Below are 144,179 nucleotides of genomic sequence, written 5' to 3'. Positions count from 1 at the left end.
CGGTCACAAAAGCGAAACTATGGAATGTCCGTATAAGCGGAACCTATTCGGATGTAATTTTGACCCATTTTTAATGTGAATTTTAACATCAAACTTTCCAGGGTTTGTCTATATCCTATTACGCACAATCCGTGAAATTTTGAGCTGATTTTGACCGGTGAAACTTTCTGAACTGAAGAAAGAAGGTGTAGAAGTAAGAAAACTTGATGAATTTCAGCTATTCTCTGCAGAACTCCTCCTCCTAAAGCTCTGATACCACTTGTAGGATCGTGTCTCGACCCGAACGAGTCGTTTAGAGGAGTTTTCGTCAATTACAGGTGCGGAAAACAAGTAATCAACGTAGAAACAGCTAGCAAATCTCTTTAAACACCTTTCTGTATTGATTTATAACAGTTTATATCCAAATCTCGATCCGGCAACACTTCGGTACGAGTTACAAGGTCTGTCACAAATGTTTCACTTATGAGGCTATTTATAGTTCTCAAGGTTTCGCTTCAATGAACATTGTCACATAAGCGGAACCTCATGATGACATAAAAGCGGAACTATATGTGACATAAAAGCGGAACCTCTACCTATGTCACTATAAGCGAAACTATCTCCTATGATACATACAATCACCTATTTTCTCGTAAAACGCGCCCTAATCTATCACTCTAAATCTAAGACTCGATCCAAGACGAAGTCGACAGATGTAGTGCACCAACACAACAAGTTTTACGTTGGGTGGGATCTTGAGCTCATGCTCGGCGATGCTTCGATGGATGTCGCTCATGTCCTCGGGACACCATGCAAAGATGTCCACATTGTGTAACAACAGCTTCTTGAGATATGAGAGGGTTTCTTCAGTGAGGTTGGTATTCACCCTTATCCTTTGTTGGGGATATTTAGGGTTAATGATCCAACCTTGCTCCTCCTCTTCGTTTGTTGTTGAGCTTTCTCCTTCAACCAGGAAGGCTTCCTGGGTAGGTTGAAGGGTTGCGACCCCTCTCTTAGTTGGGAACTTGACTGTACCTTGGCCAACCGAAACGATCATACCATACTCACACTGCCCTGGCCTTCTTATGATAACATCATAGTTGGAAGGTGTATTGATCACCACGAAGGTGAGTGGTTTGGTCCTTTCCATTTTTCCCTCTTTGAAACAAACATCAAGTGTCAATTGGCCCAAAGTCTTGAGTGGGATGTCAGCAATACCTTTAATAGAAGATTCAGTTGGTTGAAGCTTTGACTGTTCGTCGTTGCTCAGATGGTTAAAACACTTTTCAAACATTATCTCGGTTGCTGCCCCTATATCAATGTAGGCTTTGCTTGATTTGACGGTTCCCACAGTGGCTTCCACCACTAGAGGGTGCGAGATAAGGCCCTTTGCTGGTGGTGGGAAGCATACGCATTGAAGCTCCCAAGCCTCCAAGAGTGGCCTTTTTTGGGAGGTTCCTCCATCAAGGTTCACCATGTTTACTTCTTTACCTTTTCCATCGGCCATTTTGTCTTTCACCCCTTTGGCCAAGTAGGTGAGCTCTCCAGACTTAATAGCCTCCTCAATTCTCTTCTTGAATTGAAAACAGTCGTTTGTGTGATGGACTTTTTCTTCATGAAACTCACAAATTGAGTTGAGTTTTCATTTCTTTTACTCTTGGGCAATGGTCGGGGTGGCCCGAAGCTATGCTTTACCTCTTCAGTGGCAAGGATTTCTGTAACACCCCAAAAACGGGTTTGGTAATCAAACCACGTTAATAGTAATGATGGGTAAAATGCCGTTAGTGGTAAAAATTAACCTGGTAAATATTAGGAAATAAATAAATAAAATTGATGTTAATTAAAAAGGAGGATAAATACTTTGAGGAAAACAAAGTATGCAAAAGGCCCGAGTTCACGGGACTTGAAAAGATAAAATAGGTTATGACTTCCCGAACCCATTAAGTTAACTAGGAATAATTAACCTAGTTAATTAGAGGGAATGTTACTAGAAATAAGTAGGTTTGGCCTATTTAATAACAAGCCAAAACATGAGGCGCTTGTAGGATCATTTTCGGACCCGAACGAGTCAATCAGAAGAGTTTTTCACAATACGAAAGGCGGAAACAGATGTATCGAGTTCAATTCAGCAAGAATATCACTTTAAACTGTCGATTTGATTGATATAATGACGTTTTACAGCGAGTCGACACTTCGGCAGCACTTCGTTGCTCTGACCGGAAAACTGTTACCTGATTCCGCTCCAAATGACCTATTTATAGGCGAGCAGATTCCGCTTGAACATGTACATGTTCATTTCAAGCGGAATCAGCAACATAAACTCAAGCGGAATTAGCATTTAAGTTCGAGCGGAATTAGAACCTTTATGATTTCGCTTGAAATTGACCTAATGTCAATTCAAGCGGAATCACCACTAATTCTCACTTTCTTGTTTTTCGTGCCCTGATCTAACTAGTTCTCTGCAAGACTCGATACAAGACGAAGTTAACTGACGGATGCACCAACAAACTCCCCCTCGAATGTTGACGGAGTCTTCAGTGTCGAGTCTTCGCATCTTCAGTCTTTATTAGTCTTTGGGCTTCTCTTCGAAATATCTTACATTGTAAAGCATCCTTCAAATCTCCCTCTTTTCTTTAATCAGCACCATCAGACTCCCTTCGAACAAATACACTCCCCCTCGAATGTTGAGTCTTTAAAATTCATCAGCATCATCAATCTCAGGATCAGAACCTAGCTCTTTGTCATTCAGACTCCCCCTCTTAGTAAGCTGGGATCGTAGTCTGGCTTTTACAGGTTCAAGATCGTTGACTGGCTTATACTCTGCTCAGAATCGAAATCCTGGCTCTCTAATCACAAGTTTCTTAGGATCGATTAACCCAGTTCTTACTCAACCCTGCACATTCTCTTCCACAAACATAAGTTTTTTATGATAAAGATTTGACAGTCTTAGATACTACTTGTAGATCTCTGACAAATCACTTACAGAATACAATTTTTAAAACCTTTTAAACATAATCTTCCCAAACCTGTTCGTCATGTTTAGCACTTGAGATTTTGAAAATCGGCTCTTCAACACCAGTTGTCGAAAATCTTTTTGGATTTTTCAAAATTTATGCTAAAACACATATAAAATCTTTTTGGATTTTTGAACAATATGAAATGCAGTAAAGAAATATTTACAGACAATATTTTTTGAGAGTTTGCGTAAGAGGATCATATCAGTTTCTGAGACAAATCACCAACACCGTTAAGCTTCGTTTCATTTTAAGTTCTAAACAATTCACCTAGATTGTCAGTATACTAGTCCACTTAAATTTTCACACAAAGTTCAACTGTTCCGAGATACGAGTTTAATGTCTTAAGAACTTAAACTTATTCGCGTGTCCCACCACTTGAATATACTCCTGTATCCAGATCCCAATATTCAGTCTTACAGGCGAGTATACCACAGATGATATCTGTAAAGGGGTTAGATGCGAAACCGTGAGAGCTCAGGTCAGAACTTCCGTTCAGCAGAGAGATGACGGCTCGACTTTTGGTGTGTCCCCTTTAGAGGATCTTTTCTTCAACAACAATGATTAGCATTTTTCAATGTTTCATCATTTTCTGTACTGAGGGCTGTGCTATATTTCAAGCATTTGCAGAAAGTATTATACGGGGACTAGGTCAGAATTTCCATTCAGCAGAAGTCCCGGGATAATACCCCAGATATCACTGAGTATAAAGACCTAGTATCTCTGAAAGAGGGACCTTTCAAACAAGATTTCGGGGGGTTACCCATATATCCAAGAAATGTTACCCACGAATTAAGCAAGTTTGAATTTAGGTTTATATCTCGTTACAATCTACTAAATGTGCAAAAACCTACTGGCACATCCGTAGTGAGATTGTTTATCACAGTTTTGACTTTACATTTCTTTAGCGTGTTGTGATAGTCCACTGATGTACTATCATTTCCTCTTTTTCACAACAAAACTCATTTTTGAATTTTATCATGTTTTTGGCTTTTTCAATTTTTCTAATGTTTTTGGATTTTCTAAAAATTCTTACTCCCCCTAAAATTCAGAAACATTTAAGGAAATTTGAAAACAAACTATACAAACAACGTTGACAACTGTTGTGAATTGCTTCAACCCTCCATTCACTCGGCATTAACAATCAGAACTCCCCCTTACAACAAACTATTTTCCCATTAAGATTTCAAAACACTTAAGTTTGTTTTAATCAAAATGGTTTTTCCGGAAAATAAGTTTAGTTGATTTTACCATTTGTAGGTTCGGGGTAAACTCATCACGTTGTTCATTTTTAATCACCTGTAGGAAATCAAGTACAAGTTAATGTCCGTGATTTACCACTAGCAAGTATGCACAAACAAACCTCTGTACCATATGTAATAATGAAATCACATTTCGTGAATTTCTCAAGAAAAATGCTGATTCCTGCTCCACGCTTACCAACCTGGGAGCTCCGGCAAGTCAGGTTTTTCTATTCAAAGAATATATCCACCCAAGCCTGACCAGCCTTGGGTGTTACCGAGTTACCAACGCTCGGTTTCTTACCTCCCATTTTCTTTTCATAGAACTCTTTAACCCCTTTGACTTTTCGGTCAACCATTTTACCAAAGATGTGTTTCACTTTGGGGTTAAAGGCCTTTTCAACATCAAAAAGCTTTTTCTCAGAATAAAATTGGCTTGAAATTTCAACTTTACTAATTTTCTTTTTAAAATTTTCAGCCCCAAGTGGTGGAAAATTCTCATCATCCACAGTCGGAACTGATTCTTCACCATTTTTCTCTACCTGTGGCTCCTCTGATTTTGTGGAATCAGATTCATCGCCAGAAGATAGCTCCTCTGATTTTGACCTATCAGAATCATCGCTAGAACTATCAACAGACTTCTTAACAACCCATTTCTGGTTGTCAGATTTAGCTCTCTTCTTGTAAAACCTGTTTGAACATTCACCAATTTTGAATTTTGAATTTTTGAATAGTTTGGTTCTATTAATTGGCGGTTCAAACTCAACCACTTTCTCTTTCAGTTTAGAAACTCCCTGTTTGGTTTGAATTGCCTGTGAACAGTTCATGGCAATATGACCACTTTTTCCACACTTGAAACATGTTCTAGTTTTCTTCTTCTGATCCACAATCTCCATTTCTTCTTGCTTCTTTGCAAGGAACTCTCTATTTGACTGCTTTCTGAATATCTTTTCTTTCTCTTCTTCAGAAGATGTACCTGAAACAAATGTCATTTTTTATTTAAAATCTCGAACATATTTTTCATTTTTCCGTTTTTTCTGTTGGAGTAAAACCTAACCCTTTCTTTTTGAAATTACCGTTATGATTTGGTTTCTTTCGATAACCAGAACAAGAACCGTAACCTTTTTTCTTGTTTTTCTCTTTGTTGAATTCTTGAGGTGTATTTTTTAGGTTTATCAGTAAGATTTAAATCTTTTATTTCAGAAATATTGATTTCTGTTAGTTTGAAAACCTTTTTTATCGTCTCAGTTTTGACACCTCTTATTGGAAATTCCTCATCAGAATATAATTTGTCAGAATCATTCAAAGTATAAGCAACTTTAAACGTTTCATCATCCAAATTAGATTTTGATAACAGGAACTCTTTATCATAAACTATTTTGCCCTGTTTTTCCTTTTGACCCGGAGTGCTGGACTCAGACTTTGACTCCGACATAGACTTCGACTTTGACTCCTCTGTTTCATCGTTATCTAACACATGATCCACCACTTTCTTCATCAATTGAGATTGTTGATCAGTGTCAGACGATGTAAACGTGACATCAATACTTTCTGGCAAATTGACTGAGGACTCCGACTCCCACTGTAAGTTTGTTGCCTTTTGGACTCTTTCAGAATTTGAATTTCTGGGCAAATATCCATTTTCCAGCGGGGGTGGACACTTGTTGTAACTGACACCTTGTTTCTTACCAGAATTCTTTTTTTTTTTGTCTTTTTCTTAGTGTCATTCTTCTTCTCAGTCTTCTTCTCAGGAGTCTTTTCTTCAGTTTGTTTGTCTGTCACTTCATCCTCTTCAAATGCCTTCATGCCTTCAACAGTTGGATAAATCCTGTCAATGACATAAGAAGTACATGAGTAACTTTTCAACAAACGATTTACTCTTTCAGTTTCAATTCTTTGTAGTTCCAATTTCTATTCAAGAACAACACACTTCTCAGTGTAGTTATTCACAACTTTTTGCTTCGTCATGAATGCTCCTTGAAGAGTTTTCATAGCAGTTGCCTGTTCTTCACTGGAATCATTATACATATTCATTGCTTTGTTGAGCACATCATACGATTCCTTCAACCATGTTGTTGATTAATTCACCATTTTTCTTCTTCATGATCTCACAGGTTTCACAATTCACAAAAATCTCTTTTGTAATAACATCTTCACTAATTTTGAACTTTTGAACTTCTTTAACTTTCCTTTTCACTACCGGAGCTTCCTCATCATCACTGCTCACTGGTGTCTTGACCTTTTTCTTTTTCTGTTTAGCTTTTTCATCTTCACTGTCGCTTTCTTCCATCATTTTCAAATGGTCTCTCATTCTTTTCGCATAATATTCAGTATCATCATCACTGTCTTCTTCAACTCGAGCAACAAAAGTTGTGACAACTCGTACTTCAGAATCTATATTTGTGTTTACTGTGACGTGTATGAACTCTGTGTGATTATTTGATATGTTGATATTAACGAAAAATGCTACATGTTATGTGAATGTATGTGAATATGTATACTTGTCACGCAAGCCTTTAGGGCCGCACACTTCATCTCTCGTACATCTCTCTCTCTCTCGGCCCACTCTCTACTACTCGAGACCAAGAGGGCAACCCAAGTAAGGGTTCGGCCCACTTCCTTCTTTACGCAAACACATAACCCAATGTGCGGGTTTGATTCTCATGGTTGCAAAACACTCTACACACACACAAACCCTAGGAGCTCTCCTTATCTCTCTCATTTTCCCTTGGAACCGACGGCAACCTCTCAACTCTCGAAGATCCTTGTGTTCGGATCATTCTATTCCTCTCAACCGGTTAGTATTTGTTAATTTTTGTGTTATGATATGTGGTGATACATGTCTCATGTGATGAATTGTAAATGGTACATGATTGTTGATAAATGATTGGGTATTGTCATATGATGATCTAATTCGGTTAGGGTGTATGCAAGATAACCGGCTGTAATGTTATGATTTGTGGTATTGATTGGTTTATTGTACACATGACTTAGGGTTGCATGATAGTCTTTAAATTCATTAATCATATGATCCGATTATATGTCCCTTATGATATTGAATTACTGTTCTTTGATTGATGATGATTGCGGTGGGTATGAACGTACTTGAATGTTGAATAATTGTGATTTGATCTGATTGTGAAACTGCCAAAGTTGTTTGCTAATGTTACGGAATTGATGAGTTGCAATTAAGGAAGTCTGTTACATCGCTTAGTCTCGACACATATTTGCGAGTCGAGAACTCCTAGTCTCGACTCGAAACCGCAGCACCGACACAAACAACACAACCCGAGACCACGGTTGCGGGTCCGGTTGCGACTCGAGACCGTGTAGTCTCAACTAGTACATGATGACCCGAGACCTCCTTGCTGCGACTCGAGACCTTGAGGCCGGCACAACTCGAGACCGCACTGTCTCGACTCGAGATCTCTAGTCTCGACTCGAGACCATGAACACATGCACACTGTTTTAGACTTAGCACACTGTTACGAGCCCAACCATTTGGGCCGCATACTTGGACTTGTTTACGTGACTTTTCTGTTGATGAACTGCCTTAATTATACGTGCATGCTATGATCGTTACTTGTATACAATACATGTAGAATATACGTGCACTACTTGAATACGAACCTAACTTGTATGGTAACCATGGTAGGACGTGGTTGACCACCATATAGCTTAATTGAACCTTTGTGTATCTGCCGAGCAACCCAAGGTGAGTTCACACAGCCAAGGCATGGGGTTCCCAGGGTGGGAATGGGATTAGAAGATTTACTTGTACTTACCTAGTTCCATTCCCCAGGGTGGGAATGGGATTAGAAGATTTACTTGTACTTACCTAGCTAATGGAACTTAATGATATGGTCCTCGGGTGAGGAAGGGTTATTGATAAGATACGACTAGACTAGTGATACTATTAGAACTGATCTTCGCACACACGTCGGAGTTGGCATCGATAATATGACTAATCTTCGCACACACGCCTGGGATGGCTGCGAACCACACACTAAACTTCGCACACATGCCGGGTGGCTGCGATACAAATATACCTAGTCTAGAATACTTGGGAAAACTTCCCCTAATCTTCGCATACATGCCTAGAGGGCCGCGATGCAAACTAATACGATACGTAATTTAATGAACGAACATAAAGCTACTCATACTATTACAATTACTGAACTATCAACTGTGAACTCGCTCAACTAGTTGTTGACTCTCTGCTGCATGCCTTGCAGAACCTTAGGTACTTATGGAGCTTGCACAGGGAGGAGCAGGACGTTGTGGGACATGGATCGTGGATGCCATGTTTAACGTTTAAACATTTGAACTTATGATTTACTTTGGGTTTACATACTTATGCTTCCGCTACTCAAATTATGTTTTGTTAAACACCAGTTATATTGTGATGGGTTGAATTGATTACTTTTATTATCTAAATACTATGTTCAATATGATTGGTGGCTTGATCCTGGTCATGTCACGCCTCCAAGCGGTGGTACTCCGCGGGTGGATTTTGGGGGTGTGACAAAAGCTGTGTGAACTGGAGCTTTGTTAGGATCATAATCATCCCAATTAAAGTTCTCCCAGCTAAACCCTTTAGGTAAATTTTCATCATCTTGATCAACCACACATGCTTTAGCATCAGATGGAATATATTTGTCCCAATTGAACCCTGTTGATGGCTTCTTCTCATCTTGATTCACCACACAAGCTCTCTTTGAAGAATCTTCAATCACATTCCTTCCATGTGCTGTTTGTGCCTGATGTTGAGTTGGTTGTTGAGCAACTTGATGGTAGATGGCCTTCCGGTAGTAATCATTGTTGTTGAACGGATTTTGAGCTCCACTTGCTTCGCGATTGGTGCACTCTCTCTTAAAGTGTCCTTTTTCCCTGCAACGAAAACAAGTGACTTTAGATTTATCAAAACCTAAAGTAGAAACATTAGCCTCACGAAGATCATCTCTTCCTGTGATCTGCTTGAATTTCTCAGCTCTCCTCAACACACTAGCCAAACACCATTTTATATCCATTAGTTCCATCTCCTCAGCATCGATCTGGTCGTAATCCTCCTTAGTCAGCATTGGATTCCCGATCCGACCTGCAACAAAACTACCATAAGATTCTAAAACAGTTCCCAACAAAGACATGTGGCTTTTTGCAATTTCTTCTATGTAATCTTGATCATCCTCAAGATTCAAAACAATGTTGCACTGTAATTTCCTCCCATTCTTTGTTGTTGACGAATTCGGATCAAATGATGGATATGATGAAAAACTCATTTTGCTGCTTGATCCTTTAGATGAACCACTTGATGAACCCTTTGCATTGAATGCAGTTTCAACTTTTGGTGACATGTTGGTTGTTTTATCATTCAACCCTGCTTTGTAGTACAAACTGATGTCTTATTCACCATCAAACACTTTCATTCTTGAAATCTTTATCTGTTCCATTTCTTGTGCTTCAAGCTTCTCAATGAACTTGCTCAGTGTTATTTTGTTTCTTAGCATCATCAAGTATGTACCCCAAGTCTCATGTGGTAATGCATCACCCAGTTTCTCAATCAACTCTTCATTCTCTTTGATAATGCTAGCCCTCTTCATGTTCACCAGTATATTGCAGTATCTTTCAATTATCTGCTTTGTGCTTTCATTTTTCAAACCACGGAATAAATCAAACTCTTTTTTTAGAAGTGATTTCTTGTTTTTGATCATCTCTTGGCTTCCAACAAACTTAGATCGCAATGCTTTCCAAATCGAATATGCACTCCCAGTGTGTTGCAATAAAACCATGATATCCTCTTTGACTGCCTGTAGCAATAAGCTAATCATAATCTTTTCGTTTTTGTATTTCTTTTTCTCCTTGGGACTAAGATCTTTGATAGGAATCACATCTACGTCATCATTAATTGGTCTAACGTATTTTGTTTCAATGCATTCCCAAGCATCCAAGTAATTAGCTTGCACCCAGTTCTCAAAACGTTCTTCCCAACTCTTATACTCCTCGATGTTCATGAGTTTGGGCGGTTTTTGCATAGTTCCCGTTTCGTTTTCCAACATCGTCTGCTGAGCAACTGTGATCGGGGTAGCAAAGGCATTATAAAAATCCTCGTCCATGATTTGGTTTTTCAAAAAATTCTTAAACAGTCCGTTCAAGCGAAATCACAAACTCAAGCGGGATAACAAATTCAAGCGAAAGTACTTACAAGCGAAATCTCTGATACAAGCGGAATCAACCACTCCTTTCAAGCGGAATACGGTTTCAAGCGGAATCAAACTGAACTTTCAAGCGGAACCTGGTTTTCAAGCGGAATCAACAGAATTTTCAAGCGGGATCTGATTTTCAAGCGGAATCAACAGAATTTTCAAGTGGGATCTGATTTTCAAGCGGAATCAACCAGAATTTTCAAGCGGAATACCAATATCAAGCGGAATCAGCAGAACTTTCAAGCGGGATCTAGATGAAATGGTGCTGATGTCATCATACACTCGCTGATTTTGAAGCAGAATAACAAAAATTATCAGTTTTAGATCGATTTTAGGCTTGAAACTTTCAAGGCTTTATTAAAATACAATTCCGAGCAAGAAGTGTAAAAATCAAAACATTTTGACCGTGAAAAGTTGTAAATTTTGAAAAAGAAGGTGTAGAAATCAGAATTCGCAGCTGAATTGGTATGAACTCTTCTTCCTGAGCTCTGATACCACTTGTAGGATCGTTTTCGGACCCGAACGAGTCAATCAGAAGAGTTTTTCTCAATACGAAAGGCGAAACAGACGTATTGAGTTCAATTCAGCAAGAATATCACTTTAAACTGTCGATTTGATTGATATAATGACGTTTTACAGCGAGTCGACACTTCGGCAGCACTTCGTTGCTCTGACCGGAAAACTGTTACCTGATTCAGCTCAAAATGACCTATTTATAGGCGAGCAGATTTCGCTTGAACATGTACATGTTCATTTCAAGCGGAATCAGCAACATAAACTCATGCGGAATCAGCATTTAAGTTCGAGCGGAATTAGAACCTTTATGATTTCGCTTGAAATTGACCTAATGTCATTTCAAGCGGAATCACCACTAATCCTCACTTTCTTGTTTTTCGTGCCCTGATCTAACTAGTTCTATACAAGACTCGATACAAGACGAAGTTGACAGACGGATGCACCAACAGGGCTAAAGGTGGGTAAATAGGAAAATGTTTTAATTAAAACATTTAAAAAATTTAATTAAATTAAAACACACAAAAAAGTGTGTGTTCTAGATCAATCGACCAGGGGAGAAACAAAAGGGGTCTAACTGTGGCACCTAGGGAAAACCTGCAGCAATCTTGATTTATCACTTCACCTCTCGGTGCTTACTTGTCAAATTCGGGACCAAATTTCTTTCAAGTTGGGGATGATGTGACAACCCGGACTTTCAAGGTTAGTGTCGTTTAATCTTGTGATCCTAATTTCTCGTTATTCATCCCTCTTCTTTGTGTTGAACGCTTTGTGCTATTATAAACTTGTTAAATATAAAAACGGATTTGTATTCCTTGTGTTTGGGCCAGGTAATATAGTATACACATGTTGGGCCGCATCTTGACACACACACTTGCATTGGGCCGGCTATTGTGAGTCCATGCACATACACACACACCCGAAGCCCAACCCGAACACATGTATGTGCCGTATTTATGTTTGGGCCTGGTAGAGCCCAAGTGGATCATTATATTGGAGCCGGCTATTGGTTTAGCATATATACAAACATAAGTCACGTAACATAATAACACAAATATACTCCAACCCTAGGCTTCCCCTAGACGCACGACGACAGTAGCAGACCCCCCCTTGAGGCATCGTTCCAGTTGATCGGCTTTTGGTTAGTGATTTCATGTTTGAATTAATTCTCAACTATTTGATCTTGTTATGTGTGAATATGTTTAACAATACTGCATGCATATGTTTTATAAACATGAACGACTTGTGATACGAAAACTTGATTAACAATTATATTTGTTTATAAACGTGCTTACTTATTTGATCTTATTCAAGTTAATCGGATTAGTATAGTTGATACCTTGAGTTGATGTCTTGACACACTTAGCCGAAGGTATACTTGTTGGTTGGTGTAATTATCAGTAAAAGAATAATCATGACTTAATGTTTGTAACAATAGGCATGGTCACAAGTATATGGGTGTTGAATAACACTAGAGAATTAATGATTAATGTGTATAGGAATTTGTCAGATGATGATCAATGAACTTGGCCTACATGTGTGTTATGTTGTGACAACTTTTGTATGATAATTCAACTAAAATCAGCCATGATAATTGAGTGGGTGGTTAGAATGATTAGAATATACCATTTGATATATTGATAATTAATCATCGATGGACTGTTATGTGCTTAAGAAATTGTCATATTTTCTTTAAATCTGTATAATATGGTGGGTGTGATGGTTATATGGGTTGCGATTAATTAGGGAATGAAATGGTAAGTGGTAAATCTAATAGGTGATAAACATGGGATGGTATAACCGAAAAGAAATTGTGCAAAGAATGAACGTGCAAATGCATGGGATCGCACCGGTGGCCCAACATGGTCCAACATCACACCTCGTCTGGGCTTCAAGGATTAAACCATGGGCCACACCTCTCGGACAACTGCACACACACCTACCTACTTAATGTATTTGTGAGTTTGTAATGTGCACAAGGTTTGGGCCTTATTCGTAACTGGGCCGCACGCTGGATTGGAACAGCCACACGTTCCAGTGGGCTGGGTCCGATGGGCCACTCATTATCCTTGGGTTTATGTGGCATGAATTGTAAAGTGTATTGGGCCGAGGAGTTTCAGTAGATCACACCAATGCTAAGTGAATCATTAACCTGATTTGATTACATACTTGTGTGTGTTGAAGGACTAATTATTGTATGTTTTACAAGCATTAAATCATGAAACAAATTTACTCATTAACAGAATACATACCAAGTGATTACTTGGAAATATTGGGTTGATAGATTAATTGGTATGATTTGGATTATATGTGTGTGATACATGTATCTTGACTGTGTGATAAGTGAATAAGGAATACATGAGTTGTTTGTACGTGAAATATGTGGATTACGTGCACCTAAGACTAATTGTTGTTGGTAACAATTCTAGGACGTGTTTGAACAATTGATAGATGAGTACCTAATCTTACCGAGCAAACCAAAGGTGAGTTCACTACTCTTGAGCATGCGTCCCGGTGGTTGGTACAGTCAGTGGGTATCCCGGGGAAGGATAAGTCTTTCGGGTAAAAACTGGGATGTTGGATAATACTCTCACCCTATCACTCTTAAGTCCCATCTTTTTGTTACCGGAGAGGTAACGGGGTATTAGTTGGTAGCGCTACTTAGGTTTGGCACCCTCACCCCGTACCGGAGGGGACGGGTGTGAACTAATGACCCAGTCATGCCCAGTGTTTTGATAGGAGCATTGAGGAACGGGTAAAACATACATCAGGAGCCGTCTTGTTCAGTATCGAGATATTATCAACATTACTTTCGGATTTGTTAACAAACTGGATTAAACCATTGGTAATTAACGTTTTCGTAAAACTGTGAACTCGCCAGCTTTGTCTGGTACACTTCTCGCATGCTCGCAGGTCGTTAGATTACTTGGATTTGGAACTTGCTGTCTGAAGTAGTTGGAGTGGTCATGTGTCGAGCTGATTGGATACTCACGATGTGATTGTTGATATTACATACTTGCTTTGAAACATTTAAACTTGATTTACTTATTGCTTCCGCTGAACTTGTTGGATTTCATTAGTAATTGGCAATTTCATTTTTAAACTTGTTATGAGTTCAACATGATTAGTGGCTCGTTATTGGTTTGTCACACGCCTAGCGGGGTTTCCATGGGTGGTATTTTGGGGGTGTGACGCTAACCCCAATTTCAACAAAAGCATCAAATTGAAGGTCAAATCTAGCGCGAATCAGATGCCTGAACACGTATAAACGATCACCAAGCCAAGGGGATCGTAAGGTATGTCAAATTTTGTAATTTGGTGATGTTTTGAAATCTATGATGAACACTCATAATGAAAATTCGGAAATGGATGTTGAATGTATGAGTGATATTGTGTTGAATTCATATTTAGAAACAAAGCCTAGTTGGAAATTTGATGAATTGGTGTTAGAAACTAGGGATTTGATGATTTCTCTTGTATGTGCTAAGTGGGTTTTGACTAAATAAGGAAGATGATGATAAGTTTATGCTAGAAATCATCATAATCGATACTTGATGCTAGATACTTAAACAATTTGCAAGCTTGAGTATTGATCATACATGAACCGAAATGGGTTTTGAATGTTGTAGTGAAATTAGGGATTTATATCATGAATGTGGATACTTGAAACCATGATATCAACTAGTTCGAAGGTAGAAATTGATTTGAATAGGTAACCGAATGAACGCCTAATGACATGATGAAATGGGTTTCTCATAGATGGAGCCTGTAGATTTTGTGAAATGAAAGTATGAGTTTGTGTAATTAAATGATTATACTCCTCACGAAATGGGTCTTGTATGATATAAAATAATCGATGTTAAAATCGCGATATGGATGCTAGAAATCATATTACCTGCTAGTTGGTGTGCAAAAACTAGAATTGTTAAGAGTTTGGATGAAAATGTCTAAGTGAGTTCAATGAACCAAATGTGCCTTTGAATATGTTGATAGATCAATTGACTTTTAGGAAATCAAACTGACCAATGATTTGATCGAGTGATAAATTCGACATAAGACCCGTAAGGTGGGGTAGTCATAATTGATAATGACTAATCTAACCGTCTTACGAATTATGATCATAGTTTAACGCCTAACAAGCTAGGGGGAAGCTTGATGAGGGAGCGGGTCAAATGAATCAAGAAGGAAAGGAAAAGCGTAGTTCGGATGCGAGGTAAGTGAAGCTTACGCCTTTTATTTTTATCACAAAATACTTGATTGAGAGTATTGAATATGAATTATATTAAGTAAATGAAACATGATGTTTCGGCACGGTATAATGCGAGTCGGAACAAGTGAGAACGGTAAGAAACCATAAATTATGGTAAAAAGGGTACAAACGACCAAATAGTAATTTGGACATGGATTAACGAATAGATAAAGGGATTTGAAAGGACACCATTTGGCATGAGTCATAATGGGTCAAACAAAACAAGAAATGATTTTTTTAAGTAAGATGAATTCAAAAAGTAAACTGGGATAGGTTAAAGGGGTGAAATGGTAATTAAATACCATCTCGTAATGATAATTGGTCATTTCGACTAAACGGGTCAAATGGTGTTGTTAACACCATTTGTCAATAATATTTGATGATCGTTTGTTGAGTTTGTGATCACAGGAATTAACACATGGTTCGCGTTGCTATTAACTAGAAATTTATAGTGGAAGGTATTTAAACGGGTCAATCCTATGACCCGGGCCAGGTACGCATGTTAGAATTGTAGCTAAAAGCGATATTTTGGTCAAATAGTAGCGAAAGTCCTTCGTCGCAAAATGAAGGACTAAAATTGACCAAAAAGCCCTTGAGGGGTAAATAGGGCAAACAACCTTTAAGAGTTGTTTAGAAGTAAGCGTTTTGTTAAATTGAGTCCTTGCGATACGCATAAAAATGGAGATAGGATGTAAACTAAAAAGAAGCGTGATTTAAGCTTGAAAATGTTAAATACCCTTAACGGGTCAAAATAAGTAGATATGCAAAACGAGTTAAGATTTGCATAAGAACCCGTAATAGAATCTTGAATATTAGTAAAATGATATAATGTGATTTGCATGATATTTTAAAGGTAACCAACAAGTTTGTTTGATCAAATCACAAACGGGTCAAAAAGTGTCAAAATTGAATTTCAAGCCAAGAGCTTGAAATCTAGAATTTTGTGAATTCAGATGTCAGGTTTTTACTCCATGAGATGGAGAATTAAATTACGAACGCGTAGGAAAAAAAATCGCGTAAAACGGATAAGTAGATAAAAAGTTATGACACTTTGAAGTTCGTTTTTCGATTAAAACTATAGCTGGGCAACTGCAGTAGCAAACAAGCAACATTCTGTCGAAAATGAGGCGTGGCGTCGCGCGAAGCCCTGTAGCGTAGCGCGACGCCCCTAAATTCTGAAAATTGTTTGAATTTTGTTGTTTTGACTCATGAAACTAGTTTTAACATGTATTTAACTTATCAAAACTAACTTTCATGTTGGTTTTGAATTTAGGTGATCGAATTATGCACACGGATAAAGATCAAGCTCGATGAAGAACCGAACACACGAGATTAAAGCTTCCGCACGTTGTTTGGTCATCATTTTAAACGACGAATCCGTACATATTAAATTGTATTATTTTCAAATTGTAAAAGTTTTAACTTTACCCGTATTATTCAACAATATGTGCATATAGTTACATGTGTATTTTTTGTAATTTATACGAAAATCTTTATTCAATAGTAAGGCTGTTACAATTTCCTGAGGGGTTTTGGTTAAGGCCGTCAAATTCACGGTCTTTTCCCTACTTGAAGGGTTCCTGCCCTCTGACCTTCGTGGATCTGAGCTTCTGGAATGCTTATCATAAGAACCGTAATTACTTCTTTTTCTATTGGGGCTGTTACTTCTCCAACTAAGATCCCTTTTTTCTTTGTTCCTTGATATCCACAGCTTCTTCCCCTTGGATGTGAGCTTTGTTAGTGCATTTATGTCTATCGCCTCCGTCAACTCCGTTAGTAGCAGAAACCAAAGAATTTAAGTGTTTATATTGTAATATCTAGTTAGTAAAGGCAAGGTGGCATTATTGAAAATAAGGAAAGATTCCTTATTGCCTTGGCCTATAAATAGGAGGCTTATGCCTTTGTTTTAGGACTTTTGCAACTTTTGCCATTTTGCATCTTGGAGAGCTAGAGGCTAGAGAGAGAAGCTAGAGAGAGAAAGTTCGTGTTTGTGATTCAGGTGCTGTACGTTTTCAGATCTGATCAATAGAATCACATATTAGATTACGTCTCGTGTGTTTCGGTCATTCACGTTCACGGATTCTGCACGTCGAACGTGTCATACGCAATCGTTTCGGAGTCAAACCGGTCCTAACAAGTGGTATCAGAGCAGGAGCTCGATTGCACGGATCAAACGCACGAATTCGCACAGAAATTCTTCAGATTCAGAGTTGATTTCACTCAGATTTGTCAAAAATTTCTTCACTCTTCATCTTATTCACGTTTTTATCTGAAAATCGCAAAATTAAACGACTTTTCACGGTTAAAAGTTTGCATGGGAGCGCCTTGGTTGGTAAAACAATGAACTTGGAAACTCTGGTTGATTTCGATCGTCTTCTTAAGATAGCAGGTACCAAGTACGAGAGGCTGCAATACCTGGGAGGCTTAACGATTCTTATTTCTTTCAAAGATGAGGAATTGGCTGGTAGGTTTCTTGAGGCAAAAAGGATATGGGGTCCATGGTTTTCCAAGTTGGATTTTGGAATGGCCAATCTCTTCCTCTGGAACGTGTGGCTTGGCTGAAAATTCTTGGAGTCCCGTTGCACATCCTAGACCAAGGTATCGTTGAACAGATTGGTGAAATGTTCGGTAAAGTTCTGTATGTCCCGAAGATATTGGAGGAAGAGCAGGATCTCTCTATGTGTAGGGTGGGTATCCTGGTAGGGGAATATTTTAGAGTGAAGGAAGTCGTTTCGCTCAAGTGGAAAAAACGGTTTTACAGGGTGTTGGTAGAAGAGGAAGAAGAGGTGTGGGTTCCTGACTGCTTAAAAAACTCTGTGGAGGCCTCTTCCGGTGAGGTTTCTCCGATGCAGTCTTCTCCGGTAGTTCATTTTCTGGTAGAACAGTTTATGGAAGGTGAAAGGTTGAGTAAGCCAGACGGTCAGATGGAAGGTCAAGGATCAGGTAATGGCGGCGTGGGAAAAGTTGGTAATATCGAGAATTCGGGAGGTGTTCCCGCCACGTGTGGTTCCGATGTGGGGTCGTCTTCCAAGAAGGTGGGTGAGGAGCCAGATAGAATTTTCTTCTTTCAATCCAAAAAAAGACAAAGGCGGTGCAGGAGGAAATCTGGTAGGGCCCAGTCCCCATCTCATATTTTGGAACGTGGTAATTTTCTGGATTCCTTGGAAAAGGTTAGGCCCAGTAAGCGGTGCAGGGCCCAATCTTCGGGTGATGATGTGGCCCAAGAATCCTATAGGGCCGCTGATCCATGTTCGCCTGATCCATTCTCTCTTAATCGGTTGCTAGACCAGTGTTTTAAAAGTAATATTCCTGTGGATAAGAATCAGTCGCCAGAAGCTGCTGGTATGGAAGCTCCGCCAGCTACTGGTGGCTTGTTCGATTTGAATAACGTGGCTTCATCGAAGGATTCTGAGGACTCTGTGGTGGGGGTTGACTCGGATGCAGTTATCGAAAAAGGGGAAGGCGACGATGCGGCTTCGTTGGTGGATCAGGAAGTGGAAGCAACTATCGAATTGGGGAACCAATTGGGCATGAACCTTGAAGATGCTGGAGGTTTGGTGAGGAATATCATTTTGGGCAAAGGTATTAATGAGGTATCGCGATGAATTTTCTCTCGTTGAATATTAGAGGTCTGGGGGGCGATGAGAAAGCTAGGTGGGTTAAAGAGATCAAAATTAAATTTGGGATTAATTTTATTGCTTTACAAGAATCGAAATGTGTTCCTCGGTCCCGTTTCGATTTGGTTAAGCTTTGGGGGTGTAATAATTTTGAAGCCGAATGGGTTAATTTAAATGGTCTATCGGGTGGTCTTATATGTCTATGGGACCCTAGATTCTTTAGTTGTGAAGAAGTGGTGAAGAATAAGAATTTTCTTATCATCAAAGGCAGGTTGAAGGGCAGTGGTAAAAAGGTGAACCTGGGTAATGTGTATGGTCCTCAGGACAGTCTTGATAAAAAAGTGTGTTGGGAAAGTTTAAAAAATGAAATAGTAGGGGCTGAAGGTATGTGGTTACTTCTAGGAGACTTCAACGCAGTTCGGACACCGGAGGAGAGGTTGAATTCTCGTTTTAACCATCAATGTGCAGATTTTTTCAATGATTTCATTTTTGAATGTGGTTTTTTGGAGTATTTTATGAAAGACAGAAAATTCACTTGGCAGTCGGGGGATGGGAAAAAATTTAGCAAGATTGATAGATTTTTGGTTTGCTCGGAATTCTTTAATTCTTGGCCCGATGCTTGTTTGAGGGCCCTCCCGAAACGTTGGTCGGATCATTGCCCTGTCGTGTTGGTTTCCAAAGAAACAAATTTCGGCCCAAAGCCATTTAGAGTCTTTGACTCATGGATCGGTCGTTCCGGTTATGATGAAGCTGTCAAAGAGGCTGCCTGTTCCTTTGTTTTTGATGGTCCGGCTGACCTGTATCTGTTAAAGAAGTTCGAACACATCAGGAACCGTGTAAGAAAGTGGAGGGATATCATGATTAAGGAAGAAGGTGAAAAAGTTTCTAAGGCGAGAGAAGAACACGAGGAGTTAGAAATTTTAATGGAAAACGGGGATCTTTCGGAGGAGGATGAATGGATTCTTGCTGAGAGCTCTAAAGTTATAAAGGAATTTGAGCTTAATAAGTCAAAAGATATTAAACAGAGATCTCGGGTTAGATGGGCTAAAGACGGGGATGAAAATTCTAGGTTTTTTCATTCTATGGTAAATTGTCGTAAGGCTAGTAATTCTATCCATGGGTTAAGGATCAATGGGAACTGGTGTTCTAAGCCGTCTACATTAAAAAAGTTTGTCTTCCAGTTTTTCCGCGATAAATTTAGCGAGGAGCTGGTTAACCGGCCGGAGTTCGCGTGTGATAATTTCAGGAAGCTCAACTCGTCGGAGTCGGAATTTTTGGTCAGTCACTTCAGTAAAGAGGAGATTAAAGCTGCTATTTCGGAGTGTGGGAGTGATCGTGCCCCCGGGCCGGACGGGTTAAACTTCAGGTTTATAAAACATTTTTGGGAATTATTTGAGGACGATTTCATTAGAGTGATGAATGAATTCCATTCCAGCGGTTCGGTTAGTAGGGGCTGTGCCACGGCTTTCATTACCCTGATCCCGAAAGTTATTGATCCGGTGAATTTAGGTGACTTCCGTCCTATTAGTTTGGTTGGTGCCATAAATAAGGTTGTCTCCAAAGTCCTCGCCAATCGCCTTAAGAAAGTTCTTGGTTCGATCGTGTCGGTCAGCCAATCCGCTTTTTTACAAGGGAAATTCATTCTTGATGGGCCTCTCATAATCAACGAAGTCATTAATTGGATTAAGAAAAAGAAGAAGAAAGCGTTTCTGCTTAAGCTTGATTTCGAGAAAGCTTATGACAACGTTAACTGGGGTTTTGTCGTAAATGTTATGCGTCAGATGGGCTTTCCTCCGATTTGGTGCAATTGGGTTTTCGGGATTCTTTCTTCCGCCAGGGCTGCGGTGCTAGTTAATGGGGCCCCAACTTTCGATTTTAAATGTAATAAAGGAATGAGACAAGGTGATCCTCTCTCTCCCTTCCTTTTTTTGTTAGTTATGGAATTTTTATCGTGTTGTGTTGATAAGGCGGTTGAGGTTGGAGCCTTGTCTGGGATTAAACTTCCCAACGGAGGTCCGATTCTATCCCACCTTTTTTATGCGGATGATGCACTAGTTATTGGGGATTGGTCCGAAGAGAATGTTCTCAATTTGGTCAGGATTCTTAGATGTTTTCACTTGTGCTCGGGTCTTAATATCAACTTAGCTAAGTCTAATATCTATGGTATTGGTGTGGATTCTCTTGAAGTTGAGGCTTTGGCTAGCTTGGTTGGATGTAAGATGGATCGAATTCCCTTTATTTATCTAGGGATTACGGTCGGTGCGAATATGAACCGTATTGCAAGTTGGAGACCGGTGGTTAAGGTGTTTGAAGAAAGATTATCTCGGTGGAAGGCCTCTATCTTATCTATGGGGGGTAGGGTGACTCTTATTAAGTCAGTGTTGGGGTGTCTTCCGAACTACTTTTTTTCTCTTTATAAGGCTCCGGTGGGAGTGGTTAATAAGCTGGAATCTATGATTAGATCTTTTCTTTGGGGTGGCTCGGGTGAAGATAAAAAATTGAATTGGGTTGCGTGGGACCGTGTTGCTTCTCCTATTCTTTGTGGAGGGCTCGGTATTAGAAGTCTTGAATCAATTAATAGATCTCTTCTTCTTAAGTGGGCTTGGAGGTTCAAAACGGAAAAGGAGAGTCTTTGGGTTAAAGTTATCTCAGCAATTCATAATGCCCGTCGGTCTTGGGATCTCCTTCCGGTTATTAAATCTTTGGGAGGGGTTTGGAAAAATATTTCTAAAGTAGTGGCTTGCCCGATTATTGCGGATGAGAAGATGCGGAATTTCATGCGGGGTATGGTAGGAGATGGATCTAATATTTGTTTTTGGCTAGATTACTGGCTGGGTAATAAGGCATTGAAAGACGTTTATCCTAATCTTTTTAGATTGGAAAAGGACAAGAGATGTTCCGTCCGTGACAGACTTGTCCGTCCGCTTCAAAATCCCGATGCTAGGTGGGAATGGAAGAATCCGCCGGATTCCAATGTTGAGCTTGCTGAATGGCTGGATTTGAATCTGAAGCTTTGGGAGGTCAGCTTATCGAATCAAAAGGATCGCTGGATGTGGTTGGGGGATGAGACGGGAGAATTTAGTGTGGGATCGGTGAAGCGTCTTTTTGACAAAAATATTGACTTCAGTTCAAGGTTCGTTTGGGAATGGGTTAGATGGGTTCCGTTGAAATGCAACCTTTTTGCTTGGAGGGCCGAGCTAGAGAGACTCCCGACTAAGGTGGAACTTTGTAATCGCAATATCCCTTTGCAGGATGATACTTGCCCGCTGTGTGAATTTGAGAAGGAGTCTGCACTACATCTTTTCACGTCGTGCCAGTTTGTCTCGATTGTTTGGATGAAGATATTCCGGTGGTGTAATGTCCCGGACATGTTCGCCTTTTCAGTTAGAGACATTCTTGAATTCCATAGGTTTTGTGGTCTCAAAGGTTGGCCTTTGGCTGCTTTTAAAGGGATTGTTATAATCACTTGCTGGCAGGTTTGGAAAACAAGGAACGATCTGGTTTTTTCGAACGTTTCTCGGAAAGTAGAGGAAGTGGTTAGTGCGATAAAGTCCATAGGTTTTCTTTGGTTTAAAAATAGGTCGAAATTCAAGGATGTTACTTGGATCGATTGGTGTAAATTTGTATAGTTTGTTTGGGCTGCCTAGTTTGGTTTAGCCTGTTGTGAATGAAGTTTTCCTTTCAAAAAAAAAAAAAATACAAACGGCCCTATCAAAGTTGTGCATTTAAAAATTACTTGTAGGTTTTTAAACCCTACGCATGTGATCTGATTTCAAAGGCCCTCTCACAATCATCACTCATTAAAGTCATTGTCTGCCATGAACATTTAAAAGATTAAAGGTCCAATGAGAATTAAGCCGGCTCAGTGAAATTGAAATTTGCAATAGAATGAGATCTGATAATCAAATCAGAGAATACATCATATTATTAACTGTAAAATGAAAGTCAAGCGGGCCAATCAACAAACTTGACTAAAGTTGGACGGCACATTTGTCTTTTAGTATCATTAGTTGAAGTGAAAACCGATTGATTAAGATTTGTCGTGTAGTGATTGTTTGTGTAGTGTAACCGATCGGCTAGAAAACTCGATCGGCCAGCAATACTTCTCGTTCGATCGGCTAGCAGCATATCTCGTTCGATCGGCTAGCAGCATATCTCGTTCGATCGGCTAGCAGCATATCTCGTTCGATCGGCTAGCAGCATATCTCGTTCGATCGGCTAGCAACAACTCCCATTCGATCGAATAGCATCAACTTCCACTCGATCGGCTGGTGTAATCGATCGAACGGCAGCATTATTTACCAACCGATTGAACTGCACAAATCACTATCCAATTGTTCAAACTCCCGTACGTACAAGTTGCTTGATATTTTTTGAACTAATCATTTGTTTACGTGATTGATTCAGGTGATTCAAGGTAATTCAAGAAGTTCAAACCATGGCTGAGGAATTTTACAACACGTTCTACAACGCGTTTACATCTGACTCGTCTGAAACATCAACTGTCACACCAAAGTCAATAACAAAAACGATCAATGAGAACATCAAGCATGATAACTTCTACGGAACACATTCAAAACCACCAACGCTCGAAAGTATTGAAGACTACACTTGGTGGAAAGAGCAGTTCATCAACTGGGCGAAAGCGTATGCGCATGAAAGTTGGTTCTGTCTAGAGTATGGATACGAAAAGCCAAAAGATGACAAAGGTGAAGAACTACCATTCAAAAGATTCTCCAGAGATGACAAAGCAGAATTTGCCGCCGAACAAAGGATGATTGCATTGATACAGTCAGCAATTAGGAATGATATATTTGCATTGCTTAATCATAGTGGGTCATCCAAATCGGTTTGGGAAGCTTTACGTGTTAAAGCTGAGGGTGGCAAACAGATAAAAAAGAACAAAATCGCTTTACTTAAAAAGGAATTTGATCTTTTTGATGGTTTAAAAGGAGAATCGGTGAGGCAAATGATTGAGAGATTCTGTCACCTTAAAATCGAGCTTGAACGTTTTAAAATTGACAAAACAAGAGAGGAACTTATAGATAAAGTAATTGAAGCGTTACCACGAGTTGATCAGTGGCAAACGTTTGTTTTTATCTTAAAAAATGATGCTTCATACGATGAAATTTCTCTTGATTCTTTGTTTGAAAAGATTGAAAGTCATGACTTGGAGCTACAAAAGCAAAGCAAAATGACTGGTTCTTCACATCAACAGAATGTTGGATTGTACTACAAAAGCAGTGTACCTTCTGATAAAGGCGTTGGTTCACCAAAGACAGCATTCAGTGGTGAAAAGATGAAGGAACCACAAACAACGTCAACAAGTCATCATTCTGGATATCATTCATCCTCACAAATTAGTTCTGAAGATGGAGAGGAGATTTTGTGCAACATTGCTCTTAATCTAAAGAATTCTCCTTCGATGAGCATCAATGCAGCAAAGCAGCAAATGAGCTTTCTTGCATCTGTTCTGGAATCATATGAAGGTCTTGTAGCTGGAAAAATCGGTAATTCAGAACTGACAAAAGAAGACTACGACCAGATTGATCCAGAGGAAATGGAGCTTATTGATATTCGTTGGTGTTTGGCAAGCTGCATTCGAAGAACTCAAAGATACATGGAAATTACTGGGAAACAATCTCTTGGTGGTCCATCAACGAAGCTCGGATTCGACAAGTCAAAAGTGACCTGCTTCAGATGCAAGCAAAAGGGTCATTTCAAAAGAGAGTGTAAAAATGCAGAAGTTGCTGAAGTAAATGAACGTCCTTTTAACGATGACTATTATCGAAAGGCGATCTACCATCGAAGCAGAGAAGAGCCAAAGTTGGTTGAAGATAAACCGAAAGAAAAATCAAGAGCCTGTTTTGTAATCCACGATGATGAAGGCTTTGATTGGAGCTCTATTTGTCCAGAAGAAGATCGTTTGGAGAACGTTCGAAAAACAGCTCATGGCAGGGCTATAACAGAGAAAAGAAAGTTTGTTTTTGTTGCTGAGATTCAAGATGAAAACAAAGACAAAGACACTACTAAAATCCGTGAAGAAAAAGTTGAGATCAGGGAGAAAACTAGGGAAGAGATCTTGAGTGAGAAAACTTATCGAGAAAGATACGTTGTTTACAACAGAATGGATGAGATGCAGGAAGAGTATGAAAGTGCCGTTAGCAACAGAAGATGGGATAAAAAGAGAGGATGTTACTACAACAGAGAAGGTGAACCGGTTGTTCCAAAGAAAGACATAATTTTTGATGATGTTCTTCTTGTTGTCCCGTTGAGAGCCGAATACTACAGAAGGGTGATGAAAGATGATGCATACGTTAAACAGTATGAAAAAGATATCAGATATGCTATGCTGTCATGTTTGAGAAAAAGGGATGAGGAAAGAATGAAGAAAAATGTTGAAGAGATGGTGGATAATTTGAAGAAGGTTGCTGAAAAGTTTGTTGAAGCAGAAGTTGTGAAAGAAGCTGTTTCTGTAGAACAGCAGATTGAAGAAGAGGTAAAAGAAGAAGAAAAGAAGGATGAAAAGTCAGAAGCTGGTGATGTTGGTGAGGAAATCAGCGTTGAAGAAAAACAAGATGATGTTGATCAGAAGCAAAAAGAAGCTACTGAAGACACCGAAGTGCCAATCACTGAGGTAAATTCTGATTCTGAAAACTTGAAACTGATTGATCAGTGCAAGAAATGCATGGGACCGTGCAGAGCTTGTACTGAAAAAGATGAGCAATTCAGAACAAGAGATATTGAGTTCACAAAAATTGAAAACATTTTCAAAGAAAAATGCAAAGAAATGCTAGAAAAAGAAAAAGTTTTAAAGGAAAATGATGAAAAACTTTCAGAAAAATGTAAAAAGATAGAAAAAGAAAATGAAGTTTTGAAAGAAAATGTTTCTAAAATGACAGAAGAGTGTTCTCAAAAGGAAATTGCTTGTCAAGAAATGAAAAAGGAATATGACTCTATGAAATTAGCATACCATATTACAAAAGAGTCATATGAGAAAGTAAAAGATGAAATGAAATATGCTCAATCAAGAATGAATTATCTTTCTGAAACAACTAAAGAACTTAAACGAATGTATGCCATAAAACAAGATGTTGTTAATTCCTATATTGAGGATGTTGCTAAGCTAAAGCAACAGATTGTTGATTTAGAACAGGAAAACAACAAGTTAAAAAGTTACCACGTGTCATCATATGTGCTTGAACGAATTTTCAATATAAAACCGGGTGATGGTGAGTCTGAGCAGAACAAGAAAGGCATTGGCTCAGAGTTTCATCAAGTTCCACCACCGGAAAAGTTTGCATTTTATGATGAAGAAAAGGTCGAAAAAGCTTTCAACATGGTAGACCAATTGCCAGACAACATTGACATAATCTATTCCAAATCTGATGATTCTCATGATTTAGAGGTGGTAGGTAAAGTCATTGAAAGTGTGTTGAAAGAAGAGTCGGTTGATACAGGTAAATCTGAATCACAGGAAGAAGATGAAGGAAATCTTCATGATGGATATTTGAAGAACACAAAATCCGAGAAAAATTTGAGTGATGATTCAAAGGGATTGGTTTATACCATGATTGGATCAGACAAATTATTCTTAGATGTTGTTTTCCCAATTTAGAATGTGATTTCAGAAAAGGTTGATAAAGTTTTCAAGATGGTTGAAATTGAAAAGTCTGAGATTTCAAAGTTTGCTGGAAAAGGTCACAAAACTTTTTATAACAAACCTGGTTACAAGAAGAAAAACATGAAGGCTGGGTTGGGTTATAAGAAGAAACAAAATTGGAATAAAAATGAAACTCCGAACTTTCAGGCAAAAATGAACTTTGTTCATGGAACAACGTCAAAGAAGAGAAAGAACTAAAATTTAGACGACAGTCTAATGACGAGTTCTTAGCTCAAAAGAAAAAGCAACAACCACAGGTCAAAGATGTGTCCAAGTGAACATGTTTCAAATGTGATCAAATTGGACATCTTGCACGCAAATGTCCAAATCTGAAACCTGTTGGTGTTGAGACGAAAAACAAGTTTGTTTATGTTCAAAAACAGAAATCTGAAGTTGTGAATCAAAAGTCAACCAAGTTTGAATCAAAGCAAACTTGGAAGCCGGAATTGTCAAAGGCTGACTCACAACAAACATGGAAACCTGTGACACCCAAAATTAGAACAACACAAAGTTGGAAAACAACTGTTGATGCGACAAAACCAAACCAGTTTTGGAAACCAAAAGTTGTTGTTCAAAATCAAAATGTTCAAAAAGAGTCACATTTTTACAAACGAGGTACTCCAAAAGGTCAAACATGGAGTGTTAAGAAACAAATAACTTCGGTAAATGATGAAAAAGTTGAAATTAAAATTGAAAAAGCCTTTGTACAAAACGACAAAGATTTTCCGAAGCTAAATGATGCATATTGTGTTGAAATGCCTAAGGTTCAACAGACCTGGGCTAAATTGTTCAAGTGATTGAATTAAGTTGAATGTGCAGGTGCTTCCGAAGAAAACTGAATGTCAACCAAAGGAGAATCGTAGCAGCCTGGCACGTGAGGAGGAGGCTGCTGAACCCTGTGTTGGTTGAAACAGGGAGTTTGTTTGTTTTCTGTACATAAATAAACAATATTCTCTAAAACCCTAAAAATTGAAAAATTTAAAAAAAAAACCAAAAATGTGTTTTCATTTTGTCAAAATTTGAAAAATCAAAAATATGTTTGTTTTAAATTTGTCAAAAATAAAAAAAAATTTAATTAAAAAAATATGTTACTTGAATTTGCCGGAACTCCCAGGTTGGTTCATGAGGAGTAGGAATCGGCATCTTTCTTGAGAAATGTTTTATCAAGGACATTAAGTTGTACTTGATTTAACTTTCGTACTAGTTGATGAAAGAACAAGGTGATGAATAAACCCCATGTGTGAATCAAACAAAACTTATTTTCCGGAAAAACCATTTTGATTAAAACAAACTTAAGTGTTTTGAAATCATAATGGGAAAATAGTTTGTTGTCAGGGGGAGTTCTGATTAAATATGCCGAAACCTTCACGGCGGAACAAACATGATTAATTTCACAAGATTGAAAAACGGTTTTCAAAATGTAAAATATCAATGTGTTGTAAATCATGAGGGTATGTTAAGTTTTCTGCAAATTAGTGCATGAGACGCAGAAAATGGATGGCGAGACAAAGCTATCAGTATCAGGTTGTCAAATTTTCTTTAAATGTTTTGAAGTTTAGGGGGAGTAAGAATTTGTCAGAAAATCCAAAAACATTAGAAAATTTGAAAAAGCCAAAAACATGATAAAATTCAAAAATTGAGTTTTGTGTAAAAAGAGGAAATGATAGTACATCAGTAGACAGTTACAGTATGCTAAAGAAATGTAATGATTAAATAGCATTAAATAGTCTCACTGATGATATGCCGATAGGTTTTTATACATTTAGTAAACTTTTTCGGGTTATAAACCTAAATTCAAACTTGCTTATTTCGTGGGGAACACTACTTGGATATATAGGTAACCTCTGAAATCTCGTTTGAAAGGTCTCGTATTCTGATATACTAGGTTTTTATACTCAATGATGTCTGGGGTATTATTCCGGGACTTCTGCTGAATGGAAGTTCTAACCTAGTCCTTGGATAATACTTTCTGCCAATGCTTGAAACATAGCATAAACCCTCAGCATGCAGATGAAACAATAAAATTGATAGTCGCTGCTGTTGTAACTAAAAGATCCTCTAAAGGGGACATACCAAAAAGTCGAAGCTGATATCTCTCTGCACATACGGAAATATCGACCTGAGATCCCTCGGCCCTCGCATTACCTAATTTATGTACAGATATCATTGTAGTACTCTCACCTGTAAGACTGAATATTGGGATCTGGATACGGGAGTATATTCAAGAGGTGGGACACATGAATAAGTTTAAGTTCTTAAAACATCTAATTCGTATCCTGAATCAGTTGAAATTTGTGTGAAAATTTAAGTGGATCAGTATATCGACAATCTAAGTGAATTGTTTAATTCTTAATGTGTAACTAAGCTCAACGGTACTTGTGATTTGTCATAAACTGATATGATCCTCTGACACGAACTCAAACAAAAATATTGTCTGTAAATATGTTAGTACATATTTCTTTACTGCTTTATATTTTCAGAAAAATACAGAAAGATTTTTGATTCTGCTTTATTTTAGACAACCGATGTTTGGGAAGCTGAGGTTCAAAATTTAAGTATGCTGATTATGTTTCTGAAAATAAAACAAGTTCATTAATTTGAAACTTGAAGTTTTAAAATAAAATCAAAAACAGTTTGTGATATCTCCAAGGTCATTAATTTGGACTTGGATGATTAACCGTGAAGGATTTGGATGCTCATATTGTTAAACTCTATTGTCAAAGAGTCAGTTTCCGATCCTGTTCGTTGAAACTGCCAAATCCATGAAGTTTGTTGATAGGGGGAGAGAATCAAGATAATCCTGGATATATTCATATTATTATATGTTAAAGCCAGAATTTTGATTTAGAAAGTTTCAAAGGGCCAGAATATGATTTCTGGACAATTTCAAAATGTTTGTACTTATGAATGTTTGAGAATTGCAGACATAGTACTAGACTACGATCCCGACAGCCGAGTCTAAGGGGGAGTCTGAAGACGAGCTCAACGCAAACGGAAGCATGTAAGGAGCCAGGTGTCGTTCCTGGAAGAGCTTGTAACTGGAAAGCCAGGTGTCGATCCCAAAAACACGGAAGCTTGACAAAAGGGGGAGCCTGAAGAGTTTACCGAAAAGGGGAGCTGAAGCTGAAGAGAGATCCACCGGGATTCTGTTCAAGCAAGAGGGAGTCTATGTTGCTGAATACGTTTTAAAGCTTCAAGAAGACTCAGAGAGAGAGAAAGACAAGACGCTACGAGTTGACTACGGATTGACTACGGCAATATCCAAGGGGGAGTCTGTTAGTGCATTTATGTCTATCGCCTCCGTCAACTCCGTTAGTAGCAGAAACCAAAGAATTTAAGTGTTTATATTGTAATATCTAGTTAGTAAAGGCAAGGTGGCATTATTGAAAATAAGGAAAGATTCCTTATTGCCTTGGCCTATAAATAGGAGGCTTACGCCCTTGTTTTAGGACTTTTGCAACTTTTGCCATTTTGCATCTTGGAGAGCTAGAGGCTAGAGAGAGAAGCTAGAGAGAGAAAGTTCGTGTTTGTGATTCAGGTGCTGTACGTTTTCAGATCTGATCAATAGAATCACATATTAGATTACGTCTCGTGTGTTTTGTTGGGTTTTTCACATGTTTATCAAAGTAATTTCATCCTTATGAAATAAAAACGCAGCGGAAATTTATTATTTAAAACATGTTACTTACAAGATACAAAACCCATTTTATATGTAAAACCCAATCCCGGATCCATATATGAACATGCATGCTATCAAAAATAAAACACAACCATAGGGTGTTTAGTATACTACCTTCCAAGGAGTAATGGATATGAAGAAGATGATGCTTCTTGAATGGTTGCCTTCAAGTGTAGAAGACCTCAAGCTTGTATACCCCAAGCCTTCCAACAAACACCTTAGTTTTAGCTAGGATTTCTACACTTATAAACTCACAATTGAAACCCTCTTGAAACCATCATATGGCCGAAAAAATAGAGAGGAGGTTGTTGAGTTCTTGCACTTTATTTATGAACTTGAAAAAGCCTACTAGATCAACCATACATGACCCGATTTTTAGAGAGTCTTACACTTGATTTCTCAACTTGAAAAACTCTCTTGGATGGGTATGTTATGGCCGAAAATATTCAGCCATTTTTCTCCTACTCCTTCAAGTTCATCTCCTTCTTTTTTTTATACAAAAATGAATTATAAAGACATGAGAGATTTGCCACCCACATTGCCCAATAGGAGATCATCTAACACATGCAATTGCATGCAATGTGATTGGCCAAAGAACTTAGGGAAGACCACCCAATGAAATCTCATGCAAGTGCATGAAACCTTATTGGACCAACATTTCTTGGTAAGAGCATGGGGGGGGGGGGGGTGGCGGCCTAGCTTTAAAAAAAAACAATTTTTCTTTTATCTATTATAAGTCTTACATGTATATATTTTATAACTTTTATAAAATATAAAATCATATGTTACAAGACTTATGCTATTTTTATTATGTTATTTAACCAATTAAATAACAAAATAAAATACTCTCTCAAAATAAATTATCCATATAATTTATTAGCTTGTCAAGTGCAATTATTTAGAAAACCAATTTCTAAATATTATAAGTGTTAATATTTATTTGTTTGATCATATCATAAATAAATATTGTAAGTGTTTGTCTAGCTTGTTATTGGGTATGACTCGACTTGGATCATAACGTACTAGCCACATCAATTTAATATGTGTCTTGGGCATACAGAGTCCAACAATCTCCCACTTGCACAAGATACATATAAGATTGATGCAAGTAGTAAATAACGCCTAACTACGGTTTACTACCCCTAATACGTATGACTATATGTGCCATTCAATAACATCATCCCCTTCAAGTCCCTTACTTGAACATGATTTAGGTGAATCTATCATTTATCCTTTCGTTATAGATGTCATGTTAAATCCAGAGACATAGAGTGATCACTCTCTGTTGATTTAACTTTAGCAGGCCTTAGACATCTTACTCTCAACGAATAAGAGGAACAAATCCCATCTTGACTACATACGTCTCTCACAATCACCTTGTACCACACCTGAGCTTAGCCTTATGTACTGTCATATTACTGACAGCGAAGAAAAAGTCAAGGTATAATATTTGGTGAATATCAAGACCCAATATGTATCTCAGGTCTGAGGATACTATGATATTCTCCTTTACTCAAATTTACTTATGATCAATCACAGATGATTCCATGCAGTAATATTTGAGAGCGAGTCAGTCCAATATTTGTATCCCACAAATATCTATGAACTTTGGCAGCAACACTTTGCTCTATATTCATATCTAATGAATATCCACCAATCCAAATTCATAATAGTCTTACATTCATATTTGTTCCCACAAGTATGATCGACTACGGACATTTAGAATAAGTAACTTATTCATGGATTTAAACATGCTAAAATGGAACATAACTCAACATACCATAAAGAGTTATAATAACAATTGTTCCAATATCCAAATACAAAATAGATCAAATCCAATCACTAGAATATCGAAGTCCTTAGGCACAAGTATGACCCTTCATGCTTTGCCCATTCAAGGAGCTTCGTGAGTGGATCCGCAATATTTTGATCAGTGTGAACTTTGCGAATACATACCTTTTCCCTTTTTCAACTTCATCCCTTATGTAGTTGAAACTCCGCTTAATGTTCCTAGTCTTTTGATGTGTATGAGGTTCCTTGATTTGAGCAATCATACCATCGTTATCACAAAGATTTCTAGGGGTCCTGAATGGTTGGGACTACCCCTATATCGGAAATAATTCAAGTGGCAGATCCGCATGAATCATCTCGATCAATAAAGCGGCGATGTATTCTGATTTTGTAGTGGACAATGCTACCCTGATTGTGATCAAGGATCATCTCGATCAGTTTGGAAACTCATATCCATGTAACCCTTTACAATGAATTCCGAAACTCGCATCTCTGTAACCCTTTACAACGAGTTCTTCTTCACCAGATTCATATATTAGAAATATATCCTTAGTCCTTCTAAGGTATTTCAATATATTTTTAGCAGTCACCCAATGACTGTTACTCGCTGGTATCTTCTCGTCATGCTTAATGCGCATAACATGTCCGGTCTAGTGCATATCATTACATAATGAATCCTACAGCAGACGCATATGGGATTCTTTCTTGCTCACCCTTTGAGCTTGGACATTGAGACGTACTCAATATTGTCCTCTCTCTAATAGGTACCAAACCTTTCACAGAGTTCTCCATTTTGAACCTTTTCAAGACTTTGTCAATGTATGCACTTTAGCTTAAACCTATCAAGCGCCTTGATCTATCCCTATAGATCTTTATTCCTATAGGCGACTTCACCATGATCCTTAATGGAAAACCAACTTCCAAGCCAGGCTTTTACACCTACCATGGTTGGAATGTCATTCCCAAATAGTAGAATGTCATCGACATACAGTACTAAGAAAGTGATGATGCTCCCACTAGCCTTCTTATACACACAAGCTTCATCGCCGTTCTTGATGAATCCAAAATTCTTAATTTCTTCATCAAAACGGTGATTCCAACTTCTAGATGCTTGTTTCAATCTATAGATTGATTTCTTTAACTTGCATACTTTGTCAGGATGTTTTGGATCGACAAAACCTTCAGGCTTAACTATGTAGAGACATCTTCCTCAAGATATCTATTAAGGAAAGCCGTTTTGACATCCATTTGCCAAATCTCATAATCATATATGGCAAATAATATCCTTATTGACTTTAGCATCGCCACAGGAAAAAAAGTCTCATCATAATCGACCCCTTGAGTTTGAGTGAAACCTTTTGCTATAAGTCTCGCTTTATAAGTATCCAAGTTACCATGCATATATGTTTTCTTCCTGAAAACCCACTTACTTCCAACTACTTTGGAGTTAAGAGGTGGCACAACCAATTTTCAATTTGGTTGTCATACATGGATTGCATCTCTACGTTCTTAGCCTCAAGCCATTTGTCGCAATCGGATTTTGACATTGCATCATGGTATGTGGTAGGTTCACCCGAATCTATCACGTAGCATCCATCCATGAATAATCCATATCTTCCAGGTGGACTACTTATTCTACCAGATATGCGAACGTTTTGTGTGTCATGATCAACCACTTGATCGTTTTCAACAACCTCTTGTTGAGCGCTAGTATCAACCAAACGTGTATCGGCTTGTGGTTGTTGATCCTCATCAAGTTCCACGGTTCTACTAGCTCCTTCCATAAGGAACTTAGCTTCCAAGAACTTAGCCTTTCGAGCAACAAATACCTTTTGCTCTGTTGGATCGTAGAATTAATATCCTATACCATCTTTAGGATATCCTACGAAGATACACTTAGTGGATTGGACTTTCAATTTATTTGAGGTGTATAGCTTAACATAAGCTTTACAACCCCTTACCTTTAAATATGATAATGATGGAACCCTTCCATCCCATATTTCAAAAGGGTGTCATATCCACTTTCTTGGTTTTGGGCCATATTCAATATACGGACCACAGAGAGCAAAGCGTAACCCCACATGATAGAGATGATGCGCTCCTAGCCATCATAGATCGAACCATATCCAAATAGAGTTTGATTCCTCCTCTATCGAAACGAAGAACTTTGATTGAGTTAATTTTCTACTTCACCTTTTAAAGACTTTGAACATTTCAAAACTTTAACTCTGTGTCTTAGCAAGTACACATAACCATAACTACTATAGTTGTCGGTAAAATTAATGAAGTATCTTTCACCATTCCTAGTCATTGGCTTAAAAGGATCACATACATCCAAGTGTATGATACCTAATAAATCTTTTGCCCTTTCCCACTTAAGGGTTTCTTAGTCATTTTACCTTTTAAACATGATTCGCATATATCAAATAAACCAATTTCATTTGTTTCCAAAGGACCATTCTTTCGAAGTGTTTGTATGCGATTCTGTTTATATGACCAAGGCGATAATGCCAAAGATAGGTCTTACTCAAATCCATTTTGAGTTTCTTGGTGATTGCTTGGTACATTGAACTATCAAATGATGTATTATGAACCAATTCATAAATACCATTTGAAAGCATAGCTTTAAAGTAAAACATGTCATTCATCGAAATATAAATGTCATTGTTTACAAACTTTAAATCAAAACATATTGTCACAAAAGGAAAACTTAAATAATGTTCCTAGTCAAACTAGGAGCATTCAAGACATTTTAAAACAATTTCCAAACCATTTGGAAGTTTCAAAACATAGTCTCCTTTCTTGTAATGTTTATTTCTTTTGAACCTATTGCAACGAATTGCAAACATGAGTTCCACATCCGGTATCTAATACCCATGTGTTAGAAGAAATAACATTAAGGTCAATATGTATCATTAAGATTGTACCTGAGGTTTGCCTAGCATCCCTCTTGTTTTTTCAACTCTTTAAGATAGGTTGGACAATTCCTATTTAAATGCCCTATCTCACCACACTCAAAGCATGGATCATGCATGGCAATCTTTGCCTTATCTTCGTTTGGTTTCATTGGTTTCGCTTTAGTCTTTCTTTTCTTTTTCCCTTTAAATTTCCCATTCCCATTTGCACCATTTGCTTTGGTGTCGGGGTGATGCCTTTTCTTGTTGCCACCCTCATTGATCGTTAGAATGGATAAAACCCTTTTACCCATGTTGAGCCTTTCGAGATGATCAATGTGGCTTTGTCATCTTAAAGATTTAAGATGAGACCGATTGGGTTTCCTCCATTTGACATGCATGAAGCGCTCGAACCATTTCGATGCGTTCTACCCTTAGGAACATTTCCTACAATTGGGTAATCATGTCGTATGCTCATGATGTTCATAACCTTTTGAATCTCGGGAATCATAATTCCTAACATGAGGTAAGAGGCTTGCGTAGTATTCTCAATATACTTAATCCAATCGTTATAGGCATCCTCATCTTCCATAAGATGTTCATCGGGATTAGGATCGTTTTCAATGATAGGTTACGGACGGTTTGGGTAATATTGTTAGCGGCCATCTACAAAATTTTACAAGGTTCAATTTTAGTATTTTCGATATTATTATATTTTAATCATTAATACCCTTTTGTGTCTTATAGACAATTAATAATTAAAATCTAGAATCCAACGTTACATTTAAATATTGGTTAGGTGACCTTTATCCCTCTATTTAAATTAACAAGGTAGTCAACGTTTGACAATTGCAACTCTTTGCAACTTCTAGCCATATGGGATCGGTTAAACATCTTTATGTTTAGTTGGCATGTTTAATCTCATCAACACCTTTGTTCCCCATGCTTTGGTGACCCTAAGTTCATGGTTTCCAAATCAAGTCGTCCAACTTACACACACGTGTGAGTTTATACACATAAGTGGTTAGGTGACCTTTATCCCACAAACATGGTAAACCCACCTCGAACATACAAGTTCCCTCAAATGTGGTTAGGTGACCTTTATCCCACAATAAGAGTTCCCAAGTGTTTCGAGTGTTGTATAAAAGGATGGTGTTTGACTTGTTTTATAAAAGGGTTTTTAATATTTCAAAATTCTAGTTTAGAAAATATTATGTACCATACATTTGCATGCATTCAAATCAATGGTACTTTAGTGAAAACTAATTTTCAAGGTTCTTTTTAATAAAACCCATTTTATTATAAAATCATTAATTTTTAATAACTTTTTATTAACCAATTTTAATGATCTTTTAAAGAACCAATTTTAAGCTTGTTGTTGATTATTAGTTTGTTAAGGATGCATATCCAAATATTATCAAACAACAAAATAAACAACCACACATTCACAACACATATATCATTAGGTGCATAACCATAGCCAACTATTTTGACTACACTTGTTAGCCGAAACAAGTGTGCCAAAAGGTCCTTCCTAAAGGGTGAATATTGACACAAATAATGTGTCGTTGAACTCCCACTTGATCCCGCATCCAAATGCTTCAAGTCTTCTTCTTGTGTTGTGATTTCTTCACTTTCTTTGGTCTTCCAAATGTCTTTTATATTCAGCTCCAAACTCCTTTGGACGTCAAAAATGTGTTTTGGTTATCGGGCTAAAATCCCGTTAAGAACTATGAAGTCCTTTTGGCCCGAAATTAGCCAAAACCAAAATCACATTTTGTGTGCATCTTCTTTTACAAAAATTTATCCTAATACATTTTTCTAGTAAAAACAAAATGCACCTAATCTATTTATTTACATACCAAATGAAAATAAATAAATTACATATTTCACAAATGGAAGAACAAAGATAATAATTATTACAACCCATTGAATAATTAAATAAAATCACAAACACAAAATATTCACACAAGGTCATGGCTAGGTTATGTACACCAAAAAATATATATCCATATATATAAAATTCAAGAAGCAAAAAAAAAAATGGTTTCCTTTTTACAACCTACATTTTCGGTCAAGAATGAAAAAACCGAAAAAGTGGGTTTTTGTCCAAACAAATTGTCATCCATATGACATAATTTTCAAGATACTTTTATGCATGTATAATTAATATCTTGAAAAACAAAAGGAGAACCAAGATGAAAAAATTTCGGCCATAGGGTTTAACCAAACCCGAAACCCTGAAAATTTCATATCCTATGAAGCATGCATTCATATAAGCGGCTCTGATACCACTGTTGGGTTTTTCACATGTTTATCAAAGTAATTTCATCCTTATGAAATAAAAACGCAGCGGAAATTTATTATTTAAAACATGTTACTTACAAGATACAAAACCCATTTTATATGTAAAACCCAATCCCGGATCCATATATGAACATGCATGCTATCAAAAATAAAACACAACCATAGGGTGTTTAGTATACTACCTTCCAAGGAGTAATGGATATGAAGAAGATGATGCTTCTTGAATGGTTGCCTTCAAGTGTAGAAGACCTCAAGCTTGTATACCCCAAGCCTTCCAACAAACACCTTAGTTTTAGCTAGGATTTCTACACTTATAAACTCACAATTGAAACCCTCTTGAAACCATCATATGGCCGAAAAAATAGAGAGGAGGTTGTTGAGTTCTTGCACTTTATTTATGAACTTGAAAAAGCCTACTAGATCAACCATACATGACCCGATTTTTAGAGAGTCTTACACTTGATTTCTCAACTTGAAAAACTCTCTTGGATGGGTATGTTATGGCCGAAAATATTCAGCCATTTTTCTCCTACTCCTTCAAGTTCATCTCCTTCTTTTTTTTATACAAAAATGAATTATAAAGACATGAGAGATTTGCCACCCACATTGCCCAATAGGAGATCATCTAACACATGCAATTGCATGCAATGTGATTGGCCAAAGAACTTAGGGAAGACCACCCAATGAAATCTCATGCAAGTGCATGAAACCTTATTGGACCAACATTTCTTGGTAAGAGCATGGGGGGGGGTGGCGGCCTAGCTTTAAAAAAAACAAATTTTCTTTTATCTATTATAAGTCTTACATGTATATATTTTATAACTTTTATAAAATATAAAATCATATGTTACAAGACTTATGCTATTTTTATTATGTTATTTAACCAATTAAATAACAAAATAAAATACTCTCTCAAAATAAATTATCCATATAATTTATTAGCTTGTCAAGTGCAATTATTTAGAAAACCAATTTCTAAATATTATAAGTGTTAATATTTATTTGTTTGATCATATCATAAATAAATATTGTAAGTGTTTGTCTAGCTTGTTATTGGGTATGACTCGACTTGGATCATAACGTACTAGCCACATCAATTTAATATGTGTCTTGGGCATACAGAGTCCAACATGTTTCGGTCATTCACATTCACAGATTCCGCACGTCGAACATGTCATACGCAATCGTTTCGTAGTCAAACCGGTTCTAACAAACTTCAGCTCTCTAAAAGGCTTCTTCTTCAAGGGTTTTGGGTAGGCACTTTGTTAAAGTCCCTAGTGAGGTACTTTGAGGTGATTGTGTTCATGGCTTCTTGCAACTTTTGTGCCTTTCGATGAAATCCTTGAGGCTTTAATCATCCCTTTGCTTAATTTGGAAGATTACTCTTGCCTCTTTGACGTATCTCCTTTGCTGTGAAAAGTTTACCAAAAACCCTTTGCTTAAATCATCGAAGGTTCGAATGCTTTTGTCTGGTAGATCATTGAACCAGATCCGGGCAGATCCTACAAGGGTTTGCATAAACATAAGGCAGCACTCAGCGTTGGACCACTTCTCGATTCTTGCAGCCCCGGTGAAGATTTGGAGGTGATCTTCGGGATCTTCCATCCCATCGTACGTTCTTATGTGAGACGGCATCTTAATCCAGGTCTGGAAATTATGGTTAACAATTTGTTGAGAAAAACAGGACAAACTGCTTGGTTTGTATGGTTTGGCAAGATCTTCTTCTATTCTCGTGGCCGGATTGCTGTTGGTGTTCCCTTGGGTGGCTAGCACTTGGTTAATGAAATGTTGCCAATGGAAGTTTTCCATCATTTGAGCCATCATCTGAGGCATGAGGTTGAAGCCTTGAAGGCTTTCTAGTGCTGTCATATAGTTCATTCCCATAGGGGCACTCATGGCAGTACTCTATGCCAATGGAAGAACGAATAGAGTTTGCTCCCATGCAGTGGACACGGGAGGTGGAAGACTTGGAACATGTGATAATAGCTGATCCAAAGTTAACTCGTATCCCAATGGTGCACCGATTTCCACTGGCTGGGAAGAGAACAAAGGAAAGGTGGTTGGATCTGGCCTTGCAACGGTGTACGGACTTGGATTTGGAGGAGGGTCACTAGGACCAGCTTTGCTTCTTGACACGATAGGTTGTGAGCTTATAAAAAGGGGGTATATGTGGCCCAGGTGACAATGAGGGCTCAGGTTCATCATAATCCAGTCTGATTCTTACTCCTTTATCTCTTTCTCTGCTCACGTACTAGTTAAGGAGAGACCTTAACTACAGAAAGTTGCTTGCTACCCCATCTGGTGTTAGGTCGATGCATGTTGGAGTGCCTGTTGCACCGATATAAGGGGATGGGACCCCGAACGAGATGGGGTTGGTGTCTGAAAGGAAGCAAACTCAGGATATGTGACTCATGTTGGAGTGTTTCCGAAGTTGAGAATGAGGTGGGCATAGCCGGTGGAGTTTGGCTAGCACTGGGTGTAGAAGTACGTGGTACTTGGTTCACATCTCCCGGATATTCACTTTCAGACATGATGATTTTAATGAAGTTGGAGCTATACTACTGGTCTTCAAAGATGAATTTAGTTGTGTAGCCCCACGGTGGGCGCCAACTTGTTGCTACAACAAATATGAGACCAAGAATATAGTGGAAAGACTGATTAGGCAAAAAGCTTCGTGAGTCTCGTTTTGCCTAACGCAGGTTACGAGCCCCCCTACGTATGCAATACATAGGGTTGGATCACTTCTTTATTAATTGCTTGGAATTCAAGGTTAAGAGAGACTCAACCCAGATTCTATGTATACAATGTGATAGTTTTATTGAATGTGAATAATAGAATATGCAATGTGCAGATTCTAGAGAGAGAGTGTGAGATTTTCGAAATGTCCTTTTAAATGACCAAGTGTGGTCATTTGTCATTTATAGAGAAGGATCATTCCAAGATAGGAAACCTTTGACTGAGTGATCCAAGTATGCAGCAAGGGGGTTGCCCGTTTTGGAGGGTTGAAGGCTTTAATCTGCGAATAAAATATTGTTTCTCCTCACGTGCCTCTTTTTCCGCTGAGTGAGGGAGTCACACGTAAAGTGTGATGGGACGTGTCACTGTCCCATGCTTTTTGCTGTTCACCACAGCTGGCCGTCTACTTGAACCCTTTAACCCTTTATCCCTTTATCACTTTAAGCTATTTTTGCTCTTATAGTTAGTTTATTTAGCTTGAGCTACCCACGTAATCTCTTGCCATTCTGATTAAAGGCTCCTGATTTTGCATCAAAGTTTGAGATTTGAAAGGGAACGGTGAGAGGAGTGAGGTGGTGAAAGAATATTAGGTGGGGATTAGGGTACGAATTCAGTTTTAAGAGGGTATATGGATAGGGGATGATTAACTAAACTTGGGGAATAAGTTTTCGTTTGAATTTAGGGAAAATTAACATGGTTTTAAGTAAAGTAAAGGGTTTATTTAATTTATTATTGTTGTTGTTCTAGTTAATTAACTAAATATAAAATATAATTAATAAAGCATAAAGTTGCTAAAAGTGTTAGGTAATGTTAGGTGCTGTTTGTTTTTGCAGACATAAATTGTCTGCAATCTGATTTCATCTGTTTTTATATCTGCAACCGAAGATGTAGTCTGAAGATCTGCAAGCTGAAAATATAAGACTGTTTGTTTTTATAAGTTGATACCGGTCTGAAGCGCATTGTTGGGATTGAACCCTACCAAAGGAACAGATAATAAAAGCCAAAACTGGATCACAACAGTAGATTCAAAATAAGCAGATGTTTGGTTGCAAGTCTCTCCCCTTGAAAGTGGTTTCAACATCTGCTGACCTCCTATCCGCTGATCATGCAATCTGCTGACCTACAACTGCTGACCAAGACAAAGTCTGATAGAAGAACTAAAGCTCTGCTGCTCAATCTACTGCCTTGGATCAAGCACTGCTGATCATGACAACATCTGTTGGGCTCACAGCAGTGGAAGGATGCAGCAGCAGTTTATATTTGGTTTATGCATTGTAATATAATATCAGTAGTTAGCATAAGCAATACTTGTATAGATCAGTTGTTAGAGTTTGTTAGGAGGTTAGATGTCACTTTCATGGTGACAGCAGCTTTGATGATCAGTGGTTTGCAAGTGCCTTTAAATAGAACAGTACTCTGTACTGTTCTGTTTAGCTCATTCACCATCTTCTTTCTACACGAACAAACACTGAGCTCAGGCTGAGGGGGAGTTTGCATATCATACACACATTGTAATCAGAGTTTAAAAATAAATTTAATCATTTGATTCAGTGTTAGAAAATGTATGATTGATAGCATTTCTTCTGTTTGATTGTGAAAAGTTTGGTTCCATTAAATTCCGCTGCACTACTCTTTCATATGTTCATCTAAATTCAAACACAAATCACAATCAATCCAAACTCAGATCCTAACAATTGGTATCAGAGCTAGGACAATCAAACTTGATCTAACAATCATTTTGACGTAAATAGTTCAGCTCGAAATTGTTGATACTGATCGTTTGTTCGTTGTGTTGAAAAACAGAGTAAGGTTTAATCACAGATAAAGTTGATTAATCAGTACCTGTAAAACAACCGGAAAGATGTCGCAATCTCAAGATGATAAAAATAACATTGGCTCTTTGTTTAAACCACCTATGCTGAAAAGAAATGAGTACAACATCTGGGAGTGAAGGATGCGTCACATCCTCGCTCAACAAAACACTGGATGTTGGAGGTCTGTCATTTTCGGTCCTCATGTTCCTATGGTGCCAAGCGCAGAGGACGCCAAAAAATCCGTTCCTAAACCAACTGAAATTACACTGAATTGGATTTTCAGAAGTTTGAACTGGATGCCAAAGCGTTTAGCATCATAGCCTCTGCACTCCCCAACGAAATCTATGCTGGACTGTTACATTGTGATAGTGCAAAAGAATTGTGGGATGCATTGAAGGAACAGTTCGGAGGAACAGAGGAGGTTATCGAAAACAATAGGGAAATTCTGAATCAGCAGTATGAAACGTTTTGTCACATCAAAGGGGAATCACTAACCCAACAATTTGAACGTTTCAGTTGTCTTATCAGTGAGCTAAGGCTTGTTAAGGTTACATTTCCAAATGCAACCCAAAATAGCAGGTTCCTTAGATCACTGCCGGAAAAATGGGACACAATTGTTTTTGTCACCAGGAATTCAGCTGAATTCAAAGATCTGACCCTGACCCAACTCCATGGTAGACTCCTGACCTACGAAAGGGAGTTGAACCAAAAAAGGAGGTTGCAAGAGTCTGGTAAAGTTGCTGATGATTATTCATTCGGCAGCACAGCTCTGTTTGGTCAGGAAGAATCTAGCAGTAGTAGTAAGGATCAGAGTTATGATCATTTTATTGACATAACAGCTGGGGGTAACTTCGTCAACTCTGATTCTCACTCTATAAATTATGCTTTCACAGCAAATTCTGAGAACCAGATGTCAGATAATTTGTGTTTTGAGCTGAATGATTTGCAACATTTTGATCCCACTGACTTAGAGGAGATGGACATATTGCATCAGTTGGCCTTGCTTAGTGTAAGAACAAGCAAGTTCTATTAAAGAACAGGGAGAAAATTTCCAGGGCTTCATGGAAATTTAAGGGTGGGGTTGGATAAATCGAAAATCAAGTGTTACAAGTGTAGTAGGCTAGGTCACTTTGCTAGAGAATGTAGGAGTCAAACTACTGGTCCCATAATAACTCATCCTAGCACAAATCCTAGACCACAACAACAAAACACTGTGCACTATACCCAATATGCCCCTGCAGCACATGTTAACACTGCTCACTATGCTGCAACCCCTGTGCCGGTGCATTATTTTCAAACCACTGTTCCACAAATTCAGTATGTTCAAGCCCCTGCCCCTCAGGCACAAGTGCAACCTGCTGCACTTCAAACAGCTGCTCCAACTATGACACAACCAGATCAGCAAAGCTTTTTCACACAAGGCTTTGTTGATTGGAGCAGCATGCCTGAAGAGCTTAGTGATGAAAATTTTGCTCTATATGCTTCTAATGATGCTTTTAATGATGAATTTTGTTTGATGACATTAGAGTCAATACCAGAAGGGGATGAAACTGAAGGTGAACAGCTAAGTGTTGAAACAGTGGATGAAGTTGCTGAAGCAGTGGTTACTGCAGTTGCTGGTGAACTACTGCTGGAAAGAAATTCAGAAACCCTGATTGAACCACTGACCGACCCTTGGTCCAAAGAAGACAAAGAGGAAGAAGAGCCTAAGAAACCTGGTGATGAAGAAGAGAGAGCTGATGAAGAAGATAATCATCAATGTGATTGTGCCATGATGGCTGCTGCTAAGGGAGCTTCTGCATGCTTAGATAGTCTTTGGTATGTAGATAGTGGAGGCTCCAGGCACATGATAGGATGTAAAGCCCTTCTTCAAGATTTCAAAATTCATGGAGGGGGTGATATATCCTTGTCACACCCCGAAATTATCAGAGCTGGCGTGACTGGACTGGTATCTTCATTGCACAGCGGAAGCAAATAAGCTAAGTCTTTCTAGAAATTGAACGCCACTAAGTACTCGACTCTTCATGGTCTTCCTATTCCAACTGCGCCTTGTCTTAGAATGCAACCTGAGAAAGAACATGCGAAAAAGTCAACATAAAGTTGAGCGAGTTCATAGTTTGTTCGTAAAAGATTTGAGATAAATCTTTTGAGTTGTGAAAGGTTTAATCTTTTGAGTTGTGAAAGGTTTGAAATAAATCTTTGGTATTGTGAAAGATTTGAAATAAATCTTTGAAATAACCGGTTTTTGAAATAGTATTGAGAAAATGAATTTAAAAATCATTTTCTTGCCAAGTTATATGGAAATGTTGTGTTTGTAACACGTTATGTTCATAAAACCATGTATTTGTAAAGCCTTGTATTTGTATAAAACATGGTAGTTAATTTTTATGAACAAGAAGTTTCCGTAAGTATAAAATCCCTGGTATGTAGCAAATAAGGAAAAAGAGATCACCAATGGCTTGCAAGGCCATTGATATGTGTGAAGTGCAAGTAGGAAGACTCAAACCTAGCGGATTTATGCGTCGGGCACAAAGTCACCCCGAGGTCCGTTCTGTTTGGCCTGGGGCTGGGCTCGCTACACCCAGATAGATCTACCGCTCCTGTCCCTCGGTCCTACCATGAGGATTAATGGCCTCAAGTTTCCGCCTACCCACTCACATGATCTAAGTAGTAAACCTCCTTACGCTAACCATACCATGTATAAAGTACTCGTAATTACTGTAACATATATTCCACCCCAGCCACCCTGGCTGAACCTCCCCAGCCACCCTGGCTGAGCCTTCCCAGCCACCCTGGCTGAACCTCCCCAGCCACCCTGGCTGAACCTCCCCAGCCACCCTGACTGACTCCCTAGTTACGAAAAATCATTCACATTTCGAAAATACGCATTTGTTTTGTAAAAAAAAATCGGTATGTTTAGTATAAACCTTTCGTAAATCATTTGAGTTCCTCGAAATCCATTCGTGATATGATTTAGAAATACGAGTTTTGCGTTTGTTCAAAACTTTGTATGTTCTTGCAAAACTTTGTCTAAAAATATACAGTCTTTGTTTGTCGAAAACTTTGTATGTCTTGAAAAACGTGCATGTCTTTCCACCCCGAAAACATTTACAAAAATGTAAAACAATAAAAAGTGGGGGTTATGAACTCGCCTGAATATTCCTGTGCAAAGCTAGCTAATTACGACTTCGTGATGTCGCTTCCAAGAGGAGACTCGCTAGCATGCATTCTACAATATTCCTAACATGGAATATCTAATAAGTTTCTAAGCAAAAACGGTAACTACGTGTTACCGAGCTCTACCGAATCGTTAACTGAACGATTTGACGTAAGTCGTTAACTTAATGAAAGTGATTAAGTTATATTCGTTAGCTCGTTTTTGAGAGGTCGTATGCAAATAATATATAGTAATTTGTATTATATATCACGTCTTGTGTATATTTGCCAAAAATATACGTATATGCCGTCTAGGCGTGTAAAATAAATATAACAGTTATATTTATTTTGTAAAAGAATCGTCGACTTGTATTGGAAAATAAATATATAACTATATTTATTTATAAAAGGATTCGAGTTCGTTTGAAATAAATATATAAATTATATTTATTTTTATAAAAGGATTCGCGCTGTATGGTATTCGAAACAGATATGTGAACTATATTTATTTTGTAAAACGAATACGAGTTGTTTGGCGCTTGACATAAATATATAAAATATATTTATTTTATAAAAGAATTGTCGTTTTCGTTTGTGATAAAGCGTCGTCGAAAGTGATATACACATTTATATTAGTTATCCTAAAAGTCGCTTTTCAATAAAACATGTTTTGCTTTTATGGGTTTTCTCGAAAAACGGGCAGAGTTTCCTCTGTTTTTGGACGCCCCCGACAACACCAGTTGTCGTTATTATATCAAAATTCAACAAAACTTTAACGATATAAGCACTATATATGTGATTTTGCCAAATGTATCAAAAGTAAACTTTTATTAAATCTATTCGGGTCGAGCTCGTTCACGAAATAATTAAAATTATAAGGATAATATAACGAAATAAATACGCCATTAATTTTTACCATCTTCTCGTGTCGAACAGCTGAGCTGACCGAGTCAACTCGCTGAGTTGACTGACTGGTCATGACCGAGTTGACTCGGTTGACCGAGTCGGACCGAGTCGAGCCGAACTTCACTGAGTCGAACCGAGTTGGACTGAGTCGATACCCGAACCGTCACGAAACTGATGACTGAGTTGACCGGGACTGAGTTGACTGAGTCAACTTGCTGAGTTGACCCGAGTTGACCAAGTCAAGCTGAGTCGGACCGAGTTTGACCCGGGTTGACCCGAAATCTGCTGAAATACTTGAACCATACTTGACCCGTAAAACCCAATGACTATTCTGAACCCAAATCCGAACCAGAACTCGAACCACATAAGAACCAAACACGACATCTGAGTCGAGACTCCCGAAACACAAACCAAACCACCTGATGTTGTGCAAATCTGACTTGATCATACTTACCGCCGAAGCCGTAGCCGCCGATGTGCCTCCGACAGCAAGTGTCGTCGTCGGCCAGTTCCAGAACTTCATCATCTTCATCGTTTCTCCTCCTCAGCTGCCTTCAAAATCATCAAAACCACCATCAAATTTTGGTAACCCGTCGGTCACAGACAAAGAACGTCGGGTAAATGGACCGACCACCGGACAACAGAACCGACCGGAGTTTGAACCCGTCGGAAAATCACACCGACCACTGGACACACGAACCAACCGGCAGTCCGAGCTTTTGACCGCCGGTTCTTCATTTCTTCCGGTCTCTCTCTCTCTCGGTCTTCGGTTTCTCCGCTGCTCGGAGAGTGTGGGTGAGGTGTCAGAGGGGTGTCTCACCGGAAAACATCCACCGGTATCACACCGGTGAGAGAACAATCGGATACCGGCTCCACCGGTTCACCGGTCGCCGATCAGTGCGACGAGGATTGAGTGGGGGAGGGGGGGTGTTGTTGTCAGTGAAGGTGGGTGTTTGGCTGGTTAGCGATGAAGCAGGGGAGAGGTACGCGCCATCACGCGCCAGAAGAGGGTCGCCGGAGCACCGCCGTCGGCGGTGGCTCCGCCGTGCCGTCGTCTAAGTGTGTCGCCGGAGAGAGAGAATTTTGTGGATGCGTGTTTTTGTTTGGTTAGTTATTTCAAAAATGCAGTAACAACAAGGATATGGATCCTTTATATACTAGGGTCATGTGAAGGGGCTTTGGGCTTGGGCCCAAGGCCCACAAGCCCAAAGTTGCGTGTTATGTGTATCCCGATAATTTCTACGAGCCCGCTAGCGCACCCGAACTCCATGTAACGTCGTAAAACATAATGTTAATATTAAAATACATAAATTAGGGTCGGTTGCCGTTGTTCGTCGCGTTTAATCGTCGGTTGCGTTAAAAATTTTGCGTAGAGTGCATCGATTGACGTTTTAATGCGTTTTTTTTTTCGATCCGGTTCTGACTACAACAGTTAAAATTTAATTACGGAACGAAACTTATCGTAAAAATTTAATATTTGTCGACGTTGTCAGTATCTTGTTCGGTTTCAATCCGTTGTCGTTTAGCTTTTCGCAGGTTTCTCTGTAATTCACCGTTCGCGCACTGTAAAGTCGGATAGACGTCCCTTGGCACTCCAAAGGCCTAATTAGGTTAATTTGCGTTGTAAACACTATTTATTATCGCGTTAATCGCTTGTTAATCACATAATTAAGCGCATAAATTACCGGTTGTCACATTCTCCCCCTGTTACAGAAATTTCGTCCTCGAAATTTAGATTATGTTATCTCTTCAGAATTGTGTTCCAAAAGTTGATGTCAAGGGAAAACAAGATGTATAGATACAGTCACTAGTGTGACTAAGTTAACAGGATCCAACAATGAACAGGAACTCCGACCAATCGAATTCCATACGAACGTTTATAACATGTAAACGAGTTCTAGAAGCAATGACATCCATTGGATGAACTTAGAATCAACAATCTTAAATATAATAGTTTGCATGAAACGCTCGATCATGATCAGCACAAGCTGCAAGTTATACTGACGCCTCAAGGTGTCGTAATGAATGAAACAATTCAATAATACTGGTAATCGAACAAGTATCACCTATGTTTTGCATGAAACGACCGATCATGATTAGCCCAAGCTACAAGTTTGTACCAACACCACAAGGTGTCGTAATGATTTAAACAATCCAATAATAGCGGTGATCAAACAAATTCACCGTGTTTGAAGTCAAATGAATGCGCAATAATGGGAATCTGAAAGTTTGTTTCAAATGACATCATAGAATTTTCAATTGAAATTTGAACATCAAAGAAATAATGTTTTTGATCGAAGGTGAAGAAGCAATGAATGTAGCAAAGCATTCGATCGATGTTGAAATAACCGTTATGAGGTACACCGGAATATGAAATGAATTTGTGTACCATTGTCTTAACACACAATTGTGTTAAGACTGTTGTAATGTGATAAATCAAAGCGGATTTAATCTAAATCAATAAATAAATAATTAAATCCATGCATAAGTTATATAAACGAGTTTAGCGCAAGGTTCAAATAAGTAAAAATACCACCACAAGGTCTCGAAATCAAGAAACAATTTAATGAAGTCGAATGCCAAACAAGTTTACTTCGACTCGGAACAAATGAAACACTTGTTAAAACGAATTTTGAATATGATGCTCCCAATACATCATATGATGCTCTGAAGTGAATATGTGTAATGGACAAGTTCAAACAGTTGAACTTGGTTTTAGCACAATCTGACAATAAATACGTGTATCGACAAGAAAACTTTCGGCATGGTCACAACGAGAAACCATGTACGTAACTTGAAAGGAAAGGAAATTTTCAAGAAAATGTGTTGACTTGATAACAAAGGAGCCAACATTTACAATAACGCGGGTCATTCGAATCACAAATCGATAATTAGTTTTAGCGAAGACAATATTTGAACTTTAATGAAACGCTTATTTGAAATGAAACCACATGCCTAACAAACGATACATGTGTACCATATAAATTTTCCAAGAAATGAAGCAATTAGTGTTCGCTTTATTGAAAGAAATGATCGTGACACAATGACCATTAAGAGGAGTAGAGATACGAGAATCTACTCAGTAAGTGTGAAAGTCGAAATTTCAACAAAAGAATTTGAGGACTTTACCTGGGGTTTCGTGTGACGTCCAATTGTTAGGTGACATTACCATGGAATGTCGAACATATCGTATTCATCGTTAATCAAAATAGGGGGATGTGGAGACATACGTCTTTCCCTTGGAGTGATTCGTGTCGTTGCAGGATCGCGTGACAAGTTGCCGTTTCCTGGCCGTTAGTTCTCCTGCTGACAGGAATCTAGCGTCGTCGTTGAATTGCGCCATCGTGTCCTTTCAAAGGCCTCGCCTCGATAGTCGTATGTGTCGTACTTCAACCTCCGTTGATGTAAGTTTAAGTTTCACGTATACCCGTGCACTAGTGTCGTGTGCCGCGTAGAAGGTGATGCACCCCGACATCCATTGACGTAAAAATTGAGTTCCATGTATTCTCGTGCGCTAGCATTTTGTTATGCGTAGGCTGCCTGCTCGGGAAGTTAAAATATCATAGACAATATGGATAATAGTGTGTACCCGAGTTAATATTCGCGGTTCCTACTTGATGACCATGCACAAATAATCGATCATATAATCAAATAAGCATATTAGTCACCCATAAGCAATCAAGTAATTCCCCTAGTCCCACTAGTCTATCCTCCCAGCCTCTCAGACTGAACTTCCTAGTCCCACTAGACTATCCTCCCAGCCTCTCAGACTGAATCTCCTAGTCCCACTATACTATCCTCCCAGCCTCTCAAACTGAATCTCCTAGTCCCACTAGACTATCCTCCCAGCCTCTCAGACTGAATTTCCTTAGTCTCTCAGACTACCTTCCCAGCCTCTCAGACTGAATTTCCTTAGTCTCTCAGACTACCTTCCCAGCCTCTCAGACTGAATTCCCTTTTCCGAAGGTCTTAAATGCATGTTTCCTAAACTCTCAGAGTGTTGTGTACTGTATGTAGTTGTTTTATGCACCGTGTATAAAACACCACTTTAGCATATTGTTTGGAGACAAAATTTTGACTGTTTGTTTTTCTGCAACGGTTGGAGACCATATTCGAGTACTAGGCGTTCTATATGTGTTCAACGTCTCAATAATCTAAGTCCCCAGGGGGAAAGGTGAGGTTAGAGCCTAGGTATCACAACAGAAACCTAATTCGCTGTAACCTATAGCTCTGATACCAATCTGTCACACCCCGAAATTATCAGAGCTGGCGTGACTGGACTGGTATCTTCATTGCACAGCGGAAGCAAATAAGCTAAGTCTTTCTAGAAATTGAACGCCACTAAGTACTCGACTCTTCATGGTCTTCCTATTCCAACCGCGCCTTGTCTTAGAATGCAACCTGAGAAAGAACATGCGAAAAAGTCAACATAAAGTTGAGCGAGTTCATAGTTTGTTCGTAAAAGATTTGAGATAAATCTTTTGAGTTGTGAAAGGTTTGAAATAAATCTTTGGTATTGTGAAAGATTTGAAATAAATCTTTGAAATAACCGGTTTTTGAAAATAGTATTGAGAAAATGAATTTAAAAATCATTTTCTTGCCAAGTTATATGGAAAATGTTGTGTTTGTAACACGTTATGTTCATAAAACCATGTATTTGTAAAGCCTTGTATTTGTATAAAACATGGTAGTTAATTTGTATGAACAAGAAGTTTCCGTAAGTATAAAATCCCTGGTATGTAGCAAATAAGGAAAATGAGATCACCAATGGTTTGCAAGGCCATTGGTATGTGTGAAATGCAAGTAGGAAGACTCAAACCTAGCGGATTTATGCGTCGGGCACAAAGTCACCCCGAGGTCCGTTCTGTTTGGCCTGGGGCTGGGCTCGCTACACCCAGATAGATCTACCGCTCCTGTCCCTCGGTCCTACCATGAGGATTAATGGCCTCAAGTTTCCGCCTACCCACTCACATGATCTAAGTAGTAAACCTCCTTACGCTAACCATACCATGTATAAAGTACTCGTAATTACTGTAACATATATTCCACCCCAGCCACCCTGGCTGAACCTCCCCAGCCACCCTGGCTGAGCCTTCCCAGCCACCCTGGCTGAACCTCCCCAGCCACCCTGGCTGAACCTCCCCAGCCACCCTGACTGACTCCCTAGTTACGAAAAATCATTCACATTTCGAAAATACGCATTTGTTTTGTAAAAAAAAAATCGGTATGTTTAGTATAAACCTTTCGTAAATCATTTGAGTTCCTCGAAATCCATTCGTGATATGATTTAGAAATACGAGTTTTGCGTTTGTTCAAAACTTTGTATGTTCTTGCAAAACTTTGTCTAAAAATATACAGTCTTTGTTTGTCGAAAACTTTGTATGTCTTGAAAAACGTGCATGTCTTTCCACCCCGAAAACATTTACAAAAATGTAAAACAATAAAAAGTGGGGGTTATGAACTCGCCTGAATATTCCTGTGCAAAGCTAGCTAATTACGACTTCGTGATGTCGCTTCCAAGAGGAGACTCGCTAGCGTGCATTCTACAATATTCCTAACATGGAATATCTAATAAGTTTCTAAGCAAAAACGGTAACTACGTGTTACCGAGCTCTACCGAATCGTTAACTGAACGATTTGACGTAAGTCGTTAACTTAATGAAAGTGATTAAGTTATATTCGTTAGCTCGTTTTTGAGAGGTCGTATGCAAATAATATATAGTAATTTGTATTATATATCACGTCTTGTGTATATTTGCCAAAAATATACGTATATGCCGTCTAGGCGTGTAAAATAAATATAACAGTTATATTTATTTTGTAAAAGAATCGTCGACTTGTATTGGAAAATAAATATATAACTATATTTATTTATAAAAGGATTCGAGTTCGTTTGAAATAAATATATAAATTATATTTATTTTTATAAAAGGATTCGCGCTATATGGTATTCGAAACAGATATGTGAACTATATTTATTTTGTAAAACGAATACGAGTTGTTTGGCGCTTGACATAAATATATAAAATATATTTATTTTATAAAAGAATTGTCGTTTTCGTTTGTGATAAAGCGTGTCGAAAGTGATATACACATTTATATTAGTTATCCTAAAAGTCGCTTTTCAATAAAACATGTTTTGCTTTTACGGGTTTTCTCGAAAAACGGGCAGAGTTTCCTCTGTTTTTGGACGCCCCCGACAACACCAGTTGTCGTTATTATATCAAAATTCAACAAAACTTTAACGATATAAGCACTATATATGTGATTTTGCCAAATGTATCAAAAGTAAACTTTTATTAAATCTATTCGGGTCGAGCTCGTTCACGAAATAATTAAAATTATAAGGATAATATAACGAAATAAATACGCCATTAATTTTTACCATCTTCTCGTGTCGAACAGCTGAGCTGACCGAGTCAACTCGCTGAGTTGACTGACTGGTCATGACCGAGTTGACTCGGTTGACCGAGTCGGACCGAGTCGAGCCGAACTTCACTGAGTCGAACCGAGTTGGACTGAGTCGATACCCGAACCGTCATGAAACTGATGACTGAGTTGACCGGGACTGAGTTGACTGAGTCAACTTGCTGAGTTGACCCGAGTTGACCGAGTCAAGCTGAGTCGGACCGAGTTTGACCCGGGTTGACCCGAAATCTGCTGAAATACTTGAACCATACTTGACCCGTAAAACCCAATGACTATTCTGAACCCAAATCCGAACCAGAACTCGAACCACATAAGAACCAAACACGACATCTGAGTCGAGACTCCCGAAACACAAACCAAACCACCTGATGTTGTGCAAATCTGACTTGATCATACTTACCGCCGAAGCCGTAGCCGCCGATGTGCCTCCGACAGCAAGTGTCATCGTCGGCCAGTTCCAGAACTTCATCATCTTCATCGTTTCTCCTCCTCAGCTGCCTTCAAAATCATCAAAACCACCATCAAATTTTGGTAACCCGTCGGTCACAGACAAAGAACGTCGGGTAAATGGACCGACCACCGGACAACAGAACCGACTGGAGTTTGAACCCGTCGGAAAATCACACCGACCACTGGACACACGAACCAACCGGCAGTCCGAGCTTTTGACCGCCGGTTCTTCATTTCTTCCGGTCTCTCTCTCTCTCGGTCTTCGGTTTCTCCGCTGCTCGGAGAGTGTGGGTGAGGTGTCAGAGGGGTGTCTCACCGGAAAACATCCACCGGTATCACACCGGTGAGAGAACAATCGGATACCGGCTCCGCCGATCAGTGCGACGAGGATTGAGTGGGGGGGTGTTGTTGTCGGTGAAGGTGGGTGTTTGGCTGGTTAGCGATGAAGCAGGGGAGAGGTACGCGCCATCACGCGCCGGAAGAGGGTCGCCGGAGCACCGCCGTCGGCGGTGGCTCCGCCGTGCCGTCGTCTAAGTGTGTCGCCGGAGAGAGAGAATTTTGTGGATGCGTGTTTTTGTTTGGTTAGTTATTTCAAAAATGCAGTAACAACAAGGATATGGATCCTTTATATACTAGGGTCATGTGAAGGGGCTTTGGGCTTGGGCCCAAGGCCCACAAGCCCAAAGTTGCGTGTTATGTGTATCCCGATAATTTCTACGAGCCCGCTAGCGCACCCGAACTCCATGTAACGTCGTAAAACATAATGTTAATATTAAAATACATAAATTAGGGTCGGTTGCCGTTGTTCGTCGCGTTTAATCGTCGGTTGCGTTAAAAATTTTGCGTAGAGTGCATCGATTGACGTTTTAATGCGTTTTTTTTTTCGATCCGGTTCTGACTACAACAGTTAAAATTTAATTACGAAACGAAACTTATCGTAAAAATTTAATATTTGTCGACGTTGTCAGTATCTTGTTCGGTTTCAATCCGTTGTCGTTTAGCTTTTCGCAGGTTTCTCTGTAATTCACCGTTCGCGCACTGTAAAGTCGGATAGACGTCCCTTGGCACTCCAAAGGCCTAATTAGGTTAATTTGCGTTGTAAACACTATTTATTATCGCGTTAATCGCTTGTTAATCACATAATTAAGCGCATAAATTACCGGTTGTCACAATCCTTTGGTAATAATAGTAAGGGAAAAGTTCTGGGGTCTGGTACTGTAAAGTCTGGAAATGTAAAATTTGAAAATGTCAATCTTATTGATAATCCGAAATTCAACCTCCTGAGTGTGTCTCAAATGAGTGATAAATGGTTTGGATCATTCTTCACAAAGGATTGTTGTAGGATTGTCGGACCAGAAATGGTTAGTAAGATTGAAGCAATAATCAAGAAAGGCTCAACAAAACTTGTTGCTCAAAGAAGTGGCAATGTTTATGTTGTTGACATGTCAAGAAAGTGTCCCAGAGCTGATGCCTGTCTGTTCTTAGCTGCCTCTAACAAAGAGACAGAGTTATGGCACAAAAGACTGGGACACACAAATCTCAAGACAATCAATGAAATTTCAAAAAATGGCATAGTAAGAGGCTTACCACAAAAAATGTTTTCATGTCCTGAACACTGTGTTTCCTGCTTAAAAGGAAAACAACACAAAAGCTCTTTTAAGTCCATTGAAGAGTCCAAAACAACCCAATGTTTGCAAATGCTGCACATGGATTTGTTTGGCCCAGTGCAAGTCATGAGTCTCAAAAAGAAAAGATATTGTTTGGTTATTGTTGATGACTTCTCTAGGTTTACATGGACCTTCTTTTTACATTCCAAAGATGCGACTGCATGTATTTTGCAAGACTTTGTGATACAGGTTGAAAAGCAATTTGACCTTCCAGTAAAAGTCTTCAGGAGTGACAATGGCACAGAATTCAAAAATAAGGAGTTGTATGCCTTCTGTGTGAAGAAAGGGATTGTAAGGCAGTACAGCATCCCTAGAACACCAGAGCAAAATGGAGTTGTTGAAAGAAAGAACAGAACACTGATTGAGGCTGCCAGAACCATGCTTGCAGATTCAGGTTTACCCTTAACTTTTTGGGCAGAGGCAGTAAACACTGCTTGCTATGTCCAAAACAGAGTTTTAATCAACTCCAGGCACAAAAAGACTGCTTATGAAATTCTGTATAAAATAAAGCCATTAATCTCATATTTCAAAATTTTTGGTTGCCCATGCTTCATTTTGAACTTAAAAGATTCTATCTCAAAATTTGCAGCCAAAATCGATATGGGATATCACTTGGGATACTCATCCACTCCTAAGGCCTACAAAGTGTTTAATACACGGACCAAAGCAGTGGAAGAGACTTTGAATGTAAAGTTCAATGAACTTTCATCAATGAAAATCCCTGCAAATCATGCAGCATTGTTTGATCTTGAAAAATTCACCTTTGAAAATACAGCTGTCAAGACTAACACTGCAGGTCCATCAGAGGATTCATCACCAGACTATGGATATGAAATCATCATTCCTGAAAAGTCTGCCTCAAAGGGGGGAGCATCAGTTATTCAAAACAGTTTTCAAAGCTCAACCACTGCTACCTCAACAGTTGTTGACCAAAGTAGCCCCTTAACCACTTCTTCCACCTCATCAAACACTGCCGACAAAAGTCCTCAAACAGTGGATCAAAGTCAGCAGATGTTCACACCTTTACCTCCAATGCCTCCACCTTTTGAAGCCACTGCTGGGTCATCAAAGTCACTAGCAGTGGTTAGCTCAAATGATACACATCTGCAGCCTTCACCACAAAATGCCATCATTCCCTACCAAGGAGAGCTAATCTTCTTGAAATCTCATCCACCAGATCAAATCATTGGCAACATCAATGAAGGGGTGCTCACAAGAAAGCAGTCCCAAAACATTTGTCTTTTTGTTGGCTTTCTATCACTCCATCAGCCAGTCAAGTACCAAGAGGCACTGAAAGACAACAGCTGGGTAGAGGCCATGCAAGAAGAGCTCCAACAGTTCAGAAGACAACAAGTATGGGAGCTTGTACCACTGCCAGAGAATGTAAGTCCTATTGGCACAAAGTGGGTCTTCAAAAACAAAACAGATGAAAGGGGCATTGTTGTCAAGAATAAAGCCAGGCTTGTGGTTCAAGGATACAGATAGAGGGGGCAATCTTGACCCAAAGCCTTCCAAGTGGGTCACTTTGGGTTGTTTTTTAAATTATATGGGTTGGTTTGGGTCATATATTTTCACTCAATGGGTCAAAATGGGTCAATTAAAATTCCATCTCATATATTTTCGGGTCAAAACGGGTCGACAACTTCAAAGAAATGGATCAATGTGGGTTGGTGTCTTAAAGAAACGGGTCAAGTTTCGGATCGGAACGGGTTCGGTTTGGATTGAGTTTCGGGCGGCTGGGATGGGTTTCCGATCGGAACGTAGTTGGTTCGGATCGGATCTCGGGTCGGCACGGGTTTCCGCAAGGGACGGGTTTCGGGCCGACATGAGTTTTCGCACGGGACGAGTTTCGAGTCGGGACCGATTTTAGCACGAGACGGGTTTCAGTTCGTTTTTTGTTTTGTTTGGGTCGGTTATTTTCGGTTTCGGTTGAGATTTTTTGTTTCGTTATGGTCGCTTTTTCGGTTCGGTTTCGATTTTTTTAGTTTTTTGTTTCGTTTTGGCCGGTTTCGATTCGTTTTTTGTTTCGTTTTGGTCGGTTTTTCCGAATCGGTTTCGATATTTTCAGTTTTTTTGTTTCGTTTTGGTTGTTTCGTTTCGGTTCGGTTTTTTGTTTCATTTTGGTTGCTTTTTTCGTTTGATTTTTTCAGTTTCTTTTGTTTAGTTTCGGTTCAGCTTTGGTTTTTTTTCGTTTTGGTCGCTTTTTTCGCTCGATTTTTTTAAGTTTTTTTGTTTCGTTTTGGTCGGTTCAGTTCGGTCTCAGCTTTTTTGTTTCGTTTTGGTCAGTTCTGTTTCGGTTTCAGTTTTTTTTGTTTCGTTTGGTCGGTTTTTTCGGTTTCGGTTTTTTGTTTTGTTTTGGTCGGTTTTTTTGGTTTCGTTTCGGATCGGTTTCGATTTTTTGTTTCGTTTTGGTCAGTTTCGGTTCGGTTTCAGTTTTTTTATTTTTTCTTTTTGGTTGGTTTTTTTATTTAGATAAGTATCCCAGTCTCATATTCATAAGCTCATTTAGATAAGTATTCGATTTTTCAAGCACGGAATAGTCTCAGAATTCAGAAAAGGGCAAAACAAGTTCTATTGTATGTTCAGCCTCAACAACAAGAAGTTAGACAAAGTGATCAAAAATCCTTTCAAAACAATGGTGGATAAACAAGGTCCTCAAATGGTCAACTGGGATATCAGGAGAACTTGAAGCCATAACTAATGATAATCAGAGGCTAAATTATGCTGGTAACATGAAGGTGTATATGGCAATCTTGGTAATTTACATCCAAAAAAATACAATGAAGTCTTGCCAAATGGAATGGGGAACATATGCAGCAGATCAAGCAAAGAGTTTAGGAAACTAGTAAATCCAACTTCTTACAGCAGAGCTCTTTCTACACAAATGGATCTAGAGCTGTTGAAGATCTTGGGTAACGGAGATTATAAAAATGGGAGATTTGCTGAGGCTTTGGCACTCTATGATGCTGCGATTTCCATTCTCAACCCGAACTAACCCGGACCCGTTTTAATAGCTCATGCACTTTTTTGACCCGAACCCGTCCTGACCCGAACCAACCTGGACCCGTTTTAACCCAACAAAATTGCCCCTTGATGTACAATCTCTTTAAAAAACATTTTTTAACTAACCTGACCCGACCCGACCCGACCCGAAACCCGTTCTGACCCGAAACCCGTTTTGACCCGAACCCGTTTTGACCCGAACCAAAACAGCCCTTTTTTTAATTGACCTGTTTTGACCCGAACCCGTTTTGACCCATGACCCGACCCGACCCAACCCGACCCGTTTGCCAGGTCTAGATACATACAAGAAGAGGGAATTGATTATGATGAAACTTTTGCTCCTGTTGCAAGACTTGAAGCAATCAGACTCTTTCTGGTCTTTGCTGTCAACCACAATATCAAGGTGTATCAAATGGATATAAAATGTGCATTCCTCTATGGTAAGATTCAAGAAGAGGTATATGTCTGTCAACCTCCAGGTTTTGAGGATCCATTTTATCCAGATCATGTCTACAAGCTAAACAAAGCTTTGTATGGCTTGAAACAAGCACCCAGAGCCTGGTATGAAACTCTTTCCACCTTTTTACTTTCCATTGGTTTCACCAGAGGCAGGATTGATAAAACACTGTTTTTAAAATGGTGAGGAAAGGATTTGATGATTGTCCAGATTTATGTGGATGACATCATTTTTGGAAGCACATGCAATAAAATGTGTGAAGAGTTCAGGCAACTCATGACAGCTGAGTTTGAAATGAGTACAGTGGGTGAACTCCAGTGCTTTCTTGGTCTCCAGGTAAGGCAGCTGCAAAATGGAACTTTCATCCATCAAGGCAAATATGCCAAAGAGCTTTTAAAGAAATTTGATATGGATGATTGTAAGCCATGTAGTACACCCATTGCAACCAATAAATTGGTCATGTCTAAAGAAAAGGATGATTTGGTTGATCAGACCTTATATAGAAGCATGAATTGGTCTTTATTGTACCTAACTGCATCTAGACCAGATATCATGTTTGCAACATGTGTCTGTGCAAGATCCCAATCATCCCCTAGAAAGTCAAACCTTATTGCTGTAAAAAGGATATTCAGATACCTCAAAGGTGCTCCCACACTTGGTATCTGGTATCCAGCTGATGGTAAAATTGAGCTTTCAGGTTTTTCAGATAGTGACTTTGCTGGATGTGATAAAACAAGGAAGTCCACTTCAGGAGGGTGCCAATTCCTAGGCAATTGCTTAGTGTCTTGGCAAAGCAAAAAGCAAGCAGCTGTTTCCACATCCACTGCTGAGGCAGAATACATAGCTGCTGCAAGCTGTACAGCCCAACTGCTCTGGCTTCAAAATCAGTTACTGGATTTTGGTATCACTGCCTTGAAGACACCACTCATGTTGGACAGCCAGGCAGCTAGAAAATATCATCAAAAATCCAGTTTCCCATTCAACCACCAAACATATCGACATCAGACATCACTTTGTGAGGGATTGCTATGAAAAAGGTTTGATTTCTCTGCATCATGTTCCAACTAAGGATCAGCTGGCAGATGTGCTAACCAAAGCATTAGACACATCTACCTTTGAAAGCCTGATCTCTAGGATTGGTATGCTCAACATGGAATAACAGGCAAAATCCTGTTTTTCTATGAATAAAAGCATTAAAATATTTTCAGAAAATCAAAAATCCATCCTTAAAAATAGCTAAAAATGAATTTTTCATTAAAATCCTAAAAGTCTGCCATAACCACTGATTGGGTTCAAAAGTCTGTGCTGCTACAAAAGTCTGTCCTCTGCTGAAGGTCATCCCCTGTTCTCATTTTCTTGATAACCACTGATGATCATAATCAGTGTTGTCTCCACTGCTGAGCTATCTACTGATAGTGAAAAGCATCCACTGTTCTCCATTTCCATTGTAACTACTGCTTTCACCAGTTGTTTTCACAAAATGTACTGTTCAAAAGTACTGTCCTTCACTTCACCAGGGAATGGCATGCGGACAGTACTTAGTGGTCAGACCTTTTATAACTGCTGCCACGTCAGCATTCACTCCTCCTCTATAAAACCCCCTTTCAACACCCAAACAGGGTTTCACTGTCGAATTGAATTCTCAAAAATTCTCTTCTCAAAGCAGTTTTCATCACATTTCTTCAAATCTCTCCACAATCTCATCTTCGATCCTCATCTTCAAAATGACAAAATCAAAATCATCCGCTTCAAAAGGGGCCTCTCAAAAGGCTACCTCCACCGACATCCCACACAAACCATCTCACAATCTACTGGGTCTTCTCACAAAACCCGGCAACATCGATACATTTGATTCCATCCTCGAGATTATCAACGCTTCAAAGTACAAAACTTTGTTGACCGCTGATGCACCAATTTACCTGCAAACTCAGAGAGAGTTTCGGAAAAACTGCATCCTTGAAAAACAAGGAAAAGATGTCATAGCCATAAATTCTACTCTGCAGAAGAAAGCAGTCCGAATAACACCGCAATCCATATCTGAAGTCTTTCAACTCGATGATCTGCAAGGTAAAGACTCTTTTCCTAAAAACGAGTTAAAAATTGACTTCATTGAGAGAGGGTATGCAGACACAATGATGAAAAGGGATACCTTAGAAAAAGGTTTCTTCCCTTCTGCAACCAGATTTTTATTCCATACCCTTCTCATGTGTGTTTCAAACAAAACCACTTCCTTTAATGAAATACCAATGAAAATTCAAAACTTGGGGTATGCTATTCTACAAGGAGAAAATCTTAACTACTCCAAGGCAATTTTCAATGACTTGGTTAAAAATGTTGAAACAAAATCATTCTTACTGTTCCCAAGATTTTTAAGTTATTATTTTGAGAAAAAGTTCAGTAAGGATGATATTGCGGTAATAAACCAAGGTGAATCTTTTCAAATGAACAGCTTAACTGCTGAAACATTTTCAAGAATGTCAACACCTTGTAAAACACGAGCAGAGGTGCCTGAGCAGACTTTAGCAGCAAACACTGCTCCTCAGGTATCTGTTGCTGAGCCTACTGCTCAAGGTGATCAAGGCAGCCAAATAACTGTCTTGAAACCCACACCTAAAATCACCAAAAAACCACAGAAAAAGAAAAATAAAAAACCCCCCAAACCCATCAAAAAGGCAACTCTGGAGGATGAGATACCAGAGCACTTGCCTGTGATTGCACAAAAATCACAACAAACCACTGCTGCTACTTCCTCACAGCAGTTGGTAGAAATATCTCAACCTATACCTGAAACTCCTCCTGTCTCTTCACAAAAAGAACAGGTTGTACACACAGGGTCACCACATCATGAGGCACTGGAAGCACTCGTTTCCATCCTCCACAGCCCAATACACGGGGCAATTCCGCTTTCTAAACCTACCCTCACATCCCAATTTCCACCAAACACGAAATTACTGTTGGATGCAATTGATTTGAACCTAGCACAAACCAATCCTTCTCAATCAACTGTTCATGAGAAAATACCTCAACAAGAGACTGGGCTTGATGTATCAATCTTTGCTAACCCACCAACACAACCTGAGGAGGTTACACCCCTTGAGTTACAAGTAACTCTTGGTGGTATTCCAAGTGAAGCAGCCACTACAAGTGTTGAACCTACAGGTTTACACTTGGACAGTGGTTACATTAATAAGACTTCCTTGGAGGCAATTCCTTCTATAACACCTCTGTTATCTGCCAGTGAGTTTGTTCTAACCACTGGTAACATCAAAAGATTATCAAGTGTGGAAGGAAGAAGACCCCAGTACCAAGAAAAAGGGGCATCAGTTGTTGATGTTTGGAGTACACTCCCTACTTCAACATCTAATAAAACCACTGCTAGTGGGAAATCAGATGATCCCATTAAATTGGGTGATGGTTTGAAGTACCAAGAATTGACGGATCGTGTTGAAAAATTGGATACATCTGTTGTAGAAATTAAAGACATGCTGCAACAGTTGTTAACAATTCCAAAGGTACCACCCACTGCTGTTCCATCTGAAACACCTGCTCCACCACCAGCAGATGTTACAAATGAGCTCTGGAATCTCTTTCAACCTCTTCTCCATCAACAATTTCAATTGGCCGAGCAACAACATGAAAAACATGTTCAAAATCTCAGAAAGGCAATGGAGTCTAGGTTCAGGGATACAAAAGCTGACATTAACGCGATCAAGGCCCAGTTGTTGACTACCACTGGCTCTGCTCCTCCAACTTTGCTTTATATTGATGACCTCCCTGCAGATAATGCCAAAAAGGGGGAGAAAATTAAGGAGTGGGTAAAGAAGGGAATTGATAATGGGCTGTATCTTGATACAACAACAGGTGCAATGCTCAGAGATATTCCTTTGCCAGATGGTAGTAAAAAGGTTGATGTTACCAAAAATGCACTTGATGATGCTGTCATAAGTGTAAAGAAGGACAGAGCGGCAAAGGACCTAGCAAGGTGGAATGAGGAGAAAAGAGCCTTTATAGAGCTGAATGCGCAGGGTTGTTCTCGTGAAAAGGATGATCAAAATCCGATTCCAAAAGGAAAGCTTACTAGAAAAGTAAGGAAACCCAAATCCACACCATCCAGCCTTTCAAAGCACTCTCCAAAAACACTGTCCAAAAGCCACCAACATCAAACCTCCATCCAAACAGTTGTTACAACAACTGCTCCCACTCAAACACACACCACTTCATCACACACCACCACCACTGCCTTACCACCACCATCTGTCCCTGCTCTAAAGCAGAAGACAGCAGATGACAAAACATTTGTTGTAATGACAACAGTGGTTGAAACACCAGTTGTTTCAACAGCTGTTAGTCAAACACAAACCACTGATCCACCTAAAACATCATCTGCCCTTCCTAAAATAAAAAGGAAAAGGGTTGTCATATCAGATGATGATTCTCCATCTCCACCACCAAAGGCTTCAAAATCCCAAGCACTTGTCACAGTTTCAAAACATATTCCTCTCTCTTCAGCTCAATTATACAAACCCTTACCTCCTGCAAGTGTTCAATTTCCTCTTGAACTTGTAACAGTTAGAGAAGAGATTAAGTCCTTCTACTATGAGGATAACCCTGCCAAAAGGAGTTTGCCATCGATTAAAGGATATCCCAGGCCAACCAATATTGAAGAATACTTGAAAATCAAGGCCAAGCAAGCAGAGGATATCTCAATCAAAAACAAACAAGGGAAATCTAATAGAGAGTATCAACAAAACTATCAGTTTCTACTTACACAGGTCAAAGCCTTGGAACAGTTTGCAAAGAATGTATGTCAGCAAATCTCAGAAAAGGCAGATGAGTCCTTGAGAAAAGACTACATTGAAAACATCATGACCTACAAGACATACAAGGGGGAGAAGCACATGTTCAGAAACTGGACTATTCCTGAGCTTGAAAAGGAAGTAGCCAGGATTCATGAAATGATCAAGAATAAAGACAAGCAGACTCCCCTAGAAAAATTCAAAAGGGTTGAAGCTGATAAAGCCTTAGAGCTGAAGAGAATGAAAGAGGAGCTGATAATTGCTGAATATGGGTCAAAGAACTCTGTGTCTAAGTGGGGAGAAGCGAGGGTCAGGGCCACCTACAAGAGTTTGGAAGAGCTAAGGAAGAAAGATCCAAAAGCTCCACAAAAGCTTGACTACTCCAAAGCAGAGGTTTCGAAAGGATCATCAAAGCCACATCTCAAAAGAACCACTGCTCCTGCTGGCACTGCCATCTACAAAAGAAGGAGTCAAAGCCAGTTAGGTTCTGAAACAGTTTAAGAGATTCTTGCTGGAAATGTCGTTGTGAAAAAGGGCTTGTTGGTAATGTTGAAAAAAGAATTTGAACTGGAAAAATCTGCACATGCTGCTCAGCCAGTTATGAATAGGCTAGCCTCACCAAACTCCTCAACAAATAAAAATCTCCCAAGAAACCCATCTCGCCTAAAAATACAAGAGTGGAAATCTGACAAACAGAACCACGTATTGACTATGGTCAGGGCAGATGGCGAAGTGAAGAAATTTACAAGGGAACAAGCTCTTGGCCTGAGACTTGAAGATTTGCAGGATCACCTTGATCATCCACTTAGCAGGGATGAAGATGATACAGATGCCTTAACCTTTGAACTACAATTCAAAGGCAAATAAGGGAACTGTTGTTGAGGCAATAAAAATCTACAATAATGGAGAGTTTTGGCATTATCTGTTCCAGGGGAGATTGTTGGGATTGAACCCTACCAAAGGAACAGATAATAAAAGCCAAAACTGGATCACAACAGTAGATTCAAAATAAGCAGATGTTTGGCTGCAAGTCTCTCCCCTTGAAAGTGGTTTCAACATCTGCTGACCTCCTATCCGCTGATCATGCAATCCGCTGACCTACAACTGCTGACCAAGACAAAGTCTGATAGAAGAACTAAAGCTCTGCTGCTCAATCTACTGCCTTGGATCAAGCACTGCTGATCATGACAACATCTGCTGGGCTCACAGCAGTGGAAGGATGCAGCAGCAGTTTATATTTGGTTTATGCATTGTAATATAATATCAGTAGTTAGCATAAGCAGTACTTGTATAGATCGGTTGTTAGAGTTTGTTAGGAGGTTAGATGTCACTTTCATGGTGACGTCAGCTTTGATGCTCAGTGGTTTGCAAGTGCCTTTAAAGAGAACAATACTCTGTACTGTTCTGTTTTGCTCATTCACCATCTTCTTTCTGCACGAACAAACACTGAGCTCAGGCTGAGGGGGAGTTTGCATATCATACACACATTGTAATCAGAGTTTAAAAATAAATTTAATCATTTGATTCAGTGTTAGAAAATGTATGATTGATAGCATTTCTTCTGTTTGATTGTGAAAAGTTTGGTTCCATTAAATTCCGCTGCACTACTCTTTCATATGTTCATCTAAATTCAAACACAAATCAGAATCAATCCAAACTCAGATCCTAACACGCATCAAACAATGACGAAACATTCACATTCCGCTTCGATCCAGCAGAGGAGAAGATGGAGGTCGGAGAAGAAGCTGGTCACCGGAGGAGGAGGGAGGTCGCCGGAGAAGGAGGTAGGTCGCCGGAGGAGGAGGGAGGTCGGAGAAGAGGTAGGTCGCCGGAGGAGAAGAGGGAGGTCGCCGGAGGAGGAGGTAGGTCGCCGGAAGAGAAGAGGGAGGTCGGAGAAGGAGGAGGAGCGACGGAGGGAGGGGTTGATGTTTGAGGGAGGAGAAGAGGGAGGTGTAAAGATGTTTTAAGAAGGGGGTCCATAACTTATTTTTTAAGATGAAAAAAGCTGAGTTTAGATCTGTTAAACAAGAAAAACAAACAGTCTTCAAGGGTAACGTCTGCGCGCCTACAGACATCTGCCCCCTTGAAGAAAAAACAAACACCCCCTTAGATACCTAACATTTAATCAGTTTTACAACTAAAGTTTCTATTGTTGGTTTTAGAACTTAAGAACATATGATTAAAAATATTAAAGAACAAAAGTGTGACTTTGGAATACCAGTTTGTCTTATTCGACCAAAAGAAAAACCAACCTGACCAAAGTTGAATATCCATGTTTGTCCACTCAATCTAAAGAAGAACAAGAAGACCACAGACCATTATTTAGGTTTGGGTGAAGCTAATTTTGTCATTTCAATTTTTGTCAATTCCAATTCCGTTTACCATTTTAGTATTGTAAAAACCAAACACAATTAAAACTTCTATTAGAATTATTTAAAAACTAAACCATGAAATTCCAATTCTTTTAAAAAAACTATGCGTACTTGGTTTTTTACTAGTTGAAAAAGTCGAATTCAATTATTTTATCTGAAAAAATATTAACTTAAAATAGCCTAAGAAAGAAATTAAAACATGCCTATTTAGTTAAATTAAGATTGGATTACACAATTTAGAAACATGTTCACATTCAAATTAGTAAATTAATTTATTTCACCACAAACACCATGCAATAACATTATAGCCTTGTTTCATATATAATCAAGCTTTCAATCGACCCCTGGATGTTTAGCCTTGTATTCCTTCCATAGTTGCTCCACGGGCTTTCCTGTTAAGTTTTTAAAAAAGGAGACGTCGTAAGTCTTCCGCATCATTTTGTTAAGCTTTGCCACGAACCCTGGAACAAGCCCGTCACAATACTCGAGAAAACGGGCCGTGAAATCATACCCCTTGTCCCATTTATCCCCAGAACCAGGCTTGGCAAAGGCCGGTGGGAAGTAATTAGCTTTCAGAATCGCGTAATCTGCAATCCCTTCTGTTAACATTATAGGGGCCTTACCCTCGCCATTCCATTGGAAAACGTGCGTCATTTCATGGTACAAAAGGGACGTGTATTCCCATTTCGTGGCCATTGGCCCGTTGTAATCTCTTAAATAAACCGCACTAACATTAATCCTATCACTGCCCCAAGTGACTCCTTCCGCTCCTATAAAATCCTTAATGAAAAGTTGTATAGTATCTACCGGTTTTCTGTCAGCCGGGGTGTTTTGTTGAAAGAGGGTGGACCAGATAAAGGTGTTGATCTGACCCATTATTTGTTGTGTGTATGGGATTCCGCCAATAATTGTGTTGAATTTTACGGTGCCCCCATGATTCGGGGGTGCCTCTACAATCACCACATACTTCACAGCCAAGATTCCATGGAAAGATAATGAGAAAATTAGGAGAGCACACAAGAAAATGGGAAGCGAAGGCATGGACATAGTAGCTCAAGCTGCATGGACTATATAAATCATTCATATATATATATATATATATATATATACATATATATACACACACCAATAGAGACGTGTACAATTGCAAATATATAGATGGTTTATCGTATTTATGTAAAGTTTGTTGCACTCTTTCAAAGGGATGGCTAAATGTGTACATAGATTGTCCTAAATACGGAAATCATATATGAATTATCTATACTAGCAATCCTAGTTCACATCACTGGAAGGTCATATTGTTTCTTCATGTGTAACTAGTGTTATTCATCACGCGCGTTGCGCGATTTACAATATTCATATAAGTCCTAAACGTTACGACGGGACACATACATACATGAAAAAAAAAATTGACATATAGTAACACAATTATAAAATTAAAACAACCAGGTATAACCAAAACTTTTAACTAAATTCACCCATAAAATCAACACACAGCAAAAAAATTGATAACAACCACCTCATACAGAGGGGGGCTTTCATTTAGCTTCCTTGCAATGGAATAAAGCCCCTTTAAAACTGTCTATTAAACAAAATACAAAAAAAGAAAAAAATCTTATTGGTTGAAAACATCGGGCTCCACCTGCAATGTCATCATTGGGCTCCACCTGCAATGTCATTAGCGCTCGTTACTCGGATGAAGGCCCCTCCATAGCCCCCCCCCCCCCCCCCCCCCCCCCCCCCCCCGCACATAGGAAATAGGGAAGGGGCACTATGAAACACTATTGTTGCTGATTTGGCCTGAGAATTATCCATGTAGAAGTGTCTTAAAGTCTTAGGAGAGCAAAAATTGAATATTGTTGTACATAGATATTTCAATGGGGTTACCAAAAATCCATCACACACTAAACATAATTACACCAGGGTTACCAAACCTAAAAAATTTAAAAGGATCACATATGAAGTTATGTATGCTCGCACCTTTTAAGCGTCAAAAACTTACCACCTCATCACTATGGCACAATCAATGTGAAAATCATAATAAAGTTGTCTGGTCACTGTAGTGATATGAACCAACTTAACTATTAATGTTGATAAAGTGTAGCAAAGGGGTGTTTAGGTATAAACAAAGCACAAAATGTGGCCATTAATTTACAAAAAAAAAAAAAACAATAGTGCTAATATGTGAACATTAAGCCCTTCAGCAACAATAGCTTGAACGGGAAAAAAAATAAAATAAAACTGGAAACAAAGCCGTTACACCTAAATTAACTACTTAAACCTTCAAATTCTCATCAATTAACATAATATACAAAAACAGCACAAATCAAGTAACATAGAAAAGCAAAAAAAAAACCATATACCTTCAGCAGACACGTTCTCCGAAAACTCTCCAAAAATCAATCGAACATTCTCACGATACTACCGTTGCCGGACTCCGGCGCCAATGAATTCAACAAACATGCGTAATTTTTTTCTCCAATTTCCTTATCAGATCCGGCGGAAACCACGATCCTTACGCAACACGAAACAATGATTAACACGGATATAAGAAGAAAACGATCATCCTGTTTGACGCAAATTCTTGCCATTGAAGAAGATTATATGTTGGTATTTCTAGAACAAGTACGGGTTTGCATCCTTACTTGTCATGGTCATCTACAACATATGAGACAACATGTGGTAGTCATTAGTAATATCATCATGTAAATTGTACATTAAAACAGTAATAGTCATTAGTCATATCATGACACCACTTTAACACAACATAACTTACAAAAGACTTGATCTTGAAGCAGGCAATTTGCAATATGTTCATATTTTGAGCTTGAACCAAACGTCGTTTGTTTTGTACTTAACTAACATCATCAATAGCAAATTAGTTAGGTTTTACCAGGCAAACAATGAATGTGGACACAGAGGTAGGTATCCTCTATCTTTAGTATTCCACTTAGGTACGACACATGTCATATTATCATAAACAACCTAAACTGATTATTTAAAATATTGTTAAAATAAGAATCTATAACAAAATTATATAAAAAAAATTGACATAGAACCATGCTATCAAGAACACAATTCAAAGTGATTATAAACACCATCTGATATAAAATATTTATCTTGTTGGGTTTTTCACATGTTTATCAAAGCTACTTTTTTCCAAATAAAATTAAAACGCAGCGGAATATATATTTAAAACATGTTACTTTACAAGATTATTTAAAACCATTTTAAATGCAAAAACCCAATAACCGGATCCATATATGACATGCATACTATCAAAATGCAACCATAGGGTGTTTTAAGAAACAACCTTTCAAGGAGCAAGGAGATGGAAGATGATGATGATTCTTGAATGGTAGCTTCCAAACAAGAAAGCCTCAAGCTAGTATACCCCAAGCTTCCAACAAACACCCTTAAATTGCTAGGATTTGTGTAAGGACCTTCAAAAATGTCCCTAACCAACCTATAGATGTAAACCCGGACCCCTAAAACCCTACTATACATGAAAACCCAAGAAAAACAAGAAAATAGGGTTTTAGGCGGGCCGCGTAAGGGATAGCTTAACCTTACGCGGGCCGCTACAACTTAATGATCCAACCGGATAAGTTTTAGGATTCTAGGCGGGCCGCGTAAAACTTAAAGGATGCTTACGCGGGCCGCGTTAACTTGAAATTCATCCGGATAAGCATCTGGGCCACGTATGACCCAACTGTCCAACCTAAGCCCATGACCCATCAATCCTACGCGTAGACTAGGCGGCCAGGCGGGCCGTGTAAGTGATACCCTTAGGTTTACATGGGCCGCGTAAAACCTAAATTCAGGCTATAAATAGCCTAGCTCAGGGGCTTTCATTCTGTGTCGACGAAACTTTCCAAAAAAGAAGATATACTGTCCAAAATTATAATTTCATATAGTGAGGTGCTGCTACGATACCGGGTATTAACTCGATCGCTATTACGATTCAACGTCCGATCAATTGAAACTATCCAACGAATGTTTAAGTGCTGCTCAAATTGGGTTTATACTTTGTCATTCTTCGTTAATTCGATGGATGTTTAAGTATCGCACTTTGTCATTTGTTGTGAGGGTTTAATCTCGTGAATTGTCGTAAATGCTGTATTAGTTACTAACCCAGTTCGTGTGCATTGTTATTTAAATTAGGTTAAACAGGCTAATCAGTAGATTAAACTCCGCCCGTATAAAATTGCAAGGTGAGTCATTCTCTTTTTATCAAATTATTTCCAAAACCTTATTTATTTCAAAGTTATAATTACGAGGATTAAGCCTTTGTAATCACCAAGTTACAGCCGGTATGTGGGGTTTTGTATACATTACTTGATAACCGTCACTATTGGACAACGGGTTAGCCAAGGGGTGATATGACCATAGTCACAGACACCATTGGACTCAGAGGTTACCGATGGATTGTCGAGTGACAAATACTGTGGGTAGTTGGTTGATAAACAGAAACATTGTAATCGCTCTTAATACTGTAAATTATAACAAAATGCCGTTTTAACTAAAAGAATGATTCACTCAGTATTTCCCGCTGACAAAACCTTTTTCAAACATGTTTCAGGTGATCTATTGTGATCCAAGAAAAGTGTCGTGAAGCACTACAAGCTTAAGGAAGTGGCTCAATATAAATAAATAAAGAAACATGTTTTGTGAAATAAGGATTTCCCAATGAAATCACTTTATTGTAAATTACGGGGTTTTATCCCTAAATTATGTAATAAAGTAAAGGGGCATTTTAGTATTAAAAGATCCTGCATTAAAGACTTCCGCTGTCGCCTAAATTAAATACCACGGGGTTCCTTTCCCGCGGCTCTGGACCGGGTCAAACCGGGGCTAGGGTCGTGACAGGAAAAGGTGGTATCAGATCCACTGATTTAAGCTAATTAAGTATTCAGCAAAATACTTAATTTTACTGATTGCCATTATGTGATTACGTGTTTTATTAACTGACTATTTGTTAGTTACAGTATGGGTAAACAAAGACTTTCGGCTATCTATCATAAATTAGATACTTCACCTAAAGAAAAAGGAACTTCCTCAAAATACCCAGCAGATATGGATGAAGGAATATTTGTCCGTAAAGCTCAGTTTGAAAAGTCACTTTCTCCCAATAAAAGAAGTTTGATTATTAGGAAAAGTCAGGAAAAAGGAAAGAAATCACAACCAAAGGAAGTAAGGTTTAATCCGGAAACCCAGGAAAGAGGCAACCAAGTTAGACGAAAAATGGGGAGATCTTTATATGTTAGCAATGGTAGCAGTAAATACCAACCTTTAAAACTATCAGGATCCTGAATCAGCATTTTGCATATATGCTAAACAGTATGAATGAGTTATCTGAAGCCCTTCAGAATCTCAATCTCTATCCTGTACCAATAGAAGTTTCCAACGACTTCACTGGTTACATTGCTGATTTGGAGGAACCTATGGAATTTCAAGCTCCACCTCCGGAGAAAGCAAAGCCTAAGAAAAGAAGAAGATATGTCGGATGGAGGAAACTGCGCAGAAGGAAACCAGCAACTAGGAAAATTCCCAAAATAGAAAATCCTATGGATAAAGGAAAAGGGATCGAGATCGGTGAGAGTTCTAGGCCAACAGAGATAGAAATCGGGGAAAATATTAGGCGAACAAAAATAGAAATCGGGGAAAGTTCTAAGCAAACTGAAGAATTTCCATTTTAGGTGGAATTAGATCATCTACTGGCAAGCTGTGATATCATTAGACCTATCACCAACAATCTCTACCCTTATCCTGCTGAAACCCAACTTCCAATGAACTTGGAACCAGCTATTCCAGACCCTCTAATCCACACCCAACCTTTAGGAGAAATGGACGAGTGGTGGACTAACGATTGGCAGTTTCAAAACCTTCTTAATAATCCTTATGACGTTTTCCCTCAGTTTGACCCAGAACCTATACCAAATCCACCGATGAGTAACGAAAACTTAGCTGGACTCCGCCATCTTGGCGAGGAGCTGATAGGTACAGGGAATAGGATCCGGGAAATGGGAGAACAAATCTCCTGGAAATACGACGAGAGGGAACGTCGCTATTAAAATGCCAGCTGACAAAAGAATAGTGGGGATGGGAGGCGGTGTTTGTATAATAACCGTAGTAACAAAAAAATATAACTCTGTAAAATAGAAATAAAACTTCTGTAAAATAACAGTGTGTACGGATGCCTATTATAATCTATAAAAATGGAAGTCGAGAAATCGACAATTTTGGTTATACGTGTGTTGTAAAAATTTGTGTGCTTATGTGCAATTATTTTGTTATATTTAATTATCGATTATTTGACACTAATAATACCTATAATAATTACCAGATGGAAAACGCTGGTAATGAACCCGTTAATGAAGTGAATCAATCTGAGCAAAATCAGGAAAATCAATTCATGACTAGGCAAGATATCGAGAATATCGTTGCTCAAGGGATAGCTAGAGGTGTTCAAAAAACTCGTGGCTCGTAGCTCGCTCGAAACTCGCTCGAAAAAAGCTCGAAGAAAGCTCGGCTCGAAATTGGCTCGGTTGTAAACGAGCCAGCTCGGCTCGGCTCGGTTTGTAAACGAGCCGAGCTCGAGCTTGGCCTGGCTCGGCTCGTTAGCTCGTGAGCTGGCTCGATAAGGTTTACATCCTTCATTTTTTTGTCCCACATCGCTTACAAAAAAAAACTAATGGAGTCTCTCCCCTATAAAAGAAGGTAAAGACAATGTACAAAGTAAATTAACTATTTATACTTGCATATTTAGCTATATAGTTAAACTAAATGGCAATTATAGCCCCCAGTCTATGAAGAAATTCATTTTTAAGAGTTTTTTAAGTAGTAAATTTTGCGGTTTTTTGTTAGTTCGAGCTAGATCGAGCCGAGCCGAGCTAGCTCGAACTCTAATCGAGCCGAGCTCGAGCCTCAAATCTCAGCTCGATTTGAAATTCGAGCCGAGCCGAGCCAGCTCAAATCGAGTTCGAGCCGAGCTCGAGCTAGGCCTAGCTCGGCTCGACTCGGCTCGTTTACAGCCCTAGCTATTCCAGCAATTTTTGCTGCTGCCCAGAAACCTGCTGAACCTCAACAAATCATTCCTAGTAAACGAACACAGGAAGATAATTTCAATAATAGCGTAAACGGAGGCGGTAATCATGATAATCATAACAATGATCCACGGCAAGCCCCACTTCTCAAGAAAATGAAAGCTACAACGCCTGGTTGCACTTACAAAGAATTTCTTGCTTGTAAACCAGCTGAATTTGCAGGCAATGAGGGGGCGACTACGACACTGCGTTGGTTGGAGAAAACCGAAGCAGTACTTATGATAAGTAAATGTGCTGAAGATGACAAAGTTATGTATGCTTCGCATCTTTTCAAAGAAGGGGCACTAGAATGGTGGAATACGGTACTTCAAGCCAAAGGAAGAAATATGGCCTATGCCATGAATTGGGAAGAATTTAAGCAGCTAATGGAAAGAAAATTCTGTCCCGAATATGAAAAGGAACAAATGGCAAATAAATTCCTGAGCCATCGTATGATGGGTGTAGATTGTCGAGGATATACTTCAACATTCTTCGAATATGCGAGAGTGGTACCCACCCTGGCTTCGCCAGAACCGGTACTCATTTCCCATTATATTTGGGGATTAATTGGAGAGATCCGTAATATCGTTAAAGCTGCGAGACCACACACTATTGACGTTGCAGTAGAATTAGCTAACACCCTAACTGACGAACTGGTACGTACAAGGGAAGAAAATCGGAAGAAAGATTTAGCTCAGAAAATTACCCAAGGATTTCGTATGGGTAATAATAGCAATGCTATCCTCAAATCCGCCTTTTTGCAGGAATTGCAGAAAGAAACATTTTGGAAGATACAATGTAACCTGCAACTTTTGCAAAGTTATAGGACATCGTGAAGAAGACTGCAGAAAGAAAAAAAGGATCTGCTATAACTGTGGAGAAACTGGACATTTCAAATCAGAATGCCCTAAGTTAACCAAGCCAGCAGACAATAAAGCCAAGACGGCCGACGGAGATACTAAAAAGAATGCCAGAGCATTCCAGCTGACCACTCAAGAAGCAGAACTCATTCCAGATGTAATAGCTGGTACGTTCTTGGTTCACAATGTGTATGCAAAACTATTATTTGACTCTGGTGCAAACCAAAGTTTTATCAATACTTCATTCTGCCAAGCTCTTAATTTACCATTAACCAATCTTAGGCAGATTTTTACAGTCGAAACGGCAGATGGAAATTCGGTTAACATAGATAAAGTTTTGCAAGAAGGAAAGATAGAACTTTTAGGCCATAAATTTTCTGCAAATCTGCTACCTATGAAATTAGCCGGATTCGATGTAGTATTAGGAATGGATTGGTTAGTAGCCAACCATACTCGAATCCTTTGTGATAAAAATTCTGTAGAAATTTGTACCCCCACAGGAAAAGTAATTTTAATTACAGGAGATAGACCTCGAAAGCCACTGAAATTCATTTCAGTAATGAAGTTGGCTAGTTATTCAAGAAAACAAGGAATGGTGTATATGATTTCCGTAATCATTAACACTAAGAGTAAGGAACTTTAGGAAATCCCAGTAGTCTCAGAATACTTCGATGTATTCCCAGAAGAATTACCTGGATTACCACCCGACAGGGAAGTAGAATTTAGGATTCATCTAATTCCTGGAACTACACCGATTGCTAAAGCACCTTATCGGTTAGCACCCACAGAAATGCTAGAATTGAAAAAGCAATTAGATGAATTACTAAGTAAAAGATTCATACAACCTAGTTCATCCCCTTGGGGAGAACCACTGTTGTTTGTGAAGAAGAAAGATGGATCGATGAGAATGTGTATTGATTATAGGGAACTGAATAAGGTTACAATTAAGAATCGATATCCATTACCTAGGATTGATGATCTTTTTGACCAACTTCAGGGAGCTAGGTATTTTTCTAGGATAGACTTACGATCCGGATATCACCAATTGAAGGTAAAAGAAGAAGACATACCTAAAACTGCTTTCAGAACTAGGTATGGTCATTATGAGTTTACAGTTATGCCCTTCGGACTAACGAATGCACCTACAGCATTCATGGACATGATGAATAGAATCTGTAAACCATACTTGGATAAATTCGTAATTGTCTTTATTGACGATATACTTATTTATTCCAAAAGTCAGGAAGAACATTGTGAGCACTTGCATGTACTTGCATGCACTCTTAACTTTGTTAAGAAAGGAAAAGCTCTACGCCAAATTCTCGAAGTGTGAATTCTGGCTGCAAGAAGTGCAATTTTTAGGTCATATGGTGAATCACGAAGGTATTCATGTAGATCCTTCTAAAATAGAAGCAATTATCAAATGGAAGGTTCCGCAAACAGCTATGGAAATTAGAAGCTTTCTAGGATTAGCTGGATATTATAGACGATTTATTAAAGATTTTTCTAAGATAGCTGTACCCTTGACTAAGCTAACTTGTAAAGCAGTTAAGTTTGAATGGGGACCTAGGCAAGAAGAAGCTTTTAAGATTTTAAAGCAAAGATTGACAAATGCTCCAATTTTAGCCTTACCAGAAGGAACTGAAGATTTTGAAGTATATTGTGATGCTTCAAAGTTTGGATTAGGATGTGTGCTAATGCGACGCAAAAGGGTAATTGTGTATGCTTCAAGACAATTGAAGAAGCACGAGGAAAATTATACAACTCATGATATAGAGTTAGGAGACGTAATTTTTGCACTTAAAATTTGGAGACATTATCTGTATGGAAGTAATTTACTGTTTATACAGATCTAAAAGTTTAAGGTACATATTTGGGAAAAAAGAATTGAACATGAGGCAAAGAAGATGGATGGAAATCCTAAGTGACTACGACTGTGATACTCAATATCACGAAGGGAAAGCAAATGTAGTCGCAGATGCTTTAAGTCGTAAATATCATGAAAAACAAAAGCAAGTTCGTGCTCTTAGATTAAATCTGCAGTTAGATTTAATGGAACAATTGAAGAAAGTTCAAGAAACAGCAATCGAAGATGATGCTGAAGGAATGAAAGGATATATAAAAGAACTAGAGCAAGGAAAGGATGGAATTTGGAAATTCCATAAGAAAAGAATTTGGATACCTAAGCAAGGAGAATTAAGGGATAAGATTTTAGAAGAAGCTCATAAATCTAGGTATACTATGCATCCAGGAAACAATAAGATGTACCAAGATTTAAGAAATAATTTCTGGTGGATAGGAATGAAAAATGACATAGCTCACTATGTATCTAAGTGTCTTACTTGTTCGCAAGTAAAAGCAGAACATCAGAAACCTTCTGGACTCCTACAGCAGTTAGAAATGCCTGTATGGAAGTGGGAACTCATAACAATGGATTTTGTTACTAAGTTACCCAAAACCAGAAAAGGTAATGATGCGATTTGGGTAATTGTGGATCGATTAACCAAATCGGCTCATTTTCTACCCATGAAAGAAACCTTTAGCATGGAAAGATTAGCCAAGTTGTATGTAGACAAAGTAGTATCTTTACATGGAGTTCCGCTCTCCATTGTATTGGATCGAGATAGTCGTTTCACTTCTCATTTCTGGACTAGTTTTCAGAAAGCAATGGGAACCCGACTAAATTTAAGTACTGTATATCATCCACAAACAGACGGACAAAGTGAAAGAACGATACAAACTTTGGAAGATATGCTCCAGGCATGTGTGATAGATTTCGGTGGAAACTGGGATGATCACCTACCCCTATATGAATTCTCCTATAACAATAGTTATCATTCAAGCATCGAAGTTGCCCCATTTGAAGCACTATATGGACGTAAATGTAGAACTCCAGTTTGTTGGGCAGAAGTAGGAGAAAGTCAATTATCAGGTCCTGAAATTGTGCAAGAAACCACTGACAAGATAACTCAAATCAAAGAAAGACTGAAAACGGCTCGAGATCGTCTGAAAAGCTATGCAGACAATCGCCGCAAGCCGCTCGAGTTTCAAGTCAGAGACAAGGTACTTTTAAAAGTTTCTCCTTGGAAAGGAATCGTACGATTCGGTAAGAAAGGAAAGCTGAGTCCAAGGTACGTAGGACCATTTCCAGTAATGCAACGAATAGGACCAGTTGCTTATCGTTTACAACTACCAGAAGAACTAGCTGGAGTACATGATGTGTTTCATATATCCAATCTCAAGAAATGTCTATCAGAACTAGCTGGAGTACATGATGTGTTTCATATATCCAATCTTCAAGATGTAGAGGTAAATGAAAAGTTAAAATTTGTAGAGAAACCACTGCAGATAGAAGATAGAAAGATCAATTTTCTTAAGCATAAACGGCTGGTGCTGGTCAAAGTCAAATGGAACTCGAAAAGAGGACCCGAATACACCTGGGAGCTGGAATCAGAGATGAAGCGCAAATATCCACACTTATTTCAATAAATCTCGACGACGAGATTTTAATTAAGTTGGGGAGGATGTAAGGACCTTCAAAAATGTCCCTAACCAACCTATAGGTGTAAACCCGGACCCCTAAAACCCTACTGTACATGAAAAACCAAGAAAAACAAGAAAATAGGGTTTTAGGCGAGCCGCGTAAGGGATAGCTTAACCTTACGCGGGCCGGTACAACTTAATGATCCAACTGGATAAGTTTTAGGATTCTAGGCGGGCCGCGTAAAACTTAAAGGATGCTTACGCGGGCCGCGTTAACTTGAAATTCATCCGGATAAGCATCCGGGCCACGTATGACCCAACTGTCGAACCTAAGCCCATGACCCATCAATCCTACGCGTAGACTAGGCGGCCAGGTGGGCCGCGTAAGTGATACCCTTAGGTTTACGCGGGTCGCGTGTAGGATCGTGTTTCGACCCGAATGAGTCATTCAGAGGAGTTTTCGTCAATTACAGGTGCGGAAAACAAGTAATCAACATAGAAATAGCTTGCAAATCACTTTAAACACCTTTCTGTATTGAATAATGACAGTTTACACCCAAGTCTCAAACCGGCAGCACTTCGGTAAGAGTTACAAGACTTTTTACAATGTTTCGCTTATGTGCTCCTATTTATAGTACTCAAGGTTTCGCTCCAATATACACTGACACATGAGCGAAACCTCATTTTGACACATGAGCGGAACTACATGGACCGAATAAGCGAAACCTCCTATGACCATATAAGCGAAACTATCTGGTTAAGACCCTATGAGCGAAACCTATTGCTAACACTTATACAATATCCTGTTTTCTCGTAAAATGTGCCCTGATCTAACACTCTAAGGCTAAGACTTGATCCAAGATGAAGTCGACAGATGTAGTGCACCAACAAACTCCCCCTCAGATGTTGACGAGTCGTTCATCGAGTCTTTGACAATGTCGTGTCTTCACACCTTCAGTCTTGATTAGTCTTTGGGCTTCTCTCTCTCTATCTTCATCTCTTTCTCTTTTATCTCCAACAAACTTTTTCTCTTAGATGTTGACATCTTTAAGTTCCTCATCTCCAACATGCACTCCCCCTCAAATATTTACTCTTCCTGCATAAAACTCTACCACAAACATAAGTTTTATGATAAACATTTAAGCATATAGACATCACTAATTAATCAACCAATCAGATACTGATGAACCACTTGAAATTGTATCATTTTATCAAAATATCACAATCTCCCAAACCATCTGTTCATCATGTTTAGCAGTTGGAATTTTGAAAATCAGCTTTTCAATATCAGTCGCCGAAAATCTTTTTGACTTTTTCAAAATTTATGCTAAAACACACCTAAAATCTTTTTGAATTTTCTATTAAAAATTAAATGCAGAAATGAACTATTTACAGACAATATTTTTGTGAGTTAGTGCAAGAGGATCATATCAGTTTTAAGACAAATCACTAACACCTTTAAGCTTTAAACATTTTAAGTTCTAAACAATTTACCTAGATTGTTAGTATATTGGTCCACTTTGAATTTTCACACAAATTTCAATCGATTCGAGATACGATATTAATGTTTTAGAAACTTGAACTTAATTGTGTATCACTCCACTTGAATATACTCCTGTATCCAGATCCCAAAGTTCAGTCTTACAGGTGAGTATACCACAGATGATATATGTAAAGGGGTTATGTGCGAGGGCCGTGAGAGCTCAGGTCGATACTTCCGTATACGCAGAGAGATGACGGCTTCGACTTTTGGTGAGTCCCCTTTAGAGGATCTTTTGTTACAACAGCAGTGACTATCAATTTTATTGTTTTATCAACTTGCTGAGGGCGAGCTTATATTTCAAAGCATTTTTTCAGAAAGTATTATTCGGAGACTAAGTCAGTACTTCCATATAGCAGAAGTCCCGGAATAATACCCCAGATATCACTGAGTATAAAGACCTAGTATCTCAGAAAGAGGGACCTTTCAAACAAGATTTCGGGGGTTACCCATATATCCAAGAATAGTTACCCACGAATTAAGCAAGTTTGAATTAAGGTTTATATCTCGTTTCAATTTACTAAATGTGCAAAAATCTACTGACACATCCGTAGTAAGATTGTTTATCACATTTTGACTTTCCAATTCTCTAGCATGTTGTGATAGTCCACACTGATGTACTATCATTTCCTCTTTTTCTCAACAAAACTCATTTTTGATTTTATCATGTTTTTGGCTTTTTCAAATTTTCTAATGTTTTTGGATTTTCTGAAATTTTCTACTCCCCCTAAAATGCAAACACATTAAAGAAAATATGAAAACTATCTATGCTCTTGACCTACTAGAAAAATGAAAGTAAACCAAACTATACAGAAATATGACAACTGATATTAAATCACATCAAATCACCATTCTCTTGGCATAAACTGTCACACCCCGACCACGTAAAACAACAAAACGTGGCGGAAACATCGGAGTGTTGTAACAGAATCATTGTTTCATAACACATGGAAAATTGAAATATTGTTTTATTGATTAAAAATGTTACAATGTCTTAACAAACAAAGAAGTATAACAAAATTAACTAGTCTTGCATCTTTTATTGTCACTAAGGCCCAAGTCCGCCTATGTGTATCTTGATTAATCCTATGCATCATCTCCTGAAACACATGTGAAAATAGGTACGCCAGCATAAAAATGCCGGCGAGTACATAGGTTTTATTGATTTAGGATTCATGACTTATAAGTTTAGAAAAAGTTGCTTAACAAAAAGTCAGTCATGATCCTTGTAAAATGTTTTGTTTTATAAATCATTTGAAAAGCGATGATAGATATGTATATTTAAAATAATAATGTAAGGTTAAATGAATAACCAAGTAAAATGAATTTGTATAAAACAAACTGTTTTGTAAAACAATGTCTTGTGAAAAAAATGTTATTTGTATAAAATGTATAAGTCCAAATTGAATGAATTAAATAACGCTACGGCATGTAATGTAATACAAGCACTTATATATAGGAAGTACCAGCGGCGTATCCTCCATGCTTGTATCACATTACACACGTCTCGTTACTTAAATCACTTACCCAATCAAACCACCAATGTAAATTGCCCATGTCTAAACCATTTGTCAAATATCTTTGTGAAAACCATGTCAAAATGTTTATGTCAATATCAAAATGTCTATGTCAAATGTCAATCATGTAATATGTAAACAAAATGTCATGTATGGCAAGTGATATATGTATCAACTAAAGCATAGGTAAAAATGCATAAAACAATGTATTGAAGTAAAACTTGGTTTAAATCAATGTTATGTTTTGTGGAAATGCATGCTATACTGATACTAACATTTATGCGGTGTGTTAAACGCATACATTTAAGCCTTGAGACAGACGGATAACCCTAAGTAAAGGTTATCAAAAGAAATATTTTCGGATTCAGTCATTTGTTGGTGCATTTCATCTGTTGACTTCGTCTTGGATCGAGTCATATACTTAGAGTGTTAGATCAGGGCATATATTACGAGAAAATGGATATTGTATAGATGTTTAGAGATAGATTCGCTCATATGACACATAGCAGGTCCGCTTATATGTCATCAATGTGGTTCGCTTATGTGAACATTGGAGGTGTCCCTATATATAGTGTTGTTGGAGCGAATCATTTAGAACTGATGTTAAAAAACTCGTACTGAAGTGCTGCCGGATCGAGATTAGCCTGTAAACTGTTATATATCAATGCTAAAAGGTGTTTAAAGTGATTTGCTAGCTATTCCTACGTTGATTACTTGTTTTCTGCACCTGTAATTGACGAAAACTTCTCTAAACGACTCGTTCGGGTCACTACACGATCCTACAAGTGGTATCAGAGCTTCAGGAGGAGGAGTTATGCAGAGAATAGCTGAATTTCATCAAGTTTCTTTTCTTCTACACCTTCTTTCTTCATTTCAAACACTTTCAACGGTCAAAATCGGCTCAAAATTTCAAGGATTATGCGCAATAGTATAGAGACAAACTCTGGAAAATTTGGTGTCAAATTCGAAATAAAAATGGGTCAAAAATGGTTTCGAGTGAGATTCGCTTTTCTGGACAGCTCATAGGTCCGCTCCAACGATCATATTAGATTCGCTTATTGTTACAGAATTCGAGAGATCCGCTCCAAAAGTTTAACTTGGTTTGCTTTTGGGTACACTTAGTTGACTGGTTCGCTCGTATGGTAATATTAGTGGTTCGCTCATAGGTACTTGATAGATCCGCTTGTGTATACATTTAGCAGAAAGGTTCGCTCGTGTGGGTATATTTTTGGTTCGCTCATACGTACTTAAAGAGGTTCGCTCCAAAGTACAGATAGTCAGGTCCGCTCTTGTGATCATCTACTAGGTTCGCTCCTGTGAACTAGTTTAGTTCGCTTTTCTGACCAACAAGGATCCGCTTTTGTGAACGTATCTGGTTCGCTTTTCTGTCAAACAAGAGATCCGCTTGTTAGAACATTTGTGGTTCGCTTATTTGATCAACATTTAGGTTCGCTTTTACGGCTGTTATGAAAATTAATTGAAAATTTGAAAATGGAAGAGGAATTTTTCAACGCGTTCGCTACTCCAGTTACACCGATATCTTTCGCACAAAATGCAATGCTCGAAAACGAAACGGGTACAATGCAAAAACCACCTAAGCTCATGAACATAGAAGAATTTAAAGGTTGGGAAGGTCGGTTTGAGAATTGGGTGCAAGCTAACTACCTAGATGCTTGGGAATGCGTTGAGACGAAGTATGTTCGACCTTTGAATGATGATGAAGAACCGGTTCCAATAAAAGATCTAACTGCTGATGCTAGGAAGAAGTACAAAGATGAGAAAATGATGCTAAGTCTTCTTCAACAGGCAGTGAAAGAGGATATTATGGTGCTTTTGCAACACAATGGAACATCATATTCTATTTGGAAAGCATTACGTTCAAAGTTTCGAGGAAGTGAAGAGATGGTTAAAAGCAAGAAATCGCTTCTAAAGAAAGAATTTGATTTGTTTCGAGGGTTAAAGAATGAAAGTACACGAGAGATTATCGAAAGATACTGTAACTTGCTTACAAACATGAAGAGATTGAGTATTGAGAAAAGCACTGATGAGTTGATCGAAAAACTTGCTGATGCGTTACCATATGAGACTTGGGGCACATATCTTATGATGCTTAGAAACAAGAAGGGTTTTAGTAATTTGACGCTCAGTAAGTTCATTGAAAAGATCGAGGCTCAAGAAATGGAACAACGTAAAGTTATCAGAATGAAAGATTTTGATGGTGAACAGGATATAGGGTTATACTATAAGGCAGGTGTGAATGAGAAATCATCAAATCTATCTCCGAAGGTTGAGACTGCCTACAGTGCCAAAAATTCATCTGGAAGTCCATCATCTGGATCAAATAGCAAAACCAGTTTCACTTCATTTTCATCTTATGATCCAAACATTTCAGCAACTAAGAACGGGAGAAAATTACAGTGCAACATAGTGTTAAATCTTGAAAATGATCAAGATTATTCTGAGGAAGTTGCTAAAAACCAAATGTCTTTATTAGGAATGGTTTTGGAATCTTATACTTGTTTTGTTGCAGGTCGTATTGGTAATCCAATGTTAACCAAGGAAGACTACGACCAGACAGATGCTGAAGAGATGGAGCTGATGGACATAAAATGGTGTCTTGCTAGCGTGTTACGGAGAGCTGAGAAATTCAAACAAATCACGGGGAGAGATGATCTTCGTGATGCAAATGTTTCTACTTTAGGTTTTGACAAATCTAAAGTCACTTGTTTTCGGTGCAGGGAAAAAGGACACTTCAAGAGAGAGTGCACTAATCGAGAAGCAAGTGGAGCTCAAAATCCGTTCAACAACAACAATGATTACTATCGTAAAGCCATCTATCACCAAGTTGGTCAACAATCATCTCAACAACATAAACATCAAGCTCAAACTGCACATGGAAGAGATGTGATTGAAGATTCTGGAAAAGGAGCTTGTGTGGGTGATTATGATAGGTTGTATGGAAAAAGAAAGGATGGTAGTGCTTTGATAATTGATCAAGATGATGAGAGATTACCAGAGGGTTTTAGCTGGGAAAATTTTACCTGGGATGATTACATTCCTGATCAAACCAAAGCCTATACTGCTTTCACAGCAAATATTGAAGATAGTGATGATAATACTGAGTATTGGGCAAGAAAATTCAAAGCTAATATGAAGTTGCTTGCTGAAAGTGATAGTGAAGATGAAAGAGCCAAAAAGAAAAAGAAAAAGAAAAAGATCAAGACACCAGTGAGCAGTGATGATGAAGAGGTGCCAGTGGTAAGAAGGCAAAAGGTGAAAGAAGTGCCAAAATTCAAGATTGAGGAAGAAGTTGATGCGAAAAAGATTCCAGTGAAGTGTGAAAATTGTGAAGTTGTAAAGAAGCAGAACAGCACGTTGATTTACAACTTGAACAGTTTGAAGGAGTCTTATGATGTGCTGAACAAAACAATGAATCAATACAACCAAACGAGTGAAGAACAAGCTACAGCAATGAAGACACTTCAGGGAGCTTTTATGAAAAAGAAGAAAGTTGTAAATAATTACATTGAGAAGTGTGCTACTTTGGAACAAAAGCTTGAGCTTCAAAGAACTGAAACTGAAAGAGTTAATCGGTTGTTAAAAAATTACTCATGTACTTCCTATGTCATTGACAGGATTTATCCGACAATTGAAAGTATGAAGGTATGGGAAGATGATGAGGTAACTGAAGAGAAAGCAGCTGGAGTAGGTGCTGATGAAAAGATTGCTGATAAGAAGAAGAATGACAAGAAAAAAGACACTGAAAAGACATCATCTGGTAAGAAGCAAGGTGTCAGTTATAACAAGTGTCCACCGCCGCTGGAAAATGGATATTTGCCTAGATATCCTAACGATGAAAGAGTCAAAAAGGCAACAAATTTACAGTGGGAGTCAGAGTCGTCGGTCAATCTTCCAGAAAGTATTGATATTGTGTTTACATCATCTGACACTGATCAACCGTCTCAATTGATGAAGAAAGTAGTGGATCATGAGTTAGAGAGTGATGATATTGAAGAGTCAAAGTCTGGGTCAAGCACAAAGTGTCAAACAGAAAAACATGACAAATTAGTTTATGATAGAAAATTTCTATTGTCAAAATCTAATTTGGATGATGGATTGTTTAAAGTTGCTTATACTTTGAATGATTCTGACAAATTATATTCTGATGAAGAATTTTCAATAAGAGGTGTCAAAACTGAATTGATAAACAAGGTTTTCGTACTCACAGAAATTAATATTTCTGAAATAAAAGGCTTATGTCTTAATGAAAAACCAAGATATTACACCTCAAGAGTTCAACAGAGATTAAACAAGAAAAAGAATTACGGTTCTGGTTCAGGTTTCCAAAAGAAATCAAACCATAACGGTAATTTCAAAAAGAAAGGTTTAGGTTTTACTCCTACAGAAAAACAGAAAAATGAAAAATATGTTTGTGATTTTAAATCTAAGATGTCTTTTGTTTCAGGCACATCAACTGATGAAGAAGAAAAGACAAGTTTCTGGAGGGAATCCAATAGTGAGTTTCTTGCAAAGAAGCAAGATGAAATGAAGAAGATGGCTGAGCAGAAGAGAGACACGAGAATCTGTTTCAAATGCAACATTGTTGGACATTTTGCCAAAGATTGTTCTAAGGCAATACAATCAAAACAGGGAGTATCTCGTAAACTCAAAGAACAAGTGGTTGAGTTTGAACCACCAATTGATAGAACAAAATTGTTTAAAAATTCTATTTTTGAAATTGGTGAGAGTTCAAACAAGTTTTATAAGAAAAGAACAAAATCTGACAATCAGAAATGGGTTGTTAAGAAGGTTGGTGAAAGCTCTAGCGATGATTCTGATAGGTCAAAATCAGAGGAGCTATCTTCTGGCGATGAAACTGATTCCATAAAATCATTTGAGCCACAAGTTGTTTCAAATTGTGAAGCTGATGTAAAAGTTGAAAAATCAGTTCCAATTGTGAATGATGAGGAGTTTCCATTACTTCGGGCTGAGAATTATAAAAAGAAAATTGGTAAAATTGAAATTTCTAACCAATTTTATAATGATAAACAGGAATTTGATGCTGAGAAGGTCTTTAACCCCAAGGTAAAACATATCTTTGGCAAGATGATTGATCGAAAAGTCAAAGGGGTTAAAGAATTTTATGAGAAGAAAACAAAGAAAGAAAAGGTTGAACCATCCCTGGTTTGTGACTGGGATGGTACATATTATGAACAATAAGTCTCAGGACTTGCCGGAGCTCCCAGGTTGGTAAGCGTGGAGTATGAATCGGCATCTTTCTTAAGTAATATTCGGTAACGTTAATCATACAAACGGTAAAAAGGTTTGTTTATGTTTGTTTGTTATGTTTACAAGTGGTTAGACAGGTTGATTGCATATGGTAAATCAAGGACATTAATTTGTACTTGTATTTTCCTACATCTGGTTGGAAGACAAGATGGTGAACCATATCCCCGAACATTTGTTTGATAAACCTATAAGTGGTAACCTACAAGTGGTAAAATCAATCAAACTTATTTTCCGGAAAAACCATTTTGATTAAAACAAACTTAAGTGTTTTGAAATCTAAATGGGAAAATAGTTTGTTGATAGGGGGAGTTCTGATTGTTTATGCCAAGAGAATGGCGAATTGATGTGATTTGATATCGGTTGTCATGTTTCAGTACAGTTTGTTTTCAATTTTCGTTAATGTGTTTGCATTTTAGGGGGAGTAGAAATTTTCAGAAAATTCAAAAACATTAGAAAATTTGAAAAAGACAAAAACATGAAAAATTTAAAAATGAGGTTTGTTGCGAAAAAGAGGAAATGATACTACATCAGTGGACTATCACAACACGCTAAAGAAATGTAAAGTAAAAATGTGATAAACGATCTTACTATGGATGTGTCAGTAGATTTTCGCACATTGAGTAAATTGAAACGAGATATAAACCTAAATCAAACTTGCTTGATTCGTGGGTAACTATTCTTGAATATATGGGTAACCCCCGAAATCTTGTTTGAAAGGTCCTGTATTCTGAGATACTAGGTCTTTATACTCAGTGATATCTGGGGTATTATCCCGGGACTTCTTCTGTATGGAAGTACTGACCTAGTCCCCGGATAATGCTTTTCGCAAAATGCTTGAAACATAGCATCGCCCTCAGCAAGCTGATGAAACAATAAAATTGATAGTCGCTGCTGTTGTAATCAAAAGATCCTCTAAAGGGGACACACCGTAAAGTCGAAGCCGTCATCTCTCTGCGTATACGGAAGTATCGACCTGAGCTCTCGCGGCCCTCGCACATAACCCCTTTACAGATATCAGCTGTGGTATACTCACATGTAAGACTGAATATTGGGATCTGGATACAGGAGTATATTCGAGTGGAGTGATACACAATTAAGTTTAAGTTTCTAAAACATTAATATCGTATCTCGAATTGATTGAAATTTGTGTGAAAATTTAAAGTGGACCAATATACTGACAATCTAGGTAAATTGTTTAGAACTAAGAATGTTTAAAACTTAACGGTGTTAGTGATTTGTCTCAAAACTGATATGATCCTCTAGCACGAGCTCACAAAATATTGTCTGTAAATAGTTCATTTCTGCATGTATTTTCTTTCAGAAAATCCAAAAAGATTTTTGGTGTGTTTTAGCATAAATTTTTGAAAAGTCAAAAAGATTTTTGACGACTGATATTGAAAAGCTGATTTTCAAATTTCTAAGTGCTAAACATGATGAACAGTTGGTTTGGGAGATTGTGTTTGTTTTGATAAAAAAATGTCACAATTCCAAGAGGTTCATCAGTATCTGATTGGCTGGTTAGTTTGTTGTTTGGTGATGATTATATGCTTAAACGTTTATCATAAATCTTATGTTGTGGTTGAGTTGTTGTGTAGAAAGAATCAACATTTGAGGGGGAGCACATGTTGGATTTGATAAACTCAAAAGATGTCAACATCAAAGTGAGGGAGTCTGTTGATGATAAAAGAGAAAGAGATGAAGAGAGAGAGAGAGAAGCCCAAAGACTGATCAAGACTGAAGATGTGAAGACTTAACAATGTCGTGACTCGATGGATGACTCCGTCAACATCTAAGGGGGAGTCTGTTGGTGCATTTCATCTGTTGACTTCGTCTTGGATCGAGTCATATACTTAGAGTGTTAGATCAGGGCATATATTACGAGAAAATGGATATTGTATAGATGTTTAGAGATAGATTCGCTCATATGACACATAGCAGGTCCGCTTATATGTCATCAATGTGGTTCGCTTATGTGAACATTGGAGGTGTCCCTATATATAGTGTTGTTGGAGCGAATCATTTAGAACTGATGTTAAAAAACTCGTACCGAAGTGCTGCCGGATCGAGATTAGCCTGTAAACTGTTATATATCAATGCTAAAAGGTGTTTAAAGTGATTTGCTAGCTATTCCTATGTTGATTACTTGTTTTCCGCACCTGTAATTGACGAAAACTTCTCTGAACGACTCGTACGGGTCACTACACGATCCTACATCATTCCTTTCATCCAAACCAACCCAGGATGTCAGGAACGGGATTTGTCAAGTCCTATGGTACCATTACTTACTACCGAGCGGCGTAGCTAATGTTAATGAATGTATATAAGTCCCTTTTTTACAAACCAAATGTCATACCGAATGTAAGCATGTGATGTGATGTGAATGTACTAAGTATGGACTAAATGAACATACATAGCATGAAAAGGTAAATGTAAATCAAATGTACTAAGCATGCTAAGTTAACATACAAAGCAGAAAAGTCATGTAAAACAATGTGCTAGCATGTTAAGGAAACATACATAGCAAAAGAAATGTGATGTAAAACAATGTGCTAGCATGTTAAGTAAAAATACATAGCAAAACATAATGAAATCATGTACTAATAGTGGACTAATGAAAATAGCAAGTATATGATATGAAAACATGTGTTTCACCCCAAAATGTTTGGAAAACAGTAAAAGAGGGGACTATGTACTCACTTGAGGATGCTTAGAAGTCTTGAACAACAACCAAGCAAAGCTAGAGGGATCACGGAATCAAACGGCACCCTATATAGATAACTACATAAATAACCGGACCTAAATCGGGGGATTGGATAGTATGAGGTTTCTTAAACCAAATGAGTATTGGAACTCATATGATATGGTTATCAAAGCCCACATACTAAAATGAAACCTAACCTAAGTGCTTACGACCCATTACGACCCGTTTAGGTAGCTTATGCTACTTTAACGTGTCGTTTGCGTATAACGCGTTCGGACCGCTTAACTAGTCCTATGACAAGTATTATATGCCTTAACATGTCTAATATTGTTGCTAAATCAGTTTAGATGTCAAAAATTAAGTTACATATGCTTAAAATGAATTTATGCGTAAAAAGGGTATTTTGGTAATTTACCTAAGGCATATAAACTACCTATCATACAACTACTTAAACGACGGGACCATAAGGTATAATCTCGGAAGGTTATTCCCTATACAACTATGGTCACCTAATGTGTTTGGTCGAACCCTAATGGTCGACCAAATGGGTCGGGTTCGAAAGCATAAGCGATGGTTTAGATCGCTTACCTTTACGACCCTAGACAAGCACAATACTAAAAGCGACGAGCTAAACATGCTAGAACATGTTTAGCTAAGTTAGAAAACAGGTTTGGTATCAAAACAAACGGTTTTGATACCCTAGAGTAGTTTGGTTACAAAATACGCGAGAAAACGCATTTTGGCCGAAACTACGACTCGTCACTGAGCCTAGATAACGTGGTAATCAGTAGGTATAGTCACTAGGGACTATAACCATCGTGATTACGCTCACGTTATGAAGTTCAAACGAACTTCGCATTGACCATAAACTGGTCAATGCAGAAAGTCAAACGCAGTTTGACTTTAACGCTAAAAGAACGATAAACGCGAAAGAATACTTACAGAAGGTCCCCGCAAGATTGAATTGCAAGTATTTCTCAGGTATGAAGTGATAACCACTCCAACTTAGAGAAAATCTCAGAATTCAAGTGAGGAATGAATGAAATGGGTTGGGTTTATATAGGCATGGCACAACCGTTAGGATCGTTCATCGCGAAACGTGCTTCGATCTCGGTCGTACACATGGGCCCATTGTTTTGGGAAACCTTGGGCACCCCTAGATTCAGCCCATGGATTGAAAATACCATTTGCAATTGGGTTTGGAGTGCATAACAGCTGTTAAAACTAATTTTGCACATCTGGGGAGGCCACGCGGCCGCTGTAAGACATACATGGGATCTTACGCGCCCCGCCTGAGGGTCACAGTTCAGAAATTGCAGTTTTAGTCCCTGCACTTCAGAAACATGCAATTTGGCCCATTTTTGGCACGTTTAAGCCCCGTTAACCTCATTTCAAGGCTCTAAGATGAAGTTAAAGTGTAGGGGACTTGAAACATGCTCAAAAATATTCCGGATGTCGGTTCGTTTGGTCGTACGATCGCGATGTTCGCTTAGTTATAACGGAATGCGCATAAGCGCGAAAGACGATCCAAATTGCGCGACGAATGGATTTTTTTCATGCCAAACACTAAAATAAAATATTTTAATGCTTGCATAAATTTTTGGATTTCCGGAAGTATTCGGAACGTAAGTTATGCGCGAAAATGCAAACTTATGCACTTTTTGACGCTTTTAGTCCCTGAATGACCAAAGAGTTTATTTTAGCACACCGAGTACCTCAAAGCCTATTTCAAAGCTATGTAAAGGATATTTAGGGTATGTTTAACTTATGGTCAAGTTCCGGAAGGTTCGTTACAGTTCAAATTGGCATACTTTCGCAAGTTTTCGAATTTAGTCCCTGTAAGCGAATAAACTTGATTTCGGCATACCAAACCATCCAAAACTTATTTCTAAGTTATGTAAAGGTTATTTAAGGTATGTTAAGCCTATTTCACTATTCTGGAGTGTTTGTTGCGTTAAACTGGTTATATTTACGCCTCAGTGCGCTTATAACCCTCCAGAAAGCGATCTAAAGCCCGAAATCAAACAAGAGTTGATATGTGCAAATGATACACATATTTTTACAAATCCCAAGTATGAAATACAATATTTCATTGTTTTGGTATTTTTTTGATGGTTGAAGAGACACAGATGTCACATAAACAATCAGAACTCCCCCTATCAACACACTATTTTCCCATTTAGATTTCAAAACACTTAAGTTTGATTTAATCAAAATGGTTTTTCCGGAAAATAAGTTTGATTGATTTTACCACTTGTAGGAACGGGGATGTGGTTCATCATCTTGACTCTCAATCACTTGTAGGAAAATACAAGTACAAATTAATGTCCTTGATTTACCATATGCACAAGTTATGCACAATCAAATCTTCTAACCACTTGTAAGCAAAACACAAACAAACCTCTTTACCGTTTGTATGATTGATGTTACCGAACAAAACTCAAGAAAGATGCCGATTCATGCTCCACGCTTACCAACCTGGGAGCTCCGGCAAGTCAGGATTTTAGTCGAAGAAAATATCCACCCAAGCCTGACCAGCCTTGGGTTTCACCGAGTCACCATCACTTGGTTTCTTACCTTTCCTCTTCTTTTCATAAAATTCCTTAACCCCTTTGACTTTTCGATCAATCATCTTACCAAAGATATGCTGAACTTTGTGGTTAAAGACTTTCTCAGCATCAAATTCCTGTTTATCATTATAAAATTGATTAGAAATTTCAATTTTACCAATTTTCTTTTTAAAATTTTCAGCCCGAAGTGATGGAAAATCCTCATCATTCACAATCGGAACTGATTTTTCATCTTTTAAAACAGCTTCACCTTTTGAAACAATTTGTGGCTCAACTGATTTTATGGAATCCGTTTCATCGCCAGAAGATAGCTCCTCTAATTTTGACCTATCAGAATCATCGCTAGAGCTTTCAGTAGCTTTCTTAACAACCCATTTCTGGTTGTCAGATTTAGCTCTCTTCTTGTAAAACTTGTTCGAACATTCACCAATTTCAAATGTATAGTTTTTAAACAATTTTGTTCTATCAATTGGTGGTTCGAACTCAACCACTTTCTCTTTGAGTTTACGAAATACTCCCTATTTTGATTGTATTGCCTTAGAACAGTCTCTGGCAATATGTCCAACAGTGTTGCATCGGAAACAGGTTTTCGTATCTTTCTTCTGCTCGGCCATTTTCTTCATTTCATCTTGCTTCTTTGCAAGGAACTCATTGTTTTCTTCTTCTTCTTCAGATGACGTTCCTGAAACAAATGTCATTTTGGATTTAAGATCATGAACATACTTTTCATTTTTCTGTTTTTCTGTTGGAGTAAAACCTAACCCTTTCTTTATGAAATTACCGTTATGGTTTGATTTCTTTTGGAAACCTGAACAAGAACTGTAATTCTTTTTCTTGTCCAATCTTTGTTGTACTCTTGAGGTGTATTGTTTAGCTTTTTCATTAAGACATAAGTCTTTTATTTCAGAAATATTAATTTCTGTGAGTTTGAAAACCTTGTTTATCAATTCAGTTTTGACACTTCTTATTGGAAATTCCTCATCAGAATATAATTTGTCAGAATCATTCAAAGTGTAAGCAACTTTAAACAATCCATCATCCAAATTGGATTTTGATAACAGAAATTTTCTATTATAAACTATTTTGTCCTGTTTTTCTGTTTGACACGGAGTGCTTGACCCAGACTTTGACTCTGACGCGAACTCCGACTTTGACTCCTCTATCTCATCATTTTCTAACACATGATCCACGACTTTCTTCATCAATTGAGACTGTTGATCAGTGTCAGACGATGTAAACACAACATCAATACTATCTGGTAGATTGACTGACGACTCCGACTCCCACTGTAAATTTGTTGCCTTTTTAACTCTTTCATCATTTGGATTTCTAGCCAGATATCCATTTTCTAGTGGGGGTGGACATCTGTTGTAACTGACACCTTGTTTCTTACCAGATGACGTCTTTTCAGTGTCTTTCTTCTTTTTAATCTTCTTCACTGGAGCCTTTTCTTCAACCTTTTCTTCTGAAACTTTCTTTTCTTCAGTTACTTCATTGTCTTCAAATGCCTTCAAGCTTTCAGCCATTGGATAAATCCTGTCAATGACATAAGATGAACATGAGTAACTTTTTAATAAACAGTTAACTCTTTCAGTTTCAATTCTTTGAAGTTCAAGTTTCTGTTCGAGTTCAGCACACTTCTCAATGTAGTTGTTTACAACTTTTTGCTTGACCATAAAAGCTCCCTGAAGTGTTTTCATTGCTGTAACCTGCTCTTCACTTGTGTCGTTGTACATATTCATTGCCCTGTTCAACACATCATATGATTCTTTCAATCTGTTCATGTTGTGGATCAATGAACTATTCTGTTTCTTTACAGCTTCACAATTTTCATAAGTTATTGGACTCTTCTTTGCAATGGCTTCTTCATTGATCTCAAACTTTGGAATTTCTTTTGCTTTTCTTCTCACTACCGGTACTGATTCATCATCACTGCTAACCGGTGTCTTTACCTTTTTCTTTTTCTTCTTTGTCTTCTCATCCTCACTGTCACTTTCTACCATCATCTTCAGATGTTTCTCCATTTGTCTGGCATAATACTCAATATCATCATCACTTTCATCTTCAATTTTGGCAACAAAAGTAGTATAAGCTGTAGCTTGATCAGGAATGTAGTTATCCCAAGAGAAATTTTCCCAGCTAAATCCCTCGGGTAACTTCTCATCATCTTGATCAATTACCAGGGCACTACCATCCTTTCTCTTCAAACAATCTTGATTACCCACACAAGCTCTCTTTCCAGAATCTTCAATTATAGGTCTTCCATGTGCCGTTTATGCTTGATGTTGATTCTGTTGAGATGGTTGTTGAGCAACTTGATGGTAGATGGCTTTTCGATAGTAATCATTATTGTTGTTGAACGGATTCTGAGCCCCACTTGCTTCACGGTTGGTGCATTCCCTTTTGAAGTGTCCTTTCTCCCTGCAACGAAAACAAGTGACTTTAGATTTGTCGAAACCTAAAGTAGAAACATTAGCCTCACGAAGATCATCTCTCCCTGTGATCTGCTTGAATTTCTCAGCTCTGCATAACACGCTAGCCAAACACCACTTTATGTCCATCAGCTCCATCTCTTCAGCATCTATCTGGTCACAATCTTCCTTAGTTAGCATTGGATTCCCGATACGACCTGCAACAAAACAACTGTAAGACTCTAAAACCATTCCTAATAAAGACATTTGGTTTTTAGCAACTTCCTCAGAATACTCTTGATCATTTTCAAGATTTAAAACAATATTGCACTGAAGTTTTCTTCCATTTTTAGTTGCTGAAATGTTCGGATCAAAGGACGGAAATGATGTGAAACTGGTTTTGCTGTTTGATCCTGATGATGAACTTCCAGGCGAATTCTTGGCATTGTAAGCAGTTTCTATTTTTGGAGATAGATTTGTAGACTTCTCATTCACCCCTGCTTTGTAATACAACCCAATATCCTGTTCACCATCGAAATCTTTCATTCGAACAATCTTTCTCTGTTCCATTTCCTGAGCTTCCAGCTTTTCAATAAATTTGCTCAAAGTTAACGTGCTAAAACCCTTTTTGTTCCTGAGCATCATCAGATATGTTCCCCACGTTTCATGTGGTAAAGCATCAGCTAACTTTTCAATTAACTCTTCATTGTCTTTGTTGATGCTTAACCTCTTCATGTTCACTAACAAGTTACAATATCTTTCAATGATTTGTTTTGTACTCTCGTTTTTCAATCCTCTAAACAAATCAAACTCCTTTTTCAAAAGTGACTTCTTATTTTTCACCATCTCCTGACTACCAACAAACTTTGAACGTAACGCTTTCCAAATTGAGTATGAACTCCCGTTGTGTTGGAGCAATACCATAATATCTTCCTTCACAGCTTGTTGTAACAGGCTTAACATCATTTTCTCATTCTTATACTTCTTCTTGTCATCGGAACTCATGTCCTTGATCACAACTTCCTCTTCATCATCATTTAACGGTCTCACGTACTTTGTTTCCACACATTCCCATGCATCAAGGTAGTTAGCTTGAACCCAGTTCTCGAAACGACCCTCCCATCCTTTATATTCTTCAATGTTCAACAGTTTGGGTGGTTTTTGCATTGTTCCCGTTTCGTTTTCAAGCATTGTGGTTTGAGCAACAGTGATTGGGGTAACTGGAGTTGCGAATGCGTTGTAAAATTCCTCGTCCATTTTTAGATTTTTCAATTTTATACAACTGTTCTCAAAAGCCAAACCTCTAGTATAATGACACAAGAGCGAAACTACTTTTGTTCCAATAAGCGAACCAGTGTTGTTCAAATAAGCGAAACCACAGAATGTCCAAATGAGCGGAACTATTTGGACAAAAGAGCGAAACTACAATGTGATCACAAGAGCAGAACTGCTAAGTGTTCACAAAAGCGGAACTGCTTGAACTTTGGAGCGGAACCTATTGAACTTTGGAGCAGAACCACTGATTTGGTCACAATAAGCGAAACTAAGATGTCCAAATAAACGAAACTACTGAGTGTTCGTAAAAGCAGAACCTATTCGGAAGCAGGTTTAGTCCATTTTTAATGCGAATTTTAACACCAAACTTCCCAGCGTTTGTCTATATCCTATTACGCACAATCCTTGAAATTTTGAGCTGATTTTGACCGGTGAAACTTTCTGAACTAAAGAAAGAAGGTGTAGAAGTAAGAAATCTTGATGAATTCCAGCTATTTTGTGACACTCGAGGTTTTTCCGAACGAACACCTTGTAATATTTTGTGTATATAAATATTATTAAATGGAAACGTGATCTTTATTTGCTTAATGTGTGTTGAATGTACGTATTATATATAAATGTACGTGAGTCGAGACCATGACTCGCAACCGGGCGGTTGCGAGTGGGCCTTTGGGCCGTAACCGGTTTGGGCCGAAACCCCAAGCCCAACCCGAAACATCCCTTGGTATATATACCCCATCTTTCCCCACTTTCCCTCATTTCATACACAACACACAAACACACTTCTACTATTTTTCTCTCAACTAGAAACCCTCAACAACACACCCCAATCCCTTTCAATTTTCGGTTCAAGCAAGGATCCCGGACAAGGACTCGGTCAAGACCACTAACTCGGACACTCCATCTTCTCGGTTCTTTTCCTTGTTTACGGCTTCTTCTTCTCAAACCGGTTAGTGTTCTATTTTGTGTGTAGAAATTATGTGTGATAAATGAACTAGAAATGTTTGGTTAGAAACAAGATGCATGATTCTTAGGTTGGTTTGTAAAGCTTGACAATATGTGGTAACATGTTTAAAAATGGTTAGAAAATGGTAGTCTAAGAGTATTCATGGCTAACCAATCTATGCTTCATTGTCCTTGCAAAATGATGTTGTTAAATATGAGATTTCGGCTACAAACATGTGTGTTTCTTGTTCTTGCATGATGATCTTGCTAGAAATATGTGATTTTCGGTTCATAAATGTGTGTTTATGTTGGCATGAAAACCCTAGAAAATGATGAACATAAGATGAACTTGTTTGAATATGACTTGAAGATGTAAAAATGGCAAAGTTTGATCTATTTTCATTGCTGGTCAGTTTAGGAAAAGTGTTAGTGAAACCTTATTGGGTGTTTCCTAATCTGGGTCTGAATACATGGTACAATTTCGGACTGTTGCATCTGCATCATCACGTGTACGTGAAAGGGACAACTTACGACTCGCAACCGCGTCGTTGCGACTCGCAACCAAGGCAAGACAACTCGAGACCACGTAGTTGCGACTCGCAACCACAGCATGACTACTCGAAACCACGAGATTGCGACTCGAAATCACGCCGTTGCGACTCGCAACCAAAACATGATGACTCGAGACCACGGTTACGACTCGTAACCACAGCGTGACAAGCCGAGACCACCTGGTTGCGACTCGAGACCAGCTGGTTGCGAGTGGGCTGTCCATTCTGGTTATTGGGCCATTCTGTGTTAACTTGGGCTATCTGTTAAATGAACTATGTGTTGCTGTTGACTGCTTAATTATTTAGGCCGGCCCATTAACCCACTGTTTACTTATATGCTTGATACGTGTTAGTTATGTGTAAGTTTTACGTGAATGCTTGTATACCGCACCTGACCTATACCGGTAACCATGTTAGGACGTGGTGACCAACGTGATTGACAAGTAACCTAAACCTACCGAGCAACCCAAGGTGAGTTCACAACTTAAAAGCATGCGTCCCGGTGGTTTGGGACACGAGACTAACAACCCTATCCCCTGGTAAAAGGGGATACCATTTACATACTTTCCCTGGTTATTGGGAACAAAACTTACTTTTCCTTCCCTGGTATTGGGAAACCTATTGGACAATCCTATCCCCTGGTAAAAGGGGATACCATTTACATACTTTCCCTGGTTATTGGGAACACAACTTACTTTTCCTTCCCGGGTATTGGGAAACCTTTTGGTTAATTACTGTTTATACGGATTGCAACTAACGGCACTAAACGAAACTCTATCACTCAAGTCCCTACTACAAATACCGATTAGTCGCCGGGTTAGGCGAGCGGGTTATTAGTTGATAGCGCTATTTAGGTGTTTACCAGCCTCACACCGTGCCCTGGTTTGGGACGGGCGTGAACTAATAGACTCAGAAATCCGTCAATGATGATAGAACATTGACATCGGGGCATCCTGCGGATACACAACGGTTACCTAGTGTTCGGTATTGGAAAAACAGTTTAGTCGCTAACTTTTGGGGTAGCTCCCCAGGGCATGTATAAACGGATAAATTAACCGGTGAAACAAGTTTTTGGTAATTAAAACTGGACAACTAGTGAACTCACTCAGCATTATTGTTGACTCCTTACTGCATGCTTTGCAGGTAACCAATGATTCAGGAGCTGCTACTTGGGGAAGTGTAGTGTTCGTCAAACCCGTGTGTTGGGATAACTGTTTTGATCAATGAACTGTCTTTAAAACTATTTTGGTTTATGCTTCCGCTGTTTTGTTAAACTAATTACCGAATCTAAACTCTAATGTTGTTAATTACTTCGGATTTTAAATATTTCTACTATTAATTAAATGCTCAGTATAATTGGTGGCTGGATCCTGGTCAGTCACGCCCTCGAAGCGGGTGTTATCCGCAGGTGGATTTTGGGGGTGTGACAGATTGGGGAACCATTTGACATGAGTTAAGAGGAGCTGAGATGAACATGCAAATCACAATATTATTGTGGGTGCACACATAATAATATAGTGGGGTGGATGTGAGTCCCAGTGAGGCTTAACAAGTGAAAAAGGGGTTCCGTTTCGTTATCTGTATGATGAGAGACACAACAGTTCATAGGAGCCGTAGCAATGATTGCCTCCTACTCGAACACGATCTTTTCACTTCTCCCTGCACCCCTTTCGAACCTCGATGCTATCGAGTAGTACCTGAACACCCATATGAACGCCTAGCAAACTGTGTAGAACATTAGGTGCCTGTACGAACATCCCCGGGATGGGTGTTGAAACGACAACGATTGGTCTATATCCTTCTCACCTTTCTTCGCTTACTGGAACTTAACGTGTTGACGTCTTAAATCCCGAAGTGCGATCACTTCTGCAACACTATCTCAACATACCGTGTATTACTCAGTCAAGAGGGTAGACGTAGTACCTTACTGGCTTCAGCATTTGAACGACCCTAGTCACCGACAACGAGCATCAGCGAATTGACTCCAATCGAACCCTTAACCCTAGTCAGCGGCTCATAGGAGCCAGCTCTTACGAATCAGTCGGGCCATAAGCGATGACAATTGACAATGGTGCGGAAATGCGTAACGGCCAGCTCAATAAGTACACCTTGGGACGCGGCACGGAAACGTGACAAGGTGGACTTGTCAGTGAAGGATCGTAGCGCACCATTCCAAGCAACGACATCAGAAACAACAGTCGCGACAACATCAAGGTCAACAACCAGGGAATGATGATAGTAATGGAAATCCTCGCAACCGTAACAACAACATTGGAAATGATGCTCGTGGAAGGGCATTTAGGATTGGCACCGGCGACGCCAGGCATAGTAGCAACATGGTAGCTGGTATGGGTAGTTGTTTGCTTCATCTCTGTTCTGCTTGACCCTGATACTTCTTGAAACTGAACCAGATGTGGAATCGACTGATGGCAAGTCAAATAGAATCTCAAGAGTTCGTCAGGATGTAAACACGACCTTGTGGGACGAGTGTCCGATGTCGACCTTCCTTCTACCACACTCGATGGTTACAACGCAGTAGTTAGTGTGAATTGGTTACCCAGGAATCACGCGAATATACCCAGTGAGGAGAAAACTTTGTGTGGAGAATCGGCATTTGTTCTAAAGCGTCAGAGTAGTTCAATAGTTAGCGCCATTTCAGCTGTGAAGGCCAGAAGCGTCTACAGAGGGATTACTCCGCTGTGTTAGCAACCGCTACGGATGTTAAGGCTAAGGAAAAGTGGATCGAGGATCCACCAGTTGTTCGTTGTTTCTCTCGGCGTGCTATCCGAGGAACATTCAGTTTTTCTTCCGAAAATTTGTTAGGCGGAATCTCAGTTTGATCTCACGTCTGAGGCAGCCCTGATTACTTGTACTTTTTACCATTTTGCGCCAGGAAGGTCACAAGGCCTATCAAAGCAACTACAGGAACCGTTGGACAGGAGTTTTGTAGGGTCTAGTTCTTCGCTTTGGGGGAGCCTCACTTATCCTAGGGAAGATGGGCCTTTTCTTGTGTATACTGACTATTAAGAACTCATCAAGGTGACAGCCCATAACCGTTTGTCTCGATCCTGTATTGACAACCTGTTGACCAGTTACATGGGTCATGCTCCAATGTGAAGATTGAGTAGCGAACGAACTAACATCAGATGGAAGTCCAGAGGGAGGATGTTCCTAAAACGGCATAGTGAACGCAATAAGGCCATTTCCAGGAGACACCGGATGAATTATTCCATGACCTTTTGGGGTGAACAACCCACCAGCTGCTTTATGGATCACACTGCAACTGTGTTTATCTAGTACGTTTTGAATCACTTCTAGGAGAAAGGGGCACCTTGAACAACACTTGTATTCCATTATAGAGCTTCTAGGGGAGGAGCGTCTACGTGCGAAGTCTACCTAAGTATGACTTCAGGAATTCGGGAAGTACACATTTTCTTTTTATCAAACAACGAAGTGGGAATACACATGGATCTCACTAAGATCCATTTTGTTAGGAACTGATCAACATCAAAGATCCCTGCGAGGATACAGGAGTTTCTTGGTCCCACTAGATACTATCGCAGCTTAATCACAAGATTTTCGAAGGTCGCACAGCTTAAGTCTCGTTGGCACAGCAGGGTGTTGTGTTCGTGAAAGACCAAAACAGGAGGACGTCTTTTCAGCTTTCGAATCCCAACTTTGTAATGCACTGAGCATCATCTTCACCCTAGGGTACGGGTGATCTAGCGGTATACCATGATGCTTCGAATCAGGATCCCAGTTACACACGGATGCAACGCGAGAAGGTTATTGCTTACGCCCCTCGACAACTTAGGACGCCCGAAAGGAACTACACAACGCTTGATTTGGAACTGGGAGCAGTGATCTTCGCACTTAAGTTATGACGGCATTACCTATACGGAACCAAGTGCGCCGTCTACACCGACCGCGGAAGTTTAGAACACATATTCAAGCAGAAGGAACTGAATATGCGACAGCGACGATGGGTCGGACTGCTGAATGATTACGAGTGCTCTATCAGGTATCACCCGGGCAAGGCCAATGTAGTGGCAGACGCCCTCAGTCGGAAGGACACTACGCCTAAACGCGTAAGAGCTTTACAACTCACGATCCATTCTAGTCTACCTTCGCAAATACGAGCTGCTCAGATAGAAGCACTGAAACCAGAGAACGTTAGAGCTGAAGCCCTACGCGGGTCAAGGCAACGCTTAGAACAGAAGGAAGACGGTGCTTATTATGTAACAGGACGCATTTGGGTCTCACTCTATGGCGACTTACGGGAACTTGCGATGATAGAAGCGCACAAATCTCGCTACTCAGTACACCCTGGTTCGGATAAGATGTACCACGATATTAAGACTACGTATTGGTGGCCTAGCATGAAGGCCCACATAGCAACTTACGTCAGCAAGTGTTTGACTTGTGCGCGAGTCAAGACGGAATATCAGAAACCCTCAGGCCTACTCTAACAACCAGAGATACCACAATGGAAATGGGAGCAAATTTCCATGGATTTCGTTACTGGCCTACCTAGATCACAGCGCGGAAACGACACTATCTGGGTGATCGTGGATCGACTCACGAAATCCGCACACTTCTTGGCAATCGAAGACAACAGATGAATTCTCCACTCTGGCGAAGATATACCTCAAGGAAGTGGTTTCGAGGCACGGGGTGCCCACCTCTATCATCTCTGATCGAGATGCACGTTTTACTTCGGAACTGTGGCAAGCAATGCACAAGTCTTTTGGCTCACGTTTAGTTATGAGCACAGCATATCTATATCACCCACAGACGGACGGGCAGTCCGAACGCACTATTCAAACATTAGAAGATATGCTTCGCGCTTGTGTAAACGACTTTGGCAACAGCTGGGAAAGGCATCTGCCACTCGTGGAATTCTCGTATAATAACAGCTACCACACCAGCATTAGAGCTGCTCCGTTTGAGGCATTGTACGGACGTAAATGCCGGTCACCTCTTTATTGGGCAGAGGTGGGGGATAGTCAAATCACTGGTCCAGAACATGTGATAGACACTACTGAGCGGATTGCTCAAATACGACAACGCAGAAGGCCTACGCCGATAAGGGCAGGAAACCACTTGAGCTCCAGGTTGGGGAGCAGGTATCACTCAAAGCTTCACCCTGGAAGGGTGTGGTTCGTTTTGGTAAACGAGGCAAACTCAACCCACGGTACGTTGGACCTTTCGAAATCCTTGAGAAAATAGGCAGGGTGGCCTACAGACTGAACTTACCAGCAGAACTCGGTGCAGTTCACAACGTTTTCCATGTGTCGAATCTGAAGAAGTGTCTGTCAGATGAGACGCACGTAGTTCCTCTGAAGGAACTCACGATCGACGAACAGTTGAAATTCGTCGAAGAACCTGTCGAAATCACGGACCGGGATGTTAAGGTCCTCAAGAGCACTAGAATACCTCTTGTTCGAGTTCGTTGGAACTCACGTCGCGGCCCAGAGCTTACCTGGGAGCGGGAGGACCAGATGAAGTCCAAGTATCCCCAGTTATTCCCAAACGAAAACCCCAGCACTGAAGCTACAACCGAATTTCGGGACGAAATTCCAAACTAACGGGGGGATGATGTGACACCCCGTTAAAACACGCTAGCTTGGCAGTGGCTGCTTCAACTTTCGGGACGAAAGTTCTTAAAACTTGGGGATAATGTGACACTCGAGGTTTTTCCGAACGAACACCTTGTAATATTTTGTGTATATAAATATTATTAAATGGAAACGTGATCTTTATTTGCTTAATGTGTGTTGAATGTACGTATTATATATAAATGTACGTGAGTCGAGACCATGACTCGCAACCGGGCGGTTGCGAGTGGGCCTTTGGGCCGTAACCGGTTTGGGCCGAAACCCCAAGCCCAACCCGAAACATCCCTTGGTATATATACCCCATCTTTCCCCACTTTCCCTCATTTCATACACAACACACAAACACACTTCTACTATTTTTCTCTCAACTAGAAACCCTCAACAACACACCCCAATCCCTTTCAATTTTCGGTTCAAGCAAGGATCCCGGACAAGGACTCGGTCAAGACCACTAACTCGGACACTCCATCTTCTCGGTTCTTTTCCTTGTTTACGGCTTCTTCTTCTCAAACCGGTTAGTGTTCTATTTTGTGTGTAGAAATTATGTGTGATAAATGAACTAGAAATGTTTGGTTAGAAACAAGATGCATGATTCTTAGGTTGGTTTGTAAAGCTTGACAATATGTGGTAACATGTTTAAAAATGGTTAGAAAATGGTAGTCTAAGAGTATTCATGGCTAACCAATCTATGCTTCATTGTCCTTGCAAAATGATGTTGTTAAATATGAGATTTCGGCTACAAACATGTGTGTTTCTTGTTCTTGCATGATGATCTTGCTAGAAATATGTGATTTTCGGTTCATAAATGTGTGTTTATGTTGGCATGAAAACCCTAGAAAATGATGAACATAAGATGAACTTGTTTGAATATGACTTGAAGATGTAAAAATGGCAAAGTTTGATCTATTTTCATTGCTGGTCAGTTTAGGAAAAGTGTTAGTGAAACCTTATTGGGTGTTTCCTAATCTGGGTCTGAATACATGGTACAATTTCGGACTGTTGCATCTGCATCATCACGTGTACGTGAAAGGGACAACTTACGACTCGCAACCGCGTCGTTGCGACTCGCAACCAAGGCAAGACAACTCGAGACCACGTAGTTGCGACTCGCAACCACAGCATGACTACTCGAAACCACGAGATTGCGACTCGAAATCACGCCGTTGCGACTCGCAACCAAAACATGATGACTCGAGACCACGGTTACGACTCGTAACCACAGCGTGACAAGCCGAGACCACCTGGTTGCGACTCGAGACCAGCTGGTTGCGAGTGGGCTGTCCATTCTGGTTATTGGGCCATTCTGTGTTAACTTGGGCTATCTGTTAAATGAACTATGTGTTGCTGTTGACTGCTTAATTATTTAGGCCGGCCCATTAACCCACTGTTTACTTATATGCTTGATACGTGTTAGTTATGTGTAAGTTTTACGTGAATGCTTGTATACCGCACCTGACCTATACCGGTAACCATGTTAGGACGTGGTGACCAACGTGATTGACAAGTAACCTAAACCTACCGAGCAACCCAAGGTGAGTTCACAACTTAAAAGCATGCGTCCCGGTGGTTTGGGACACGAGACTAACAACCCTATCCCCTGGTAAAAGGGGATACCATTTACATACTTTCCCTGGTTATTGGGAACAAAACTTACTTTTCCTTCCCTGGTATTGGGAAACCTATTGGACAATCCTATCCCCTGGAAAAAGGGGATACCATTTACATACTTTCCCTGGTTATTGGGAACACAACTTACTTTTCCTTCCCGGGTATTGGGAAACCTTTTGGTTAATTACTGTTTATACGGATTGCAACTAACGGCACTAAACGAAACTCTATCACTCAAGTCCCTACTACAAATACCGATTAGTCGCCGGGTTAGGCGAGCGGGTTATTAGTTGATAGCGCTATTTAGGTGTTTACCAGCCTCACACCGTGCCCTGGTTTGGGACGGGCGTGAACTAATAGACTCAGAAATCCGTCAATGATGATAGAACATTGACATCGGGGCATCCTGCGGATACGCAACGGTTACCTAGTGTTCGGTATTGGAAAAACAGTTTAGTCGCTAACTTTTGGGGTAGCTCCCCAGGGCATGTATAAACGGATAAATTAACCGGTGAAACAAGTTTTTGGTAATTAAAACTGGACAACTAGTGAACTCACTCAGCATTATTGTTGACTCCTTACTGCATGCTTTGCAGGTAACCAATGATTCAGGAGCTGCTACTTGGGGAAGTGTAGTGTTCGTCAAACCCGTGTGTTGGGATAACTGTTTTGATCAATGAACTGTCTTTAAAACTATTTTGGTTTATGCTTCCGCTGTTTTGTTAAACTAATTACCGAATCTAAACTCTAATGTTGTTAATTACTTCGGATTTTAAATATTTCTACTATTAATTAAATGCTCAGTATAATTGGTGGCTGGATCCTGGTCAGTCACGCCCTCGAAGCGGGTGTTATCCGCAGGTGGATTTTGGGGGTGTGACATATTTTCTGCAGAACTCCTCCTCTGGAAGCTCTGATACCACTTGTAGGATCGTGTTTCGACCCGAATGAGTCGTTCAAAGGAGTTTTCGTCAATTACAGGTGCGGAAAACAAGTAATCAACGTAGAAATAGCTTGCAAATCACTTTAAACACCTTTCTGTATTGAATAATGACAGTTTACACCCAAATCTCAAACCGGCAGCACTTCGGTAAGAGTTACAAGACTTTTTACAATGTTTCGCTTATGTGCTCCTATTTAGGATCTAAGGCTGTCTGTGATTGTGTTTGTTTGCATAAAACAAAAAACTGTAGCGGAAAAGAGTAGCAAACTTTGTAAACACAAACAAAGGAAAGTGTAGATTGATAAACAATTGCTTTTCATTGAGTCAAAAGATTTACATAAAAGCAAAAGATTACAGTGCAGGCTTACTATCTAAACTCCCCCTCAGCCTGATACACCAGAGTTGGTTGCACAAGATGAAAGGATGAATTGAGGAGAAAAAAAAACTCACTCAAAACGATCAAGTGTAACAGTACAGAGTACTGTCATACTTATAGGCAAACCAAACTACTGATATGCTTCAGCTGACGTCACCATGATAGTGACATCTAACGACCTAACAAACTATAAATACTTTTCTATACAAACTACTGTTATGTAACATCTGATAATCACTAAAGTACAAAACATAAGGAAACTACTGATTCACGTTCCACTGTTGTAGCCTTAGCACAGATGTTGAGTCTTCAGTGCTTTCTTCAAAGGTGATCAGCCTTTGAGAGGGCAGTGCTTGAGTCTTCAGCAGTACTTAGGATACAGCAGTAGATAGAGCAACAGAGTTTGTCTTCAGCAGTTGTTAGATAATCATCAGAGTTTGGTTTATCAGTTGTTGTAGTTGAGCAGCACTTAAGATCCATCAGCTGTTAGATAACCACTGTCAAGGGGAGAGATTAGAGCAAACTGCTGCTTATTAAGTGTCCACTGATGGGATCCGGTTTTGGCTTTACATTATCTGTTCCTCTGTTAGGGTTCAATCCCAACAATCTCCCCCTGGAACAGATAATGCCAAAACCATTCCTTATTCAGGACCTTTATTACTCACCAAGAGTGCCCTAGCTTGTTCCTTAAATTCAGCTTCAAATTCTTTGGCACTCTAATCATCTACATCCCTGCACAGTGAGAGCTCAAGGAGATCCTGCAAATCTTTAACACTAAGGCCTAGTGCTTCTTTCCTTGATATATGCTTCACCTCACCATTGGATCTGAGCAAAGTCAATACGTGGGTCTTTTGATCAGACTTCCACTTTAGTATTTTTGAATCCAATGGGTTTCTTGGGAGAGATTTATTATCAGGTGAGTTGAGGGATGATGGCCTTGAAAACACATGCAAACTCTCAGACATTCTTTTGAAAGCTTCTTCTATGACTTTGTTTGCTGCAGCTATGTCTTCTGCAGTTTCTTGTCCAGTAAGCTCTTGTTTTTCATTGTCTATCATGCCTGTTGCAGTGTTTGGGGATGCAGGGCTGTTTAATACCTTCACAAAAAGGCTTTGAAGCTTTGATGAGCTATCTTCTTTCAGACCCATTTTCATGATGGTGTCTTTGAAGAACTCTGCTTCTTTTTCCTTGACCTCTTCTTCAGACATCTGTGTATCTTCTTCTTGATTTGAGACAAGAATAGGTTTGTATGCTGATTTTAGCATTGTTCTGAGGTTTTCAATTTGTTGTTCCATCTTCATCATTTGTTCTCTCTTCTTCCTTTTCTTCAGCCTCTCATAGGCTTCATCAGTTTGCTGCCTAGACCATTTTGATATGGCTTCAGCAATGTCTACTTTAGCATCCACTAACTCCTTCTTCTTTCCTTTATATTAAGCAGTGAGATCAGCAATGAGTCTTTTGTACTTACTCCAGTTTGGAGCAGTTTTCTTCTTTGAAGGATCATTTTTGATTCTTTGGATCCTTTCAGCCTCATGCTTCAAAGCTACTAAAGGCCATTCTTTAAACTGAGATTCTTTAGCAGGGTAGAACTTGTCTTTCATGATGAAGGCTAGAAGTTGTTCTCTCAATCTCTTCTTTTGATCGGCCTTTTCTGTGTCTAGCTCTTGTGCATATTCTTCCATCTGCTTAACCTTTGCAAGGTAGAACTTCAGTCTATTAGCAATGCCTTCTTCGCTTAGCCTTTCATTCTCACTGTCAACCTTAGCTTTAACTTTAGCTTGCCTTGCTTTTATCCTGAGATAATCATTTATATCTTCTGGAGCTATGTAGCCAATGAGTGAGGAGAATTTTCTTTTTGAAGGATCTGTTTCTGTATAAAACTGCCTCATCTCATTTTTGATGGCATCAATCTCTAGTGGATACTTTTCAGCATTTGGGTCATATATCCCTTCATCAGCAGTAATAGGCTTCCTTTTTCTGCTAAAGAGCCTAGGTTGAGATATAGGAAAGGATAGAGCAGTGGTGGATGGTTGACATACAACTGTTGAAACAACTGGTGTCTCAACTGCTGCTGTCATTACAACTGCTAATGTGTCAGCAGATGTCTACTGCTTTTGAGCAGGGGTTATTATGGCAGTTGTTTGGGAGGTGATCAGTGGTTGACTAGCAGTAGTTGAAACAACTTGTGTTTCAACCACTGTTGTCATTACAACAGATGTTGTGACATCTGTTGTCTTCTGCCTTTTAGCAGGGGGTGATGATGGTTCGGCTGTTTGTGATGGTAGTGATGGTTTTTGTGTTGTAGACACAGGTGGTGGTGGTGGAGCAGTAGTTGTGGTGGTGTGTAATGAAGTGGTGTGTGTTGATGTAATGGCAGCTGTTTGGCTACTGACAGTAGTTTTTGTAACTACTGTTGTATCAGCTGTTGAAGTTTTTGAGGATTTGGGTTTCTCAGGTTCAATGTGCATCCCATCTACTATACCTTTCTTTTTCAACCTGATTTTCTCCCCCTTTTTGGCATTATCTGCCAGGGGTGTATCCATGAAGAAAATGGTAGATGAACCTTTCTCACTTTGAGCATTCTGTTGTATGCTGGCCTTTATAGCCTTGATGTCTGTTTGAGTGTCTTTGAACCGAGACTCCACCATGTTGGTCAGCATTTGTACTTGATTTGCGTGCTGTTTAGCAGCCATTTGTTGCTGATGTTCAAGAAATTGTTGGAGAATATTCCATAGCTCATTTGCAGCAAATGCTTGTGGAGCAGGTGCTTGAGCAGGAGGAGCAGAAGATTGGGCTATTTGAGCTTCTAACAGCTGCTGCATCATATCTTTTATTTCAGCAACAAAAGATTCTAGATTTTCAACTCTGGCCGTCAATTCGTTGTATCTTGAATCATCACCTGATTTAACAGGATTATCTGAATCCCCACCAGTGGTGGTTGTATCAATGTGTGACTTAGGAGCTGTTGCCCAGAAGTCATCCATTGATGCCCCTTTTTCTTGGTACTGGGGACTTCTTTCTTCAGCAACCGATAAACCTTTGATGTTACCAGCAGCTAAAGATAACTTACTGGTGGTTACCGATGTTGCCATGGAAGAAATTGCCTTCAAGGGAGTCTCAATAATGTAACAACTGTCCAACTGAAGATCTGTTGATCCATCAGTTGTAGTTGCTGCTCCACTTGAACTACCACCGAGAGTTACTTGTAACTCAGGGGGTGTAACCTCCTCAACTGTTGCTTGGATAACAGAGGTATTAACATCAGACCCAGTCACTTGTGGAGGTATGCTCTCAGTAATAGGTGATTGAGAGGAACTGGTTTGTGTCTGTGCAATATCAACTGCATGCAACAGGGGTATTATTGATTGCGGCAATATGATTGGTGAGGGTATGGGTGTAGAAAGAGACATGTCCTTGGGATCAGGACTGTGGAAGATAGATCCGAGTGGACCTAGAGCTTCATATTGTGGTGTCCCTGTGCTTACAACTTGATCCTTTTGTGAGGATGCAAGAGGAGTTTGAGGCTGGGGTTGAGATCTTTCTACCAACTGCTGTGAGGAAGTAGCAGCAGTGGTTTCTGGTGACTTTTGTGTTGTCACTGGCAGTTGCTCTGGGATCTCATCTTCCAGAGTTGCCTTTGTTTTGGGTTTGGTGGGTTTTCTGGATGGTTTTCTTTTGGTCTTTTTGGTGGTGGCAGGTGTGGGTTTCAGAGCAGTGGGTGTGCTACTCTGATCACCTGGAGCAGTGGGCTCAACAGTGGTTTCTTGAGGGTCAGTGGCAGTTTCTAAAACCTGCTCAGCCTCTTTTGTTTTTAATTTTATTGGTGCCATCATTCTTGAAAAAGTTTCTATTGTTAAACTGTTTATTTTGAATGAGACACCTTGTTTGGGCACTTCTGCCTCTTTCTCGACAAATTTTTGTTCAAAATAGTAACTTAGAAACCTCGGAAAGAGCAGAAATGCCTTATTATCAACGTTCTTTACCAAATCATCAAATATTTCCTGGGAGTAGTTATAGTTTTCATTGTTCAAAATTGCATACCCAGGCATTGGATTTTTGTTGGTATCTCATTGAACGACGTTGTTTTATTTGAAACACACATGAGCAGTGTGTGGAATAAGAATCTGGGTGCAGAAGGGAAGTAACCCTTTTGTAGGGTGTCCCTGTTTGGTTGTTCTGCATAGCCCCTTTTCATGAAATCCTTTACCAACTCGTCTTTTGTAAAAGAGGTTTTTCCATTTAAATCATCGAGTTTAAAGGTTTCAGAGATGGATTTTGGTGAGATTTTTACCTTCTTACCCTGTATCGAGGAGTTGATTGCGGCGATGATATCTCCTTGTTTTTCAAGGGTGGCATTTTTCCAGAACTCTCTCTGGGTGTCAAGGTAAATAGGAGCGTCTGCTGTTATCAAAGTTTTGTACTTTGATGCAGAAAGGATGTCAAGGATGGAGTCGAAGGTGTGGTTATCGGTAGGTTTTGTGAGTATACCTACATAGTTGTGAGTAGCTTTGTAGCGGATCTCCGGTGTTTCAGCGGCCAGTTGAGTGGCTTCTGCTGTTTTGGAGGAAGATGATGGTTTTGATTTTGTTTTCGATTTTGGTTTCGTCATTTTTGATGAAGAAGATCGAAAAAGATTTTTGGAGTTATGAGAGGGAAACTGTTATGAGAAAAGAACTTTTGGAATTCAATTCGACAGTAAAACCCTGTTTTGGTGTTAGGGCAGAGTTTTATTTAGGAAAAAAGGTGAATGCTGATGTGTGTGAGCGGTTATAATGATCTGACGGCTAAAAACTGACCACGTGTCAAACATCTGATAATATGGTAAAAGATAGAAGACAGTTGTTTTAACAACTACTGATGGATCAAGTATCAGTAGTTACAACGGTAATAAAATGAAACAGTGGATGTGTCAGTGGATGGAACAATGATTTTAAACATCAGTGTTTTTGAAGAGCAGAGGTTGACACTTTAGCAGTGGACAGACTTTAGAGAGCAGATGTTAAAGCACAACAGCATTTTAGATACAACAGTGGTAGAACAATGAAGATTTTTGTCTCAACAACTGATAGTGCAACAGTGTTTCAACTCTTGACAAAAATGTTAGCATCTGCTTGTTCAGATGTAGAACTTGATTTTGCTTTGTGAAGGCACAGTATCTTATCTAACATCTGTTTGAGCATTTGAAATGCTATTCTTAACAAAATACATTTTAGATGTAAATTATCAAGATTAAATTGCCAGCAGTTGTTTACAGGAATTTTTGTTCTAGGTTTTGCCAAGTGTCTATTATTTAGACAATGGTTTAGCATCCTAGATGATGAAGACACTTCTACATGAGCTGCTCATTTTGTGTCTAATTACCTGAACTAGAGCATGAGTATCTCAGTAGTCTAAATCACTTTGCAATCAATTTATGATCTGTGAAAACCAAACTTGAGCTTAACATGACCTTGATATGTGTGTCATTTCCTTTTGACCAGATTTAAGGATAGTAATTTCACACAAAAATAAGGAAATTACATCCTGACCAGAGATGAACTTTTACTATTAAAAATGAGTAAAAGAACAAAATATATTTCATAAAGGAATGAATTATATCTGGTTTTTATTAAAGAGAAAAACACCTTAAAAAATAAAGAATGTTTTGAAGATAATCAAAAGGATCTGACAGTTTTAAATAAGTTTAATGATCATATCATTCTCAAGTACTAATGACCATTGTTTGAGGTCATTTTCTTGACAATTGATTGAAAATTCCTTTTAAGCACCATCACTGAAGATGCTATTGTTACCAGAACAATTCCTGTATTGATGAATGCACATAGTTGTATAATGACCACTGATGACCTGATTTTAATATCAAGAGTGTTCTATGCTTATACTCTTTTCTTTTGATTTCAAAAGTTTTGAGATAGCTACACTTTAAGATTTGTTCACTTTCCATTTCCCTTTTTACCCTGTTTATTCATATGTTCAGAAATACTCACTAGGAGATTATATTTTGAACATACTTTGTCCATAATCGTTTTGAAGCAATGTTTTGAGAGATCTAACCATGTCTGAGCATGTTTTATTACAGATCTCACATTACTTATGATTAGGACTGTTTTTACATCTTATTTTCTCAATGTGTTTTTGACAAAGTTGATTTGATCCTTTTGAAGGTACTCAACCTGCCTTTGAGCACATGAGAAATTTTGACCAAAGTTTTATTCCCTCTTTTCTTTGTCAGCAGTATTCTAGTGTTTTAGATGAACACAAGTTTTGCTGAACTGAGGTACATACTTTAGTTGTTTATTGAAAACATCACAAATATCAAAACAACAATTGAAATCAATTTTGAAAGCATCGAACGATCCCATAATTTATCAGATATTTTACAGATCTAAAAACTATGAGTGACATATGCATGAAAACACTTGTTGTGTGAGATTTGTGTGTCATATGACATCTTGGTTGATTTTCAGAGTATTTGAATGTTCATTTTATCCATGATTCACTCGTTACTCTGTTTTTCAACTGAATACAGCCAACCTTAGTATCAATGAATTTTGAGCTGAACTGTTATGTCAAATTGATTGTTAGATCGAATTTGACTGTCCAGGCTCTGATACCAATTGTTAGGATCTAAGGCTGTCTGTGATTGTGTTTGTTTGCATAAAACAAATAAGTGCAGCGGAAATGAGTAGCAAACTTTGTAAATACAAACAAAGGAAAGTGTAGATTGATAAACAATTGCTTTTCATTGAGTCAAAAGATTTACATAAAAGCAAAAGATTACAGTGCAGGCTTACTATCTAAAATCCCCCTTAGCCTGATACACCAGAGTTGGTTGCACAAGATGAAAGGATGAATTGAGGAGAAAAAAAACTCACTCAAAACGATCAAGTGTAACAGTACAGAGTACTGTCATACTTATAGGCAAACCAAACTACTGATATGCTTCAGCTGACGTCACCATGATAGTGACATCTAACGACCTAACAAACTATAAATACTGTTCTATACAAACTACTGTTATGTAACATCTGATAATCACTAAAGTACAAAACATAAGGAAACTACTGATTCACGTTCCACTATTGTAGCCTTAGCACAGATGTTGAGTCTTCAGTGCTTTCTTCAAAGGTAATCAGTCTTTGAGAGGGCAGTGCTTGAGTCTTCAGCAGTACTTAGGATACAGCAGTAGATAGAGCAACAGAGTTTGTCTTCAGCAGTTGTTAGATAATCATCAGAGTTTGGTTTATCAGTTGTTGTAGTTGAGCAGCACTTAAGATCCATCAGTTGTTAGATAACCACTGTCAAGGGGAGAGATTAGAGCACACTGCTGCTTATTAAGTGTCCACTGATGGGATCCGGTTTTGGCTTTACATTATCTGTTCCTCTGTTAGGGTTCAATCCCAACATACTCAAGGTTTCGCTCCAATATACACTGACACATGAGCAAAACCTCATGTTGACACATGAGCGGAACTACATGGACTGAATAAGCGAAACCTCCTATGACCATATAAGCGAAACTATCTGGTTAAGACCCTATGAGCGAAACCTACTTCTAACACTTATAAAATATCCTGTTTTCTCGTAAAATGTGCCCTGATCTAACACTCTAAGGCTAAGACTCGATCCAAGACGAAGTCGACAGATGTAGTGCACCAACACCGCGTAAAACCTAAATTCAGGCTATAAATAGCCTAGCTCAGGGGCTTTCATTCTGTGTCGACGAAACTTTCCAAAAACGAAGATATAGTGTCCAAAATTATAATTTCATATAGTGAGGTGCTGCTACGATACCGGGTATTAACTCGATCGCTATTACGATTCAACGTCTGATCGATTGAAGCTATCCAACGAATGTTTAAGTGCTGCTCAAATTGGGTTTATACTTTGTCATTCGTCGTTAATTCGATGGATGTTTAAGTATCGCACTTTGTCATTTGTTGTGAGAGTTTAATCTCGTGAATTGTCGTAAATACTGTATTAGTTACTAACCCAGTTCATGTGCATTGTTATTTAAATTAGGTTAAACAGGCTAATCAGTAGATTAAACTCCACCCGTATAAATCTGCAAGGTGAGTCATTCTCCTTTTATCAAATTATTTCCAAAACCTTATTTATTTCAAAGTTATAATTACGGGGATTAAGTCTTTGTAATCACCAAGTTACAGCCGGTATGTGGGGTTTTGTATACATTACTTGATAACCGTCACCATTGGACAACGGGTTAGCCAAGGGGTGATATGACCATGGTCACAGACACCATTGGAATCAGAGGTTACCGATGGATTGTCGAGTGACAAATACTGTGGGTAGTTGGTTGATAAACAGAAACATTGTAATCGCTCTTAATACTGTAAATTATAACAAAATGCCGTTTTAACTAAAAGAATGATTCACTCAGTATTTCCCGCTGACAAAACCTTTTTCAAACATGTTTCAGGTGATCTATTGTGATCCAAGAAAAGTGCCGTGAAGCACTACAAGCTTAAGGAAGTGGCTCAATATAAATAAATAAAGAAACATGTTTTGTGAAATAAGGATTTCCCAGTGAAATCACTTTATTGTAAATTACGGGGTTTTATCCCTAAATTATGTAATAAAGTAAACAGGCATTTTAGTATTAAAAGATCATGTATTAAAGACTTCCGTTGTCGCCTAAATTAAATACCACGGGGTTCCTGTCCCGCGGCTCTGGACCGGGTCAAACCGGGGCTAGGGCCGTGACAATTTGTATACTTGAAAACTCACTTAAAAATCCTCTAAACAACCATATGTTGGCCGAAACATTTGAGAGGAAAAATGAGAGAGTTCTTGCAACTTTAATATCTAGTAAGTGTTATGAGAGAAGTTATGTCTAATTTTTAAAATCAAGTTACTTGATATGAGATAACTTTTGCATGAAAAATTAGTGGGGAAAACCCACCTTGGGAAGACAAGGTGGACGGCCATAAGGCCTCCCATTTTGACCAATCAAAATTTTCTTCCTTTTCATATATTAAGTCATGTATTATATTTATAGATTTTATAAACATAACATCATATTTTTACAAGACTTTATTTAACAAATCATAACCTTTTATAATGTTATTTAACCCATTAAATAACATGATAAAATATTCTCTCAAAATAAATTATCCATATAATTTATTAGTTTCTCAAGTGCAATATTATTTAGAAAATTAATTTCTAAATATTCTAAGTGTTAATATTTATTTGTTTGATTATATGATAAATAAATATTATAGGTGTTTGTCTAGCTTGTTATTGGGTATGACCCGACTTGGATCATAACGTACTAGCCACATCAATTTAATATGTGTCTTGGGCATACAGAGTCCAACAATCTCCCACTTGCACAAGATACATAGAAGATTGATGCAAGTAGTAAATAACGCCTAACAGCGGTTTACTAACCCTAATACGTATGACGAAGTGCCATTCAATAACATCATCCCCTTCAAGTCCCTTACTTGAAAATGATTTAGGTGAATCTATCATTTATCCTTTCGTTACAGACGTCATGTCAAATCCAGAGACACAGTGTGATCATTCTCTATTGATTTAACTTTAGCAGGCCTTAGACATCTTACTCTCAACGAATAAGAGGAACAAATCCCTTCTTGACTACATACGTCTCTCACAATCACCTCGTACCACCCCTGAGCTTAGCCTTATGTACTGTCTTATTACAGACAGTGAAGAACTAAGTCAAGGTATAATATTTGGAGAATATCAAGACCCAATATGTATCTCAGGTCAGAGGATACTTTGATATTCGCCTTTGCTCAAATTTACTTATGATCAATCACAAATGATTCCATGCAGTAACATTTGAGAGCGGGTCAGTCCAATATTTGCATCTCACAAATATCTATGAACTTTGGCAGCAACACTTTGCTCTATATTCATACCTAATGAATATCCACCAATCCAAGTTCATAATAGTCTTACATTCATATTTGTTCCCACAAGTATGATCGACCACGGACATTTAGAATAATTAAATTATTCACGGATTTAAACATGCTAAAATGGAACATAACTCAAAATACCATAAAAGAGTTGAAATAACAATTGTTCCAATATCCAAATACAAAATAGATCAAATCCAATCACTAGAATATCGAAGTCCTAAGGCACAAGTATGACCCTCATGTTTTGGCCGTTCAAGGAGCTTCGTGAGTGGATCCATAATGTTTTGATCGATGTGAACTTTGTGAATACATATCTTTCCCTTTTCAACTTCATCCCTTATGTAGTTGAATCTCCACTCAATGTGCCTAGTCTTTTGGTGTGCACGAGGTTCCTTGATTTGAGAAATCGCACCCTCGTTATCACAAAAGATCTCTAGGGGGTCTTGAATGGTAGGGACTACCCCTAGGTCGGCAATGAACTTCTTTAACCACGCAGCTTCTTGCGCTGCCAATGAAGCGGCGATGTATTCTGATTTTGTAGTGGACAATGCTACAACATCCTGCTTCGAGCTCTTCCAAGAGACTGCATCTCCATTCAAAATGAAGACATACCCAGATTGTGATCGGGAACCATCTCGATCAGTTTGGAAACTCGCATCCGTGTAACCCTTTACAACGAGTTCCTCTTCACCAGATCCATATATTAGAAACATATCCTTAGTCCTCCTAAGGTAATTCAATATGCTCTTAACAGCCATCCAATGACTGTTACCTAGATTTTGCTGGTATCTACTTGTCATGCTTAAAGCGCATGACATGTCTGGTCTAGTGCATATCATTGCATACATTATGGATTCTATAGCAGATGCATATGGGATTCCTTTCATTCTTTCTTGCTCATCCTTTGAGCTTGGACATTGGGTCACATTCAATATTGTCCCCTTTTGAATAGGTACCAAACCTTTCTTTGAGTTCTCCATCTTGAACCTCTTCAAGACTTTGTCAATGTATGCACTTTGGTTTAAACCTATCAAGCGCCTTGATCTATCCCTATAGATCTTTATTCCCAAAATATAGGCGGCTTCTCCAAGATCTTTAATGGAAAAACATCTTCCAAGCCAGGTTTTTACACTTTCCATGGTTGGAATGTCATTTCCAAATAGTAGAATGTCATCGACATACAATACTAAGAAAGTGACGGTGCTCCCACTAGCTTTCTTATACACACAAGCTTCATCGCCGTTCTTGATGAACCCAAAATTCCTAATTTCTTCATCAAAACGGTGATTCCAACTAGCTTTCTTGCAGATTTATAAGAAAGTGACGGTGCTCCCACTAGCTTTCTTATACACACAACCTTCAGGATGAACCATATAGACATCTTCATCAAGATATCCATTGAGGAAAGCCGTTTTGACATCCATTTGCCAGATCTCATAGTCATAATATGCAGCTATGGCAAATAATATCCTAATTGACTTTAGCATCACCACGGGCGAAAAGGTCTCATCATAATCAACCCCTTGAGTTTGAGTGAAACCTTTTGCTACAAGTCTCGCTTTAAAAGTATCCAAGTTACCATGCATATCCGTTTTCTTCTTGAAAACCCACTTACTTCCAACTACTTTGGAGTTAAGAGGTGGCACAACCAATTCCCATACTTGGTTGTCATACATGGATTGCATCTCTACGTTCATGGCTTCAAGCCATTTGTCGCAATCGGATTTTGACATTGCATCATGGTATGTGGTTGGTTCATCTGAATCTACCACGTAGCATCCATCCTTGAAAATCCATATCTTTCGGGTGGATTACTAATTCTACCAGATCTGCAAACGTTTTGTGTGTGTTGATCAACCATTTGATCATCTTCAACAACCTCTTGTTGAGTGCTAGTATCAACCAAACGTGTATCGACTTGTGGTTCTTGATCCTCATCAAGTTCCACTGTTCTACTAGTTCTTTCCATAAGGAACTTATCTTCCAAGAACTTAGCCTTTCGAGCAACAAATACCTTTTGCTCTGTTGGATCGTAGAAATAATATCCTATATCATCTTTAGGATATCCAACGAAGATACACTTAGTGGATCATACTTCCAACTTGTTTGGGGTGTATTGCTTCACATAGGCATCACAACCCCATACCTTCAAATATGACAATGATGGAACCGTTCCATGCCATATTTCAAAAGGTGTCTTATCCACTTTCTTGGTTGGGGCCATATTTAATATACGAGCCGCGGAGAGCAAAGCGTAACCCCAAAATGATAGAGGTAATGTGCTTCTAGCCATCATAGATCGAACCATATCCAATAGAGTTTGATTCCTCCTCTCAGATACACCATTATGTTGTGGTGTTCCAGGTGGAGTAAGTTGTGAGATGATCCCACAACTCCTAAGATGATATTGAAAAGCATCATTAAGGTATTCACCTCCTCTATCGGAACGAAGAACTTTGATTGTCTTGGTGAGTTGATTCTCTACTTCGCTTTGGAACATTTTGAACATTTCAAAAACTTCATCTTTGTGTCTTAGCAAGTACACATAACCATAACGACTATAGTCGTCGGTAAAAGTTACAAAGTATCTTTCACCATTCCTAGTCATTGGCTTAAAAGGACCACATACATCCGAATGTATGATGCCTAATAAATCTTTTGCCCTTTGGTTGGTGCCACTAAAGGGTTTCTTAGTCATTTTACCATGTAAACAAGATTCGCATGTATCAAATGAACCAATTTCATTTGTTTCCAAAAGACCATTCTTTTGAAGTGTTTGCATGTGATTTCTATTTATATGACCAAGGCGACAATGCCAAAGATAGGTCTCACTCAAATCCATTTTGAGTTTCTTGGTGTTTGCTTGGTACATCGAATTATCAAATCATGTGTCATCATGAACCAATTCATAAATACCATTTTAAGGCATAGCTTTAAAATAGAACATATCATTCATCAAAGCATAAATTTCATTGTTCAAAAACTTCAAATCAAATCCATATTGTCTTAAAAGGGAAACAGAAATAATGTTCCTAGTCAAACTAGGAGCATACAAAACATTTTTCAAACAAATTTCCAAACCACTTGGAAGTTTTAGAACATAGTCTCCTTGGGCTTCAACTTGAACTTTCGCTCCATTGCGTATGAAGAGACTAGTGTCTCCCTTCTTGTAATGCTTATTTCTTTTGAACCCCTGCAACGAATTGCAAATATGAGTTCCACATCCGGTATCTAATACCCATGTGTTAGAAGAAATAACATTTAGATCAATATGTATCATAAAGATTGTACCTGAGGTTTGCCCTGCATCCCTCTTGGTTTTCAACTCCTTGAGATAGGTTGGACAATTCCTTTTCCCATGCCCTATCTCTCCACACTCAAAGCATGGATCGCTCGTGGCAACCTTTGCCTTCTTCTCTTTTGGTTTTGGTGGTTCTATTTTTGCCTTTCTTTTTCCCTTCCCTTTGACGTGTCCCTTTCCCTTGGCAACATTTGTCTTGGAGTCAGGGTGATGCCCCTTATTGCCTCCCTCATTGATCGTTAGAATGGGTAAAGCCTTTTTACCCATTCCCGCTTCGGCCATTTTGAGCATTGCATGAAGTTCACCAATGCTCTTGTCCCATCCATTCATGTTGTAGTTCATAACAAAGCTCTCAAATTTCTTTGTTAAAGAGTTGGGGATCAAATCCGTAGCCAACTCTTTTGAGACAGGACAATTAAGCCTTTCGAGGCGATCAATGTGGCTTTTCATCTTAAGAACGTAAGATGAGACCGATTGGGTTTCCTCCATTTGACATGCATGAAGCGCTCGAACCGTTTTGAAGCGTTCTACCCTTGCTTGTTGTAGGAACATTTCCTTCAATTGGGTGATCATGTTCTATGCCCCATGATGTTCAAAATCCTTTTGAATCTCGGGAATCATAGTTCCCAACATGAGGCATGAGGCTTGCATGGAGTCCTCGGTATACTTAACCCAATCATTGTAGGCTTCTACATCTTCCTCGTCAGGTTCATCGGGAATAGGATCGTCCAACACATAGGATATCTTCTCCTGCTTGAGAACGATTCTCAAGTTTCGAAACCAATCCATGAAGTTATTATGGTTGAGACGATCCTTTTCAAGGATGGTTCTTAGTGATAGGTTTCGGACGGTTTGGGTAATCGGGTTTGCATTGTTAGCGGCCATCTACAAAATTTAACAAAGTTCAATTTTAGTATTTTCGATATTATTAAAATTTTGATCATTAATACCCTTTTATGTCTCATAGACAATTAATAATTAAAATCTAGAATCCAACGTTACATTTAAATATTGGTTAGGTGACCTTTATCCCATTATTTAAATTCACAAGGTAGTCAACGTTTGACGATTGCAACCCTTTGCAACTTCTAGCCATATGGGATCGGTTAAACATCTTTATGTTTAGTTGGCATGTTTAATCCCATCAACACCTTTGTTCCCCATGCTTCGGTGACCCTAAGTTCATGGTTTCCAAATCAAGTCGTCCAACTTATACACACATGTGAGTTTACACATATAAGTGGTTAGGTGACCTTTATCCCACAAACATGGTAACCCCACCTCAAATATACAAGTTTCCTCAAATATGGTTAGGTGACCTTTATCCCACAAAGAGTTCCCAAGTAATTCGAGTGTTGTATAAAAGGATGGTGTTTGACTTGTTTTATAAAAAGGGATTTATATTTTTCAAAATTCTAGTTTAGAAAAATTTTATGTACCATATATTTGCATGCATTCAAATCAATGGTACTTTAGTGAAAACCAATTTTTCAAGGTTCTTTTAATGAAACAACCATTTTATTATAAAATCATTAACTTTTAATAAAACCTTTTATTAACCATTTTAATGATTTTGTTAAGAACCAATTTTAAGCTTGTTACGGATTATTTGTTGTTAAGCATGCATATCCAAATATCATCCAAACAACCATAAATAAAAAATAACCATACAAGCACAACACATATATCAAAAGGGTGCATAACCATAGCCAACTATTTTGACCACACTTGTTAGCCGAAACAATTGTGTCAAAAATTCCTTCCTAAAGGGTGAATATGGACACAAATAATGTGTCGGTGAACTCCCACTTGATCCCGCATCCAAATGCTTCAAGTCTTCATCTTGTGTTGTGATTTCTTCACATTCTTTGAGCTTCCAAATGTCTTTTAAATTCAGCTCCAAACACCTTTGGACTTCAAAAATGTGTTTTGGTTATCGGGCTAAAATCCCGTTAAGAACTATGAAGTCCTTTATGCCCGAAATTGGCAAAAACCAAAACCGCATTTTTTTTGTATGCATCTTCTTTTGCAAAAAAAAAGTATCCTAATACATTTTTTCTAGTAAAATAAAATGTACCTAATCTATTTACTTACATACCAAATGAAATAAATAAATTACATATTTTTACAAATGGAAAACAAAATAATAATTATTACAACCCATTGAATAATTAAATAAAATCACAAACACAACATATTCACACAAGGTCATGGCTAGGTTATGTACACCAAAAAATATATATATCCAAATATATATATAAAATTCAAGAGAAAAATTGGTTTCCTTTTGCAACCTACATTTTCGGTCAAGAATGAAAAAGTCGAAAAATGTGGGTTTTTGTCCAAACAAAACAAATCATCCACATGACATAATTTTTTCAAGATTCCTTTATGCATGTAGGAAATAAATCTTGAAAAAACAAAGGAAAACCATGGATAAAATTTTGGCCATAGGGTTTCTACAAACCCGAAAACCCGAAAATTTTAAATCTGATGAAGCATGCACTCATATAAGCGGCTCTAGATGCCATTGTTGGGTTTTTCACATGTTTATCAAAGCTAATTTTATCCAAATAAAATTAAAATGCAGCGGAATATATATTTAAAACATGTTACTTTACAAGATTTAAAACCATTTTAAATGAAAAAATCCAATAACCGGATCCATATATGAAATGCATACTATTAAAATGCAACCATAGGGTGTTTTAAGAAACAACCTTTCAAGGAGCAAGGAGATGGAAGATGATGATGATTCTTGAATGGTAGCTTCCAAACAAGAAAGCCTCAAGCTAGTATACCCCAAGCTTCCAACAAACACCCTTAAATTGCTAGGATTTGTACACTTGAAAACTCACTTAAAAATCCTCTAAATAACCATATGTTGGCCGAAATATTTGAGAGGAAAAATGAGAGAGTTCTTGCAACTTTAATATCTAGTAAGTGTTATGAGAGAAGTTATGTCTAATTTTTTAAAATCAAGTTACTTTATATGAGATAACTTTTGCATGAAAAATTAGTGGGGGAAAACCCACCTTGGGAAGACAAGGTGGACAGCCATAAGGCCTCCCATTTTGACCAATCAAAATTTTCTTCTTTTTCATATATTAAGTCTTGTATTATATTTATAGATTTTATAAATATAACATCATATTTTTACAAGACTTTATTTAACAAATCATAACCTTTTATAATGTTATTTAACCCATTAAATAACATGATAAAATATTCTCTCAAAAATAAATTATCCATATAATTTATTAGTTTCTTAAGTGCAATTATTTTTTAGAAAACCAATTTCTAAATATTCTAAGTGTTAATATTTATTTGTTTGATCATATCATAAATAAATATTATAGGTGTTTGTCTAGCTTATTATTGGGTATGACCCGACTTGGATCATAACGTACTAGCCACATCAATTTAATATGTGTCTTGGGCATACAGAGTCCAACATATCTAACCAGCACAGAGCCCGGGCTTGAACTTAAACGACGTCTCCCAATCATAGCTCAAAGAAAACCAAGTTCCATCAAGCAAACATCCCACATAGTGAACTACAAAATTAAAAACACAGATCAGAACACCACATTGTAATTTGAATCACAAATCTATTTTGAAATCAAATAGCTACAAATATATAACTGAATTCCCATTCTATTTTTTTTTCAAATATATGATTAATGGTTGAATTTATAAGAAAATGTATAAATGAGCCTGGGCACTCGAGCTAAGGTGACCAGCTCAAACGAGTTGGCTTGGTTCGTAAGGGAGCCTAGCCGCATCTTAAATATTCAGCGTAGTTCAGAATTGGTTTAAGAGCTGATTTCGAGCTGAAGCTGCCTTGAGCTTGGTTCAGAATTTCTAGCCATGTCGACCCCTCTCGGGTTAAATTCTAGCCGAGCTTAAACTGACAATGGGTGAAGCAAATGATTAACGGTTGAAATTTGAAAGAAAATGTATAAATGAACCAACCAGAGCCCCAACTCAAATACTCAGCTTGATTTAGAATTCGCCCCGAGCTCAAGGCTCAAGCAAATGATTAATGGCTGAATGTCAAAGAAAATGTATAAATAAATCTAAGAAATTGAGCTAAAGCGAGTCTAGCCTAACACAAAACCCATTGGATAAAATATCGAAATAGAAGTTGCCTTAGTGAACAAAAATAAATGCAAGCAAAGGCAATACGCATACCTGTTAACAATGTTTCGTTCTTCCACCAACAGTTCTACAGTTTAGATCTGTTGCCTAATTTCAGGCATAAGTTAAAAGAATAGAGCAAGCATTTAGTAGTTGAAGTAAAGTTGGCTAACTTTTCCTGACATATCGATGAAAGAAAGAGACAACAAACCATATGTTTACAACTAATATATATAAATTGAAGGTTGAGTGGCTCAAACCACAACCTATTGAAGTTTGTTAACTGTGATTAGTATTATTTTAACAATATAAGTTTCTAAACATATTAAAAAGCACACAACTTAGCAAAACACATGACAAATTGACCAAAATTTTAAATGATGTGCAAGATAAGCTCAATAAATAATAGATATACAAAAAAAGCACGTGTTTCCTTTAAAAGACAACTTAACAAACATCGCCTACGTGTCATCCAAGTCCGCATAATGTGTGTTGACTGGGCAAGTATCCAGGATTTGCAATATAAAAAAAATGTCAACAATGTTAGTCTCAAATAAAAATGTTCTCGAGAAATATGTAAAGAACAAAGAGTACACTATCATTTTGGTCCTTGTGGTTTGGACAGTTTTGCCACTTTAGTCCAAATCTTAAACTTTTTAAATCTGGGTCCCCGTGGTTTGCATTTTGTTGCCATTTTAGTCCAAAATCCAAAAACCCTCGATTTTCACTGTTGAAAACTGATTATTTTGTCCTTTAGTGCAGAGGCATTTTGGTCATTTTTATTTTACTCTTCTAATAAATTAAAACAAATGTAATTATATATTATATAATATATATATATAACCCTCGATCTCTCTCTCACTAAAACAACACAGATACACACTCTCTCTCTCTCTCTCTTAGTTCTCTCTCTCTCTACACAGATCCGGTGGTGGACGGACGGCGAAGACCTGTATCTCTCCTCCATCCTTCTTTCTTTTCAGATCTGTAAATAGGGGGTGGTTGACGATGACTGATTATGATGATGATGATGGACGGTGATTATGATGATGATGTAAGGGGGTGGTTGACGACGGCAGTGGAGGTGGTTATGGTGTGGCTCGGGTTTGGGTTTGCTTTGAGTTTGGTGAAGGTGGTGACGGCGGCAACTCCGGTGATAGGGATACATCGTCTTGGTAATGATAATGTGAGTATTTGGGGATTTTCGGTGTTTTATGAAGTTTCTAGTGAATATTTGGGGATTTTGAGTTTTTGTTTCTAGTGAATATTTAGGGATTTTGGGTGGTTACGGTGGTGGTTTGAGGGTTTTTCATGGTGTGTTTTCGGATTTGAGGGGTTTTCACGATGGTTGTGGTGGCTGGTGGATGGTGGTGTTGGTGGTTGCAGGTTGGGTGGTGGTGGCAGGTGGGTGGTGGTGACGGTGGTTGTGGTGGTGGCTGGTGGGTGATGTCGGGGTGGGAGTGGGTGATGGCAGGTTGCGGGATTGAGAGGTGGTGTAGAGAGATGGGGGCGGTGGTAGCAGATGGGGAAGGTGGTGGTGCTATAGAAAGAAGGGGGTAAACGAGGAAGGAGGTGTGGGTGTGACTGTTGGATGGGACGACGCCGGAGTGGCGGTGGTGAGAAGGGGGAGGAGGTGGCGGTGGTGAGAAGGGGGAGGAGGTGGCGGTGGTGGTGGTGCTATAGAGAGAGAGAGAGAAGAGAGAGAGGGAGGAGGTGGCGGGGCAGTGGTGGTGGTGCTATAGAGAGAGAGAGTTGATCTGGGTTTTGAGAGAGAAGAGAGAGAGTGCAGCTCAATAAAGGAAATTTAAATGAAATTCACAGCAAATGAAATTTAAATGAATTTACAACAAATGAAATTTAAAAAATGACCAAAATGCCCCTGCACTAAGGACAAAATAATCAGTTTTCAACAGTCAAAATAGAAGATTTTTGGATTTTGGACTAAAATGGCAACAAAATGCAAACCACAGGGACCCAGATTTAAAAAGTTTGAGATTTGGACTAAAATGGCAAAACTGCCCAAACCACAGGGACCAAAATGTCAGTTTACTCAAGAACAAATAAGACATGATCTAATCTAAAGAGTTTAGGAGCAGCAACATCCAAGAGCTAGTCATGGTTAACATTTGTAATCTGGCGAAAAGAACGTCACATAACCATGGGCTCCTAGCTCAACCCATGAGTAGTTTCTAAAACATTAATGACTATAGGGTGGCCTTTTGACCAATGCCAATGTAACTGTTTGAGATCTCCGGGTTCAAGATCCACAGCACGTGGACAATTCAAGTAAGACAAAAAACTATTTTGGTATTGTTGATGCAACAAATAATAGACCAAGGATAGTAGCTGGGCTGGTTAGGCAAAAGGGTTGAGGGGTTCAACTTTGCCTAACGCAGGTCGTGGGGTCCCCCCATGTTTGCAAGACGTGGAGAGAGGTTCACTAGTTTAATCTTGTAGTTTGCTAAAGATCCTCTACTGAAATGTATTCAGATTCGGATATGCAAGCAAAAGGAATGTGTGTGTGTTGAATGTGAGAGAGTATCTTGCATGAAGCAAGCACTTGTGATGTATGACCAGAGATCTTAGGAAATCAAGGCTGGCCTGGAATGTTTTTCTCAGTGAATGAAGTGTCTAATTTATAGGAGAAGACATCACTCAAAGAGGAAGACATTTGACTAGTGACTCTGCTTGCAGTGGGGGTTTTCCCTTTTTGGGGGTTGAAGGCTTTGACCTGCGGGTAAAAGAGTGTGTTCTGTGGATCTGAGTTGCTTTTGCGGCTGGTGGGTTGGTGAAGCAATCCAGAGATGTGACTACTTACTATTCCCGTATTGCTTTTTCCCATCTCCCAGCTTTTTAACCTTCGAACCGTTTAACCTTTCGAGCATTTATGTATTTAAATCATTTTTATTTGATCTTGGGCTACCCTCGTCATCAGCCCCCCAAGTCAGAGGTTTTTGGGGAATAAGCTCAAAGACTTCTGACTTTCATACATGTATTTATTGCTTGAAGGTTTCAATGGTTCAAAGCTTGAAGGCTTAAAGGGTTGGAGTCAGTTAATTTTTGAATTTTAAATAACTGACAACTAATTTGATTGATGTATGGCAGTTCATAGGGCGGCGGTTTTGCTGTTTGCAATTATCACCACTTTTTTGGGTTTTATTTTCTTTTATATTTGAAGATATCATTCAATTTCTACATTATCCTTTCAAGTTTTCCTCTGCGATTCCCTTCCTCTCTTTAAGGTTAGTTCCGGCTTCATCTTTATTTCCTTACTTACTTCATATTTTCTTGTAAAGAATGGGTGCTCGTAAGGATTTGGCAAAGTCCTTTTCTCGATTAACCCAAGAAGAGGTAGAATTATTTTGTAAGGAATATGGTATTGGGAAAATGTTTAAACCGACTGCTCCTGCTTGTGATGTTCCGATTGACAAATGTCCGGCTGGTTTTATTGCTCTTTATTGTCGTTATTTTGAGTTTTCGAATCTCCGTCATCCGTTTTCCCTCTTTGTTCTGAATTTATTGGAGTATTACCGAGTCTCCTTTGGTCAGATTCACCCAAAGGGCATGGCTAGGGTTTTACGTTTCGAAGTTTTATGCCGTGCCCTTGGTTATGATCCTTCACTTTTGCTTTTTCGCCGTTTTTTCCGATTGGCTAAAAACAGTGATTGGTTCACCTTTGAAACTTCCAAGGTTGATGCTTGTCTTATTTCGTCTATGGTTACAACGCTCGGAACTTGGAAGGATCGCTTTTTCTGGGTTTCTGACTGTATTGTCCCATTTAAAATGGTGTGGAGGCACCCGGATGCCGTTCTCAATGAACCGGAGCCCTCTGAGTCTGAGTTGAATGACACTTTTCTCAAAGCCATCCGGGAATGCCCTTCGAGGGTTCGTCCCTTCCCTGAACATTTTCTAGTTATGTTAGGGGTTAGTGATTTGTGGGAAAAGGCCGATCGGGATCAGGTTCTAATAAGAAGTGGCACGGGTATGCATTTTCCTTTTTTGCCCCCTTTGTATTTTCCTTAATTTATGCCTTATGTGTTTTTGTTTTCTTTTTTGTTATTTGTAGTCATGTCTGCTCTTGACTTCATTAAAAGCGACGATACTTCTGATGTTGCATTTGAGGATGTCCCATCTGTTCTTGATGAAAACATTGTGGTTAGGAGTGTTGAGCAAATGTTCGAGGGTTTGGGTTATGTTAGTGTTTCCAATGTGAAGGGTTTGTCTAAGCCTATTGCTCCCAAGGCTTCAACCCGCCGATCTACCCGTCATTTGAAGGGTGCTCCTCAATCCACCTCTACTGAACCGGTGGAGTTGAGTGATGACATTGAAGCTTCTGGAGATCAAGGTGTTGAAGTGGGTGTTGAAAAGGAGAAGAAACTGGTTGTTCATGGCAAAAAGGCTTCAGCCAAGAAGGTTATTACTACCCCTATTCAGGGTTCTTCGAGCAGGGATGTTGAAGGGTTGGATCCGGATGAAGTTTATATGCCTGGTTGGTCGGTGAAAATTGATGACAGTTTCAAGGATGCTGCTGTTTGTGAAGATGTTCTGAGTCACATTGGTCCTCCTTCAGTTCACAACACCATTACTGAGATGGATGATGATATGATGTTATCTCGCATGATTTTGAGTACCTGCAATCTTGCTGCCATGCTTCCTCAGGGTATTGCTCGTTTTCGTAAGAGGATGCAAGAATATGAAGAATTTTCTAAGAAGAAAGATAAGATGAAATCTTCAATGGCTGAGATGAAGAAGGAGATATCTGGATTTGCTGAGAAAGAAGAAGCATGGGACAAGAAGGTTAGTGAACTGACTAGGAGGCATGACATTGAAATGAGTGATTTGAAGAAGAGCTTTGAGGCCGATCGGTTGAAGCTAAAGGCAGACATGGAAGCTTTGTTTGTTCAACAAAGGTTTTTTGATGCAGAGAAGGAAGGTTTGAAGGCTGCGGTTGCTCAGACCACCGATGATAACCAATGGTTGATTGAGCAAGGCTTTCAACAGGTTGTCACCTACCTTCTCCACTCTAAGGAGTTCAATTCCGCACTTGGCGAAATTTACACTAAATTACTTAACTTGGGGAAACATCAAGGCCTCATTGCTGGGTATAAGCTTCATGAATCTGGCCATCCTTTGGAGAAGTCTCCTTTGTTTCGTCCTGAGGCTTCTAATGTTTTCAAGGGCTCCGTTGAACAGATGGAGAGGCTGACCTACCCTTATATCCATCAAGTTTCTGCTTGTTTTGGTAAGCCTCTTACTGTTTTGCAGGATTTGAAACCGGAGGGCCTTAATGAAAAAGTCTGCGCTGAAGTCTTAGATTCTGTTTCGAGGAAGAGATCCTACTCGGGAGATAGTGATGACACCCTTTCAGGCAGACCAGATGCTTCGAAGGATGCAAGCCTGGAGGTTTCAGCAGTAGGTGGTGACGGTGGTGTAAAAGCTAAGAAGTTCAAGAAAGCAAAGAAGGTCAAGGGTGAAGGCTCCGGGATTTCCAAGCCTTCTGTTGTTGCTTAACGGATATTCGTAGCTTTCTTAGCACTTGAAAACAATTTGTGGTTTGTAATGTTAACTTTAGACAATATTAGGTTTTGCAGGAACCCCTAAGGTTCCTGTTATGTGGTTGTGATTTTAGGCCTGTATGGCCGTTTGAACAATATCCAAACTTGCAAGTCGCTAGGACTTGTTTTAACTTGTGCTTGAATGGTTGAAAGTCTTTCAGGGCTTTCTTTGTTATGGTATTCTGTTTAGCTATTTTCTTTGTGTTGTGTTTTTATACTTGTGCCTATTTCGTTAAGGCAGCTTGGTTGGTTTTAAGCTTTTAAGCTTTTTGGCTATCCGTAGGTAGGTTGAAACCTTTAGGGTTTCTGTAGGTCCCCTTGATGTGCATGGATCTTCACAGAATTGTCAATCCGATCAAGAGTGCGGAATCCTCTTGATCAGAATAAGCAGAAAACGTGTAGGAACAGAAACAGCAATTCACTTTCAAACTGGGTTTCTATTGATTATCAATCACAAGGAATTACAATCAATCCAAACCCTAACAAACTCCAAATTCGTCCAAGACCTAGTCTCTCACGAAAATACTCTCTCAAATACTGTTTTGGCTGATCCTCCTTAACCCTAATGTCTAACCTTGTTTATATAACACAAGGTTTGCAACTGGGCTAGGGTAAACACTCTTGGGCTGCGAATTGGACAAGCCCAATTCGCCCCCATACACCCAATTCTTTGGGTTTAGTTAGCCCAAACATTACAACTAACTATTACAAAGCTAAACCCGCTAACTGTTTATCGTTTAACTAATTACAAGATATCCAAAGACCAAATCTAAGCTGTTGTCATAGAATATGCACCAACAAACTCCCCCTTGGCAATAGCTTCATAAAAACTTTGTCTAAAGTCAAAACTTTGTCTTCAGTCTTCTTGCAATCTTCAAGTAATCTTGCACTGTCTTTGGTCTTTGGATAGCTTCAGCTTCAATAGCTTCTGTCAGCAACAGACTCCCCCTAAGCTGATGCATCCAATCACCAAATCTTCAACACGTTAGCGTTTGAGTAAACTCTAGTTTAGCATTTGCACAACAATCTTCAAACTCTTCAATCTTTGTCTGCAATGTAGAAAGGAGGTTCTACCATGCATCCAATCAAACTCTCATCTTGACAGCAACTTCTCAGCAACATCTCAGCAACATACTGCTTCAATCTGTATACTATAAAACAAACATCTCGAGAAACCATAAGAATTTTTCAACAAAGTTAAATAAATTATTATTATTCAAGAGATATGTAAACTGTATCACAGATTAAGATTTTTCAACTTATCGCCAACACACAAAACTTTTTGTTCAACACACAAGAACCTGTCTGATTTAAAGTTTTGAACTCACTTTCTAACACCGTCTCCCCCTATCAGTAACAATTCCTCCAAGAATAACAGTTTTCCGTACGTTAAGAATTTTAAACAAAAAAAGACACTATTTTTGGATTTTTATATTTTCTGAAAGCAAGTAAATAATAAACACTCTATTTTTGTGAGAATCACTGGTAAGAAGATCATATCAGCACAATCAAACTGTTTCACACTATTAGATAATTCTTTATTCAATTGTTCGTGAAAAGCAGTCCAAGACGATTACCAGTATATTTGTCCACTTAAATAAAATGCATGAACATTTCAAGTACCATTACCGTATGATACGTGAAGGTAATTTTATTTTCTGAAATACTAGCGTGTCCCACTTCAGGATATACCCCTGCGATCAAGGTATGCACAAAGATTCATCGTAGTAGGTGAGTATACTAATGTCATCCTTTAAGATATCCTCACTGTGTCTAGGTCTGCATATAATCTGTTTTATCATGTTTTGATTGCTTAACTATGAACACCCAAATAAATACTAATCAAATCCTGGAAATATAAACAACACACTCTATCATGCAAGTATCTTCCCTACCACATATTTCACAAGTCCAATCCAAATTTCTGAAATCTTAACTGGGAATAGGTTGAGAAGAGAACAGAATAGATCTTTAGCAGAGATGGTATAATATACAGATCAAATGAGTTTTTCTCAGTTTGATATAGGTTTCTTGGGTTTCTTTTGGGCACTTGAGGGCCTCTTTCGGGTGTATTAGATCTATAGCATGACAACATACAGCTAGGTCAGCATGTATCTGGATGCAGCAGAAGCTGTCGTTGCCTAGCACCTCCAGGTCAGCATATATCTGGATGCAGCAGAGGAGGTACATGACTTTTTTCAGAGAAGAATTCAGAATCAGATCAAAATTGTGTGTATCGGGACAACATACAGACATTCAAATAGAAATGAGTTAATTCCAAGTGAGTCTCTTTCCTAGGGCCATGTACAATTTTAGTTCTGAACAGAAAGACAGCCAAGATATCCCCAGATGGAATAACAGTATAAAGACCCAAAACTTCAGATTTTCGCAATCTATCAACGCAAGAATTAAGGTCATTAAACCATACACCACTGATGTGTTCCCCACTCATATTCAGTTCTTTTAAGTTTATATCACATTGGTAAGTTGATTATTTCATGCTTTTTGCCTACTGGTACATCATATGATGAAGCTGCTATTACACTTAAGCAACTTATGGTTCAAGTTTAGTGTGACAGTCTAACTTGCTGATGTACTATCATTTTTTCTTTTTCACACAGTGATAACTCATTTTAATTTTCTATTTTTTTTTATGTTTTTGATTTTTCAATTTTTTTTTATTTTTGATTTTTAAGAAAAACAGTAAACTATTTACAAAAATTCTTATGAAAAACCAGTTACTCAGGATTCCTCATCCCGTTGAGTTCGACTAAATGTTCAAAGCGAGCCCTGTCAAATGCTTTAGTATAAAGATCTGCCAGGTTATCTTCTGTGTCGACTCGATGTAATTCAATTAATCTCTTTTCAGCACAATCCCGTATAAAATGATGACGAATGTCAATATGTTTTGTGCGACTGTGTTTCACGGGATTATTAGTTATTGAAATTGTGGCATTATTGTCTATCATAATAGGAGTACGAGTGAAATCCAAACCGTAATCGCGCATCTGCTGTTGTATCCAGAGAACCTGAGAGCAGCAGCTTCCAGCAGCTATATTCAGCTTCACACGTAGAGTTAGACACATAAGATCGCTTCTTGCATTGCCAAGACACAATCCTGCCTCCTAAGAACTGACAACCACCTATTGTAGAATTTCTGTTCGACTTGCATCCTCCAAAGTCTGAGTCAGTGTAAGCAACAAACGTCAAATCACTATCAGCTGGATACCACAACCCAAGTTTAGGTTTCCCCTTCAAGTAACGAAGAATCCGCTTCACTGCTTTCATGTGTGACTCTTTTGGATTAGCCTGATATCTGGCACACACGCATACTGCAAACATGATGTCGGGTCTTGAAGCAGTCAAGTACATTAGAGAACCAATCATTGCCCTGTATTGAGTTGGATCAACATCTTCAGTACTTTCGTGATCTGGGCCAAGATTGTGATTTTCACATATGGGTGTGTTGAAAGTAGAGCAATCATTCATTTTGAACCGACTCAAAATGTCATACACATACTTTGTTTGATGAATAAACATCCCATCCTCCTTCTGTTCAACTTGTAATCCCAGAAAGTAAGACAGCTCACCCATAGCGCTCATTTCGAACTTGCTCTTCATCACCTGCTCGAACTCTTTACACATGCTTTCATCAGATGACCCAAAGATGATGTTATCCACGTACACTTGTACCAGCAGAAAATCTTCCTTCTTCCTCTTGATGAACAGTGTACTGTCAATCTGACCTCTTTCAAAACCATTCTTTATCAGATGTGTAGACAGTGTCTCGTACCACACCCTGGGAGCTTGATGTAGTCCATACAAAGCCTTATCAAGTTTGTATACTCGATCTGGATAATCTGGATCAACGAACCCATCTGGTTGTGAGACATACACCACTTCCTGGACTTCCCGTAAAGAAACGCACTCTTCACGTCTAGTTGGTAAACTTTGAATCCCTTGAAAGTTGCGAAAGCTAGAAACAAACGAATTGCTTCCAACCTTGCCACTGGTGCAAACACTTCATTGTAATCTATCCCTTCTTGCTGATTGAAACCTTTTACCACCAATCGAGCCTTGTTTCGTGTCACTATTCCTCTTTCATCCTTCTTGCACCTAAATACCCATTTAGTGCCAATTTCTCTTTCACCTTTAGGAAGGTCAACTAACTCCCAAACCTTCAACTTCGCAAACTGGGCCAACTCCTCTTGCATAGCTTCAACCCATGAATTGTCTTTAAGAGCCATATGAATGTTCTTCGGCTCCTCTTGGGAAATAAAGCAACTATACAAGCACTCGTTCACAATCCCAATCTTCTCAATCGACACAAATAACCCTGTATTCGCTGCTATGCTTCTTCTCGTCTGAACACCTGCAGTAGGATCTCCAAGTATCATGTCAACTGGATGATCTATATTTGCTCGTGTAGTAGCAACAGCATCAACTTCAAGATTATCACCCAGGTTTGATCCAACCTCCCCCTGAATGTTCTGATTTGCAAACGGATTAATGAAATCCTCCCCCTGATTGGGTTCGGGTTCACTATCACTTGAATCAGTATCAGCGGCACCTTGGGAAGTTTCCGGAGTATCTGTCATATCAACATTTGATCTAGGCATGAACTCGCCTTCATCATCTCCATTTATCACTGTTTGAATCAGCTGAGACTCATCTGCATTGGAAAATTCAGGAATATTAAATGATTTAAAAGTGCTTTCATAATCATATAATATAGCCGGTCCACTCGTTGATTGTTGAGGTTTGTAAGAAGTGATTTCCACATTAAACACAACCTCAATTTTACCAGTTTTTAGATTAAAAACCCTTTTATTCGGTGTGCCAGGCACGTAACCTAGAAAGTAGCCATCATCAGCCACCTCACCGAATTTTTGTTTATCTTTATTACGCACAATGGTGCAGGGTAATCCAAATGGTTCAAAGCCTTCTAAGTTTGGTTTCTTATTAAACATCAACTCATGACAAGTTTTGTTAAAACGTTTAACAGTCAAAACTTTGTTTAGGACGTAGCAAGCTGTATTCACAGCTTCTCCCCAGAAAAGAACTGGTAGCTTTGAATCTGAAAGCATCGTCCTAGCGGCTTCAATCAACGTCCTGTTTTTCCTCTCAACGACTCCATTCTGTTGAGGCGTATAAGGAGCATAATATTGATGTTCAATTCCCTTGCGAAGACAATAGAGATCCAGAATACGATTCTTGAACTCCGTACCATTATCACTCCTTATCCTCTTGATCTTTGCATCATGGACGTTTTCCAATTTTGTAAAAAGATCTATCAACATTTCTGCTGTCTCGTCTTTTGTACCTAAAAAGGAAACCCATGAATAATGTGAGTAATCATCAGTGACAACTAAACAATAGTACTTTCCACCTATGCTCCTCACGTTCACTGGACCGAATAAATCCATGTGAAGTAATTCGTAAGGGGCATCTATGGAATTTACTGTTTTAGACTTATGAGGTTTCTTGTGTTGTTTTCCCTTTTGACAAGGAAGACATTTGTCTTCCACTTGAAACCTCTGCATTGGAACCCCTTTCACTAGCTCATGTTTAACAAGGTAATTCATTTTTCGATAGTGAATATGGGCCATGCGTCTGTGCCACAACATCGATTCAGCTTCAGATGCTTTTGATAGTAAACACGCCACCACCGCAGTTGGATCCTTAGCACCCATGTCCATGACATAAGTGTCATTTCTCCTTGGCGCTCGCATCACTATCCAATCGTCCGGTATCTCCAAACCTGGTTTCAACACTAATGCTTCATTCTTGGTAAAATTGACCGAGTGACCCTTGTCGCAGACTTGTGACACACTCATCAGATTGTGTTTAAGCTGCTCAACATAGTTCACTTTGTCCAGTGTGATCTTCCCATTTGTCACTTTTCCTCGACCTGTAATTCTACCACCTTTAGCACCCGCAAAATTCACATGTCCTCCATCATAATCTTCAAATTCAGTCAACAACCTCGCATCCCCCGTCATGTGCCTGGAGCAGCCACTATCAACATACCACAAGTTGATAATCCTCCATAGCAGCTCCTGCACACACCAACCAAGAAATTAGTTAGATTGGGGGACCCAAGCCTTAATTGTCTTGGGTCGTCCAAATTCACCAACCACTGGAACATCCATCCAATATCCATTACTCCTAACTGGAGTCTTGGATCTCAGACCTGTTGATGGAATTTGATTTTGATTTCCACTAGGTCTTTGGTCCTGAGGGTTCCTATATGTGTTTGGACTATTTGACCTTTGGAAATTTTGATTTTGAAACCTTGAATTTTGATTCCAAGAAGCATTATTGTTGTAATTTCTAAAGCCATTGTTATAAAAAGTTCGACCACCATTGTTCTGGTATCGATTTTGATATTGACATTGACTTCTGAAATTATTTGAATTATTTACATTCTTGGTGAACTGCTTCTAGGTCTCGCATTTCTGCCTGGTGGAGATCTAGGCTGAAATATTGGTTGATTTCTTTGAAAACGAGGAACTTGTGGAGTTCCTTTTTCAGCCTTATCTTCACCAGCAGCATCATTCTCTGGTTTCTTTGGAGAGTTTGACTCACTCTCCTTTTTATCACCACTCTTCTTTGTTGACTTCTCTCTCTTCCTTTCACTCACTTGTGCTTCACTCTTTTTGTTAGGACAGCAGCTAGCTACATGTCCTTTGGTGTGACATTTGAAGCACGACATCTTTTTTGAAGACTTCTTATCTGAAGCCTTTGAACTAGATTCAGGCTTTGATGATGATGCTTTAGAAGAATCTGGTTTAGTTTGCTTAGTTTCAGAATTTTCTTTGTTCTCGTTTTTAGCAAACTCTACATTAGATTCGTTTTCAATAACAGCTATTTCATTTTTCATGTCACTTCCTTGAACAAAATTAATCTGTTTAACAACAGTCGGATTCTTATTCTTAGGATGTGAAGTTTTCTTTTTCAAAACTGGTTTGCTGTTATCATTCTTCTTAGCATCATCACACGCAGACTCATCACCTCGACTTGCTGTGGAACTACTTGGTGCTGTTGACATAAACTTTGTTAGCTCATCTTCATCAGGTAGGAATGAATAATCATGACTATGAGGAGGTGGGACTTCATTAAAGCCCTGGAATCCCAAACTACTCTTGTCATTACTTTTCTTTAACCCACCCATCATGTGTTTCATAACAAAAGTAGAGTCCCTGAATTGACCTAGTTTCTTTTCAAGTTCAACAATTTTGAGTTGTGCATCTGACAACTCTTTACATTTTTCAGAAATCTCTTTTGTTTTCTCAGCCATCATTTCGTGAGCTAAGTCTATGACTTGAAGTTTTTCATTTAATTTGCAGGTTACAGCTTCAATTTCACTTTCATAACCTTTTATTTTCTTCAAGTATGACGTTTCATTTCTTTTAGCAAAAAAGTTTGATTCTTTAATGTTAGACATCTCACTTACCAAACTTTTGTTTTGGTTGGACAACCTGTCAACTTTACCCTGTAGTTCACGACATTTTAAACACACAGAATTAGATTTTACCTCTCCTGTTTGTTTATCAAGGTTGGCCATTAGAGCTGCAAGCTGAGCTTCCAATCTCTTGTATTTTTCATCCTTTTCTTCAGCTTCCTTTTCATGGTCAGACTTCTGCTTTTCTTCTTCAGCATTTGTTGTCTGATCACTCTTCTCTTCTTCAGGTTTATTCTCTACCTTCACCTCAGCATCCATTTTCACTTCAGCATCTCCCATAGCAGCTTTATCATCATCAATAGGCACGATCTCTGCCATGAATGCCTGAGTGGCATTCTCATTGTCTTCTAGATGAATACTCCAATCATATGAGTCTTCTCGTGCTATAGAGATCAAAGCCTTTGAGCTAGAGTTGTTTGATGCATCCCTGTTATTTGAACTCTGGCTCGAATTATCTTGCTTTTGTTTTTGACATTCCCTAGCAAAATGACCATAACTTTGACAGTTAAAGCACCTCACTTTGGTCTTGTCGAAACCAACACTCCTACCTACTAACTTTCTTCCTGTTCTGTTCATGAATCTCTTCACTCGCCTAGAAATCATGGCCATTTGCCATTGCAAATCCATTTCTTCAAGATCATCAGGGTCAATCTGATCATAGTCTTCATCTAAAGTAGCAGGATCAGATATCTTCCCCTAAATATAGTTATCATAAGAAGCAACGAATGAGGCAAGTAGAGCAAGATGTTCTTCAGCAGACTTCACACTCATAGGCATCGACTTAGCACTACTGCTCTGCTTAGAAGTTGGGGTTCTCTTGGTTCCTATTGATCCTCCAAAAGCAGCTATAAAACAAACATCACCATCCTCATTCACTGTGACCTGCTCATTCTCACATGATAGAAATGCAGTAGCAGAGTCGCTAGAAGCGTTGTGAGATGAAGAAGATGTAAGCCCATTGTAAACCCCTGGATCTTGAACCTGATCATATCCAGTGTCTTTCTTCTTCATACTGAGCTCATAAGCTCTCAGCTTGCCAATGACTTCTTCAAGCTCGTTCGTCTCATAATCAGCCTCTCCCTTGATCATTAGAGTGTAGATATCCCACTTGGTAGGTAAGGCATCGAGCAGCTTGTCATTCTTCTCTATGTCAGTATAGCAATCAATCTCATAATTTTCCATTTCTGACATCAGATGGTAGTAACGAGTGATGATGTCCTCAAGTGACTCATGTTTCATGTACTTGAAAACAGCAAACTGCTTCTTCAGTAGATCAATCTTGTTCTTCTTGACATCAGCATTTCCCGCGTATCTTTTCTCTAATGCATCCCACATATCTTTCGAAATTGTGTACTTCTTGAAGGTATGCTTGATGCTATCAGGTAAAGACATTTTAATTGCAGCCAAGGCTCTCTTTTCAGCCTCATACATCTTTTTATCATTATCCTGCATGTTCACATAGGCTGTTCTACGTGGTCTGCCCTCGAAGTCGTGTGTTGGGTTTGTGTACCCATCTTCGATACATATCCACATGCGAGTATCCTGATATTCAATGAAGGATTGAAAACGATCCTTCCAAGTCAAGTAATTTTCCACCTTCATCATCTTAGGTGGTTTGTTGGCTGTGCCAACCTCATGCTCCATTCTCAACAGCTCATTCAAACTTGACATGTTCGAAATTTTAACGTAACAGACTGATAAAACCGTACAAAATTATTCCGAAAACAATGGTTACCAAATTACACCGTTAAAATCGTCTCGAAAAGACGAATCCAATGATATATAATGTCAAAAACTGAATTCAGGATTTTCCAGAGTCAACGGTGCAGACGGTTTCTTCAAATGAGCTACGGAACAATTTCTATTTGCAAAACACTGAAATTTTATCGACGCTTGCCAACTAAAATTCCACCCCTTAATTTCTCTCCTAATTTCGCTGGGTTCTGGGTTAATTTCGCTAGTTTAAGTTCGCAGGTTTAGTTCGCTGGTCTAGTTCGCTGAAAATTTAATTTCGCCGGGTGACAGTTCGCTATTACGACGACTGATAAAGTCGCCGAAACCAAGATAATTTCGCTGTGGAAAATTATTCGGTTACCAAAGTCGCCTTTGGATTTTAATTTCGCCGGTAAATATGCTGGTCAGTATAATTTCGCAGGTCTTGTATTTTCGTTGGTCTGTAAGTTTGGAAACTTAATCTTTTCAAAAATTCTGATCATTTTCCTGATTTTCCTAACAACTTCCTGCAAAATCAAAACAGCAAATCAGCAAACTTTTGACGAAATTTTGATGAACTTAATGAAGAACACGAAGAACAGTCTTCCAATCTTCAAGTTTCTCAGCCAAAATTCTTCAAAACAATCAATCAGAACAATCTCAAAAACCTGCAAAACAGCAAATAAACAAACCAGAAGATCAAACAGCCAAAAAATTTCGAAAATATAAATCAAACCAAGAAAAATTTCGAAACCCTAATTCTTCAGGTTTCAAAATTTTCGAAAAAAATTCCCTATTTCTGCAGCAAACAATTCTGAACCGAGCCTTCAAGAGCCTAACGCTCTGATACCAATTGTAGGTCCCCTTGATGTGTATGGATCTTCACAGAATTGTCAATCCGATCAAGAGTGCGGAATCCTCTTGATCAGAATAAGCAGAAAACGTGTAGGAACAGAAACAGCAATTCACTTTCAAACTGGGTTTCTATTGATTATCAATCACAAGGAATTACAATCAATCCAAACCCTAACAAACTCCAAATTCGTCCAAGACCTAGTCTCTCACGAAAATACTCTCTCAAATACTGTTTTGGCTGATCCTCCTTAACCCTAATGTCTAACCTTGTTTATATAACACAAGGTTTGCAACTGGGCTAGGGTAAACACTCTTGGACTGCGAATTGGACAAGCCCAATTCGCCCCCATACACCCAATTCGTTGGGTTTAGTTAGCCCAAACATTACAACTAACTATTACAAAGCTAAACCCGCTAACTGTTTATTATTTAACTAATTACAAGATATCCAAAGACCAAATCTAAGCTGTTGTCACAGAATATGCACCAACAGTTTCGAGTTGTTATATATGTGGCTTGAAGCCTTGAAGGCTTCTTAGTTTTGTAACTTGACTTGGTTTGTATTTTAAGTGTTTAACACTCTTTGCTCAAGTTGTTTTACTGTTCTTCGAGTTATATCTTTTTCTTGTAACTTTGTCTTTGTCGAGTTTGTGTTGCCTTTTTGCTTTTTATACCTTAAAGGGTTCGGTGCTGCAGTCACTTAGCCTTGGTATTTTTAACAAGAAGACATAGCACCTATCCTATTTATTTTCTTGTTTTCGTTTGATTTCGTAAGCCTGTTCGTTGATTATTCTTCTAAGGCTTAAGGAACATTTGGTGTAGGCTGTTCAAACCCGTCTATGAGACAATTTTGTTTTCGATAATAAGTCTCATGGAGTTGTGTTGATCTAGGAACTCACCCCTTATATAGGTTCATTCAACCCTTGAACCTATTGAGCGATATGGCCCGGGAGCTCATCCCCTTACATAGCCCTTGCCATGGAGTTTTTTGTAGGTTCTCAACCTGATTTTAGGATAGAAAGATAAGTCTGATAAAACAACTTCATTCATTCAATAGATACTTGTTCTTACAAAAGGTTTTCGTAGTGTCATTCTCGAAATACAACTTGTGAAATACCAACCAATCTTTCCTATTTAGACATGGAACCTTTTCAAGGTCTTTCCATTCCAATGCCTTGGAAGCCTTTTGCCTTCTGAGTCTGTTAGCTTGTAAGATCCACCCTTATATGCTTCAAGGATGGTATACGGGCCTTCCCATTTTGGGCCAAGTTTTCCTAGCTTCTCTTTTTTGCTAGCTTCATTGTTTCCAAGGACCAGATCTCCTGGCTTGAAGTGTTCGTTCTTAACTCTCTTGTTGTATTAGGCTTCCATTTGTTGCTTGTATTTGGCTTCTTGACTTGCAGCTTGGTCTCGTGCTTCCTCTAGGAGTTGTAAGTTCAACATAGTCTCTTTTTGGTTTGTTTCGGGATCTATGTTGTCGATTCGTTGTGTTACAACTCCTATTTCAGCAGGAATTATAGCCTCAGACCCAAATACTAGACTATAAGGTGTTCTTTTATGGCTTGTTTTTTCGGTTGTCCGGATTGCCCATAAAACGCCTGGCAATTCTTCAAGCCAGTTGCTTTCATACCTTCCCAATCTTGTTTTGATCCCTTCCACTATGCTTCGATTCGTCCTTTCAACTTGACTGTTTGATTGCGGGTAAGCCACTGAGCTGAAAACTTGATTGATCCTGTATTCTTTGCACCAAACGCTGAAAGGCTTCTTAGCAAATTGCTTTCCATTGTCAGTGACAAGTACTCCCGGCAATCCATAACGGCAAATAATGTTCTCCCAAACGAAGTCAATGACCTGCTTGCTCGTGATCTTTGCAAGTGGTTTAACCTCCGGCCACTTGGTGAAATAATCTATGGCCACCAGTAAGAACTTTACTCCGCCTTTTCTTGGGGGAAATGGACCGACAATGTCCATCCCCCATTTATAGAATGGCCATGCTGAGGTTATTAGGACAAGGTCATGCTTGGGACTTTTTGGGATTAGTGCATGAATCTGGCAGGCATCACATTTTCTCAACTGCTCACTGGTATCCTGATGCATCGAGAGCCAAAAATACCCAAGGTTCATGAGTTGTGCAACCACCGACCTGGCACCAAAATGAGCTTCGCATATACCTTCGTGAATTTCTTTGATCAAATACTCACGTTGCTCAGGGCCAACACATCTTAGCAGGGGTGCAAGATAACCCTTTTTGTAAAGGGTTTCACCTTGTAGCACATATTGCCTTGCTTTGATCTTGACCCTTTCGGCTTCTATTTGATCTCTTGGCAATTCACCATTTTTAAGGAATTTCTTGATTGGAGTCATCCAATTTGGTTCTTCCTCGGTGACTACGTCTTGAACTTCCAATTCATCGATTGACGGGGCCTTTAGCACTTCTACCAACACCTTCTTGGTAAGGTGGGCAAAAGTGAGAGATGCAAGCTTACTCAAGGCATCCGCCTTTTTGTTTTGGGACCTGGGAATTTGCTTGATGTTGCATTCTTGGAAGGTTTTCATCAGCTCTTTGGATTTCTCTCTGTATCTTTTCATGTTGGGCTCTTTTGCAACATAGCTGTCGTTTACTTGACTTGAGACCAACAATGAATCTGTGAACACTTTAAGCTTTTGGACTTTCATTTCTTTGGCTAGTCTTAAGCCGGCGATCAGTGCCTCGTATTCAGCTTCATTGTTGGTGGTCTGAAGATCAAAACGGAGAGCATAGTGAATTCCATCCCTTTTGGGTTGATCAAAATGAGCCCAGCCCCTGACCCTTCAACGCTTGAAGCCCCATCGGTGAAAAGCTTCCAGGCTTCAAGGTTTGGAGGTTTAGTGGCAGCGGTGTTCACTTCAGTGATTGTTAGCTTTGAGACTTCTACAATGAAATCGGCCAAGACTTGGGCTTTTATAGCTTTTCTTGGGACATAGGTGATGTTATGTTCACCTAGTTCCACTGCCCTTTTGGCTAGTTGTCCCGAGTTTTCTGGTTTTTCAAGCACACACCTAATGGGTTGGTCGGTGACCACTTGTATAGGGTGTGCTTGGAAATACCTCCGGAGCCTTCTAGCTGTTTGAACTAGGGCTAGGGCAAGTTTTTCAAGGGGAGGATATTTGGTTTCAGCCAATTTTAGAGTTTTGCTGAAGAAATAAACTGGTACCTGAACCTTGTCTCGCTCAATGGTGAGGACCGCGCTTATGGCCTCTTCAGCAACTGAAAGGTATACTGAGATTAACTCTCCTGTTTCGGGGGCTGCAATGTCTGGCAAGGAAGCTAGATGTTGTTTCATCTGGTTGAAGGCTCCTTCAGCCTCCTCAGTCTATTTGAAGTCCTTCTTATCAGAGCAGCCCTTGAGCGTTTTGAAAAAGGGTAAAGACCTTTCAGCCAACTTGGAGGTAAAACGCTTCAAGGCTACAAGCTTCCCATTTAAGCTTTCAACCTCTTTCTTGCTTCTTGGTGGTTTGGTTTCTAGAACAGCTTTCACCTTGCTCGGATTGGCTTTAATGCTTTGTTTCCCCACAATATGCCCGATAAATTTACCTTCCTCAAACCCAAAGGAACACTTTTCGGGGTTGAGTTTCATGTTGACCTTTCTTAGGTTCTTGAAGGTTTCTTGGATGTCATCGAGCATTTGATATTCCGTCTTGCTTTTAATCACCAGGTCATCGACATATGCCTCCATGTTTCGACCAATTTGACTTAAAAAGGCTTTGTCAACTAGTCGTTGGTAGGTTGCTCCAGCGTTTTTGAGGCCAAAAGGCATCTCCCGATAACAAAAGATCCCTTTATCAGTGTGGAACGCTGTCTTTTCCTCATCTTCTTCTTTCATGAGTATTTGATGGTACCCTTTGTAAGCATCAAGAAAACACTTGAAAGGGTAACCGGTGAGGGAGTCAACTTTGAGATCGATTTCTGGTAATGGGTAGCAATCTTTTGGACAAGCCTTGTTGAGATCCTTGAAGTCTATGCACATCCTCCAGGAGTTATCTGGCTTTCGGACCATAATTGGGTTTGCAACCCATGATTGGTACTTGACTTCTCGGAGAATGCCGGCTGACACAAGATTTTCAACCTCCTGGCAAGCAGCCAGGCTTCTCTCAGGCGCTAGACTTCTTTTCTTTTGGACCACAGGCTTAATGTCTGGTGGTATCCTTAACTCATGTTCAGCAATGTTTCGAGGGATCCCTGTCATATCTTCTGGACACTAAGCGAAGACATCATTGTAGTATGTTAGCAACTTTTCAAGATACGAGAGGGTTTCTTTTGAAAGGCTTGGGTTGACCCTTATTCTTTGTTCAGGGTACTTAGGATTTATGATTAGCCTTTGCTTATCTTCTTCACTTTTGGAATTTTCACCTTCAACCAGGTAGGCCTCCTGAGAAAGTTGAAGGGTTGCTATCCCCCTCTCGGTGGGAAATTTGACTGTGCCATGGCCAACAGACACGGCCATATAGAATGCACACTGACCCGGCCTTCCAATGATCACATCACAGTTTGAAGGTATGTTGATAACCACAAAGGTGAGTGGTTGGATTCTTTCCTTCTGACCTTCGCTGAAATGCACATCAAGTGTCAGTTGCCCTAAGGGCTTAAGGGGTATATCGGCAATACCTTTTATGGAGGTTCCAGAGGGTTGAAGCCTTGAACGTTCTTCATTGCTTAACTGGTTGAAGAACTTCTCAAACATGATTTCGGTGGCGGCACCAGTGTCTATGTAAGCTTTACTTGTTTGCAATGTTCCCACAGTAGCTTCAACCACAAGAGGACTTGAGAGGAGGTCTTTCTCTGTTGGAGGAAAGCAAACACATTGAAGCTCCCAAGCCTCCAACCGTTGCCTCTTGTGCGAAACCCTCCCATCAAAATCCACCATATTGACTTCCTTTCCCTTTCCTTCAGCCATTTTGTCCCTTACCCCTTTCACCAAATGAGCAAGTTCTCCGGACTTTACGGCTTCCTCAATTCTTTTCTTGAGTTGGAAGCAATCATTAGTGTGGTGACCCTTTTCTTCATGAAACTCACAATATTGTGTGGAGTTCTCATTTTTTCTGCTTTTGGGGAGAGGCCTAGGAGGCCGAAAGTTTTGCTTGACTTCTTCCGTTGCGAAGATTTCTTGAGGAGTCTTTGTGAGGGGTGTGAAATTTATGCCTTTCTCCCTGCCGGAAGGGTTGCGACCTTCAGACCTTCGATGGTTTGAACCCTTTTGGCGTCTGTCATAGGAGTTAAAGTTTCCCCTTTTTCTAGCTGGGCTGTTGCTTCTCCAATTGGAACCTCTTTTCCTTTGCTCTTTAATATCTACCGCCTCCTCTCCCCGAATATGGGCTTCTGCTCTTTCGAGAGCTTCTTCTAAGGTCTTGGGCAGGGATTTGTTGAAATCTCTTGTGAGATATTTTGAGGTGATAGCATTTATAAATCCAGCTACCCTCATTTTCTCGTCTGCCCCTACATAGGTGAGACCTTCCTTCTTGTATCGTTCGATAAATTCTCGAAGACTTTCATCATCACGTTGTTTTATCTGAAAGATCACTGTTGCATCTTTGACATATTGCCTTTGTTGGGAGAAATTGGCAAGAAAACCCTTGGTGAGGTCGTCGAAGCTTCGAACGCATCGAGCAGGTAAATCATTGAACCAAATCCTGGCTGACCCGACAAGAGTTTGCATGAACATTAGACAACATTCAGCGTTTGACCATTTCTCAATCCTTACTGCACCGGTGAAGATCTGAAGATGGTCTTCGGGATCTTCGGTCCCGTCATATGTTTTGATGTGGGACGGCATTTTGATCTTTGTTTGAAAATCATAATCGGCTATTTGCTGTGAAAAGTATGAAAGGTTACTTGGCTTGTAAGGCTTGGCCAAATCTTCTTCAACCCTTGTACCCACGTTGTTGTTGTTTCCTGGGGTGGCCAGCACTTGATTGATGAAGTGCTGCCACGGGAAACTGGCCATCGTCTGGGTCATCATCTGGGGCATAAAGTTGAAGCCTTGAAGGCTTCCAGGTGCAACAGAGCAGTTAACTCCAAAGGGGGTGCTCACAACGGCACTTCATGCCAAGGGGAGTACCGACAAGGCTTGTTCCCATGAAGTTGTTGTTGAGGGTGGAATACTCGTCGCCGGGGACTGTAGGAGCTGGTCAAGGGTCAGCTCATGGCTCAGTGGAGCACCACTTGCAGCTGGTTGGGATGAGAAGAGGGGGTATGCTGTAGGATTCGGCCTTGCGGACAGATACGGGTTAGGGTTTAGAGGATGACTGGGACCAGCCTCATCCCTAGATATAAAAGGAGGGACGGGAGGTCCGGGAGATAGCGTTGGTTCTGGCTCATCATAGTCTACACGAATCCTCACTCCCTTGTCCCTTACCCTACTCACATATTGGTTGAGGAGAGACCTCAACTCAAGGAAATTGTTGGCAACCCCTTGAGGGGTAAGTTCAACACGTGCTAGGGTGTCAGAGACACCAACGTTGGGGGAAGGGACTCCGGATCTGGAAGGAGTTAGGATGTTGAAAGTGAGAAACTCGGGAGTGCTCCCCGGAATTGAGAAAGAAGCTGGTATAGCCACATGAGTTTGGCTAGTACCCGGGGTAGAGGTGTTTAGAACCTGATTTACTTCTCCCGGGGATTCACTTTCTGACATGGTAGTTTCAAGAGAAAAGAGCTACACTACTAGGTCTTTTGGAGGAGAAATAATGGCGTAGCCCCACGGTGGGCGCCAACTTGTTGATGCAACAAATAGTAGACCAAGGATAGTAGCTGGGCTGGTTAGGCAAAAGGGTTGAGGGGTTCAACTTTGCCTAACGCAGGTCGTGGGTCCCCCCACGTTTGCAAGACGTGGAGAGAGGTTCACTAGTTTAATCTTGTAGTTTGCTAAAGATCCTCTACTGAAATGTATTCAGATTCGGATGTGCAAGCAAAAGGAATGTGTGTGTGTTGAATGTGAGAGAGTATCTTGCATGAAGCAAGCACTCGTGATGTATGACCAGAGATCTTAGGAAATCAAGGCTGGCCTGGAATGTTTTTCTTAGTGAATGAAGTGTCTAATTTATAGGAGAAGACATCACTCAAAGAGGAAGGCATTTGACTAGTGACTCTGCTTGCAGTGGGGGTTTTCCCTTTTTGGGGGTTGAAGGCTTTGACCTGCGGGTAAAAGAGTGTGTTCTATGGATCCGAGTTGCTTTTGCGGCTGGTGGGTTGGTGAAGCAATCCGGAGATGTGACTACTTACTGTTCCCGTATTGCTTTTTCCCATCTCCCAGCTTTTTAACCTTCGAACCGTTTAACCTTTCGAGCATTTATGTATTTAAATCATTTTTATTTGATCTTGGGCTACCCCCGTCATCAGGTATCAAACTGCAAGTGGATAACTCAAATAAATACCCAAATTAACATATTTGCTAAGACCGTGCGGTATGGGGGTCGTCTCCCCCCGTCCCGGCTCGTCCTCGGCGTCCCACATCGCCCCATGGGCTGCGTCGCGTCCCTCCCGGCATCTGCAAGA

General features: G+C 39.1%; 3 protein-coding genes across 3 annotated transcripts; all 3 read right to left on the bottom strand.

Annotated features, from left to right (window-relative positions):
- Positions 1-65,147: 65,147 nt before the first annotated feature.
- Positions 65,148-66,033, bottom strand: LOC110927792. The gene has a single exon (XM_022171198.2). It carries the CDS (start codon positions 65,981-65,983, stop codon positions 65,270-65,272), a length of 714 nt encoding a protein of 237 aa, XP_022026890.1. The 5' UTR covers positions 65,984-66,033; the 3' UTR covers positions 65,148-65,269.
- A 389-nt stretch (positions 66,034-66,422) lies between these two features.
- LOC118490452 lies at positions 66,423-117,205 on the bottom strand. The gene is made up of 4 exons (XM_035988103.1): positions 116,914-117,205; positions 93,172-93,417; positions 91,934-92,073; positions 66,423-66,518 (listed from the first exon to the last, which is right to left on the bottom strand). Exons 1-4 carry the CDS (start codon positions 117,203-117,205, stop codon positions 66,423-66,425), a joined length of 774 nt encoding a protein of 257 aa, XP_035843996.1.
- A 19,090-nt stretch (positions 117,206-136,295) lies between these two features.
- Positions 136,296-140,877, bottom strand: LOC110931682. The gene is made up of 5 exons (XM_022175067.1): positions 140,362-140,877; positions 139,846-140,004; positions 138,146-139,387; positions 136,397-136,464; positions 136,296-136,323 (listed from the first exon to the last, which is right to left on the bottom strand). The coding sequence occupies exons 1-5, from the start codon at positions 140,875-140,877 to the stop codon at positions 136,296-136,298; spliced, it is 2,013 nt and encodes a 670-aa protein (XP_022030759.1).
- Positions 140,878-144,179: the final 3,302 nt, after the last annotated feature.

This window comes from Helianthus annuus, chromosome 3 (assembly GCF_002127325.2).
Source record: "Helianthus annuus cultivar XRQ/B chromosome 3, HanXRQr2.0-SUNRISE, whole genome shotgun sequence".
In the NCBI taxonomy this organism is placed as follows: Eukaryota; Viridiplantae; Streptophyta; class Magnoliopsida; order Asterales; family Asteraceae; genus Helianthus; species Helianthus annuus.
The sequence above is the reverse complement of the archived record's forward strand: the minus strand, read 5'-3'. Positions and strand labels throughout refer to the sequence as shown.

Excerpts from the sequence above, each read along its gene's own strand:
- LOC110927792 (XM_022171198.2), bottom strand. The coding sequence starts at position 65,983 with ATGTCCATGCCTTCGCTTCCCATTTTCTTGTGTGCTCTCCTAATTTTC.
- LOC118490452 (XM_035988103.1), bottom strand. The coding sequence starts at position 117,205 with ATGGCCGAAGCGGGAATGGGTAAAAAGGCTTTACCCATTCTAACGATC. Across the intron at positions 93,418-116,913 it reads GGATGCAGGGCAAACCTCAG|AGGAAGTTGTGATCAAGGAC; the intron begins GTACAATCTTTA and ends ATGATGATGAAG. Across the intron at positions 92,074-93,171 it reads TAGAGGATTGAAAAACGAGA|CTTATACTACTTTTGTTGCC; the intron begins GTACAAAACAAA and ends ATCAAGCTACAG.
- LOC110931682 (XM_022175067.1), bottom strand. The coding sequence starts at position 140,877 with ATGACAGGGATCCCTCGAAACATTGCTGAACATGAGTTAAGGATACCA. Across the intron at positions 139,388-139,845 it reads TTGAGCGAGACAAGGTTCAG|ACCACCAACAATGAAGCTGA; the intron begins GTACCAGTTTAT and ends TTTGATCTTCAG. Across the intron at positions 136,465-138,145 it reads TTCCTGCTGAAATAGGAGTT|GTTTTTGAGATTGTTCTGAT; the intron begins GTAACACAACGA and ends GCTGTTTTGCAG.